Source organism: Pseudopodoces humilis, chromosome 4 (genome assembly GCF_049639895.1).
Source record: "Pseudopodoces humilis isolate 2021_Gansu_Grassland_sample_001 chromosome 4, ASM4963989v1, whole genome shotgun sequence".
NCBI classification, from domain to species: domain Eukaryota; kingdom Metazoa; phylum Chordata; class Aves; order Passeriformes; family Paridae; genus Pseudopodoces; species Pseudopodoces humilis.
In genome coordinates, this window is record NC_142203.1 from 54,938,601 (window position 1) to 55,082,779 (window position 144,179).

The following is a 144,179-nucleotide window of genomic DNA, read 5'->3' on the forward strand; positions in this document are numbered from 1 at the left end:
CATGTACTATCTTGCAGGGATACACCTCATCTCAACTTCTGCAAATACTTCCATTAACTCTCTGAGATTCCATCAACTTGTAAACATGAGGTTTAACTACTCAGTACACTGCCAGTGACATTGGGATTCCCCAGGTGGAACATACTCCTTGCTAGGATGTCTTTCAGTGTTCTCGTATTTTCTGCTTAAGTGAGGTTGTAGCTACTAGAAGCTACATACGTATAGAGGCATATTAAACTACAATGAGCATAAGAGGAAGATATTGATACTACACTAGATGCCAATCTCACATAAAAATTGAAGAAGCCCAGAATATTCCCAATGTGTGTTACAGAATTGTAAAGTATGATAAAATCAACCATGTTAAAGCTGTTGCTTTAACAAAGGGTTGTTTGTCCTCTCATAAAACCTCTATTATTTAGGACCAAGTGTATCCCAGAAGAGGCTGGAATAAAAGACAGCATTCACCTAAAAAATCTAATCTTTCTATAGAGTCAGGATGCACATTTACAAAACTTATTTTAATCTACAAATGCATGTTTTACAGACTCGTTTCAACATTTTGACCTCTAAAAGTAATCAGCTATGGGAAAAGCAAGGATGACAAATTAAATATCAAGACAAACCTCCTCCAATCACAATCATAGGAAACCCAGCATGAATCATTACTATGGGAGTAGCAGCAAGGCATACTGCCTCACGAGGCAGAAAAGAACAGCTTCCTCTGCTGCCCATTTCTGATTTCCCACACACCACCTCATAAGCTAAAGGCACTGAGCTAAGAAGACTTTAGTTTGAGTGACAACAGTCTGAGGTTTGTTGTTTGCAATGCTAAGAACCTGCACAGTTATGACAAGGCTGCATAATTTCACTGGACTGCAATTACTGTGGTTGAGCCTCACCTGCTGGCCCTGAAACATGAAATTCTATGTATTTTCCACTAAAAATAAAACTATGTGCGCAGGCTTCTATCATAAAACAGAGGTACTCTCTGGTGTTGGGATAGGGGGGAAGATGGAGATCCACAACTATTCTTTCTTCTATGTTAGAGTGAAAAAGATAAAAATTAATGCCAACTAGGCAAGCATAAACAAAAAGTAGCTTATATGTATGTATTCACTGATGTCAACTAGCTGGGAGTCTATATTCATTAGCTTCTAAAAGTCTGAAATGATACTCCATGTAGTAATGGCAGGTCAACAGCAAGGAAACTAAGGCTTTAATTTTATATATGAGTAACTGTTTCATCAGTTTATTCTTTCAGCTCAAGCTCACACACTAATGCAAATGCTTTAGTATTTCATTATGTTCACAGTATTTTGTTTAGATATCACAGATGATTCCATCTGTCTCTGCCTTTCAGCTTGTTCACATATTTGTCTTGCATGAAGTCTACTTTTCTGCAGCATGGGTACAAACCCAGAAATCCCCAAGAATGAAGACAAATACACACTGAACACTGGGGTAAAGAATAGTGTGTTCACTTGAGAATAAGTGGTGTGAACAGAATCATGGACAAAGAAACATGTGGAATATCAAGAATGTCTTTACTGACTTGTGAAATAAATGAACTGTATATTTCATGCACTTCTGTAAGTAATAAAATATGAGTACTGGGAAAGATAAGATCCTGGGTAGGGGAACAGAACTGTAGGGACTAAGAAAGTGTCACTTCAAGAAAATCTGATGATTTTTTTAAAGTTTTTTTCATTCTTAATTCTTCATTTTAACAGTTTTTATTTATTATTACATTTAAGTGCAGAAAGTCCACCTTATTAATTACTTCTCTTCCACATTTACTGCTATTTCGAGAACTGCCTCCAGTTCTGACAGGTTTCTCTAAGATTTAAGCTTTGTCTCAATGACACCCTTTTACAGTCTTGATTAGTTTCCAGGTTGATTGTGTTAACATTATTTGTCTTGTGGAAAAAGCCTCTGTTTATACTTGCCAAGCTTACTGAAATCCCTTTTCTGTCTTGCCGTTCCCCAGATTAATGTATGATAGAAAAACATGGTCATCTATGTCAGCTAAGGCAGAACTGTATATACAAAGTAAGCAAGCCAAGTGATTAATCATAGATATTAATAGGAGAAATACACAATCACCTCATCTTGAAGTCTGAAGTGATAAAACATGGAGAATTTTAGCAGTGATGACAAGACTTTTAGCTCTAAGTTAATTGCTTTGGGGTTTTTCCCCTGCTATTTTAGAACACTTCTTTGTCTAGAGCACTTTGATGAAGGCAGTCTTGAGCATTGCCTGGAAACCATCAGCAGCTCAGAGCCTGTTTTTTCAGAAAAATACCAAGTAATGCCACAGTCAAATAAGAGATGGATGGCTTCAGGCAAGGCAAAGCACAGGGTGGTGCAGGTGAAAGAGTGTAATTTTGCAGAGTTGAAGTAGCATCTTCCTGGCATGTATATTCGTAGCCAGCTACTGAACTGCCAAGCCCTGTTCTGATACCCTTGCCCAGGATGGCCAACCAGCTGGGGCAACACCTGCAAACCTGGCAGCAATTACTGGTATCTCTGAAAGGAATGCTACTTTGAGTCTCTCAGTGGGATACCTGTAGATGGAAAAAAACCCCAGATGGCTGTGCTATCTGAATTTCAAGCCTGCTGTGTATCAACATGGCCACTGTCCTGCTCAAAGTCCTGGAAGAGCAGAAGTACAGAGCTGGAACATCAAGAAGCACTACAAAGGTCTGCATTTTGCCGAACTTTGTATGGTTACTTTACCTTACGTGTGGTTATTTTTTCTCCATGCAAAACCAGATCTGCACCACTTGATTGCACACTGGCTAGGAGCTACCATTCCCATGGAAAAGACAGGAGAATCCCATTAAACTATACTAAGCAGTGGAAAGATTTGAACTGCAATTGTTTGTTCAGGTCCAGTTGACACACACAAAACAAATGAATTCTAGCTGCAGCAAAACCATAAAGAAACTGTTCAAAGGTTGTTTAGGGAACCTTGGAGCAATTATTGGCCAACCAAAATTGGCTTGTTTGGTTAATGAAAGTAAAATCCAATATGACATATTATTATGCTCTCCAAATATTTTGGGTGAGGTTAATACAAGCAAGGGAGCAAAAAGAGCTATTAAATGACAAAAGAATTAACAAGTGTAAACCTTCTATAAACAAACGTTTTTTCTGGTACTCCAAAGGTTATTTCTCTTCAAGAAGCTCATACCTTCAGGAGTAGCCTTCCTAAACAAGGAATCCTAAACAAGGACTGGGTGCAAAAGAAGCAACGACTGAAAAGTAATCACATATGGCAGCCATCTCTTACTCTGTCTGGGAGAAGGTAGAGGTAACTAAGGACATAGACATCTTTGCTACAGCAGCTCACATCTTGCAGATACTGCTTCCTTCACAGCTCTAGGCTGGGGTACTACTGCTCCTCCCTTACATCAGCTATTTTTTTCTGTTCGTTTGTACTGTTTGTTCAATACCAGGCGAGTTTAAATTCTACAATCCCTAAGGAAACCGATTATGTTTATTCCCACAGAAGGTGAGGGAACCAGCACCTCACACTTGCCTCACTGCTCATCCATTGCTGCTATTTAATGTCTCCTTCCATCTCCTACTCCTTTATATCTTCTTCTTGCCCTCTTTTCTCCTGTCTAATCACAAATTTCTCTCCCCACACGCATGATTCTTTCAGTGAGTGGGATCACTTCTCCATCATTTTCCCTTGCAGGATCTGCATTTAATATATATGTGGATAAAAGAGGGGAGGAGAGTAAATGTCATCCTTTTCCCTAAGCCCAAGGTTTTTGTCTGAATTTTCATCAGTCTAGAATAAACTTCACTGTTATATCAGGTGGGCCTGGAGGGATTCTGGACCAATTTTAAAACCACTGTTTTTTCTCCTGGAATAGATGAAGAAACATAAGGGTTGCCTTATATTCAAATAAATGTGGTACTCTCAAACTAAGACTAGATTTGATTTTGAAAGAAACTGTATGACATAATTCCCTGAAATGCCTTATGGTCCAATATTTCTAACTCTGTGCTGCTGCCAGTGAATGCTAATTTTCCAGCACCCACTTCCAACATTTCATTGTCTTGCCACCAGAAATGTATTGCACATCTCCTACACAGCTCTGTGGCAGTTCACCCCTACTGGAATTTTTTTAGATACTGATCCCTGACTAATGCTTTTATTTCTTACTTAGGTTTATCAGTTACTTCCTCCAGTGCTTTTTCTCACCATACAGAAAGCACAGTTTATGCCACTGGACTGATTAGGTCAACTTGTAATTTCTGTCTTACTTCACCAAGTTTACCTAGAGATACCACTCAGTTTTTGCAGTTTCAGCTGAAGATTATAAAAATATTGTAAAATAATCACTGTGTTTTTTACATACGGGTATTTACAGAGTAAGTATGTATGAGAAGGCAGAGGAATGAGGGGAAAGCATTTTTAAGACTTGAGGTTCCTAATGTTCAACATCTGTGCATTCCTTGCATATCATTTGAGAATAGCCAATTAAAAGAACCTCACATAAACCTGTCCCTTTAATCTTGCAGATGCAGGAATTCTAAATTGAGCAAGAGAATATTCATGCTTGTAGCCTAATGCAAGCTTTGCAGAGGTTTGATACTGCTCATCAAGTTGTTGGGAAGGAAACTGGAGAAGAAGGAGCAAGAGCTCCTGTGAAGTACAGTATGAACTGCTGGAGGGAAGAAGACACATTTGCAAATTACAAATTGGTTTATTTTCACACCTTGTCGAAGAAGTGTACCATTGTACTGGTTAAACTGAAGTATAATGAAGTTACTGTTTTTAGTTTACCTCTTGTGGATTACTTGTGTTTTCTAGGATTTTTCTTTTCATGTGATGATGCTTTGAAATGTGATGGCCATACTGTGCAATTGTAACTCAGAAGATGTGCATTTTAATTCCTGGGCCAAAAGTTGTCTATAATACTATTTTCTTGATACACATCATACAGTCGCTTTAATATGAGTGCCAGATAGTCAGCCACAACTAATATCTGATTTCTGATGTTTGCTGAGTAGCCAGTGCCATTAATATGTATTGTAAGTAGCACTCAATGTAATTAGTATTCACATAAAAAGGACACCTATATAGAGTTGGATAAAGGGGAAGTAATTAAAACCATATTATAATACCTATCTAAAGGTGTAGAGTTAAGGCTTCCATGGCAACCTTAACTCTGCATTTCCTGCCTTTAGTGATTTTAAAAGCTCAGCTTCACTCTTCCTTTAATATAGTATTTCACCAATAGAAAGGTTATTCTGAAACCTGACATTTCTAGGACTCCTAATACTAACCCAGTTTGCACAGCAACAATTATAAATTATTCAGAAGAAACTGTACAAATACATAGTGCACAGCAAAGACTGAACTTGCCTTAAGCTGGTGTAATGTATTATGGATATGTGGTAGCCTCTTCATAGATAAAGTGCTGGCAGCTTCCCTTTGCATCTCTTGTTTCATTGCCTCTGTGACACTGACTGAAGAACTATCTGGCCTGAAAAACACCATATTAAAACTGATGATGAAAAGGAACATGCCTGCAAATATAAAATTGGAAAAAATTATCTTCTTTGCATTACAACTCATGAAAAAACATTAGCAAGTACACCTGGAAAATTAGTGGTGATTGTGAATATAAGCAACACTTTGGATTACTGTTTAAAATTGTTCCAATTTTGAACTTCTAACTTTTGCTTAGACTTACGTAACTTGTTTCAGGAAGTGTGTATTGGCACATATACATGTGTCCATCTTTTGGGTACCTGCATTTTAACGTAAGTGTCAACTTTTATGGCTTACTAGTAACATAAATGCTATTGACTTGGAAGATAGGGACTAGGTTTTCAGAGACAAATTACATAGGACCAGCTCTTTTTAGGATGCTTTACTTGAATGGTTATTAAAAACTGTATCTTCAGTTATTCCTATTGTAAGCCTTCCTAGAAAAGTTTCAAAGAAAACATCTATATACATATTGCAAAGTTTAAGGTACTCCTTGTCCTTGTTAACCAAAATGTTCTGATTTCATAAGCAAAACTCCTGAACACTACATTTTACTATATTTTATTTCAAAGCCTTTGTGATATAGGAAAATGTTATTCATTCATCTGTGTCTGTAATTATCTGACTGAAGGATGTCAAGGCAATAGATTCAGGCTTTTCTCAGTGCTGCTGAGCAATAGAGCAAGAAGCAATGGGCAGACACTGATGCCCAGGAAGTTCCACCTGACCATGAAGAGGAACTTCTTTACCATGCAGGTGACTGTGCACTGGAACAGATTGCCCAGAGAGGCTGTGGAGTCTCCCTCACTGAAGATACGCAAGCACCATCTGGACACAATCCTGTGCTGTATGCTCTGGGACAGTCCTGCTGGAGCAGGAAGGTTGGACCACATGACCCACTGTGGTCCCTCCCAAACTGACTCATTCTCTGATTCTGCCAAATGTATTTGAAATCTGGCAAATTTTTGTGTAAGTAGACATGTAATACTCAGAATATTAATATCATTAACAATCTGCTCCGTGGGGGTAAGATTAAAATAAAGGAATTTCTTCGTTGATAGGTAAATATCTATGACAACAAAACCATTATTATAAGGATTTTTTTTCCCATAAAATACTGTCATCATGTACATCCAAATGATGAAATTTATTTCTTAAACATGAACAAACTCATGCATCAAATAAAACTGGGCAGTCAGATGCATTTTCCACAAACCAGTAAGCAACCAAAACCAGATATAAAAACCTGAAAGACATAGTAAAAGAAAATAATACAAGAGAATTTATGTTGGCCACCAACAGATAGCTTCTTCACTCTACTCAGCCTCTGGCAGTACACATAGAAGATGTTAGGAAAACAGAATACAGATAGGAAGTTACATTTTATTTACTAATCCACAGCAGGACCTTCCCAATTTGTTCAAGTCCCAGTATGCTCATTGAGAACTCATAAATTCTAAGTGATGCTTAAATGTATAATTTTAAATCAAGTAGAAAATAGAGATAATACTGACTTTATTAAGTGTTTAATTCAGGAGGGGGAAAAAAATTGTATCTCTCTGTCTGGCAGTTTGGGGATGTTACTATATGAGTGAAGATAAGTTGATGGATATTACCTCCAGATCCATTAACCTTAAATCCGTTTCTCTCAACTACTTATAAAAACTGGGCAACAGTGGATTATCTACTAGACCTTTGTAACAACAATAAAATTCCTATTAAAATCTTAACCCGTAGAAACTGACTTATCAGGCATGTCCTTCAAAAACTACTGAAGAGTTTAGGGCATGAAGAACATGAATATCCTCCTAAGGATAAAATGGGCTAATACAAAACTGGAAAAAAAACCAGTTTTGTAGAGTTGTGCAGAATAAATTTACTTTATCCCCTGTTTTCAATGCAAATTCATGACCCTGTGTATTAAGATGTGTCTTTCTTCACATAAGAGAGAAAAGATTAAAATTTAGGAAAACTGACCTTCCTTTAAAACACTTGTATTTAAAGGAGTGTAATTACGAAAGTTACAGAAACAGAAAACTGAAGTAATGAAGTTACTAGCAATAAATTCTGTACTGTATATTATGTGATAGCCATATACATATAAAATTAGTACATGGCATATAAGAAATACTTTAAAAGGGCTAAAGAAATCATATAAGGGCATACATGAACATCACTTAACCTGGCTGAAGGTTGAACATTAGAACAAGAATGCTTCACAGTAAGCAAAAATTACTACAGTTGTGTAATTAATTACTAATTTTTTATTCAGTGTGTACTTGCTAATCTTTTGAATCTTGTTTTGAATGCCTTTATGCCTTTTTAATACTGCTTTCTAATGAACATCTAATTTATGTTCTTTGTATTATTACTAAAATCTTGTCTTTCTGGGGAAAGCTGCTTTTTCCCAGGTACATAAAATTTGTTTTAGACCTAAGTCTCAGTTCGGCTTCAATCCCAGAATATCCTGATTTCTAAATGAAACTCAAAGCATCTCATATGGGTATCATGCCTAAAGAGCTTCAATCTTCACAGTGGATCCTGCACTGTATTAATCCCTGTTATAGTGCCATTTATTTCATTGTAGCTACATTTTTTATTTTAATATATGTGCTATGTTTGGTCTCAGTACTAAATATGATGAAGTGATACTGTTGGGGGTTAGGTGTTCTTTTTTTTTTTTTTTTGTTCTGGCCTGCCCGTGGAATTTTTACCCATTAGTTTCGGGGACAACCTAACTGTGGGTACTTGGTACTTGGTGGGTGCTCGACAAAAGACAAAGAGTGGCCGGGCCCAGGCGGGGGAAGGGGGCAGGAAAGGAGGGTGGGGACAGTTTGGCGGGCTTTTCTTCGGCTTCGGAGAAAGACGTTTTTGGGTGCGGAGCTGCTGCGGTAGGCAGAAGGGAATTTCGCCATCACCCAGACGGAGCTGCTGCTTCTTCTCCTTCCCTCTTCGTTGGTTGGCCTCGCACCCCCTGTCCTGCCGGGACGTGTGCCAGTGCCAGGCACCGCCGCAGAGCTGCTGATACACCTCAGGCACCGGCCCAGGATCTCAGCTCATCCCTGCTGTTCCAGCCGATTGTTCCTCAGAGCCCTGCAGGAGCACCGGGACTGACTGCCCGAAGGGGTTTGTGAAACAAAGCCTCTTCTCCATCCCGTCTCAGCCGAGAAAGCTGTCATGGGGTCCCTGGTTCTGTTTTCTTGCTAATGCTGTAGTTATTGTTTGTTTGCCTGGTTATACTAGTAAAGAACTGTTATTCCTATCCCCAGACCTCTGCCTAAAAGCTCCTTGATTTCAAAATTGTAATAATTCGGAGGGAGAGGGTCTACATTCTTTCATTCCAAGGGAGGCTCCTGCCCTCCCTAGCAGACACCTGTCTTCTAGAACCGAGACAGATACTTAGAATGAAGCTCTGTATTGACAAAAGTTTCATTGTTTCAGACCTGGTCCCGGAGACTAACATCGTATTACATATATTACAGCTGGTTTTGAAATTGAAAAAAATGTCTCAAGTAAGTTAAATAATTTCCCAGAAGGGACGGGGTATACAAACACATGTTTTTCATCACTCTTAATGAGTGCAGTAGTATAGGTGCCCTATAGTAAGGCTGTTTGCTATGGTAGGCACATTCTAACCATATACCTGTCCAAACTCCCATAGATCTTCTAAGGTCCCAAGAGGCAAAGAAAAGTCTGTAGATTTTTCAAAGATTAAACAAAGGTTTCCACAGAGGAATTGGCTTTTATTTTTCATTTTTCCCTTTTTGAACTACTGACAATTGAAGTGCTTTCATCAAACTTTGAATGACTATTTACCTTCAGAGACTAACTAGCTGGGGTACTTCAGCTCCAAAAGCTTCAGAAAATTGCAAAAAGCACCAAATAGAGACTTAAATGTTGCATAATGGTTTTCATTCTATGAGAGAGATTGCAGATGGCTCATCAGAGATCTCTTTGTCAATTACTTCTGGAAACCACTTTCTTTCCTATATCCTTTCAGAACTAAGTATATTTTGTGTATATTTATTATAGAGGCCGACTTTAGACTCTGTTTCTATTACAGATCATAAATTCCCTTCATTGATCATTCAGTTTCATGCCTGTTGTTCAAAAAATTAGTTTTTTAAACAGTTCTTTTACAATAAATATACCATTTTTATTATAATGCAAGCACCTTTTGAGGCAGAAACACAAGACCAGTCCTAACACCATTCTGTTTAGGGGAATCTGTTGGAGTCACAGTTCAAGTTCTCTAATTCTTTGTTGTATAGTTGTTCAGTTGAGTATCTCTTGACCAGCAGTCCAATTCCTGACTAAAACTAGAAGTCGGGCTTTGTATGTCTCTTCTAACAGAAGAGTATCTGTAAACTGTCTGAGATCACAGTCAGGGTCAGAAAGAAAGACAGCACACATTGAAAAAATAGAACAGCTCTTAGCTCTCAGCACATCAAAGCACAGAGATTTGTCTCAGAAGGCTGTTGGCAATTTGTAAAATGTCAGGTTATTTCAGGTGCCTCACTGAAATGTGCAGCTAGGTTGACAAGTGAATGCAGGTAAGACATGAGGAAAAAAATCTTTAAGAGTGAACAGACTGTGCCAAAAAGAAAAAGAAAAAAGGGTTATTTAGTATCTAGATTGATGCAAACACAAAATCAGGGTGCCTTGTGTCAAGGAGCTAGAGGAAAGGAAACCAGGAAAATACATAGCAACACAAGTTGCTTCAATCAGTAAAGGCTTTCGTAAATATTTCTTTTTCTCTTCTTTCTTTTCTACTTTTCATTTTTGCTGTATAAAAAGATGTTGATTTTTAATACCCTGCTCTAAACACTGCCTGCTGCCAATTATATTGATTATGTTAGGTTAGATTTATCGTAGGCCCCGTGGCAAATGTGAGAAACCTGGAAGCATTACATGTTTTGGTTAATGGATAGATTATGGTGAAAAAAGTAGTCAAATTATCTGGAAAACACTGTTTGAATGCGGCAGGTGGGGAACTGCATCTATAAGGAGTTGTATCACAGAGTTACAACAGTTAAGACATAAAGTTTCTGTCTTGAGCAGGAAGCAGAAAGTTAAGTCTTGATTCCAAACAAACAGCACAGAAAGACTGTCATTGTTTAATCCTATCTCACAACCAAGCACCGCACAACCACTTCCTCACTTCTCCACTAGCAGGATCCGTGACAGAATCAGAAGGGTAAAAGTTAGAAAACATGGGCTGAGATTCAGACAGTTTAATAGAAAAAGCAAAGGCTGCAAGCATGCTTTTGCATGCAAGCAAAGTAAAATAAGGAATTTATTCGCTGCTTCCCATGGACAAGCAGGTGTTCAGCTGTCCCCAGGAGAGCTGGACTGCATCAAAAGTCATGGTTACTCAGGAAGACAAACAGTGTAATTCCAAATGCTCCCTCTTCTTCCTTCTTCTTCTCAGTTTATATATTGGGCATGATGTCACATGGTTGGGAATACCTCTTTGGTCAGTTTGGGTCACTGTCTGGCTGTGTCTTGTCCCAGCCTCCCAAGCACCCCCGGTCCCCTCACCAGAATAAAAAGTTCTTAAGAGAAATTTGTGGCTGAACTTTGTTTTACATCTTCATTCCAAGTATGCCACTAGGATTTGTCTCTCATAAATGTAATGCTAACCATAGCCACAAACTGACCCTGATATTCTTAAATGAAGATCCCAAGTCATAGCCAAGACAATAAAATCCTTTCACAGCCCAAACTTTCCCTTGACAGTCCATATGCAGTCCCTCTTCACTAGGCCCCTGTGTTTTGTTGCCTTCTTGTAGGCCTATCTGTGAGTAACCAGACCCTTAAACCATAACAGCTCTACCCTCAGCCAAGCAAGCCCTCATATAAGAATTTTGAAGCTGAGCAAACTTTCAACTTACCCCTTTCCTCTCAAACATGGGAGCTTCAACAGTGTGTCTGTGTATGCACAAACTCACTGTTTCAGTACCTGCTCATGCCAAGAGCTGATAAGTGTAAGTGCATGGTAAGTGTACTCCCCAAGTAGGAATCACATTAAAGAGGACATTGAGGTGCTGGAGTGTGTCCAGTGAAGGGCAACAAGGTTGGTGAAAGGACTAAAAAATGTGTCATATGAGGAACAACCGAGGGAGCTGGGTTTGTTTAGTCTCAAGAAGAGGAGTCTCAGAGGTCACCTTGTTGCTCTTAATAATGAGGAAAGGAAGGTGCCAGATGGGAGCTGGTCTCTCATATGGTGCCTGCAGGACTACACTGAAGCAGGGAACATTCAGATTACATATTAATTTTTCTTTTCTCCATTATTAGGGTGGTCAAGCATTGTAGTAAATTGCCTAAGGAGGTAACTGAGTCACCTTGAGATGTCCTTGAGGTGATTGGATCTGGTTTATGCTGGTAAGTTTAGTAGTTTAGGGGTTACAGTGGGAGTGCTGGATAGACAGCTGGCAGACTGCATGATCTTAAAGATCTCTTCCAACATTGATTCCACGATTTTGCTTCTGTCGACCTTCAGGGAGCAACATTTCAGTACGTTCGTGAGCCAAGATTAATCCTAGCATGCCTATAATCCATGTTGGCCAAATCCTAGTATCTAGCCAAATACAATAGTTTGGACACACTTCTGAATAGTAGCTCAATTACAGTCAGCCAGTAACTACAGAAAGCAAACCAGCTACACTATCATCTATCTTCCGGCCTCTTCTATGATTGGGCGCGGGGAAAGCACTGCAACTCTTACAGCCACCTCCCAACCATCCCTCACGGAGGCCGGGCGAGGGCCGCCCCGCTCCCGGAGCCGCCCCGCGCATGCGTCCCACTGCCGTGCGTATGCGTCCCGCCGCCCCGCTAGGGGGCGTGCGCCCGGAGAGGCGGCCGCGAAGTAGCGCAGGAGCTGGGGGAAGCGATTCCGGCCGCACCCCCACCGCTTCCGGCCTCATCCCGGCCGCTTCCTGCGGCGTCTCTGCACCGGGGCACGGGATAGTGCTCCGCTGCAGGAGCTGGTATCTGCTGCCTGGCCGGCACGGTGCTACCCGCAGGCCCGCCCCGCCTGCCTCCGCTCAGGCCCTACGTGAGTGTCCTGTGGGGGGGTCCCTCATGGACGTGACAGGCAGAGGCGTCGAGGGGACCGGGCTCTGGCCCCAGGGGTGGCGATGGGCCCGGACGCTTCTCTCGGCACGGGGGCTGGGGACTGGCGGGCTTCCGTGCACCCGGGCTTACCTGCACTCGTTTGGCTTTCTGGGAAATATATGCTTGTTTGGAGACAGTGTCCACGGGGCAAAGGTACCTGAACTGTAAGTTATGAAACTTGTTTAGGAGAGCCTGGCAATCCCTGGCGAAGTAACCAGTGCTGAAAATCACGGTAAAGGTCGTTGTCGCTGTTGTGAGGCAGCAATGATGCTGCGTTGTTTTGGGTTAGGGAAGGTAACTTCTCCATTGCTTGTATTCTTGGTGTTTACAGCTTTAAAGGCTAAACCGAACGTGTGTTTCTTCTGCGCCTAACGCTTGAATTGTCATTCATCATTCTGTTACTAGCTAATTGTATCCATAAACTGCTTACGTATACGGTGTGGTGTGGAGAGTGCCTGGTCTGCTCAGAGGAGAATGAGGCATGTTAACAGTTGTTCTGTCTACTAGAAATGGAAAAGTTTGGACAGCACATAAATACTTATTCAGACTAAGTGTCAAGGGACTTACCTGTTACGCAACATGGTGTAATTTCTTCGGCAAAACTGAAGGTGAACATCCAGATAGTAACTTCCATTAATGTGTAATGCTTTCCCTCACCCATCCCATCAAATGGGAGAAAAAAAAGGAAGAACTCTAATACCTTTATCTTAGAGCTGATGCAGCAATGTCCATGTATTTACTATTCATTAGTGTGGGTTGTTATCACAGGAAATAAGGAGTAAAGCCAAACCCAACCATATTAACTCCTCATTATTCATTTTCCTATACCCTGTGCTAAGGCTGCCTGAAGTGACAGTCAGAGCTATCTGGCTAGTTGTACCAGAATAAATTTTAAGTTTAAAAGATAGTAGACCTATATTTTTCTATGGCAGTCTGTTCAGTAAAATAATACTATAGATGTATAATAGTCTCAAAGCATGATTATATTAATTGTAAAGTCATCATCTGGCTGCTTTTTTTACATGTCATGTTGCGAAAAAATACTAACTTCATGACATAACATGTAGTTCATAATTCAGAGCATCTTCATGCTCTTAGGATGTACTCAAGGGTTTCTTTCCATGTATTGTGAACCTCATTGTGGAATGTTTCAAATATGAAACAGACTCCACTCTTACGTGGTACTTTTCCCTGAGATGAAAACAGTTATATCTTGTGACATATAATTTTTTTAAAAATTAAACTTAAAATTGAGGGAAATCATAAAAATTGACTTTTAGGCATAAATAAAGTAAACAGTAATTTTGAAACTTCAGACTATGTAGTATTTCTATTTAGTGTCTTGTATTGAAAATAAATCCTGTGATTGCCATTCTCTTAAGGAATTCCTGAAAGTATATTCTAGCTTGAATTTTTAAACCAAGAGCTTAAAAGGTAACCAGTATTTCTTTTTGCCTGTTTTCAATTTATTTATTTTTCTTTTTTCTTTTTTCTTTTTTTTTTTTTTTAGCTAAAAGGATACATGTTCACTTCAAGTAGAAAGGAGCATGTTGCCAAATTCTTACAACTTGGGTCGTCCACCCTTCTCTCCAAAACATCAACAGCAGAGTACTTTCTTCACTAAAATTCCTCTAAATATACCTCCTACTCTTCTTTCACACCAGCAAATTATTGTTCCTCCATTTCATTTTCGCAGTGCAGTGTAAGTACAGTAAGATTTGGTAGTAGGGGTTGGGTCTGAAAGAAATATTTCTGATGGTTTTCACTGTTTTTACATTGAACTGCATTGAACTTCACAAAACATGAAAATGTCATGCATATAAAAAAGAGCTGCATAATTTCTGTTATGGACTCACACATATTAATGCTCGCCTGCAATGTGCATCATGCATGAGATGAAATTGCACTGCTTAGAGTTGTTAATCCACAGTTTGGTTTTAAAGATCTTCAATCATATTTGTTTATTGTCGAGAATAAGGGGGAGATGAGAAGGGGAAGAAACGGTTATTCTTGGGTCTATATTTGAAGAAACTGTAGTGTTCTTTAGGCATTGGAATTTGACAGTTCCTTAAGTTAATTCATTTGCTAACCCCTTCTTACACATATGCTGCCAAGAATGAGAATTTTCTGTTTTTAATGAAATACATGTTATAAACAGAAATATATCTTCATGTTGAATAGAAAAGGTGTATTCCTTCTAAGAAAAAGAAAAAAAGACAGGACTTGTAGAGTTTAATATTCAGTTAACAATAATGACCAACCCATAAAAAGAATCTTGGTTATCTTAAGAGTAATAGTTGTGGACTGTAGTCTTTCTAGAACTCTTTTGAGTGGGAACATTGAAGCCGCTCCAGCTATTACTCCAGTTGTTACACTGCAACCAATGACTTATGGAAGTGTTAGTCCAGTATCTACGTCAGATGCCCTGACATCATTTCAAGGAAGAAAGTAAGTTCTTTGTATGTGTGTGACTAATATGAATGCATTGTGAAGCTTGTCTAATATCAGTTTCTTATGCAATTTGAGTTATGTTAGAAATTCAATACTGAATACTTTTTTCTTTTTGGTGGAAACAGGCCATGTATTGGCTCTTTAAAACATTGTACCTGTTTGCGGATCTTAGTACTCAGAAGTGACTTCCTGTACCTAGGTTTTCTCTTCCAGCAGCTGTAGCCTTGCAGAAATGATTTTAAGTGATTTATTGTAATACTGCAATGGATTGTAGTCTGTGTGGGCTGGACTTTAAGCTGGTTTGTGTCAACAAATCTTCTTTTCCTGTTAATTTGTCAAGTTCAGAACAAGAGTGCACCCTTAAGGTTTTATGGAAATTGTCATGTTTTCCTGATGACACATCAGGTGTTTTTCCTAGTTTTTTTAACTATGTGATGTATTATTTTTCAAATACAAGGTATTAAATTCAAGCATGTCCAAATTCTTTTTTTTTAAAGAGGGTTTTATGGAAACCTAGTTTTTGTAGTTGGGTTTGTGTTTATATTGACTTGAATTTATATTACTACCTTTGTTATTTTAGTTGACACAGAAAGGAAAATTTTGCATAAATGTAGGATTTAATGTTCAGTTAATACTTTAAATAAAAAAAATTCTCTTTATTAGTTCAGATATACTAGTTGATACATGTTTCTAATAACTGTGGGAATCAACTGATTGGAAGGAGGTTCTATGTAGTCTGTCTTCAGTTGTATCTCCTGTGCTATTTCTCTACCAAATCTAACATGAAAAAATAGGCACAATTTAATATATGTTGTTAAGTTATAGGTGAGTGTGTAATTAATCGAAGAAGAAGTTCCTGGTTTCATGCTGTGTGTATCTTTTCCTCTTGAGCAGCCTGTTCTATGAAAAAAACTATGCTATGTTGGAGGATTTGCACTCAGCTTAAACAAACATGTCATTTGGGTTTCAGTTGTTTAAGTGCAGATACTTGCCTTAAAGAATTGCATCAATCCAATTCTAGGATAGCTTCATTTCTACAATTTTATGTTCTCTTTTCCCATTACAGGTTTTTTTCACATAGTACCTAGGTTGGGCATGGCTGTTCTGTAGCATACTTGGGCTTAGCAAAGCAGTTACGTCATTAAGTGTTTGTATTTGAGCTTTATAGAAATTGTCTTTTAGTCATAAGTTGGAGCTTGTAAATTAGAGGAATTACACAGTGTCTCTCTCTAGGAGACAAAGTCAACAGAGTCTTCCAGATGATGCCAAACGGCAGCGGATTCATTCACGTGATTCTGACACAGCTGTAGTTACCCAAGCAGTGCCTTTACCAGAAGAACACAGACGCTCCTTCCCAGCATCAGTTTCAGTTCTGTCTCCAGTGTTGCATGCCGGTGGCTCACCTGCCTTAATTGGATGTGTCCCTCCTTTGCAAGATACTTTGTTTCTGGACCCTACAGAAACCACACTCCCTGTTGCCAATGACAAGGTAATGGCTTTCTGTGTCTGTGCTTTACTTCTGTCTTCTGAGTAGGCAGAATCCAGAGGTGCTGTGGGAGACCACAAACATCTCTACCAGGATTTTTGACAGTATCATGAGATATCTATTGGTAAGCTGGCATTAGAAGTGTCCATAAGTGTAGCTGCCAGTCTAGTTCTATATCACCTCCTTGTCTGTGCTTGAGTTTAAAACATTTTTATGGGGGCAGGGGAAGTCACAAGGTATTGTTTCCTTGTGTTGTCTGTTTACATCCTAATGTCAGGAAACCTACATGTCTTCTCTAGGAAGTAAAATTTGGAGAAACAGTCCATTTCTCATATGATATGAAGTGGGGAAAATCCTGACTAAAAAAACTGTACTGTAGTAATATGAAAGAAGCCCATTCTGAATAAATGCTGTATTTGGCCTGTAAATATGTTCGCTACCTCTTTTCAAGAAAGCATAAAAGTTACTGTCATAGCTGTTCTGGAATATAGAAGAGAATGGAATATAGTTTAGAACTGTTTCTGGTTCTGCACCCACATGACAGAAGGGTTTTGGATTGTTTTAGTGTAAATATGACTGTTGATTATAGAATGTAAAACGTTGTGAAAGGGAAACAGTCAATACCACAAAGATCTGACTTCTTCATTAATAGTTTTATGTAGGATAAAAAAGAAAGCTAATTTAAATCAGGTTTTTTAATTATTTTTTTTTCTCTCTATTACTGGTAGGCAGACTGTTGACATTAAAGTCAGCAGAAGATGTCTGTGGTCATTCACTACTTATTCCCTGAAACGCTGCATATACTGATGATGCAAAAATTATTTTCTCAGGTCTGACATTTTATAACAAATTGAGCAAATTTAAATTTAAAAACTTAGCAGAAATTTCTTTACGGAACTATTCACTCTGAATTTAAGTGCAGTAAAACTGTAGACAGTAGAGTAGGTCATGTGAAATGGTGCTGGGTTTTGCATTAAAAAAACCCGGCCTTCTGTGTTTGATGTAGTTGCATCTCTGACAGGAAAGAATGTTCACTTTGCTGTGTCTTTACTTTTATATGTATGTTTCCAGTTAAGTCTACAGGTTTTGGAGTTGTTTCAGGCATGTCGGCAACAGGCCTCTGATTTGGACAGAAAAGAGCTCTGCAGAACAGAACTCCAGAGAGAAATTCAGCTAATTTTTCCACGTATGTTTTGAATTTGATTACTTAATATCAGTTTGCATGTTCTTCAAGTCTGTGATTCTTCCTTCCTCTCAAACTGTAATGTGTCACATCATGTTTATTTTTTGTTACTCTTCTGTTACAGAGAGCAGACTTTTTTTGGTTGGGTCATCACTGAATGGATTTGGCACTCGTACCAGTGATGGTGATTTGTGCCTGGTTGTTAAAGAAGAACCAGTAAGTAATTTTAAACATGCATAACTCCAGCAAAGTCTGGTTTTATGTGTGTGCTATTAAAAGGCTGGATCCCGAAATGATAAAAAAATGCTCAAATCTTTTTTTATGATTTAATACCATAGTTTTACACTCATAATAGCTACAAACTCTGAGCCCAGTAATGTGCAGATAAGAATTCAATCCTGTCAACCTAAGAAAACTTATTTTTAAAGCTCCACCTTCAATTCATAAGTGAAAAAATACAGCAAAAAGGAAGCAGATGCCTAGAATGAGGAAGGAAGCTGTTCAGAGAACTCTTTTGGATCTAGAAACAACTTCTAATAAGTAAAATTTCTTATTATTTAGATTCATAGTTATCAATTTTAGTGATCAGGCATAAAAATGTATTTAGTATCTTAAATATTTTTAGTGAGAAAAGATGTTATGAGTAGAAATTAGGTTAACAGAAAGGATATCTAAAAGAAATTTAAATTGACCATAATCTTGAAAGAATTGAAGCATCATTTAAAGGGAAAAAGAAGACATTTTTGTATAAATGGGGCTACATTTTCATCTCTGTCTGTGAGTTTTGAATGTCTGATAATCACATTGCATATTGAGTATGGATTGTTCTGTCAGACATTTCACATTTACTGTGAAAAATGTGTATGTAGGCTGTAGAATGTGTTGGTGTACATGTTCATGTATTATTCTGAGAGCTAATTCAATTTTAAAAGCAAAGCATGCTTGCTTTGAACATTCAAATGAGAGATACCAACTTTTTTCATTAATTTTAATACCACATTTCAGGTGAATCAGAAGACTGAAGCAAGACGTATACTCAGCATAGTCCAAAAACTCTTCAGTACTAAACTTTGTAAGTTACCGTCTAAAGTGAGGTGGTAAGATTTTTGGCAGTTCTGAAAGAAGTGTTGATGCTCAGTTGCAACTAATGTATGTATCTGTGTCCTGTCTAGGTTCTAATTACAGTACTCTTTGAAGAAAAGCTATGAATATTTATTAATGTTACTTGATGCTGATGAATGGTAATTAGAAAAACAACAGTTTTTCTTAAAAACTAGTGGACTTCAGTAATGAGTAATATCTCATATGACTTTTGAGTTGTGGAACACAAAGAGAAGGGAGTAAATTTCTGTTTGGGAAACCTCTGTTAGTGAACTCTTGCTAATATCTTAGATTGCAGTGTCTTCCTGGCAAAAATACTCTTAAGAATTTGGAACAGAAGATGTCACTCATAGTAGACTGTGTAGAATTATTTTTTTTCTTTTGAGAAGTAATTAACTTAGATGCCTAATGAAGAAAGTAATAAATGTTGATAATACTAGCACATACAGATAAAACATGTAAATTCATAGTTTCTGTAGCTTATTGTTTGACTCCCTTCAGATTAAGAACTCATGTGGGCATTTCCTGACTTAAATGTGAAAGCCTTCTACTTCAAAGAGGCTTATGTATCATCCTTTGAATTATAAAATACCCTGACATTTACTAATATCAATGACTCTATCACTCTGCATCCCAGACTTGGAATAGTTTTTTTGATGCTACTCCTTAGAGTGATGTTCTGAACAGTCCTGAAGTGCTAAAAGGAGCAAACCATTGTTGCCTTTTTCCCAACCTGGAAATGAAATTCAAGATAATTTTAGTAAGGAGGTAATATAAAAAGGGATCTTTATTTGGATGCCTCCAGGAGCAGATGATGTTCACAGAAGCCCATACCCCCTGCAGGGGTGAGTACATTTTTATAGGGTTTAAGAAATTAGCATAATTAATAAAAAGCACCAATTTAGGAGGATGAGTGGTGATGCAATTCCCCCCCCTAGTTTAAGCCCCTTCTCTGGAGCTCCCCCTTCACCAGCTGTACTTTGTCCATGAGAATATATCTCAAAGAGTTGTTCTCAGCCTTGGTTCCCAGGAAGAGCCAAGATAATACAGAGCCTTGTACCTCCTGGGGCTTGGAGCTGTGGAATTTGTTTTGTCTTTCTGCTTAGGGAAAGGCCATGGAAAAGTACTGGGAAAACTAGTCTCTAGTAACAATAGGCTACAGAGTTACAAATATGTGTGTGAAGAATACAGAGAACATAGAAAAAAGGTAAAACCTAAACAGCATAATTTCCCCCCTTTTTTGAGAGACTAACAATACTCTGTCTTGTTTAGTCTCTATTCCATATTTAACCACACCAACCGTTTTATACAACCAGATACCTTACTACTTGTTATATAGATGCCAACTATAACTACAGCTACTATGAATACCTTTTTATGCAGGCTCAGTATGGTAACCATTATGTGAATATATTGAAGATACTCAAGTTTCACTGAGGTCCTTTGAGAGCTATCTGGTGCAGAATGAGTTTGCTTTCAAATTTCAACTAAATCCTTAGCAATTTTTTCACTCTAATCTGCATAAGAACAACCAATGTTAATGATGTTGTGGTTAGTAGGAAATTAAGAGCCATTCTGTTTTGTCAATAGCCTTAATATGATTAAATATTGTATTTGGAATCACAGCCCCATGGACACAGGCCCAGTCTTTATTTAGGGGCACAATTTACCAGGCCAGCTTCTCATATCCAATACCACCCTGACAAGTTGTTCTTAAAAAGATACATTTCTTATTTGGATACATTTTGGGCTAGAGCTACATGCAATTTTTTAGGGCTAAATTTGAATCATGGTTACCAACTGTGCAGATAAAAGGTACAAAAGAACAATTTAAATCATATTGTTCTGATTTGTATCAGTCTCTGTTTTACAGTTTTCTCAGGAACAGAGGTCTTCTTAACTCTGGAGCAGTGAATTCAGGGTTCTCTGCCAGCACTTCTGGTTTCGGTGAGAATAGTCAGTACTTTGAATAGTCATTTTCACTTAGCTTGTATGGTTACTGTCTCTGCATTTAACACAGACTCAGTCTCCAGGCTGGAACAGATGGGCAGGTGTGTCCAGTCTTACCTGTCTGGATAATGTGATGAATTTCTGTAGTTTCTGCAGAGTGGAACTTAAAAGTTGTTAAATACCTTTGCAAGTCAGTTTTTCCCTCATATGGATTTTTCCCGTAACATATTCAATTTCATATGGCCTGCCATGCAGTATTTCATAAGGACTCATGTCGTCTTTCTGCCTTGATTGCATGCATAGTCTCAGCAAGGCTATAGGCAAGGCTTGAACCTATCTCATAGATGTTTCTGACAGATTTTACTAATCTATATTTTGAGAATTTTACTCACACAGTCAGCTTTGTGGTGGGTAGGGAATTTACAGATCCCAAACAATTCCCAACACTTGACTAACTTCCCTGATCACTTTGGGACCAACTCAAAGGAGCCCCAAATCTTTGGAATTATATGATTTTGAAAAACGTTCACCACTTCTCTCTCTGTGTTAGTGTGACAGGGGTAAGCTTTAGACCGTCCATTAAAAGTGTCAACTAACACCGATACATACCTGTTTCTTTTTGCTTGGTAACTCAGCAGAATCTATTTGCCAATAATCTACACAAAAATCTCCTGCCTCTGTTATTTCTAGTACAATTCTTTTGTCCATGTTTGTATTGTTTCTGGTGTAATAGTCCATTTACTTTCCGTGATTTCAGCCTTCTGTGCTGACACATTGGATGGCAAGGCTTTTTGCCTTGTTACCTCATTCATGGCTGTCACTGCATAACTTTTTCACCTGTTTGCCATCTCGCATGAAATTGCTTTCAGTCTGGCACATCCTTCAGGTCTGGCCTGCTGGAATAGGCTTCCTCTATGGTCTACGAACAGTCATACTCAGATATGTTATCAATTAGTATTGGTAACAGAGACATACCAGGATTAACAGCAAACGTTTTCAGAGTAACATTACCCTGTTTCAGTAACATGGCATGGGTACATGTCACTGATGTTCACAGAGCAAGCTTACAGTGGGTTGCATGCAACTGTTGGATGTAGCAATTCTCAGTTGCTGACTTCTCCAGATCCTTTGCCAGCTGATTTTTGAATGTAGTTGGGCTGTTCCTTAAGCCCTCAGGCAGGACTGTCTTGGTGAGCTGGCTCTTCTCTCCTGTTTCAGGATTCTTCCATGTAATAGCAAAGAGTCCTTGGTGTTTCTTGTTCACAGGTATGCAGGAGAAGGTACTTTTAAAATTTAATTCAGTAAAACATCCTAAACTATCTGTTATTTTCTTCCTTTTACAAAATTCCAGCGGATCCTTCTTTTGGCAAATAGAGAAACTGATAAATCATCCAGTGTTTTTCCAATTCATATTTTAAAAGTTGGAAGAAAGGTCTCTTTTTCTTTCCACTCTGGCACAAACAGCCCTTACAGTATCTTTTCTCAGTTTCCATCCTGAAGTATTTGTTAACACAGGACTCTGCTTACTTAAAGCCTGTTTTAAGGAAGCTTGGAAAATGGCTCTCTGTTCCTTGGATCTGGTGTTTCCCGTTTGGTTGTCCATGGAAAAGTACTGGGAAAACTAGTCTCTAGTAACAATGGACTACAGAGTTACAAATATGTGTGTGAAGAATACAGAGAATGTAGAAAAAAGGCAAAACCTAAATGGTATCATCATAAATTTAAATGCAGACTGCAAAATTTCTACATTGGCAAGCACACATGCACAGATTTTAACAGCTGTTGTGGAAGAAAGATTTGATACATCTATTGCTGAATAGGCATCTGATATTTAATGCTTTTTACTACTGTTTATTGACATTTGCATAAGTTTGAAAATTAATCTGGGTTTGTCTATGGTGCAGCTCCAGTGGTTTCTGATAGCACAGTGTTAAAATAGATGTGTTTTCAGGGATCAAGAAGCTTCTAAATGAGCAATCTTTTTCAAGAGCTCATGTTCTGTGTCAATGTGTGACAAAATCAAGTTTGTTTATCAGAAAGGTATGACGATTATGTGCAAGTGATCTCCAAAAGTGTCTTTTCCCATTTTTGATGCTTTCATAATTCTCTGATACCTTGCAAGTTATCATTTGGATCACCATGCGTTTGGTCAGCTTGATTTAATTAAAGTATTTTATGGAAGGTAAGGCAGGACAAAGCATTGCTGAGATACCACTCCTGTCAGCTGTTCTTACTTGTGATATGTAGACCTCTTATGTCATCTCTTCTGAATCTTAACATTGCTGTGGCATTAATTCCTATACCTAGCAATCTCTCTTGTGTCTGTGTATGGATGTTTCGTGAATAGAACTAACAGACAAAAATTGGTTGAAAATGTTCAAAACCAAAAGGCTTTGGCACATTGTTCTTCATGCTTAAATTTAGCTAGTTTACAAGCTGTGGCTCAACTGTGCCAAGGCTTAGTACTTCTGAAACAAGAGGTGTCCTGGTTTCAGGTGAGATAGTTAATATTCTTCTTAGTACCAGGTGCAGTGCTGTGGTTTGGATTTAATATGAGAAAAATGTTGGTAACACACTGAAGTTTTAGTTGTTGCTCAGTAGTGCTTACCATAAATTGAGGACAGCATGTCTACCTAAAATGTATGAAGCTGCTTCCGATAATTATTTTTGAGTTTTGTGCTGCCCTGTTAGCATGGATGTTACTATCCTATGATTATAAGGTAATACCTCTTTGATAATATTAGTTAAGTATTTCTTTCTTTCTTTCTTTCTTCTGTAGAAGAGAGACTGCAGCATGTTCTCAACAAGTGTGTGAGCAGTCATATAACTTACTGTTGCTTCACATGAGAGAATGGAAATAAACATAGTTTGGGCCAAACATGAAAGCTAGCAGTGTGTGCCAAAATGTAAGAGAAACAATAAGAGCTAGAAAATATAAGATGCTATTTAAAATAAGTTCTTGCTCTGGTTTTGTGAAAGAGTTAAAGGACAAAAATAAATAAGGAGGATATTTGTGATGTAGGTAGAGTTTTAGAACTTTTTTAACCTTTTTCCAGATCGCTTTGGTTCAGAAACTTGTGAGAAGTTTTTCCAATCTGTGCCTCTCACAACATCTCCCTCTTTTTTCTTGCACTCTGCAACGTTCCTGTGCATTCCTATATAACAACAGTAAGAGTGTGATTCTGTGCTTAATTTCCCTTAATTCTATGATGGATAAATGAAGAAGCATTCCAAGTGCAAATCAGATCAGTCCCTTTCACAATTTGTTTCGCCTTCAGAACTTTAAGTGCCATCTCTTTTATCCTTCATATAGAGTTGAATGTGATTGTTAGATTAGGAGATTTGAGGGGTGGATTCAAAATTTGTGTAACCTCTAGCTTATTTCAGTTTCAGGTTTGTAAAAGCTAACAAGTGTCAGCAAGGAATTTTAATCCATCAGATTCTAAGCCTTATAGCAGAGGCTTTTTTCTGTTGTCATCTGCATCTAGAGTACAGGCTGAAATAAAAATGCTGTTTTTGAATAGTCTAATCACAGAGAAAAGTGTGAAAAAGCTTCTGATATTTTATTTACTGGTTTTGTGGGGCATGTTAGTCTTAAAGGTATGTATTTTATTTCTCCTAGAAAAGAGAGATGTGGGATAGTGAACATATAATCTGTGTCAGAGACTAGCTGATCCTGTGTGACTTCTTGGCTTATTTGTTCAGATACTTGGAAATGTATTTTTTACAAGATTAGCTGACATTCCCAGAACTGTGTGCTAAAGTCAATGTGAAGCATTAAATTGGGGTGATAACTGAAGAGGTTATATCTAAACTACTGAGAGTAAATGTCAGGCTGATTGCTCACTTCAAATTCATCTGTGTGGGATTCATTTGAAAAACACCTTGATAGTATTATGTTGAATGGTGTTTGCTGTCTGCATAAATAACAAAGAGGGCATTTTCCCTTAGATTTACAGAGAGGTACAGTAGCATTGAGACTAGGGTATCAGGGTGGAATCTGCCTAATGCTGGTCTAATGGGAAATGTGAAACAGCTTGGACAAGCAAAGGAATTTGAACTCAGTTGAATGACTTTGAAGGACTGTGCATATCATTGAGAGAATTCCAAAAAATCAGCAGTTATTTCATCCTGTGGTGGGTTGCACCTTCCTAGATTCTTCATGAATGTGGATTCAGACTTCTGTGTTGTCCAGTTTCTCCTTATGTAATATAACCAAATCAGTGAGAGCAGGCTACATGCCCAGGATGGCAAAGATCTTTTTGGCATATACCATGTCTGGGATTAATATTCTGTACAATTTCATTCTGTAAAAGAAGAGAGGGAATTAAGTTCTTCAGTCTGAAATTCTGCATGAATAAGTTATGTATGAAACCAGTGCTTAGTCTTCTTTGAAGCCGTAATATTAATTTCTGCTAAGCTGAAGTGGTGTTCATGACCTTATCATAGACATGCCCAAAACTGTGGAGTAGCTGTATAGATTTTTTTTCACATGTTTTGGTATAGCCTCTCTGGTCGTAGCTTTCAATGATCACAAAGTCAGTTTACTAAGGCATTTATTCAGCCTGTACATATTTCAGAATTCCACATCCTGTATTTGTGACTGTTTCTTCCCCTGTATATATATATAAGGTATAATGTACATTCTGCTAGCAGCATCATTGGTCTCAGTCAAGAAAGAGGATACCAGCAGGAAGTTATGGCCTTCTAACTTCCTCTTATCTCTTCTGTCTTCCTGGTTGCTTTTTACCGCCCTGTGAAACAGATTGGGATTATGTTTGGGCTATATCTTTTTTTCTTAGCCAACTAATTTGATACAAGCATCCATTAAATGTAGGGAGGCATTTGTAGACAAGGATGTTTGGAAGTAGATTGTCACTAGAATGAGTTCAGTTAACATCTGAAGACATTGGGAAGGGTCATAGTGAGGAAAGTTGAATTACTGTGGCATACAAATAGACATCCACCATTGCCTACCATGTGTTAGTGCACTGGGAATCTTTGTCTTATATTTGGTAGTGAAAGGAGAGGAGGCAGAGAGCTATGCGTGCTTTAGACTCATTTCAAAAATGTTCTGGGATGCTGGAGGAGAAATGCCTGGATGTGTCTGAAGGTCCAGCTAGAAAGAGAGGATGCTTGTATTAATAAGCAGACATTGAACATGATTTGAAATTGTTCATTTAAGGTTCTCCCATTAACATCAGTAAATTAGTAAGATTATCTTCTTTTCTGAGTGCCAGTCTGTGTGTTGCTTAGGCTGGTGCAATGCAATAAAATCCAGATAAAAGATTGCCTCTGGTCAAATCTGTCTGAACATGCATAGCCACAAAACATTTTTAGAGTCTCAAAAAAAACAAAAAGAAAAAGGATTTTTTTTTTTAATTATTTCACAGCAGTGTTCCACCAGATCTGAATTTGTCATCCAAAAGCAATGGAGATGATGCTGTTTAATCTAAGTGGCTATTCAGCTGATAGAAGTACCTAGTTGTTTTTTCTTGAGGGAAAGAAAAAAAACAAATTTTATTCAAGGTTATTTTTAGTTTATATTACTCGTACTGTGCATGCTTATTTTTGCTAATCTGAGGTTGATTTATAGAAGCAGTGGGAAAATATTTTGGATATTTAAACATTTTGGAAAATATTGTTGGGTATCGACAAATTCAAGTGGTCCTGGATTTGGCAACAGAAGTAATTACTAAAATCATGCCATTTGCCAAAATTCATGTCATGTAACCTACAGGCTCTACTTTTCTTTCTTTTCCAGTACTTTATTTGGCATGGTATTCATTCAGGATTATGGAAAACTACTGAATGTAGGCTGAGGTATTATGAAGTCTAGGGAAATCACAATAACATGGCTGATGCAACAGTTTTGGGGAGCTGAGTGTGAAGGGTGCATTTGGTGGCTCCATGTGAGTGGCTGAGCTTAGTATTTGTGAGTTTGGATGGTATGGCATTTAGCAGTGTAGGTAATAATTTGATAATCATAATCAATGTGGATTTATTGCATGTTTTATCACTGTTAAAACAAAAGACAGATAAAGCTTATCCTGTCTTTGATAGAAAGCATTGTCCTCTTTTCAGTGGCGTTTCCTGGCATGTACTTTATCATTCAAAGTAACAGTTTTCAAAACAAGTTGTAAGCTTATCATTAGCCCATCCTGGTTAGATATGTTCATGGTCCTTTATTTTTGTACCTTATAACTATTCAGGATTTGTATTACAAGTAGTAAAGCATTGTAGTACTGCATTCCTTATTTTCAAATTTCTGGAATATTTCCTCAGAAAAGTATTCTACTCTATGTTCTGCTTACCTCTTCTCTAATGTTTAGTGGGGGGGGGCTTTCCACCTGCTTTCACTGGTTGTTTTTTTGCTACAGTTGCTAAAGGTTACTTAGTTTAAGCACAATCCTGATAAATTTAATAAACTGCTGTTTGCTATAAATCAGTCTATAAGATTCTATTACAGGATCTTCTATTAAGGTCTGCATCTTGCATGAAACTTAATTGCATATTTTTATCCCTTTCAGCAAGCTACATTGAGCGACCTCAGCTGATCAGAGCAAAAGTGCCAATAGTGAAATTCAGGGATAAAGTCAGGCAAGTATCCTATTCAGCCTAATCTTTTAGACTTCGACATGAAAAAGTATTCTAATGTGTACTGCCCTTAGGAGTAGTCCCACTGTTATGTGTGTTTATTTGTGCAGTGCTGTAGTTGTATCACAAATTTGTACAGCTAACATGCCATGGCACTCAGCTTATTGCCTTGATGGTCTGAAGCACCTCTTGTGGTTGATGCTATTTGGTTCCTGTGATGTGAATTAGAAGCAATACATATTTCTGTGGGTTGTTTGTACATTGTGGACTCCCAAGTTAACAAATGGTTTGACAGGAAAACAGTAGTAGGAAGAAAACAGTTGTGCAGTATAATTCTGCTTGCTGTGCAGACATAACTATTCTGTACAAACAACACTAAAACAGTTTGTGGTGGTATTTTCTTGTATTCATTGTGTATTCATTATAAAGACCTGCTAATAACTTAGAGGGACATACTAGGACAGATAATGTATTTCTTATTGTATGTGATAAAAGTAGTTGACAGAGGAAGAAGTCATGTAAACACTGAAATATGATGACAGTCTGAGTAATATTCCTGTCTTCCTGTGTTCATTGGCTTAGTTTTGTAACACTGATATGTATCATTTTCCTATAGTAACATAGTTTCACTTTAATGTAGCTGTATTAACCTGTCTATATGGTTCCAAAATTTTTGTCTTTTAAAAGCAAATAAGCAAACTTTTCTGGCCTCTCCCTATGACAGCATGTCACAGCATGTTTCTATCACCATATATCTTTATCATGGCTAGGTTCCTGTCCTGATAAAACTAAATCTATCATTTTTACAATTTGAATTAATCTATATAATCAGTTTAACCTTTTTTTAAATCTGAGATTATACACACTTGTTGGAGTTTTTGCTTTATACTTTTCTCTTAATTTACACCCAATCCCATGTTTACTTGTATATAATTGCCTACCTTTTAAAAACTTGAATGTCTTTTACTTTCTCTTCTAACAGTGCAGAAGGTTGTTTCTTCCATGTTTCCTGAAAGTATGGTACTTGTCAAGCTAAAGTCTGGGTTATTTGGATTAGCTACATATAGCAATACTAGTCTTTTCTTATATAAATGAAATTATAAATTCCTGGTGCAAATATTGAATGTGTTACGGGATTATAGCGATTTTTTTTTCCCCAATTTAAAATGAGAAAATAAACTTTAAAAAGAAGCCTTTAATATAGAACTGGATGGAAGTGATTGTGTGAGAAGATTGAAGTCTTTTTGTAAGCACTTATAGTCCATAGTACAGTCACTTTCAAAAAATAAGCCATGATAGTTATATACCTTAGAGATAGGATTTAAAGAACTCTTTATTTCCCACTAAATCAAAGTATGATCTTGTAAGACTAGAAACAGCACATTATATTTTTGCAGAGTGAAAGGCAGTATTGCTCACTGTCTCATTTTCTGTATTGCTTTTGTGAAAGAGAACAGTGATAGGGAATGTCACCATTTTGGGCCGGGATTTTTTTATTGTAGTTCATTTTTGTTTTGTTTTCTGTCTTTACAGTTCTCTTTCTCCTGCATAACCTGTCCCTCCATCCATGTTTTGTCTTTTTATTTAAGCATTTGTCTCTTTCCAGTCTCTTTCTGGCCTCTGGTCTTTCGTAGGCTCAGATGTACAAAAAGCATACTCACGCATTTTTTCACAGAAGTCTTGAAAAATCAGTTGGATATCCTGTACCTAGTGCATTTAGCCTGTCTTTGCCAAAACTGGAAACTAAACATTACAAGCTTCCTGTGAAAGCTAGTTTTTCCTGCCCAACTGCTGGGAGAAGGTGGTTGAATTCAGTGGGTGTTCTCTTTACCTGGAGATGAAGATTCTAAAGTGTTACCAATAACTGAAATATATATATATTGTATATAACTGAAAATGGGTGTTTCCCCTTACTTTGATTCAGTGAATGAGAAAACATTCAGTTTGTATTTGTTCTCTTATGTTTGTAGTACTGTAAAAGTAAGAGAAGAACCACTGCACTTAAAGACTTAAGGTCCTTTTTTTTGGGTAGTCTTTCCCAGGAAATTATTCTAATGCTGGTTCTGCTTTCCAACAAGCCTTTGATCAACTATCAAGATCTTTATACTACAGAAGATACAAAAACTTCCTCTTCTGCTACAGTAGTTGTGCAGTTGACACTTTTTCTCTTCTTTAGTGCTTTTTAGTAGAACTTTGAGTCCAAGCAGTACAAAACATTTTTTACATTTCCACCACTGCAATAGCTATTAAACATGCAATAGAACTTGCTTCAGTCAGCATCTGGTAAAGTCTTCTTCTCAATTTGGAGTAGTTGGAATTACACATTCAATCTAACATTTTTTGTTATATTTGCAGTTAATATTCTTATGGGTGTTCATGCTTATATTTACAACTGTGAAGTGGTAGCTGAAGCTTGTTTATTTTCTGTACTGTTACGTACTATATTCTTAAAACATATAAATGTTTAAAATTATGCAGTAGTTTTGATGCAAAGAATTTTTTGATATAAAAAGATGTAAAAAATGTAAAATGTTCAAAATACCTAAAAAATTCCTAAAAAATTGTAGGTCTCAAATTATTGTCTTTTATCAGCTTAAATGTATTTCAGGTCCATATTCCCCTTATATAGTCAAGAAAATCCAAAGAAGTATTTGGGTGAACAAGTGCTGTGTGAATGGAACTTGTGCATGTAAAATGGAAATAGCTGTATATCATAGCTAGCTACTTCTTTGTCTAATAATAGGTTCTTCTTGTTGTAAGTTAGTGTTGATATGGCTTATTGATCATAAATGCAATATCATTTCTTGAGTTCTGTGAGTAGTTAGGCTCTATATGCAGTAGGAAATTCAAACGTGCAGGCAGGTTGTGTTGTAAATAAATTAGTTAGTGCTTGTTTGCCTTATTTAATCTTAACAGAATAAAAAGCATCAAAACTGTTTTATTGCAAAACATGCAGTGTTTACTCAGAATTGTTTTTTTTCCAAAGTTTCTCTCTTACTGTCATTGCAGAAATGGCTCTTATCTTCTGAACTTTTCCAGCTCTCTTTCTCAGTTCATTGGCATAATTTCCTAAAGTAATACTTCAGAGAATCCTTCCAGCTATGAAAAGTTATATGTAGTAAATCATGTAGTGCAAGTGTAGTTGAGTGAAGGATTTTTTAAAAATTAAGAAACAGTATCTTAAGTTATCCTGAAGTCTAAATTTGTAGCTATATGTATTCTTCATGTAAAACAACAAGTACATTTTTATAACAAAGGAGTTCAAGTCTCTAAGTGGTGCAGGTGCTCTAAACAAAACTATAGGAGTCACAGCATCTACTCTGAAGAAAGTTTCTAGGGCTTTATATTAAAATTAAACTTCTCCATATCTGTCATAAAGTAGGTAGTAAACATTCTTGCAACATGATGCTTGATTTTATTTTTTTTTCCCTCCCTAATAGCAATGTGGATTTCGACTTGAATGTAAACAATGTGATAGGTATAAGAAATACATTCCTTCTGAGAACCTATGCATTCAGTAAGTTTTTATTGTATTTTCTTATTTCTTTAAACTTTGCTTTTAGAGTTTGTATTTTGGTATTGATATGCTATGAAAATTTAATAGATTGCCCTATATATATAAACTACCTGTTTTGCTACATTAAGTAGCCTTAAGGTAAGTTCTTGTTGCTCATTCTAAATACATGGAGAAAACAGCTAGGTATGTTTTTAACTGAATATTATAATATTCAGAAGACAACAAAGATTCTTCAAATAAAGGTCCACATATCTACTACAAGGGCTACTTCAGGTATTCCGCAGATAATAAGATCATGATAGTACTGGTTATCTAGGGGTATAATCTCCAGCTTCTTATATTTCCTTACAGCCAATTACAGTATGGATGGCTGATAGCCAGCTATGTCTATATGCTGTTGCAGAATCTGTCCTAGAAAAATCCAGAATACTGCTTCAGTATTTGTACTAATCCCAAATCCAAATTGGTTTGTGTCTGCTCAGAAGTTTGCATTTTAGGGAGAGATTGTGAAACTGCCTTGTGGAAGGAAAGTAATAACAACTGCACTCTTAGTGGTAGATTGAGGGTTTCTTTTTTATCATTACAATGTCATTTGGCAGATAAGTACATAAAGGAGTATGCCTCAGTCTTTTTCTTCTGGGGCATTTGCATTTGTTCCTTTACCGCCTTCTTCATAAGGCTTCATCTTTTTGCATAAAGGAATTTCTTTATGTTTAGGGTAGGCAGTTACCTGTAGAAGCTATCTTCACTAGTTAATTTTTACTAATATATCAGTCAGAGTAATTTGTGTTCCATATTCATGTCACTAGGAGAGTCTACAACTTGTCCTGGATCAGTTGGTAAACTTTGATTTCTGCATACATTCAGGGCGGTGTTATGACTGGAAAAGGATTTGCTTCCAAGTTTGAAAGTATTATGAAATAATCGTTGCCATTTATGACTGCAAATGAGCAGTCACTTCACCAAGTCTATTGTTTACATTTTTGTTTGTAGCTTCTATCACTGGTTTTCTTTACTCTTGTTAGAAAACCATTGTAGGGCAGACAACTCCAGATGTGAAAAGAGAAGTGAAATCAGTCCTAGTATCTTTTTTTTGTCTGCTATATTGCTCACTTTTATATGGCCAGTAAAATTAACTTCATGTTTCCTGGTGATGGCTAATATTTTCTTGAGGTTAAGGAGTGAGTTAGTAGCGAAGGGAGACTTGTGATTGAAAATATTATCTTCTCAATGTTCTGGACCTTCCTAAATAGACTGTATTATACAGCATACAGCTTGTCTAGTCTTGTCTTCCTTGGACCAGAAAACTCAGATGTCATAAGGCACACAAAACTAAATGGAAGCTTTTATCAGACTGTCTTGCTCCATACTTTCATAAGTCGTATGAGCAAGGGAGGATAGCCTTATATGTTAATACATGTCCTGCTCACTTAAATGTGTAGTTGAAGGGCTTCAGCCTGCATGGGGGAAAAAATTATCTAATTACCTCTAATGTGGAAGATATATTGGTCTGTTTTCCATTGGAACAATTAGATGTTCAGGCAAACAAGGCAGTCTGACTAACTATCATAGTGAACATGCTAAAAAATAAAAAAGCTGAAACTCCAGAAATTTCTGTGGATGCTCTTCTGTCTGTTTTGAAGTTAATTCTTCTGTGTTGGTGCATGAGTGCTCTAGAAAATATCAAGGATGATGAGGCAAGATGACACAAAATGATCACAGAAAATGTAGGTAGATTACACAGAGCTAGAAGGTGAAGTCTGTGCTGTTATGTTACCAGCGGGAAGGGGGCATGTCTTCATGGTCAGCAATTTTTGCTAGATATTTTTCAGTTAGTGGAAACTGGACTTTTTTGCTTTGTACAAATAACATTACTGAGCACTTCCTTGAGGGGGGTAGGTAGCTTGTGTCAAAGTATCAGACAAAGTTCACTGGCCATACTGAACACTAATTTTGTTATATACTAATTACAGGCACCAGCAGACAGAATTTATTATCTCAAAATGAGGTCGACTAAAACCAGAACTTTTCTACTGTGACACAAAATAGCTATGTTTGAAAATGGAACCTATTTGCATTTTTCTCTCATGAAAAAATTCTATTCCAATTAATGCATCTTCATGTGGTGTCTGTACAGTACTTTTTTGGCATTTCACAATTAGTGTACTAAGTTGTATTTTTTGGTTCAGCCACTGGTGAACAATGTCAAGAATAAGATGATTGGTGATAAGGAGTTTGGTTGTTTCCAAAACATCTTCCAGATCTAGTAGGACCTTCATTCTTAGAAGAGTAACATGGGCATGTGTGCTGAACTACTCTGAACATGTTGTGAGAAAATCGTACTTGATAGTTTTGCAGAATAACAGAGAGTACCCCAGGTGGTGCAGTTGTAGGATGTTTTGTGTCCTGATAAGCAGAATACAAAACTTTGTGTAATGATGTCAGGTTAGAAAAGATACTCCAGAATGTGTAAGCTTTTAAAGCCATTATAAGGTACTTGACTGAATTGATGATATGCTTCTGCATAGCTGCAAATAATAAAGTATGCTGCTGAGTTCCAGGAACTTGTGGTGAGTGATGTATACCTACAATAGATTAATACCGTAATTAGAAGGTTATCTATATTCACCAGAAATTCAGATCATACCTGGAATATGGCTGTATTTCCTTATTAAATGCATATATATTAATTTAAAGAGGTATTGTATCTAACATGTCATCTACATAAAAAACTGTTGAGGACAAGGCAAATTTAAAATTTATGTTTGTATGCAGGAGTTACTGCTGTCATGTATCTTGATGTAAACTTGAGAATCAGCTGTGTCCTCCAACCACCAGAATTCTTTTCCCTGCCTTCAAAGTTTGTATAGCCTAAATAAAAAAATTGCTTAAGTTCTGTCTTGGCAGCAAGTTATTTCAGGTAAAATTAGTAAAACGAACTGGAGAGACCTTAAAAGTAGAAAGTGACACTTTGCAAATTTCCTGGTACACCTCTTGTAATGTGTCTGTGGATCTTACTGTTCAAAAAGTTGTTTTCAAATGCAAATATTTTGTTTGATTTTTATAGGATGGATAGTAATTGTAGAGTAGCTAAGTAAATTCTATAAAATGCATGCAGAAGGTAACCTTAGAATACAAAACTACCTTGTTGTTCAAATAAGAGCAAATGTTGATTAATTACTGTCTAGTTAAATGTACTTTTTAAAGATGTACTTTTTAAAGATGTGTTTCTTTCTTCTTGCAGTTGAGAATCGAGTTCGTCCATTAGTACTTGTTGTTAAGAAGTGGGCAAATTTTCGTGAGATAAATGATGCCAGTCGTGGTACTTTAAACAGCTATAGTCTTGTGTTGATGGTTTTGCACTATTTACAGAGTAAGTAATTTTTACATGTTGAAACTGTCCCTTTTAAGTTCATTTTTAGTTTTCCTCTTTAATAAAGTAGAACAAGCAGTGGCTATCTTCTGCACAGAAATATCTAAAAGTAAAGTGAGTTTGCATAATTTCCATAGTGTTGCATTTGTCTTAAATGACTGGATCTGTTCTTTAGAGGCAGAGTTACCAGCTTTAAAAAGGTTTGAAACAAAAAAAAGGACCTGCAGGACACTGTGTAGCTATAAAATAAACTCAAGTACTGGTTGACGAAAGTACATAAAGAAATTTGCTGTAGTCACCTCTGGCAGCTGCCACAGCAGTCTAGGAAAGGGGAAAAAAGGGTTCAAGTAATCCTTGTAGTGCAAAACTGTGATCAGTCAGCTGTTTCAGGAAGATCACCAGTTCACAAACCAAAGAGGAGCCTTCTACCTGTGCTTCCTCAGTCTTTTCAATGGCGAGAAAAAAGGTACTTGAAGTGTGGCCCTGTACACTGTAAATGCATCTAAGCATCAGATTCTTAAGTTCTGATGTTTTTTTTCATGCACATTTTAAGCTTTTTTCCCCTGCTATATGCCTGTGATGTTCCTGAAAATAGCCTGTATCCGAGAACTTCTGATAGTGTTGTTGTTGATGACACTGTGGAGGGAAAAAAACCCCACCTTTCTTTTGCACTGGTGTCACTGCCTTCACTAGGAAAATTTCTTTTCTATACTACTTAAATAATTTACATATTTTTATACTAATGTGGATGTCTTTGGACCCAAGTTTAGTGTGGCTTGAGTTTATTTTGTAGATACATCAGTATTTTGTACATGAGCTTTCTTCCAGATAATATGTCTAAACTAACTTGAACAGTAAGAAAAGGAAAGTCATAGGGCAAATGCTATTGGTAAGTGGTAATTTTTCCTATCCCATCCATTCTCTTAGTAAAGCTTACTAAAGCATACACACCTAGATTCAATACCTTGATTGTTTGTATTACTCAGATTTTGTTGTCTTTTAATTTAGTGTGGTAGACAACTGGAAAGTATCCAAGATGTTGCGAAACATGAACACCCAAAACCAAAATAAAAATGTTATTGAAGCAGCTATGATAATTTCCTTAGCAGTCCTGAATAGTATATTCAGTATAAACAGTATATTATTTGAAGCACATTCTGAGAATTCTGCTGTTCTGATTCTTAGTCCGTATGGAAAAAGGAGTCTGTAACATCTCTTCACCTGTAAGACCTTACTGAAAGGTGAACTAAGTCCCAAGTCCAACACCTCGGTGCTGAATTTATTTATTATTTTCCCTAGTGAATGATGTAGACCAGTTTCTTAAACCATGCTGAAGACATGATGTTAAAGCTTTAGTATGAGGACTGCTCTGACAATTCTGTAGCTGCTTGGGTAGGATGTGAATACTTCTGGATTTTGATCCATCTATAGGATCACCTAATATGGGTGATTTTTTATATTTTTTTGTCTCTAATTTATATAGTTCAATAGATGCACTTCCAACCCATGTTTTCCATAAAAGTGACCAATATTTAGATAACTTTGTGTTTGTTAGTATTGTTAATGACTGCATGATCTTCATAACGTATTTGCCATTTAGCAGATCAGCTAACACTATTAGACTGTTTTAATGTATTTTGTGGAGATTTTGCTAGCAATGCCTGCTACGTGTGTTGAGCATTTTTTTTATAGGTTGCATTTGGAGTATGTAAAACTTGGCAGCTGAAAAACGTGTTCTCTTGCAATAACTGTAGGCTCGTTCATAGAATTGTATTAGATGTAAGGAAAAAGAGATGAGTGAAGCTTTATTTTTTCATTTAGGGAGTTTAGATGATTCTCCTATAGCCATGAATTAATATGAATTTCAGAAATAAAGCTGTACCCAGCTGCTGTAGAATTTTTCATGCCTTTTAATGTAGTAGTATCTTGGTAAGAACTTTCATTAGCTGAATAAAGTTCCTATACTAGTCTATAGTATGAAATAACAGAAGTGTTTGCCAAATAACTTATTTGACAAAGTATATGAAAGTGAAGTTCTTGATAAATGTTTTAAGATAGAATTTCAGTGCAACTCTTTGATGTAGTTGATATGATATTGTTTCCTGTGAATTGCGTTAATCACAGCAACTTTAAACTTTTTTTTATAGCCTTACCTGAACCCATCCTTCCATCCCTCCAAAAAAACTACCCAGTAAGTGTTTCTTATGGATTTACTGCATCATATATGTGTGTGACCCTGCTTATCTAAATATATGATTTCTTAATGATCTCTAATGGATTAAGTTGAACTAACAGTCTGTAGGTCAGATCATTGATATGCTAGACCTAACTGTCTTAACAGTAAGATGAAGAGATTACTTGCTGCTTTTGATAATTTCTTCAATGAAAATTCTGTTATGTATGGGAAGATTTGAGACACAGAAGAGACTGCTAATGAAAACTGCTGATCTAATTCTCTTTATGCTGGCCTGGAAATATCCCTGTGTCAGCTGTAACTTTCTGGTTCCTATTTCTTGATGTGTTAAGTAGTGCTTTTTCATTCAGCTCTGGTGCTTCAGACTTCCCTACCCTCCCACAGCTGTTGAGTTGCCTGGTATTTTCATGTGCAGAAAGTGAGTGACACATGTTTACTTAGAAACTTGAGACATCACAAAATTTTACTTCAGTCCAACAAGAAAACACCTTTTTGGAACTTTGCTATTGTAGTCAGATCATACTCAGATAATTTCTGGAGAACTCAGTGAATCAGTATACTTTGGTGCCTTCAGGATTAGGAGTGTCATTAGTGAGATTTAATCTGAGAAAAATTATCTAGAAGTAAGAACTGCCCTTCTAAATATTTGTTTGTGCACAAAAGTGCTATTGCTTAGTAGTTCCATGTTGTAATTTATTTTCAAAAATTCCTTGGTTCCTTCCTCCTTACCCATCTTCATATGTGTCACTTAAACTTTTTCTTTATTCATACTTGACATAGTTTGGTGTTCCTGTCTACACATGGGGATTTTTTAATTGGTTGCTGACAATTGTGCTGAGCTAGTATCAGAAAGCCAGTCTGTCTTTTGCCTGTATTTCCCATAGAGCTGAAATGGGAATATTTAATGGTCCTGAACATCAGGGAGAAAATACTGTGGTGTCAGCCATTTTGGGTAATTAAGATAATTGAGATGCAGGAGAAAGCACTGAGCAATAATTCACTGCAGTTTTGTTTCCGTGTTGTAAATCTGCTCAGGGATACCTGTGCTATGTATTTATGGTCTTTACCTTTTCCTGTGATTTTTTATGATACTCTGTACCTTCTAATTGTTTCATTGGGAATGCTGAAAAGCCTTTGAAACTATCTTTAATTTATTGTGCACTTAGCTTTATAGGCTTTTGAATTGCTAGATTTGTTAATTACATTTCCTTAAACCTTGTGTGCTGCAGTGTTCTAAGTTTTGTGTCACATGTTATTTAGAGAAAAGTGCTAAGAACTGGCAACTTTTGACTCTTCTGTATTTATAATGCAGGCATTTATATTTGTCATGTTTGAACTGTGTACAGGCCTTCAGAACAATATACAGATATTAATGCCTTCAATCATTAAAGCAAACTTATACAGTGCCTTAAGGTGAAAAATCTAATGAATCTAAATGCCAAGTTTTATTTTGTGTTGTGTGAAAATAGTAAATCACTTGCAGGTGAGCAGTGCTGCAAGAACTGCATTTTTTCTGTGTTCTGATATAGATTATATTTGGTTTTGATGTCCTTTGTTAGTTAGTTCTCTTATATTTGGAAAATTAAGTATTCTAGACCTGCTAACAAAATTAAGAAAATATTTTATACATGCTTGCTACAAAACCAAATTGCAAGTATGTTTTTGATTTACTGTCTTCATTATGAATATAATTAAATGTTTAAAAATTACAAAACTTAAAATTTCTGAATACTGATATTTGAAAGGAATTTAAAATGAAAAATACAGCAAAACAGTTTCAGTCTTGTGGCTTGCAGTAATAATAAAAAAAAACAGGCAAATATCAGTATCAAAAGAAACCATATCTTTTTCTTGTGATTGTATCTGATCAGAGTTTTGTCTCCATACAAAAACTACACAAACATACTGCATCTTTCCTATATACACCTACCCACAGTTTTTCAAAATCAGATCTGCAGGATGAAAATACTTCTGTGATCTGGAGAGAACTGCTTGTCTTAAGTTGTTGGTACCATATAGGAGAGATATGCTTACGCTGAGGAGGAAACAAAAACAGATTCTGTGTCTCAGTGTATCCCTATTGCCAGTGTGAAGGGTGAGAAGTCCTGGAAAGCCACTTTTGCATTGTATTGCTGTGGTGGAGTTTCCAGCTGGCACCAAACTGATGTGTTTTGCAACCATTAGCTTAGAGGGAGTATCAGATGACATCAAATGTGAGGGTGTATTCTGGGGCTTCCCTTGCCCCTTAGCCAGGTAAAGTAGATGACAACAGCCCAAGTGTTCATTAGTTTTGGAAGTCTATATAACACGTGCTTTCATGTCAGGACTTCACGGACAAGCTCTAGATAACTTGTGGTGGCATAAACTGTTACAGCTGGTGAACATTGCTGTCACTGGCACTCAGAAGGAAACTTGTGCCTGACTCTCCACTGTTGAAGAAGTCTGGTGTATTAGCTGAAGTCAAGAAGAAACTGGGTTTCCATCAGTGCTCTGAATGGTGAACTTCAAAGACTCTAGCAAGAACACATCTTTGTTTCTGCTGCCTCAGCTTCATTTCAAGTATTGCAAGGGGTGGAGCAGAAGGTGGAATGGTCCTTAACATGGGAGTCAGCCCTTGGAAAGACAGTTTGCTTCACACTGAGTTGCACTTTTAAAAAATATAAACATGAGTTAAATATCCATTTATAGGACTGGGGAAAAGGATATTTTATATGTGAGAATATACAAGAATGTCAAGATGTTACTACTAATTTTTTGAATGAAGATCTTGTACATTCAGAACTAAACTCACTCTACATCAAGATACACAAATATAAATCTTATTTTCATGTATACTTGCAGTCCTTTCTAGTGTGTAAGGTGGAATGACTATAAATTAAAAGCATTATGTAGCTTCAATATAAAGCATGTTGCTGAATACTGGTGTTGTTTGAGAAATCAGCCAATCAAGGTAAAGATTTGAGGTCCAGCAAAAAAAAGAAAAATATTTTTGTGTCACTTTTCTGGGATGTCTTGAAATAATGGAGAGCTCATTTATATTTGTTGCTCAATTAGATCCTGAATCTAATTTCTGTTTCTTAAGACAGCATGAAGCAAGACAGAGTAAGCAAAATAGGGACTAGTTTTAATAGAAGCTGAATCTTTGCCTTCTAGAGCAAGTTAAGAAAAGAAAATATACTTTGAAGGGTGCTTTGTAATTAATTTCTTTAAAAAACCTCACCTGTGTGCAGAATCTGTAAGCTGCACCTGTACTGTTTTGTCTATCTAGTTGTTCCCTGTGTCCCTCTAGCAGGAAGGAAAATACTGTTACCCTTGTTTTCAGCAGGTGAATGAGATGAAGCTAGGGGATTATCATGGTTTGTCTGTGGCAAAGCAGAAAAGGGTATCTAGGTATCCTGTAGCAGGTCTGACCTCTTGTTCACTGGACACTGAGTGATTGCTTTGTTTAGAAATGACCTTAAATTACATTGCTGGTAATTGAATTACTGAATATTGATACATCTTGACAGAAGTCTTCACTAAATCTTGCCAATTTTCAGTAGCAATTAATTTGGTTTTTACATGTTAAACTTTCTAAAATGGTAATAGCAACTTTTTACATAATAAATTTCCTGTATTTCAGAATGATGAAACACTGGGTTTTGCCTTCTCTGTGGGGTGATCAGCAACCGACAGTGCTTAAGAAATAAATCTACTAACAGTATCACAAACATGTGATTAATACATTGCTGTAATTACCATTAATAAGTCTTATTTTCTTCCAGAAAAGTAGTATCAGTTATGCCTTCTATTTTGCAATACTCAGTTGTCTTTTTAAGAGCAATTTTTGTGGTGACATAACCACTAAACTAAGTGGAAATAAGAATTACTTACATGTGTCTCTTAAACTGGGTGGTTGGGTGTTTTAATGGTTAGTTGCTATAGACTGTAACCTGTGTTTTCACTAGAGCACATGTCTAGAATAATATGTGTGTATTTTCTTGAAAGCAGAAGCCTTTCTGAGAAAGAAAAACTTTGATTTGTTTGATATCTTATTGCCTGCCAGTAAAAAAATAGCTTGTTTTTTTAAAAAATAATGAAATAAAGTCTAACTTTATAGCTTTTGAGGATATCAGCCTCACTGTGATGGCAGAATTTTTTGCAGTTGAGAAGTTCTCAGACATTTAAATATTCAAAGTGTAAAAAAACTAATCTTGTTCTCCTTTTCTACTGCCTCCAAACACTTACTAGTCTTTGTAGACATCTGTTGTAATTTTATTGCATTTCTGTTTTGTATTTTTGTATGTATGTTTCAGTTTTGTATTTTGTAGGTAATTTTCTTCTTCTTTCCCCTCCTCCCTTGTATGTTTCTTCATCAGCTGGTATACTACAAATTCCAAATTCAGTTGTTCTGTCTCTAGCTCTTCCTTACCTTTCTGTGGGGATGGGCAAGGAATGATTTTCACTGTAGTGTCTTTCTGATTTACTTCAGGGTTAAAGCAGTATTTACTGTATGGCATTGGAACAACTGTTCCCTTTCTAGAACTTTGTATACTGCAAATCTGCTTTTTATGTCTGTGTTTCCAGTGTTTTGGTGTCTTCTGATGAAAGAATTTAAGATACTAAATTCTGATCCTTGCTAACTAAAATCATGTTTTATATATAGCATTATATCATATGAGATCAACTATTGAAATTTTTTATCTCTAGAAGAAAGGCTTTTTTTTTTCCCCAAAAAGATGTTGCACAAGGTTCCAGGAAGTTTTACTAAAGCTGGCAGAAAGAGGGTGGGAATCTCAAACTTTCCAGTCCTACTGGTTTTAACACTTAACAGTACTTTTCTCAAAGGAAGCAGTGCCAGCTGTGGATAGGGAAATAATACTACAGTATCTAGAGCTTCTAGTGCTATTCTAGTACTAGAAGTTTGAGTCACACCTGATACTACTCTTAAAAATAAAAAAGGAATGGGTGAGGAGGGAAAAGGAGATACAGTAATGAGTGAACAGATTCCTAAATTTACATAAATGTGTTTCTTTATTTGAACATAATGTTTGCTTCTGTGTATCTTGAGTTTATTTTCAGTAAAATACATAACATTACTGTAAAGTGTGTTAAAACCAGGTATTAGCAAATTTTAAAAAATCTTGCTTTAGCAAGAGGAGATATGTTTAATTCTATGTTCCCCAGTCTATTGGAAGAACCTAAAAGATGCAATTGACAATGAAACAGCAGGGCAGTTCTAAAACCATTGTATTTAGTCTTGTATATATTCCTTTTTAAGTTGGAAATGGTGCCTTTTTTACATAGCAAACCTGATTTTTTCATACCCCATCATACCCACCATCTTCCCCTACAGAAAAACATACTTTAGCTGAAGTTCAAAAGTCTGTGCATTCAGGTGTTTTGTATAATTTCACTACTGGTTGTTTGTTTGGCTTTTTCATTCTTGGCTAGAGGAATTATACCTGCATTCTTTATGCTTGTTTTGTGGGTGAATGGAGGTTAATTTTATAGCCAGTGGGTTTCATATGCAGTTCTCTATGCTTGAGAGCAATGTTAGGCCTACCCTCTGGATTATTTCTTTACTTCAGTTCAGCTATGAGAAATTGATAATGGGTGCATTAGTTTCACCTACATATTTCTCAGCTGAACTGCAGTCAGCTCAGTGCAGATGACTGCTGCCTTACTCACCTTTTGCTCTTGTGGTTTTAGATGCAAGTCTAGTTCGAAGATTCTCACATGTTAAAGTTATTTAGTAAACAGAAGTCAAAAGATGGTCTTGTATGCTCCTGTGCAAGATGATTCTACCAGAGCTCAGGGGGAATAACTTGTATCAGTGGGGCAGAAGAGAAATAGTACTTGGCTTGTAAGTTGCCCTTGAACTTACAATAAGCAAACAATAGGCAGCTTTCTTATTGTGGAAGATATATGCATCTGGGTTAAGGCTCTTTCTGTGTGTATATATATATACACTCTGATTTTATTTTGACAGGAATGTTTTGATCCTACTATGCAGTTGTATCTTGTTCATCAAGCTCCACGTACCATTCCTCCTTACATCTCAAAAAATGGATCAAGCCTTGGAGATTTGCTAATAGGCTTCTTCAAATATTATGCCACAGAATTTGAGTAAGTAATAAGCTCATTTTAGTAGTTTAGAAGATGTGAAACTTTGATTCCTTCTATTCAATATAGCAACACTTTATAACCCTTGAAAGAAAGAAAAGCAGCAATGCCTTAGTGGTAACTCTGAGAGAGGAAATGAGTAAAAAGGCTGAATTACAACAGGAATGCCAGTAAATTGTCTGATATCTTCTGCCTAGCTAGGCATTCTGTCCTGTAAAATGTCTGCCAAAAGTTAGAGAGCTTTGTCCTTTAAAAATTGCTGGGATTTGTCATACAGTTACACTATTCTATAACTGCCTTATTCATGTGTGAAAAAGGTCTCTTCTTAGCTGTTATTTAAGGTATCAACTGGGATATGAATTATTTGGACTGTAAGATTGTTGTGCTTGACTTTTGTCACATTGTCTTGAGTCAGTGGAGGTAACTGGCCAGGTGGTTCCTTACTTTGACCAGAATATACATCTGTATAGGCCTCACCTAGTGAAAAATTCTCCCATGTATAGTTTTTTTCAGTCACATTTTTTCATAGTTATTGTTTTGCTAGAATCTGAGTTTAATTTTGGCATCTGGACTTCATTATATAGGAAGAGAAGCTAAAGTTGTGAGGGCATCTGAGAAAGCCTTAAGTTACAACTGGTTTGTCAAATTATTACTCATGTATTTCTGAATTTCTTAGAAAAAATGTTTGTTCATATAAAATACCAAGTGGCTGTATCTCAATCAGTTTAAAGATGTTCAAAATAACTTCTAATGCAGTTGTTTCAGGAATGTTGCTGTCTTGTGTATGTGCACCATTTCCATTTCTTGGAAGGAGAACAAAACATGCAATTGGATACTCATAATTTTGGAAGTGTTCATAATTTACTTTAAAATAAGAAGTGAAAGACCATAAAGTCATTAAAGCATTTCTGAGGTGTACATCTGAAATATGTAAGCTAAATCCTTATGGCCTTTAGTAATGCATAAACCAACTGCATTTTGTGCCTGCTTAAGCCTTCCTGAGAGATTTTCATGTAAGAGATTTTCTTTCAATGATCTCTGCAGATAGGAGAATAGTCTTTTGTCTTAAATGTTTCTTCCGAGTACCGGTCTTTTCAGTTGACAAGGTGATGTTTGCTAGAGAGGCAAATGAGAAGACACTTAGGTTCTTAATTTATGTGGGATACGATGTGAATCTTTTTGTAAACTTGACTGTACAAGCTGTTAATCTTTTATATGAAAGTAAGTATCTTTTCCACTAAGGAATTTTATGGTTTGCCTGTGTGAAGTAGCAGAGATTATCTTGTCCTCAGGAAAAAGACCTAGTTTGACTTTCCTGGGTTTGGGTGCTTGTGAATATAGTCAAGACCAGATTTCTGCCTAAGTTGGTGGCTGGCTCAGAACAACCTCTTTTTCTCTGCTATTAGACAGGATATGCTAAGACATAAGACCAGAAATTCCGCAATATTAGTGTTGGAGCTGATGGCAATCCCTAAATACTGTTTTTGTGATGATTATAAATCCTACCTCAATTTATTCATAGACACACAGAGGAGCTTCTGGGTAAAACAAAGCTTGAAAAAGTAGATATTAAAGACAGGATGGTTGCTGATGTCAAGGGAAGAAAATGTTTCAAAAAACAACTGAATAAAAAGACTTTCTGGTGTTCTTCTAGTGTTCAGTATTTGTTAAGTATTTAAACATTTCACTTGTGATAGTCTTTAAAAAAAAAAAAAAAGAAAAAAATACCAGTAAAAATAACCATTAGAATTCCTGTGTTGAAAATGCTACTACATAGCTGAGAAGTCATTTGAGGAAATGATGCACTTAATGCAGCAGCCTATATTATTTTTAACTCTTTCTGCTACAGAAATAAGATTTAATCAAGTGTACTCTGTATCTGTGTATCACTGACAACTATAAATCCTGTAATAGAATTGATAGTAAAATTCCATATAGTTTCATTGACTGGAGAAGACAAATTTGTGCACCATAGGGAGGAATATGAATAAGGTGTTTAAAAGGTTTTGTGTGTGTGATAGCCAGCTAGTGAAAGTAAAAGTAGTCTCACGCTAGCCATAGGATCTGTTATATTTGCTTTGAAGTTGCTGATGGAAACAACAGTACAAATGAGAATGAGGGTAAGAATTAAATACATAGAATCACAGGGTCATAGAATGTGCTCAGTTGGAAGGGAACCATCAGGATAATTGAATCCAGCTCTTGCCCCTGCACAGGATCATCCCTAGGATTCACACCACATGCCTGAGAGCATTGTCCATACACTTTTTGAACTCTATCAGGCTGGTGCTACGACCACTTTGCTGGGTAGCCTGTTCCACTGCCCAACCACCCTCTGGGTGAAAAATATTTTCCTAATATCCAAACTAAGCCTCGCCTGACTCATCTTCATGCTGTTACCTTAAGTACTGTCATGAGAATGAGCAGATCAGTGTCTGCCCCTCCTCTTCCCATCATGAGGAGGTTGCAGACTGCAATGGGGTCTCCCCTATCTCCTTTTCTACAGGCTGATCAGACCAAATGACCACAGCCGCTCCTCATATGGCTTCCCCACAAGGCCCTTCATGATCATTGTGGCCATGCTTTGGACACTCTCCAATAGCTTCATGTCTCTCTTACACTCTGGCACCCAGAGCTGTCCCCAGCACTCAAAGTTGCCCCAGAGCAGAGCAGAGCAGGACAATCCCCTCCCTTGCCCAGCTGATGCTGTCCCTGATGCCCCACAGGACACAGATGGGCCCCCCTGGCTGCCAGGGCACTGCTGGCTCATGTTCAACTTGCAAACACACACAACACAGGGCACTCTTAGTTGTGCCTTTCATGTAAGAAGTAGTGTTAGAGTGTGTTGAATATTTTCTTTGCTGTAGTAAGTAGTTTCTTCAGTGTTTGTTTTCCCTGTGAAACATTTCCTAGTGTCTTCATGCACCAAAATTTTGAGATTGTATTTCAGACACCGTGACTGTTAAATGAGGCTGTAATTATATGATCTGTACTGGACCACTGAACTTTCCCTGTTGGACTGTCACATGTTTGATGAAAAGATTGCTACAGAGAGCGAATTCAATTTTTGCAGAAGTAATTTTTGTAGCCTTTTATCTGTGGATTAGGATGCACTACCAGATTTGATGTACAGGAACTGTTTTGTTAAAGGAACAGCATGCAATCAAGAATGATCAGATCATGTACAAAGATCATAATTTTGAACAGAATAAGTCATTGAAGCCACCTGCCTAGAATATTTAACTACTGATCTCTTTTACATGTAATGGTGAGGAAGATAAGAGAAGATGGAGATATATTGTTCTAAACTTCTCCCTCACTCTGGCAAAGGCCACTACATCTTCAAGCAACGGTCATTAGGCCATTTAGTTAAAATCTGTGATTTATTTTACTTGATGCAGGACAGGATGGGCTTAAAGAGTGTAGCAAAGGAAGATGCAGGAGCTTTGCATCCTGTGCAGTCATATATAAGTCCTTGTGCTGTGTTTATTTTCCCTTATACTTTTAAACTGTTTTGTTTATTTACGCCGTAAGATGTTTCAGAAAGTTGTTTATTGACATGTATTTATAAAGAACCTTTTCCACAGTCCTATTCTAGGGTTTCCAGTGTGTCCATAAGAAGTAATTTTTATACCCCTTCATCCCTGCCTCCAAAGAAATGTGATTTGGAAATTGCAGCATGCATTAGAATAACACACCATATATGGCAAAGCTTGTTTTGCCTTTTTTAATTATCTCACCATAATGAGTTCAAGTCTGTGTAATGCTTCTTACAATACAGCTGGCTATGGTTATCACTTCATTTTAACTTTAACTGTTTAAAATTGTCTGCTGATTAAGTAATGAATGTCATCAAGAAAAAAATTGTAGATGCTCTCCAAAGCAAGTATTTGGAATGTTTACCAGCCCTTCTGAAGGAGGTGTCTGATTTCAATTCTGCAACTGTGAGTGAAGGCAGCAGGTTTTCACTTGGCTGTCTCCTTACAAAGTGAGACCTTAAAGCAAGGTGCTGCTCCCCTTGCAGGGGTTTGCAAAGTATTGTGATTACTTCCCTTAAATTTTCCATTGCAGGCTAAGTAGAAGTTGTTTAAGATCATTCACTGATTTGTATATGGTGGACAATTAATTTACATTCTAATGACAAAATATAAAATTTCAGTGAGAAGATGCTTGCAATACTTTTCACTATAGAATTGGTCAGGTAATAAAGGGATCATTTTAATACTATGTTGAATTAAATATGTTTGCAGCTTGTACCCATCTTATTGTGTTTATACAGGTGGCTTTAATGTGTAAGAATGCTCTGGAAAGGTTAAGCCTTTTATTCTGTTAGTACTGTAGTCATACACACACCTGAAAATGCCTAGTCTTCTTTCAAATATTTGCCTTTGCCATGAAGATCACATACCTAATGTAGTCAGTCACAACAGAAATAACTGATAATTGAAATAGCTATTTAAATGGCATTAGTAACTTTATGGATTGAAAATGTGTGCAGGGAGAATATCTGCTTTATGTTGGCAACAATGAAGTTATTAGATGTGAGCCGAAGTGGCTAAAATTGACACACAAATAATTTGCTATTCATAATTAATTTCTAATTCAGTATGATCTTGGTACCAAGACAACTTTGCAAAGACTGTCAGATAAAAGAGTTGTTTTCAAATTCAAATTTCAATTTTAAATAAAAAGCTTTTAAGTTTCAAATTTAAATAAAAGTCTTTTTAAACAGCAAGAAATGCCACTTTTTTCTTGCTTTTTGTTTAACGAGTGTATTATAAAAGTGTTGTGTTTTTTTTGCTGAGGGATCAAGTATAGCCTAGGAAAAAAAGAATTACTGCTTCAAGTGAAACAGTACTGCCTGTATAGTATATATATACTGCCTATATATATCTGGATATATACCTGGATCTCTGATTTTTAAATAAGCTCTTAGAAAAAGCAAACTGTAAGCTTCTGCTCACAATCAGTGTTCTTGAGCTACAGTTTAAGCTTGTTTGAAGCTCTAAGCACAGGGGTTTTATCTTTTGTCTTTGTGTGTGTGTGTGTGTGTGCACGTACTTGGGTTTTTTTGAGCAATTCATCTGAATTAAGCCTGTGTTGATGGTTGATTATTAAAAGACATGATAGAAAAGTATTTGATGCTTCACATTATCTCTGTTTATCTCAGCAGTAGTCTACTGTGGGAGTTAAGAAGAGGAAGGATGAAGGGTTAGAATGGAGGCTTTAGTTTACATTGAATGCTAGAAAAGATCATCATCATTACTAATTTTCTAAAGAATATATCAAAAGAAAGCTAAATATACAAACTGAGGTATCCTATATCTTTTCATGTGCTGTGTCCTGCATTTTTTAAAAACAAGCCCTATTTATATAGTTAAATGATGTGTCCTGAGGAAGTAAAGTTCTTCAAACAACTGAGTTCCATAGGAGGCTTTACTAATGAGTTGTATTCAAGATAATCTGAAAAATTACAGTCACGGATTTTTAGCTGTCTTGTCATCATTGACTTAATGGAGTTATGACATCAGATCTGTGGTCTAGGGAGAACAGAATTCTTTCATATTTAACTGATGACTTATAGACAGTATTTTAATTTACTATTGATATCTGCAGATTTACTGCAGGTGGTTGATGTACCCAGCCCAGCTCATCTGTCATGTGTACAGACCAGTATAAGACTGGTACAGCTGGCAACACATTGCCCAGCTATTTCTACCCATTTAGTTAGGACATATGGTGATGTATTGGTGGTCCAGCTGTTTCACTGGTGTGGTAGCTCCTTGGTTTACCCAATCATCAAGATTAGAAGAGACCTTTAAGATCATCTAATCCATCTGCCAATGCAGCACACTGTAACCACCCCTGTAATATATTCCCAAGTGCCACATCCAGACATCTCTTGGACTTTTCCGGAGATAATGATTCCATCACTTCCCTGTGCAACTTACTCCAATGCCTGTTTACTCTTTCACTGAAAAATAATTTTCTAATATCTGATCTGAACCTCTCCTAGTGCAGTTTTCCTTGACACATGGCAAAAGAGATTGACTCCCACCTGGCTACAACCTTATTGTAGTTGTAGAGAGGGATGAAGTCCTCCTTGAGCTTTCATTTCTCAAGAATAAAAAAACCCATTTCCATCAGTGTGTTTCTTGTAATAATGGGGCAAAACCTGAGCACAGCACTTGAGGTGTGGCCTCACCAGTGCCCAGGACAGGGGGACAATCCCTGCCCTGCTCCTGCTGGCCACACTATTACTGAGCCAGGCCAGGATGCCATTGGCCTTCTTGGCCACCTGGGCACACCCTGGCTCATGTTCAGCTGCTGTCACCAGCACCCCCAGGCCCTTTCCAGCCACTCTGCCCCAGCCTGTGGCGCTGCCTGGGGTTGTTGTGACCCAAGGGCAGGAACCAGCACAGGGCCTTGTTGAACCTCACACTACTGGCCTCAGTCCATGATCCAGCCTGTCCAGATCCCTCTGCAGAGCCTTCCTGCCCACCAGCAGATCAATAACCCACACAGCTTGTTGTCAACTGCAAACTGACTGAGGGTGCACCTGATCCCCTCATTCGGATCACTGATAAAGATACTAAACAGAGCTGGCCCCAGTACTGAGCTGTTGGGAACAGCACTCGTGACTGAACACTATCTGGATGTAACTTCACTCAGCCCAGACATCCAGGCAGTTTTTTACCCAGAGAACAGTCTATCTGCCCAAGCCATCAGCTGCCAGTTTCTCCAGGATAATGCTGTAGGAAATGGTGTCACTGGCTTTACTAAAGTCCATGTAGACTACATCCACAGCCCTTCCCATATCCATGTTGTCACAGAAGGAGATCAGGTTGGTCAGTCAGGATCTGCCTTTCATAAACCCCTGCTGGGGCCCAGTCCCCTGTCTTGGATTTGGCACATGATGGCATGCAGGATGAGCTGCTCTCTTTAGTTAAGAGTAGCTGAGAAGTGGCTGGGTAGATAAGAATATAAATCTGGAAGTGGTTTTTTTTTTGGCTTCCATTACGTTTGTCATATTGTTGTGCCAAGCATCATGAAGATGGTAGCGCGTCATAAAGACTGCCCTATAATCTGTGTGCTGTTCCTGTTTAAGTGTGGTAATTTCCTTGTTTTGCTGTTGTAATGCTGCCTGCAGAAAGTGGTAGAGAGTTGTTGTACTTGCAGATCTAAAAATTCAGCATATATAAAGTGTTGAAACTTTCTAGTAATAGGTTCCTTCCACAAGGAAGGCCTATGAGCAAATTTTTTCTACATATCTTTATGCTATTGAGTATTGTTTATGGAATGCAGTATGTAACATGTCTGCATTTATTCCCTGCATTTATTTTCTTCCTACAGAAAATTCTGAATGATTTGATTCTGTAATTTATTTTGAACATAGAAGTAAATGTAGGTGACAGTGCAAATTTAGTTTGACATTATTAGTTGAAAGAATTCCATTGTGAATATATGTTACTCATGGATACCTGTGATGCTCTGTTTTGGAGATGCTTTTTGTACTTGAACTTGATTAGTAGAAAAATTTCCTTGTTTCCTACCCATGATGTTAAACTAAATTACTCATTATTAGAAAATACTGTGTTATCCAGGTTTATGACATTGCAATCTGACAACTTTTTAATGTAAACTAGTACTTTGAATTTAGAACTAAGAGTTAAAATTTTCTGCAATTTGTTTTCCTTTTCTTTAGCTGGAGCCATCAAATGATTTCAGTTCGTGAGGCCAAGGCTATTGCAAGACCTGATGGTATTGAATGGAGAAACAAATTTATTTGTGTAGAAGGTAAAATATGTAGCTGCATTTTAATTTTTTACTTTAAGACATTAAATACATAAATCTATCAATTAGATTTTACCTTGGTTGTGTTTTGAGAAATACATTGCATTAGTAGAGAAAGAAGTTTAACCAGTGTAAATAGCTTGTAAACAGTCCTGTCAAAAACATTTGAGAAGGAAGCTTTAAGTTCTAAAGTGTTTAAAAATAGTACTCCTGACCTTTTCTTCAAGAGCACTCATCGCCCTGTTACTTTTGGAACAGGGCTTAAGACTTTGATAAGCCTTTATACCAGTAGTGTGTGTTTTTCTGTTCAACAAAACTAGTTGCCAGTTTTGCTAAGTTTGAACTTCTGAAAAAACACATTAGGCACATACTCGGATTATTCCTGAAGAATTGTCTTTGTTCTAGAAATGCTCTGGCATTGCAGTGATCAGGTTATGTGTATGTTGATGCCCTTGTAGGTAGTATTTTTGGCTAGTGAACGTAGACTTTGTACAGAGACTACATGATGCCATCCAGAACTGGAGGGTAAACCCAGGCTACCTGTTGGAGTTGCAGGTTTCAGCTGTCTCAGTACAGAACTGAGCAGGACCACTATACAGGCAACCTGATTCAGATGCTAGTGACACCTTTCAGCTGCCATGGGGAATGTATATGGAGAAGATGAGCAGGTAGGCATACGTAGGAGATGAAGCCTGCACTAAGGAAGAATAAGCTGATAGACCAAGAGAAGGATTGAGATATAAGGAGAATGAAAAGTAAGGAAGGAACTGAGAGTTGCTGTGTAACTGGAAACAGTTGTCACAAAGGAGAGGTGGCATGGGCCCTGGATACAAATCAGTGGAGATTATTAGGATAAATATATCAAGGGTTGAAGTCTCAGAGTGAAATAGGAATATAACTTAAACAGGAGACAAATGGTATGGGGAAAGTTGTTAGATACTGAGAAGATTTTGCTGGGGGAGGAGGAATATAAGGCGGAAGTCCTGTGGCTGGACAGACATTCTTCAAGATTGATGAGAATTAGGGTTGGCATATGTATGTACTTCTCTGCATTTGTGCTGCTTTATGCAGAGACTCACCTTCAGTCAATTTCACCTGCTGGTGAGCTTGGTTATTCTGTTGTCCAGAGCCCACCATCTTGGCCATAGTTATATGAATGTCAATGTAAAGCCATGTGATGGGATTCCTATTCTTTATTTGACCTTTTGGGGAAAAATCGAAAGTTATGGAAGAAGAACACACTGAAATATGGTTGCACTGGACTCTGTAGTCTTAGAGTTGAGAAATGTGAGAATTAGAGTATCTGCGCAGCTGAAATGATTCAGAATAGCGTAGTGAGGCATTGCCAAGGCTCTGGTCTGAATGTGGGAGGTGGGAATGCTGGGCAGCTATGTTTGCTGCTGTCACATGATGCTGATCCACTGTGCTGCAGGAGGCTGTGTGTTTCAAGTTCTCAAGTATTTTATAACATTACAAAGTGCTTGAATAATTAGGTTATCTTTCTGCCAGACTGGAAAATAGAATAAACATCAACATATAAAAGAGACACACTAGATTTTGCATTTAATGGTCTTGATTACACACAACTTTTCCTTAAAACAATTTTGTTTGAACTATTAAAAAAGGCAAAATCACCTATAGGTAGCATATCTGATTCCTTCCTTGGTTCAAGACTTACTGGGTTTAGCCTTACATACCAAGTTTTTACTTCTAATTTGTGAGGGAAAAATAGAATCTCCTACTTTCACTCAAAGTAGACTTCATGTTTATAACAGCTGTTAAGCTGAACAAGGTTAATAAAATACATAAATTTCTGTGTACTTGAGAAAACTTCAAAAGTTAGCTAAACATGCCAATATATTCTGTTTTCCAAGTCTTTGCCAAATTTTGCTGTTTGCAGAATAAAATTTCAGTAATTGGCACTATTGCATATATTTTTAAATATCTAAAATGTATTTGTTGATAGATTACACAAGTCTGTGCCTGCAAGTTTCCACAATCCTGCATGTAGTACTGTATTTAGATTAGCTAAAGAAAAACTGTGTTCTGTTTTAAATGTTATGGGCCTTAAGGCTGATTCTCGCATGTATTTTTGCTGTTAGAGAAACAAATACAGTAGAGATGCTCTTTCCAGACACTTTAAAATATGATAGGCTTTTACCATGATGGGGATACAAAGATACAGAGAACCCTGCTTTTAGGTAGTATTTTGAACAATCCTTGTCAGAAGCTCTAAATGACTAGTGGCTAGTCTAGTTCCAGTTGTCATCCAGTTGTCCAGTTGCACATATTGTCTGTATCAAGTAATATCCAATACTGTCTTATTGAAAAAGGAAAAGCTAGAAATGTGGCAATTTTATGAGGTAATTACATTGATAATCATTTAGGGAAATCAAACCAGAAGGCATCTACGTGCACCTGATCCATATTTGTAGTTTCAAGTCTTCCAGAACCACATGCTAAAAATAATTCAAAAAATAATTCCTCAGGGCTTGGTCAGCAACAGTTCTGAAGTTACGTGATGTCTTGTAGTTTTGTTTGGAAAAATTATTCCCTTTAGCCTTTCCCTCAAGCATCAGTGTTAAATCTGTGTTACTTTTTTCTGTTAATAGTCTCATCTCTCTGTGTGAACAAAATAACTTATAATAAACTCTTACTGTCTTGATGGTTAGAAAGTGTAGTGGTGTAAAGAGTAGCTGATTGTAAAATTATTCTTGCTGTGCTTCAAAGAACCAGTTTCTCTTTTGACAGTAAATATGCGGGAAGATTAAAGGGAAGATATGAGTTATCTTTCATGACTGGAATGCCTTTTTTCTGATGGTTTCAGAAGATTGTACAGTTCAGCCCTTGTTGCTGTAAAATACAGATATAACCTGGTTCAACATCAAGGTCCTAGCATTAAAAAAACAGTTACCATCACACTTATGGTACACAAATGAAATACTGTATTTGTTCACACAGTAAGAGACATGGAATTCTTGATTATACTAGATCATGCTCTCAAATAATGGGACTGACATTACAGGACTGTGTATGTTTTATTTGGTTGCCAGTTTTTGTTCTAAACTAGAAGCATGATGCATTCTAAAATAAAATAAATCTGCCTGTAACTGTCCACTGAAAACTAAGTAGTTTGAAAAGAATCCTTTCAGAAAACCACTAAATACAACATTTATTGCATGAAAAAATTTCTTGGTGAATTTAAAAAGCTAGCAGAAATAAAAACCTAAATCCATGGAGTATGTACCAAATTTGAAATTCTAGTCTCCATAAAGGCACAAGATTTTCTGGTGTCTCTGTAATGCTTTATTTTACTATGCATCACTGTCTGAATAAAAGTAATTTATAACCAAAATTACAAAAAATGTACGTGATCTAACAAATACTTCTGTTATTCTGTGGTTCTTGAGGACTTGCATACATTCTACTAGTGTGAAACATACAATGTTACTTAAGCAGTTCTCTTCTAAGGAAGAAAAGATGATAAGATTTGTTTTGTAGCACACTGTAATGCATAGTCCCTGTAATGCATAGTCCCTGCATCATAAGATTTTAGTATCAATTGCTTTAATGTTGGCAACCTTATCAGTACCAAGAAGTACTTTTTTAGTCTTGCAATTAAAAAAGTTCCAAACTATTAATTAAGTTAGGATAAAAAAAAAGAGGGGAGGAAACATCACATTAATTTGTAGTCAGTTAGGAAGTAGAACCCCCAAATAGGTAACTTCTGAACAAATATTGCAGAATAGGTATGAAGTGATAAAATATATTTTACAATAGTTGGTATGTCTTATATAAAAAGTTATAGTAAATATTTTGCTATATTCTCAGTACTTCACCAAGAAACTGTTGAATTAGATGAACCTAAAGTGAATAGTTCCAAGAGTCTCATGTGTAATAAATTTCAAAATATTTTAATATGGAAAATCATAGTCTGATATGTTATCACAGACTGTTGAGCTGTAGAAGGTAATTACTACTGCATAAATTCAGCACAATCATAGTTATGCTTCAATAGATAATAATAACCTGAGTTTATTTTGAATTACATATCATTAGAGCATTCATTGAATCACAGAATAGTTTATGTTGGAAGGGACTTTAAGTATCTCTTTCCAACTCCCCTGCCACTGACAGGAACATCTTTCACTAGACCAGTTTTCTCAGAGTCACATCCACCCAGGCCTTGAGCACTTCCAGGGACGGGGCATCTACAGCTTCTCTAAGCAACATCTTCCAATGCCTCATCACCTGCACAGTAAAAATTTCTTCCTAATATCTAATCTTAAGCTTGCCCTTTTTGGTTTAAAGCCATTCCACCTGGTCCAATCACTACACACTCTTGTGAAAAGTACCTCTTCAGCTCTCTTGTAGGCCCCTTTTATATACTGGAAGGTGCTATGAGATCTCTACCAGAGCCTACTCTCCAGATTGAACAACCCCAGCTCTCTCAGTCTGTCCTCTTAGGAGAGGTGCACCATCCCTCTGACCATCTTTGTGGCCTCCTCTGGGCTCACTCCAGCAGGTCCATGTCCTTCCTGTGCAGGGACCCCAGAGCTGAGGCAGCCCTGCAGGTGAGGTCTCAGCAGAGCAGAGCAGAGGGGCAGAATCCCCTCTCTGGCCCTGCTGCCCACGCTGCTCTGGATGCAGCCCAGGACACGTTTGACTCTCTGGGCTGGGAGTGCCCATGGCTGGGTCATGTCCAGCCTCTCACCCACCAGCACCCCCAAACCCCTCTGGGCAGGGCTGCTCTACATGACTTCTTGCAGACTATACTCATGTCTGGGGTTGCCCTGACCTAGGTGTAGCATCTTGCACTTGTTGAATTTTCATGAGATCCTCATGGACCCACTGCACAAGTTTGTCTATGTGCCTCTGGATGGCATCCTGTCCTATAGTGTCAACTGAACTGCTGAGCTTCGTGTTATCTGCAGACTCCCTGATGATGTTGTCCATTCAGGGCATTTAGAGAATTCAGCATTTGCGGCTTTTTTCTGTTTTTTTGGGTTTTTTTGGTGTTTTTTGTTTGTTTGTTTTGTTTTGTTTTGTTTTGTTGGTTGGTTTAGTTTAGTTTTGGTTTGGGGTTTTTTTTTTGATAAATGTTATGTAGAAGGGAAGCTTGAGAACCAAAGAGGAATTGACTATTTAAAACACTTTTGGGAAGCAATTATATGTTTGGTTAGTAGAGACAACCAAACTCTAGATTTTTTTAACAGTTTTCATGGTTTTTTTTGATCTTTCAGAGCCCTTTGATGGGACAAACACTGCTAGAGCTGTACATGAGAAACAGAAGTTTGATATGATCAGAGATGAATTTGCACAGGTAAAAAGTTCATCTCGTGTAATTTTTCTGGTCACTTTGTTTTTCATTATAGTTATACTATCTTAAATGCTAGTCATTAAACCTGCCCATTTCTGATGTTTTATACTTTGTACTATAAGTAATAAAAATGTGGTTTTTTTAAAAAATGTGGAAAGATAATTTCTTAAGTGTATTCATTAATGTCTGCCATTAAATTTCAGGTTTACACTGAAATGGATACTCAAATAGTAAAAATCTTTTCTCTTAGATTTTCTTGTGTGTGTAAAACTTTAACAATGGTTAATAGCTTTAAAATTACAATTTTGTTTTCATTCATTATTTATTACTACATGAGTTTGACTGGTAATAGATAATATTTTATACTTCTTACTATTCCTTTTTTTTTATAAATATCACCACTAAAATAATGGGGGTTTTCTGATCTTTTGTAGCTTACTTAGATGGGTACTTTTCTTTAGGAAGACCACATTCATAATTTTAGAACATGAGTAGTTCAAACAGGAACTTTCACTGTCCCAGTCAGGGGAGAGAAGGACACTGAAATAAGGAAAAATTTAGACCTTGGTTAAACATCTTTTTTCTGAGAAGTTTTGCTCTCTTATGCTTGTCTCCTATCATAGGTATTGCATTGGAATTGCAACTCAAATTCTAGTTTTCTGAGATCTCTGACTATTTTTTATGTAGTTATGACTAGGGATTAGTGCATAGAACTGGCTTCCAGCTTTAACCAGTTAAGACTCCCCTATTAAGCTGTTCTTGGAGGTTCATGTTTAGTCCAGTTATGCAGGTCTTCAAGTAACTTGAAGGCTTCTCCAGCAAAAAGTAATTCAATGCCAGATACTTGTAATAGAGCAAATGCTATAAGAGACACCTTAGTCAGAAAAGGATAACATTTTCTTTGTAATTCTGTTCAGAAATGTTCATTAGTTTTTCTTTTTTTTAACCATGTTAGCATACAAAATACTGAATTGTTCACATACTTGTACATAAAATAGTTAATTTTATGAATCTGCTAGAGCTATGTTTATGAAGTGGTTTGGGTTCTCACAGTACTGTGAAATCAGAGTGAACTTCTCTTTTCAGAGTTTTCAGTTAACAAAGTTTGTTTCAAACCTCTGGTTTTCTGAAAAATGTAAAAGCAGATGTTTGATCCTAGCTGTCTGAAAGCAATGTACTAGAGTGATTCCGCCCTGAAAAAGTGTCCTTTTTACCAGATACCTTAAAAATGACAGTAGCTCTAAAAGTGCAAGAATTTTTTAATATCCTGCACTATTTTTAATATAAGCTTAAGCAATCTGTTATGTCTTTTAGAGAATTGTTCTTCATGTGGTTTTCATTATACATTGGAGAGTAAATTACTTCTGTATAAACACAGGAGGGACACTGAAGTTTTTTACAGGCTCATGGCGTAACAGATGTCCTGAATCTCACACTACAACATAGGAGAAAGTTGAAATAAGCTATTGTAGAGACACGGTTAAGTTCCGGAAATGACAGTGCATAACATCATTTACTGGGGACTTGGATATCTGTGAATAGAGACAATTATTTTGCAGTTAGAGTACCAGTGTAATGCTTAAATATTGTTAACATCTCTGTCTCAAAAAATTCAATCTGTTCTTGAAAGGCTTTACTTTCTTCATCAGTTCATTGCATTTTGTGTACTTTTTGGATTTTGCTTCCCTTAAAAAATCCCAAAAACAAATGAACCAAAAAAACCCCTCAACCCAGAAACATATTTTTCAAGAAGGGGAAAAAAATCAACCTTAATTTTGTGGAACTGTGATGTTTATTGCTTATAATGGTATTTAAGTTTTAATGGCAAAGATTATATTGTCTTTTTTTAAAAAATCTTGTGGTTTTTTCCCTCAGGCCTGGCGGTTATTACAAGACAAGAAAGACCTGAACTGTATATTACCTTTAAAAGCAGCCAAACAGAAAAGATAACTAGCTTCTTTCATTTTCCATTTTTTTTGGATCCTGCTGAAATAAAGAACAATGTCAAAATCAGGAGGCACCTACCCCATGGTTTTTACGACCTGTTTTTCTCTGTAAACTTTTGTTAAGGAAATGTTTATAAGGATGTGGCATATTTTATTATCAGTGTTTGTTAATACAGCTGTTCATTCAAATATATACTTTCTGAAAATGCTTGTATTGTTGACTTCTAGAAGAAACTCACAGCAAATAAGAGGAATACATCTATTTTAAGGAAAGTACGGGGATATACTGACTTGTTTCTTGTCTGATCTGTGTAACCATTAATTCAGACAAATTTAACCATGGAAGATAGATATTCAAGGTTGAACCATGTGCAAATCTGACTACATCCTTAAGGCACGGTGCACTACCAACTTCTTGATGAAGAGGGAGTCTGTGTTTTACTTCTGCTCAACTTAGCACTTTCCAGTTTTATTTCACTTTTACTTGGAATAAAAAGCAACTGTTTATGAGAATTAAGCTAGATTATGGTTGGTTGTATTGTGAATATCAAGAACTATAATCTAAACTGGAATTTTCAAGCAACAGTTGTACTGTGAAGAAGTTGAAGTGAAAAAGCTCAATTCAATGCACATAAACTCTTCACATTCAAACAGAGTAGGAAGGAAAATTTTTAGTGCTTCCTTTTACATATTTGAAGTAGTAGTGATGTGTCTTTTGGATAAGAAGACCAATCAAAATCAAATCAGTGCTAAAATAAGCTGGGCTTCTCGTTTGGTTCTGTGTAAATGTTAGTGAATTGGTCAGCCACTGTAAATTGAATCTAAATACATAATATTGAAAATTACAGCTCTTCCCAAAAAACTGCAAACCTTCTCTTAGACCTCCTATAGCACAATTTGTGTGTCTCATATATTTGTTATTGAAGACCAATTAATTTTAAAGACTGTATTTACCACTGATATCAAATTCGTACTTCCATTTTTTAAGTTTAATACTTTATATGGTGTCCAGTGTAATAAAGTTTATATATGGAAGATATGGGTTATTTTTCCAATTTATGTTGTTTTGTACTGAGTATTTAAAATATTTGCTATAATTAAGTAGAATAGAAAATGCTCCATGAGGTAAGACCTGTGTTGCAATTCATCAAGATCTGTCATGGCTATTCTGCAGTACATCTGTGAATAGGCAAAAGTTTGGTTCATTACATTCTCTAACAAGAGTGGGAAAAGCCTTATAATTGTAAAATAACAAGCATTATATCTTCTTGTGCAAACTTTTAAGTTCTAGTTTATTTAGAAGTTCTAAGTACTGTAAACTATATGCCTGATGTGAGATTACTTCGTACACACTTCATCACAGTCTAGTCTATGTAAAATTTTGCCTTGTTTCTGCAATTGACTTTTCTTCTGCAATTTAAACTGTCTTTCAGTTTTAATATGACTCTAGCAGTCCACTGAAATATTCTTCCTTCTTGCATATGTTCACCCTCATTGCTCTTTCTGTATAGGAGGATGGTAGACTTGGGTGTCAGTGAAACATTCACTTTGATTCACTTTATGTAAAATTGAAGCACAAGATTTTAGGACAGGGTAATGCCTGGATTCAAAGATGCGCTACAAGCTCTATGTAGATTCTGGGGAAAGGGAGTGTTGGCTGTATCTTCTTAAAATATATATTGGCTATATCTTTGTCTAGAAAATTGAAAACTTTCCTGACTTAGGATAAATAAGAAGGGACATAAATGTTTAAAATTGGTAAAAATATATTTTAAGAGAGCTGAATGTGAGAAACAAAACTTTATAAAATGCATAAAACTTTCTTATGAGTTTGTATTGCATCACCTATTGTGTCAACATTTCTTACACCTTAAATTAATGCTTCATGTTTGAAACAACTTCTTCCTAACTCTTTTTAAAAGGTTAGTTTAAAAAATTGTGGTATCTCTGAGCTACTCTATTAAAATTGCCCTACCAATTCAGTGGTATTTTTAATACTAGTTAAGGTCTGTAACCACAATAGTCTGTATCTTTCAAAAGAATCCTTTTGTATTTTTTTCTTAAGTTTATGTCCTTCTGATATGCCATGAAATAACCAGAAGTTCTAGATGAAAGTTTTTCCCAAATTTTTTGGAACAAGCCTGTTGATAGAATATTTGTTAAATAGCGGGCTGCAACTTTGTCAGAAAACTTCAGATATAATAACACAAAAATAAACGTCTTGGGGAGAGTGGGTAGGAGCCGGATTTTAACTTTGGATTCAGTTCTGTATAGTCTGAAGTTGTTAGAGGTTTAATGACCTGGGTTTTCATCTTCTCTGGGCAGGTATCCAGAGTGAAAAATGGCTAATGGCTATCATAAATTTAGTAGTAAAGTTAAGTTTTCACTTTTCCTCAGCTTCAAAATAAAAACTTTTACCTACTTATCCCTTGGAATACGTCCCAGCAGGAATATTTTTTTTCTGAGAGCTCTTTGGTAAAAAGTAATTTTCACAACTGACTAAGGTTTCAGTGCATGTGCAAGATGTTGTCTTCTCTGGGATTTGTTATTGCCTTGAAATACAACTGCTTTAATTCAGCCCTTTTTTTTTTTTTTTTTTTAAATTATTATTCTTGACTGCTCTTTTTGGCATTGGGTTTTCTTGTCTTTTCTTACCTCATGTGTCAGACACCACTAGTGTGTTCTCTAGGATTTTAAGAATTCTCTTCAGTCCTTCAGGACTAAATTAACAGGTTCAGAGGTGCACAGTAGGACCAAACGTTGACAAGAGCTTCACATTTGGTGACAGTAATGCAGAACTAGCATAGGCTATACACTGTGAAACTTAAAGTTTCTCTTCTAGCTCTTGCTCTCACTTGTCCTGAAATGTGAATATGTAAGTGAACTCTCAGTACTTTTAGGTGTGTGGACAGTATAAGGTGTTATTTTTTAAAAATCCCTCACAAAGAAAATATAAATCAATTTTAAGACTCACATTGCAGGGTGATGATAAAAGGATGATTCATATAAAAATATAAGATGATTTGTATGAAACCTGAAGTTAGCATTTGTGAATAAAATATATTTGTGAGTCCGATACATTTATTTGGAACTGGTGTTTTACTTGAACTTGGGTTACTGGACTCAATTCACAGTATACTTGATGTTAAATTTAAGTCCATCAGCAAATGTCACTCTTGATTTATTGTACTGTACGTGCTATGGGTTGTCCTGTATTTTGTGGTTTACTTTTTTTTTTGCCTTGTTCTCTGTAATCCTGGTGTATTCAGATAGAAATATTTCCCTTGATTTTACTGACTATGATGCTTGTCTGAAGAGCATGAAAGAATGTGCGATTTTCGTCCATTTACAGGTCAAATTCACTTGTGAGAAGTACAGATGGAAATAAGTTGAAGGGTTTCTGGTACTTGCCTTTCTCTTGCTGTGCTGAAGACTGAATCAAAACTTGTGTGTATCAATGAATCAAAACAATGTATGTATGTTTCATCTATAAGCATTTCTAGAAAACTTGTAATGCTCTTCCACATGAAAATTGAGAAAGAATATTCTTTACATTTTGTTGTGTACACTATGTTCATGATGAAATGTAGAGTTTAATTTCGTTTAATATCTGTTTCAAATACACTTTTCAAAAAAAATTACATTGTCACCTTGTAAATTGTGTATGTCACTGTGTGGGTCAAGAGAACAGAAAGGTTTTACCTGTACATAGTATTTTGAAAAGTCTGGAGAATTTTAATTTAGCGTGCAGAGGTAGCTTGTAGTCAGAAGTACATGCCTGCGTGTTTCTATACTTACAACTCCCTTAAGGAAGAGTTTGCTAATTGATTTATAACCATCTATTTATTTGAAGAACAATGAAAAAAAAAGCTGGGGGCATTACAGCTATACTGTGCATACAGTTGTTTATACTTGAGATATCTTGGAAGTTCTTTACTTAGAATCTGGGGTTTAGTGCTTTTCCTCCTCTTCTAAAAATATTTTTTTAAATAAAGTCATTATTTTGACTAGTACAGGTTGGAAATATTTCTATTTTGTTTGTGAAAAGCACTGCATTTTGTGTAAAATGCAGAATAATAAAGGGTAAATGTGGCTTAACCTAAACTCTGCATCATAGTATAGCTGGTATTTGCTTTAAACTGTAATTGGTTCAAGTCCACTCAAATAGAAGTTTTAAATGTTCTGTGATTTAACACATTGATAAATCAAGGGTTTAACTGCATTCCTTTTGCATAGTTAAATACCACAGTGCATCTGATATCTCTTACAGTCCAGTATTAATAATTAAATGTGTTTGTCGGAGGCTCATCCAGTAGTTATTGTATTTGACCTTTCCAGCTCAAGCTTAGGGGCACTCTGGGTGTGTTTAAGGGCAGAACTTGTGAAATGCACCTTCTCTTGGGGCCACAGATAAATTCTCATTCTGCTTCATCTGAACCATCCACCCCAAATTTGCAAGAGGTAACTGGGGGAAGGTCTGCTTGGCCCCCTTCCTCCCTACTGTTGCCTGACTGCCCTGTCTGCTGTACAAGTGGCTCTGTGGCAGCAGCAGCAGGCAAAGGGAGAGAGCAGCTGTAGAGATGGCCACTTGGCCACGTGTCCTGGCATCGGGTTGGTGCTAGGAGCCAGGGTAGGAACAGCAGTGACTCTGTGCTGTAACTTTGCTGCCTTCTATTTAAAGACTGCCCTGAGTCAGGAAAAGTGAGTGCTACTGGGGATGACAGTTGCTTCAGGCAGCCCTGGGGAGGACAGGGTTGGGGGTAAACATCACCGGCAAGGGCCTGAGCAGGGAAGGGAATGGAGGGCTCCCATGGTGCCGAGTGCGACAGGGCATCCGAGACCTCATCCTTCATAGGAGATGAAGAAGAGGAAGAAGAGGAGGAGGAGGAGGAAGAGGAGGAAGAGGAGGCCATGGACCCAGAGGAAGCAGAGGAGCTGACTAAGAGGTATGTCTCCCCAGGGACTCAGAGCCCCAGAGGGAGCTGGCAACTCCACCCCAAGGCATCCCCCAGGAGATGCCAGGATTGGAGTCCAATGCTGTTATAGTGGCTTTCCCCCCTTCCCTTACCCAGTTGCTGCAGAAAAAAAAAAGGAAGGGGGAGTAGAGGGCTGTAATATTTTTTTCAAATGAGTGTGGCTGTAATTAAGTTTTGTGTGGTAAGCGCCTACCCTGAGTTCCCTGAAAGCTTTTCTATTTAAAGATCCTCTGATATGCCAGCTCAAGTGGCATCTTCTTCCACTCCTCCCTCTCTGGCTGACTCTTTGTCACATATGGATCTTAAATGCTCTGCAGATTTGCTTGTCAGGGAGAAAATGCTCAAATATTATAATGGTGCATTAAAATTGGTTCCTTTTTACAGCCCTTTATTCCTTCCCACTTGCCCCTCCCTCTTCAGTTTCTTCTTTCCTTAAAAAGGAAAAACTCGTTGTACATGCCTGCTGTTGCTGGTCATGATTATGGCTGATTTTCGTGGTGGAATGAGAAATAGTCTATCCCTTTGATCTTTTTTTTTTTTCTCTTTTTTGAGTTTTTTTTTCTCTTTTTTTTAGTATTTTTTTTCTTAATAACTCTTCCACATAAACAGTTTATTGTCCTACTGTTGCTGTCCTACCACTAGGAATGTAACAAGCAAAGCTGTGGCCCAGTGCCCTGCCCAATGGTCCTGCACAGGATGTGGAGTTGTCTGCAACCTGGTCCGTGCAGACAGACTCTGGCTGTGCCAGCACCATTGGTTTCATAAAGAGACCACAAGGCCTGACAGTCCCCTGGCACATACCAAGTCTCAAGATTTCTTCCTTGTCTTGAGTAGACCCCATCAATTTTAAGTGGATATTGTAAATAGAACCTAAGATGTTAATGTTGTTAGCTTAAGATTTTTCCAGAAACCCATTTTTTAAGAAATGAGCCATACAGTTCTTAATACCTCCATTCTATGAAGGCATCTATGTTTACCATCACTCTGTGTGTATCACAGTTCAAAGTGCTTTCTGACATTGCTGATGGTCACTGGAGAAAAAAGATGGCAGTGGGAGGCTATCTGCAGCCTAACCTACCCAAAGTGCTGCAAGAACAAAAGCCAAATGGGGAAATGTATCCTAGGATACCTTCCTACATTACTGTAGGAAAACCATCCTCCATAGGAAATAAAGAGCTAGTTTTCCACAGTGGGGGGACACCGTGGTGTGTAATGCGGCTTTATTCCCAAGAGAGGTGCTGGCTTTTCTGTCCTATATGGGCAGAGAGAGGGATTGCATGCCAATAAAACACTGCTTGCATATGGCTGTATCCCTGCAAGAAAACCAGCTGAAGTCCATGGAGTGGAGCTGCTCACTGCAGACAGCTAAAACACAATTTAGAGAGATAATTTTTAATAGAATCTGTAATTAAATGGCTAATAGTAAAACTGAAATTATAAAACACAAGTAGGAATTGCTAAAATGGGAGTGAAATCTGTAGCTTCACAGTTACTTACTACTTGTACTACTTGTACTGAGAGGACTTCTCCATAGGTGCCTCTTAGCAGCTCCTAACAGCTGGGTCTTGCTTCTGGCTAGCAACCTCTGCAATGCAAACTTGGGCATTGCATCTCAGCATATTTAAATCACAGCAAACATTCCCTTTAGCACTCAGGTATATTAAACACAGCACAGTTTTTCTCTGTCCTTAACTGTGTTACTAATAATCAGGTCAGAGTCTACCAGAGAAGTTTTTAACTTGCTATGCTATGCTAAGTGGTAACTGGTAACTGAACATATTTAAACTGGTTAGTTTAATTAGGTTAAAGGAGATGTAAAAGTTTGGGTTCCACGCAAATGATGGTGACTGCACTAAGCACTCAGCAATAGCTTAGAAAAGTCAAATGTCAGCAGGGTTGCTAAGCTTCAGGCTTCCTCCTGTGGTCAGTGCCTGGGCAGAGCTCCTGGCAAGAACAGACAGGTTTGGGTCCCTGGGACATACTTACTCAAGCTGCGAGCTAATTATTTGTTGACAAACAGGTTTTCAAGCCCTCACTGCAGAACAGATTTTTTTGAGCGCATGTGCTTTGAAAACATAGCTTAGAGGAGATGGAACTAATATGCAAACTTGGCTAAAGGCAGCTTGTCCTGGAACCTGCTGCCATCAATTTATTTTTAACCCCAAGTTCTCTGTTGCTTCTGCTTTCCTCCTTTGAATGCAGTTGAACAGCACCTGGTTGTGCAAGTCAGCAGGAAAATCACCACTGACTCCTATTTCTGCCTTTCAAGCTTGTTAAATAGCCTCATATCTATTTGATATGAGAGTCATGCAGCAAGATGACTGCCCCAAGGTCAGGAAGCACCTCTGAAACAAGCAGAAGAGCCCTGGTGTTCCTCTGAGACACCCTGAGCTCTGGCCAAACCACTCTGCTTCCACACTGCGCAGCAGCTGCAGCAAATAAAATCCCAAAAGCTGCAGCAGAAATTATGACTTGTCCAAAAATTGCAAGGCATGCAGTGAAAGGCGGAAGACTTTGGGTTTTTTTATTACGATTATTGTCTAAATGTTTAATGTTTAAATAATTTGGTTTCCTAGCACAGTCTTTTATGTGAGTAATGAGACTAACATGCAGCACCAGAGCCTATTGACAAGGTGAGATAAGGGTTTCATAACCATGTCAGCAGGAAAACCCCACTGATCTGTATAGCACCCATACAATTTTTTCTTGCCTTTGGGCATTTTACTGTCTAGGATAGATGATCATGGTAGATGACTTCTGTTTCAAGCTCCATGTATCCAATTACTCACCTAAACAGGGAAAATACTTTGAATACTGTGTTCTTTCAGGCAAACATGAATATGAAGTTAACAGGTTTTAATTTTTGTATTGGTAATGGTGATACTTAAGTCTAACTAAAGTAAAATTGTTTACTTTAAAATTGTTTACCACTTTAACTGGTTTATGTACCCACTGGAGTATCTCTGTCTCTGATAAATGTCTGATGGGTGAGCTGTCCTGACAGTTCTATCTTTCAGACCGTTCTCAGCTGATTTCCTTCTACAGTGGGAAGGTCTCTGGATGTGTTGGTGTGCAGGGTTTACATAAAAATGGCTCTGCAGCCAATTTAAGTGTTTCTAGACAGCTTGTTTTACTGGAATAGGTAAGGGTTTATTTTATCTGCTCATTTAGTGTTTACCTATAACCAGTAGATGTCCTTGAGTTCTGGAAGTGGTTGAGTATTTTTTGTTTGTTTTTATAATGAAGCAGTCCTTCCACAAGATCAGAGGTGTGTAAGCTTTAGAGACAAGTCTCGTTTATAATGATTGATGAAAACGGGTATAAAGGGAAGCACAGTGGAGAAGACATCTTCCTGCCATGTGGGGGATGCTTTAGGGTCTAGGAGAGCAAAAGGCTGGAATGATAGGAACTGGATGGTGAGAAGGAAATGGATGATGGTGTACACTGTGGATTTGTCTTCTGCAAAGAGAAGTTACCATACCCTACTCAAAGCAGAGAAAGACATAGGGAAAGTGTGTGTGATTTTAGACGCCTCTGGGTGAGGCAATGCCCGACTTGGGGCAGGGTGAAAGAGTCTGGCAGGGCTGTTTTTCTGCCCACCTGCAGCAAGAGCATGAGCAGGGAAGGTGAGAGAGGTAGGAAGCAGAGCTGTTCGGGCCATCTCAAGCATGTCAGGGCAGAGGCTTGAGCAAAAGGTAACAGAGCAGCTGAATGAAGCAGAATGCTGAGGTGGGGGCATTGCAGAGGGCAAGGTGCAACCAGCCCCCACTTGATTCTGCAGCTAGGCACTCCATGTTTCGTTTCTCTTCATCTTTTCAGGTAAAACTAGCTGATAAAGTCCTATGTTGCAGTAGGGCTCTCAGACTTCAAGAAGTTCTCCATTGGGTCACAACAGGCTGATTATGTAACTGCGTAAAGAAGTGTCCCACCCAGACTGAAGTGTTTGGTACCGTGCTCTCTCTACAACATGGTGGAGAATCCAGCAACACGGTGGAGAATCCAGAATGCAGGAGCATGGCAGACCTCTGGGCATGGAGGTGCTGTGGTTTCTCAAGCAGCATTTGATTGTGCAAATGGCAGTGCTACCAGGGCATGCCATGACCTGGTGCTTGGAAAACAGACTAGCACTCTGGCAGGTTGCATCCCTTCATAAGAGATGCAACAAAATGTGTGATACAAGCCCAGGTCCTGGCTTCCAGCTACTCATCATAAAACCCAGCTTTGTAACAGCACAAACAGCTGTCTCACTGTTTTTAGATAATAGTTCCTTTGAATTTCGACAGATGCATGAGCCACTCCGTTGGCAGAAGAGACATCATTAACTGAAAATCAACAGTATCAGGTGGAAGACTGGGCTTGAAATGGTGTCTTTAGCTCTCAGTTCTCATAGCCTGAAGAAGATGGATGGGCTGTAGCCTTGGGAAATGCAGAACAATAGGCAGAGACCTTGCTGTGCATACTGATTACTGTAGGGGGAAAAGGGCACCATGGTTAAGGCAGAAACTACAAATATGAATAGAATAAAAACACAAACACAGAACAGTGTTTCCTTCAATTGGGAAGACAAGCTGGCCAGTACCAATTTCCACCACTCCTGCATTGTGCCTGAAGTAGGAGCTTTCAGAAAATGAGATCTTGTCAGTGCAAAACACCAGACATAGGCTGACATCTTAGTCATTTTATCTGTGTTGTTTTCAGCTTGTGAGGAATTATGCAGCAAACAGCTAACATTTTATGATACCAGCAGTGGCAAGATCTAATATGAAGAGGATAAGGAGAGGCTGAGGAGAATTTTAGAAAGCTGATAGACTGGCTACATGTATCTCTCATAGTAGTGATGTGCACAGGTGGATAGACCCCACTCTATCCACCTGTGTGAATGCACCTGTGTGACCTGTGTTCACTGTGTGAATGCAACTGCTCCAGCAGCTGGGGAGGTGAAAACTCTTTTGTCATATGATACATAAAGGAACATCTGCCAGGCTGGACTAGAAACCTGAAATCCCTGTAGACACAGCACAAAAGTCATAGCAGAGGGCCATGAGAAGCAGCAGGAGGCAGGAAGAAAAATCTGGGTTTGAGCTATTATGGCAGGAGGCACAAAACTGATTGTCAAGACTACGAAAAGGTTTAAGTCAATGTCCTAGCAGTGAAATAACATGCTGATACCGTGTTATTCCAAGTACCAACAGGAATGAGTGTGAAATGTATAACATGGAAAAAAGACAGCCCTGGCTTTTACCCTGGATGTCAATGACTTCATATCTACATTTATGAGCTGAAACATTGCAAACATCTTTTTGCAGTGGCAGACAATTCCTCTGACTAAAGGGGGGTTTTCAGCTACTACTGTGCAGCTTGTAAACAGCTCACATAAAGGGCAGCATTTGGAAGTGCATCGGAAGTAAATGTTTGAATTCCATGTCTCTCATTCTGGTCTTAAAAGTATAAAGCACTATCTCCTCACACAGAAGAGGAATATGAACTGTGGCCAGTTTGTGACCATGAAAATGAGATAATGATGCATATAATTCAAGCTTTTTGCATAGGCAGGGCCAGGGCAACCTGTTCTTATTCATTAATATCAGCTCAAGTGGGAGTGCTGTTCTGTTCTCTATGAAGATTTATTTAATAGCACCGAGTATTGCAGAAAAATAGGTTAAAAAATATAAGAATTATTTAGAAGCTGAAAAATGAAAAAAAAATATTCATCTGTTATTGTGGACTCAAATAACGGAAAACTTCCTTAGTACTATTGCTATTTATTTTTCTTTTTTTAAAATTTTATTTTATTTTGCTCTGTCCAAGTCAATGCCAAGCCACAAAACTGGCAAAGGAAAAACTAAGAGGAAAATTGATATAGATATGTTCTGCTGTACCTCTTTCTCCAACCTGTAAGTTTTCAACTATGGAGCTAGCCTTTCTAGAGAGTACTATACCAAGGCAGATAATCAGCTGTACATGCTGGAGCTTAAATCTGTTTGAGGGCTGGGTTTGGAGGGCAGGAGGGGATTGACTAACATGCAATTATTTAGTATTGCACTCTCAGACATGCTTTGAATTGTGGGCCTTCAAGTTGTCCTGCCAGTCACCATCTCCAGGCCAGCCCCGTCACCACAACTGGGTTTAAGCCCCATCGTTGGAGTTTGATACTGTGTTGTCCCACCATGGGCTGGTCAGGCTGCTGTCCCGCAGGGTGACTTTGGCCTTCAGCTAGCACCGAGGACAACACCAAGATGATCTGTGCCTCGGTCTGCACAGACCTGAGCATGGAGCAGCCCAGTGCAGCCCATCTTGTTCTGGGCTCTGGAAGGTAAATTCTTGGAAAAGTAAGGGTAGCACCACCAGTAGCAGAATTACATTTCTATTTCCATTACGTACTGAGCATTTTCATTGGATGTCCTTTACAAAAAACTTACAGTCCAGAGAGTTTGTTTAATGAAGCAGTTATGACTTTCCACAGGATTTCTTCTGCTTCAAAGACCTCTGCCTTCTGACTGGTGCTCAGCACCCTCTGGCATGGTGCCACCTGCTTCTCAGGGGTGTCCCCGTGCCTCTGCAGCCTGCAGGTATCTCTGGCACCTGTGTGGTGCAGAGCCACAGCCTCTGTCAGTTGGTCAGATGGGTTCTGCTGTTCTGATCTCTGATCAGTAGGTAGGTTTCTTCACTTTAGCTGAAGCGCTTTATCCTAATCAGTGAAAAAGACCCTTCTCTCTGTTCAGTGGAAGCAGGATGTTGTGTGGCCATAGATGTACATTCTTCCATGGGAGTAACAGACTTCACTGCTTCTGCTCTACTGAAGGCTACATATTGCCCAGCAGATACTCTGCCTTTCTTTCCATCAGCTACAAATGTGATTTCCATAAATGAACTACTGTCTACTCATGAAATATTGGAGTTGAGCTTACCTTTTCTGTACTTTTTTTTTTTAGTAAATAATGCAACCCTAAAAATACTAAACCCTCCACACACTGTGTCTTTTAATTGTTTTTGCTAACCTTTACATGCTTCATTTGAAGAATTTGAAGTTTTATAAAGCTTCTCAGAAAAGCCTTTCTCCAGCCTTTTTACTATTTTAGCTGAGAGACTTGGTTGCATCATATGATAGTGTATTGATTACACATCATAAGGTTTAAAACTAGCTTTATGAAACATTGCCATTTCATTTGGTGAGGTGCCAGTATATTTTCATTGTTGAATGTATTCTAAACTACTTTGTTAAATATCTAGAGTGCTTAGAGGATAAAATATATGAGAAGACAGTAACAAACCAGTGGATAGACTCTCTACTGCTTTGAGCATTGTATAATCATTCACACTTGTGCAAAGCAAGTGTGGGTGCTATTAAAACTCTGACAGTATCTTTGAAGTGTTTAATGAAAGGTTTAATTTATACTGTGAGATAAACACATGCTGGAGAATAGCCCCAGAATCAGCTCAATCTCACACTGGCAAAACAAGGTCAGATCAAAGACTGTTCTTCCTGCATTATCAAGATAATTTAAACACCTCCCCTTCATTGAACTAACCTTGCAACATGCAGTTTTACACAAATTCATCTAAAATATATAGTTGTGAGATGAAATATGACTTTTCTCATGCTTGTACTTCAAAATTTATGCTCATGCAGTATTTTTGACTTTGAAAGCCATTTTTGTTTTAATGAAGAATTCAACTTTTTCCTGCAATAATGTAATTTGCTGTGTGTTTTTACAGCTTTTTGTTATTTGTTTTTTTGTTTGTAGTTTAAAAGATCTTACCCAAAGTGAAGATGTGAAACCCAAGCTGCAGTACATCATGACTAACCCTTCCTTTTCTATGGTAACATGTCAAAGTGAAGACAGTGGAATAACCTGGGAAACCAGCTCAAGCAGATGTTCTACTCCGTGGACCTCAGAAACTAGTACAGCTTCTGATCTTTACAGTATGGAAAGTTCACCAGTAGGTTCTCCTCCAGGAAAAGTTATCTTTATTATGGATGAAGGCAAGATTGTTCGGAAAAGGACACGCAAATCTTCAAATAGGGTGCCAATGGCCACAAGACCGAAGGGAGGCCAGTGCAATAAAAAACGTGACTCTTCTGGGACGCAGAGGCAAGAACCAAGAACTGTTCTAGGAGATGTGCAATCCTCCATGTTGAATGTAGAGCAGGTGGAGGAACAAGACAGAGATGAGGAAATGATGGACAACAAAGAAGATCTAGAGAATATCACAGAAGAGCCTGTAAAACGTGCTCCAATAAGATCAATATTTAGGGAGAGCAGACTGAGAAAAGTCGGTCCAATTCTTGGAGGACCAGTACAAGCTAGAATCCAGCTGTTCAACTCAATTTTTGGAGGGACTGGGCCAGACCCTGAAACATTAGAGAAAAACAGAAACCGGAGAAGTAGCTCAGCTTCAGGAGATTCTGAAAAGTTCCTTGAAACATCAGTAAAAGAAAGACTGCAGAAGTTCGGTTCACTCTCAGAATCAACACCTCTGAAACATTTTCAGGGAGCAAGAAGTAAAATTCTTGAAACACCTTCAGAGAGAAGAAGGAAGCAAAGAGAACAACTCACAGAACAAGCAAATCAAAGCTTTTCTTCACCAACACCACCTCTTGAAAAACAGCTTCCTAAGAAAAATGGTGTTTCATCTGAAAATATTGAACCTTATAAAATGAAAGAATCAACTCTTCAACATGAAGAAAGAAAAGAGAGGAAACCTCTTTTGGAGACCCCAAATCAGGTTTCAGAACATCTGCTGAAGAATGAAGAGGAAGCCAGGAAGGAGCAAAGTCATTCAGTCGCAGCCAGAACATCAATAACAGAGTCAACAACCTCCACATTACTCAAGTCTGATGAAAAACAAGTGCCACTTTCCTCAGCTGAAAAAGCAAACAAGCCAGACCAATCCCTGCTGACAGCATCAGATCATCTGGATGAAGTGAAGAAGCAGGAAGTTCAGCCCAATTCTGCACCACAGTCTGTTTCAGCAGATTTTGTTAGTGAACTAGATACACCAAGTTCCCAGCATATTTTGCCTACAGAATCTATGTCAGAACATCCTGAAAGGGAAACAGAGAAGTCTTACTTACCTGATGTTCCATCAGCTGAATCCAAATATTCCACTTCAGCTGAAATAAGACAGGAAGATATTATTCATCAGTCATCAGAAACTGCACAGTCTGAGTCTGAACATGTGTTTTTACCATATTCTGAAAATGAAACAGAGAAGCAAGAAACCAAGTGTCCATCATCAACAACTGCACTGTCAGAGCCAGCAGCTCCAGGAGAAGAGGGTCAAAAGAGCCCATCTTCAGAAACTCAAAATGTTCATTTGGAGAACCAAACAAGATCTGAACAAGACTTTTCACTTCAGGAAACAGAGAAGCAAGAAATTAAATTAAAACCACCAATTCCTGAAAATAAAGATTCCAAATATTTCGGCATTTCATATCCTGTTCATACGGAAACAGAAGAAACACAGAAAACTTCAGCAATAAATAAAGCAGTAGATTTTGATCACTCTGATTTTTCCGTTGAAGAAAACAAACAAGCAGAAGGTGGGCAAATGGAGATGGAACATCCAGACCTGTCATATTCCACTGAAGAAACTGGAGAATCAGAGACAACACAGATGGAGACACAGCATCTGGACTTCTCTTCTCCCCAGGAAGAAACAGAGAAATTGAAGGGTGAACAGATGGAGATGGAGCATCCAGACTTCTCTTTTTCCAGGGAAGAAATAGAGGAACCAGGAAGTGCACAGCTAGAGACAGAACTTCCAGATTTCTCATATTCCAGGGAAGAAACAGAGGAATCAGAGAGTGCAGTACCGGATACAGACTATCCAGAAATGCTTTTTTCCACAAAAGAAACAGAGAAATCAGGGAGATCTCAACTGGAGACTGAACATCCAGAATTTTCTTCCAAGGAAGAAACAAAAGAACCAGAGAGTGCACAGCTGAAGATGGAGCATCCAGACTTTTCTTTTTCCAGAGAAGAAACAGAAGAATCAGACAGTGCACAGCTGAAGATGGAGCATCCAGATCTATCATATTCCAGAGAAGAAATGGTGGAATCAGAGAGTGCACAGCTGGACATAGGTTATCCAGACTCTTCTTTAACCAAGGAAGTAGTCAAGGAAATGCAAAGTGCACAGCTGGAAAAGGAACATCAGGTTTTGCTTTCCAAGGAAGAAACAGAAAACAAAGCATTCAGTCATTTTGAACTCGAACAGTCTTATTCCCCTGAAAAAGAAAAACAAGAAGAAAAAGAAGAGCTTACACAGGTACATTCAGATTTATCGTGTTTGGTGGAGGAAGCAGAGAAAGAAAATACAGAACACCAGTTGGTACATCCAGATATATTTGATTCCACTGGAAGGGCTGAGATACAGCAAACTGGGTATCTGGAAACAGCATTTTCAGATTTACCGTACCCCATGAATAAAACAAAGGAGCAAGAACTATCACAAACAGACAAAGGAGAACAGCCACAGCCTGTACAGCAGGATTCACAGTCTGGAGGTAAGCTGGATTCCTCTGCTACAGATATGCAAGGAGAAACGGCTCAGCTCCAGTCAGAACACCCAGTTTGGCCACATTCTACCAGAAAACAGGAACATAAAACTTCACAGCTGAAGGTGAAAGAGCTAGAGACAACATCTTCCACTGGCAAAACAGAACATCAAAAATTGCAACTAAAGCTGGGACAAACTGATTCCCAGGGAGAAATGGTACAAGAAGCTGTACAGAGAAACTTAGAAGGTCCAGAGCCGTCATGTTTCATTAGTGAAGCAGAGCAACATGAAAATGTACAAGTGGTTTCAGAAAAGAGGGATATCTCATTTATCACTGGAGAAGTGATGCAAAAAGGAGTGGAGTCAGGAGCTTTGCAGTCACAATTGACTGACAAAGCAAAGCCCTGGGAAATAACACAAATGGAGCAGGAGCAGTCTTTTCCTCCCTGTTCCACTGCTGGTACTCAGCAACAGGAAACACCACCACTGAACGTGCCCCAGCCAGATGTTTCATGGTCCTTTGGCAGAATGGAACAAGATGCAGTCCAAAGAGAGGAAACAGCCCAACAAGAAGGTGTGCAAATGGAAACAGAGTATTCAGGTATTTCAGAAACCCTGGGTAAAGAGGAACCACAGGTCATAGACCAAATTAATTTGGCACAGGAAGAAATAGCTCGACCAGGGTTAGTGCATCCATCTTTGCCATACTCGTTCAGTCAAATGCAAGAAGAAATGCAAACAGAGCCAGCATATCCAGAAAAAACATTTTATGTAAGTACAGAAGCAGAGAAGGAAGCTACACAACACAAATCACAGCAACAAAAAATAGTACATCCAGAGATGGAGCAAATATTATCGCCTTCTTCCAGTGAAAAAGAAGCTCCAATCGAAATGGAAGTAACTTCAGAATACCCAGATTTGCCATATTCCTCTCATGAGCAAGAAAAATTATTGAAAAACCCAGCTTTACCATTCCATTTGAAGCAACAAGAAACTGAACCAGTAATGGTGGAACATCCAGATATTTCATGTGAGAGTAGTGAATCAAAACAAGGTGACATTGTGGAGCAGGTGTCAGGATATCCAGAGCTCTCATACTCCATGGGAGAAACTCAGCAAAAATCAGAACATTTGGGTTCACAAGAAAGCCTGAGTGAAGCAGCACAAGATGAAAGTATGGAAGTAGAATCTCAGTACCCAAATCAGTCATCACAATTAGATTCAAAATATTCAGATGCATCATTTTCCTTTGGTAAAGGCAAAGAACAATCAACTCAAAAGTTTGAGTCTAAACATCAAGAATTGCCTAAAGTAGCTAGAAAAAGAGCTTCTCCAGCAACTGCACAAATAGAGTCAGAACATCCAGAAACTGCATCAAGGGAGCTGAAGCATCCTGATTTGTCACATTCCACTGGTGAGACAAGCCAGGAAGAAGTAGCACCGTTGGATCAAAAACACAGAAAACTTTCTCTTGGCAGAGAAAAGCAGCAGAAAGCCACAAAGCAGGAGTTTGAACAAGAAAAGTTAACACATTCTCCTGATAAAAGGGACACTTTTAAACATGCCCAGAAGAGCTTGGAACAACCAAATTTATCATTTTCCATTGATAAGCCAGATGATGAAATGACACCACTGGAGGCAGAGCATACTGATATGGTATCTCCTCTGGACAACACAGAGGTACAACAAAGAGTACAAGAAACAGAGCAAACTTATTCCTTTGGACAAATGGAACAGAAAACTGTTCAGCCAGAAGTGGAAATTGCACATTTGTCACGTTCTGTGGGTACAGCAGAGGAAACAGAAATGGTAGAACCGGGGCAGGGACATTCTGATTTGCCTTACTCTGTTTTCAGAGTAGGAGGGCTGCAAACATTACAGCTGAAACCTGAACACTCTGGTCTACCACATTCCCTCAACAAAGTGCAGGAAACAATCCAGCTGGGATTGGAAGAGCCAGGTGCATTTTACGGTCATGACAAAATGAAACAACTGCTGCCTGCGCAGCTGGAGACAAGCCAGGCAAGCTTGGCACCCCTGGAGAGGGAAGTGGGGCAACGAGGGATGGAGCAGACAGCTGTGGAATGCTCTCAAGAGGAACAGTCTGTCAGCAGAGCAGAGCATCCACAAGCTGCAAAAGAGAAACAGAGAGCTCCAGATGCACCATCCCAGAGTGGAAAAATGGAACAAAGAGAAATGTTAAAAACAGAGACAAAGCATCCTGATTCACTGCATTCCATTGATAAAGCAAAGCCACAAGGAACTACACAACCAGTGTTAGAAAAACCAGATCTGTCATCTTGGCCTGGCACAATAGAGCAAGGACTAACCACTGGAGAGGAGAAACCAGGCTTCTTGCATTCTTTCAAAAAAGAGGCACAAGGCAAGAAAGCACAGACAGAGTTGGGGCATTCAGAATTATGTCATTCTCTCAGTGAGGCAGAACAAGAAACCTTAAATGCAAAATCACACCATTCAGATTTATCTGCTGGCAGTTTAGAACACCATGAAATCATACAGCCAGAGGCAGAAATAATGGATTTATCATGTTCAATTAGTGAAACACAGCAAACTCAAATTGCTGATGAGGATTTGGAGTGCCTAGATTTATTTCATTACACTGGCACAGTACAGCAAGAAAAGATTCAGCCAGAGCAAGAAAAGATAGATGAGTTTCCATCATCTCTCAGCAAAGCAGAGGAATGTAAAGAGGCAGGAATGCAGGCAGAACACCCTGAGCTGCAGTGCTCAATGGAGAAAACAGAAAGACTGCACAATTCCCAAGCAAACTCAGAATATGCAGATTTGTCATTTTCTGTTGGCACAGCAGAACATCATAAAACAACACAGCCAGAGATGAAAGAACAGAGTTTGTTGCATTCATTTGTCAAAACAGAGCTGTCATGGGCTGCCCTACCAGAGTCTGAACATGCAAGTGTCATGGATGACATGGGCAAAGTACTGCACACAGATTTGTCCTCTTCTGTTAGTGAAGAAAAACAAAGTGCACAGCTGGAGGTCAAACAGGAGAGAGGAAGCTATATGTTACACCCAGAGGAAATAGTACAACTAAAATTGGAACAACCAGTGTTTTCAAGTCCTCATGGCATGGAAGAGCAAACAAATGCATCCCCAGTGGAAGGGAAGTTCCCAGACTTTTTTTATTCTTCTGGCAAAACAGAAAAACACGAGGCTGCACAAGCAGGGTTCTTGCCTTCTGATGTTTCATATTCCACAGGAAAATCAGAGCAGTTGCAACCAGAACAACTGAATTCAAAACATCCAGATTTGTCATACTCTCTTGGCAAAGCAGAGACTCATGTAATAAAGCCACTAGATTTATCATATTCCTGTGGCAAGGCAGAGCAACCACAGACTGCCCAGCTGGAGCATCCAGAGATGCCATATTTCACTGGTGAAACGAAGTGGAGGGATGGGATCCAACCAGAACAGCCATGTGTTAGTTTGCAGTCCTCTGGTGTTGAAACAGAGCAGCCAGAAACACCTCCTGTAGCACATAGCTTTGTCAGGACTGAGGAGCAGGGAACTGCACAGCCAGACTTCAAACAATCAGATTTATTAAGTCCTTCTGACAAAGCAGAAAAGTGTGAAATGGCCCCACCGAGAGCAGGACATTCACAGAAGCATGACACTGGTGCTCCTTCATCTCTAAGTGCTCAGCTGGAAACTGAACAACAAAATTTATCATTTTTCACCGAGGAAGCGGACGGCCACAAAATTCAACTATATTCATGTCTTACTGAACAAACAGTGTCTGTACCTTTGGGTGCTCCACACACTGTCTCTGAAACAAGCCCTGGAGGAAGTCCAAAGTCTTCAATAACTGGAGGCTCACCCCCCAAACGTTTAGATATATCTTCCTCCCGCTCTAAAACAGAACACTTAGAAACTTCCCTGCCTGAGCCAGGGTCCTTTTTTGCAAGAAAAGAAGCAGAGAATACAGAAAGTTTTCTATGTTTGCCTGTAGCTACAAGGTCAGAGGCTGAATGTGAAATTTTACCTGAAGCTGAGGGAGAACAGACTCCACATTACTTTCACACAGCTACACAATTACAATCTGAACAACTAAATGTATCATATTCTACAGATAAAATAGAAACTCTAGAAAGTCAGGATTATTTGACTGTACCTTCAAAACTGCAGTCTGAATCTTCAGTTCCATTTTATTCAGCAGATGAAACATGTCAGCAAGAAGTTCCACCTTATTCAAAACCAGTCTCTGAATATTTGGTTCCCACAATATCCTTTGCTGAACAAGAAAGTCAAAGTAGACAGCCACTTATTATCCAGCCCATACAGTCAGAGTGTGAACATGTAATTCCACCACACAATGAAAAACAGTTGCAAAAAAGTCAACTGGGTTCATCTGAAACAGCAAGCTTAAAGACAGTGCACTTGGAGAGTGTGTCTCAAGGGCAAGACCAAGACAAGCCAGAATCTTGCTTGTTGGACACAATATATTTGTCTCCAGACCAGCTAAGGAGTTCCCCCAAATTCACTACTGAGCAATATGAGCAAGAAATGCAACCTGATGAACAGACAGTGCCAAGGTCAGTGACCACAGAGTCAAAGGTGACTGGTGTAGCAGACCAGCAAGCAGTGTCATCAGAGTCATTTATACCTTTTCATAAATTACCTGGAAAGTCAGAACTTGAAAAATCAGTATCAGTGGCTCTCACTGATGATGAAAATAAACAAAATGTTCCATCATCTTTGTCTGATGTAGCAGACATACTTGGAAAGCAATCTAACAAAGTTTCAGGCATTTATGCTGAAGGAGAGCATAGACGTGAAATGCAACAATGTTTTGAAGACCAAAAGCATACAGCCTTGGAGCATCTGGGAGTTGTCTCATCAGATCTTGTTCATGAAACTGTGACACACAAAACTCAGCATTATTGTGGTGAATGGGGCAGCCTTTCTTCAGCAGAGATGAAGCCTCTTAGCTCAAGTTCTGAAGAAAAGCAGAGCCCAGATATTCCTTCTTTTGGGCTGGCTAGCTGGCTGGTAGAAGAGGTGAAAGCTTGCTCAGTGATTCCAATAGAGGCCACAGACATAGACATGCAAGGAATTCAGCTTACTCCAGATGAAACTTCTGATGTTGGATCAAAACAATTTCCAGCTAGAAGTTGCACAGAATTTACAGTTCATGGGACTACAGAGACTAAGGGACATACATTTAGAGTTTCTGAATCTGTGTCAAATAAATTTCCTCACACAAAGTCTTCAGACGCTAGTCCCAGAACACAAAGGTATGATTTACCATCTCTTGTAGGAGATAATCAAGGTACAGAAGTTTTTCTGGAGCATGAATTTAGTACTTTAAACACTACAAAAATTGAACCAATGCAACATTTGGAGGCAGGCAAAATGTCTGAAGTGCCTGAACATTACCTGAAAGGAAAAGAGGAAGAAATAGAACATGCAAGTGCTGTAGAAGACAGTCAGCATACTCTGGAGACTACTGAACAAAAAGATCTATTTAATATAATTTCAGAAGGTTATGAAATACTCAATATTCATGCACCTTCACATATTTCTTCTGTCGATCAAGAAGAAAGTAAACATATGCCTGATAAATTAGAATACTTGGAAACAAATCCTTCATTTAGAAGAAAATTAATTGAGGATGGCCAGAGAGCCCTAACTTCTGGAAGAAGCACAGAAATTTCAGAAAGCTCAGTTTTGGGAAAGACTGGAAGCCATGAACTGGTAGAATTGGTCAAAAAGGATGATGTTGAGGAAACTGAAGAAACCCAACAAGAAAACCTCCTGTTGCCAGAAAACAATAATTATGCAAAGTTGGATACTAATAATGGTACTGCTGATATGGATTATTTTGAAAAATACACATTGATTGATGACAAATCCCCAATTAAGCCACAATTTGAAAGACGAATTTCATTGTCTCCTGTGACAGAAGACCCCAATGAATCTATGGAGGAAGCCAAAATTTTTAAAGATACTGAGGTAGATACTTTGGAAGAGTTTTCATTACTTGAGGACCTTGATGAAGTCTTTTATGGTACCATAAAAGGAGAAAGCAAAATGCAGTCTTACGCAGATGCTTCAAAATCTTTACCACTGCAAAAATCAGTTGATTCTAGCAGTAAAAGCATTACAAATGTAGAAGATGAATGGAAGTCACCAGGGACCCCACTCTTCGATTCAGAAGAAGGCGTTCTAGAACGCTCTCTCTTGTTCCCTACCACTGTTGCTGCAGTTAACCCAGAGCTTTTAGAGGAGCCACCTGCCCTATCATTTTTATACAAAGACCTTTATGCAGAAGCAGTAGGAGAAAAGACAAAAGATGAGCCTCCCTCCGATGAAGACAGTGGCAATTCTAATGCTTCTTTCCCTAGTAGAAATTCAGACACAGATGATGGAACTGGAATGTATTTTGAAAAATACATTCTTAAAGATGAAATTCCAGGTAAGGCCATAGGGCCTCAAAAAGATCAGATACCAGAAGATGAGTCCTTTGGTGGAGGAATTTTGGTTAGGAGTTCAGAGAATAAGCACAAGCAGGGATCTGGTGATGTTCAATATGTCAAAACTGAGGTTCAGTCAGAAAGGGGTGTTATGGAGAGAGACAAATTCCAGGTTGACAGCAACATTCAAGCAACAATTTGCAAGCCAATGCATGCCATTCCTTTTGGAAGCAGAACAGTTCTTTCAGGTACAGGAACTGGTATCACTGAACAAAGAGAAGAGGAAAACATACCAGTAGAAAGGGCTGAAGAGCTGCCAGAGCAGTCAAGTCAACAAGGATACAGTCATCACATGGATTATCAGGGAGCTGCATATCAAGAAGCTAGTACTAGTCAGGAAGAACAGCAAGATATAACAATAGTTCCTCAAATGGAAAAGTATGTTCCATACGTCAGGGCTCCCACTGAAGACAGTGTAGATGATCAGTTTACTCAGGAACCTCTGTCCTGTGTTTCTACCATTCAGCAAATAGAGAATCCAGACTTGCAAAGAGAGGAGCAGCACCATGATGTTTATGAAGATTTTGCTGAGTCAATGGACTATGATGTGATTACTCAAGAAGAGCTTTTGCAAGATGAAATATCATCTCAATTTACACACGAGGAGCTATTGTTTGAAGACAGGGACTCCTTTGATCATGCTGCAGATAGTTATGAATTTGTTAATGAGCCAGAACAAAGAACTCCTGTTGAGCTTGAAGATTCAGGCTTTGTGGTGATGTATCCTGAAAAATCAGTAACAAATGTTCCTCATGTTGAGAGCCCACAAAGAGAACTGAAGAAAGCACAAGTAGACACTTACTGTTACCACTGCAAATGCCCAATATCTGCTATTGACAAGCTTTTTGGAGAGCATAAAGACCATGAAGTCACAACACTAGATGATGCTGCAACCAAGATGAAGGTAAGAATTAATCTGGGTTAAAAAAGTACCTACTAAGGCTAATTTCTCCTGTCCTCCTGCATTGTCAAGAGGAGAGGCTTCAAAGAGCACTCCAGAAGCTAAGTTGTTGTATCTATTAAATAAAAACTGTTCCTACACACCTGTTGAAGATCTTGAAGGAAGGCTATCTTATTAAGGTATTCTCTGGAGTCCTATACTGGTATTTTACTTTATTCAGAAGTTTGAATGACCTTGTTTATACGTAGTTGTTACCAGACTTACCATCTTTCAGTCTTACTGTATAAGTTTGTTCTAGTTTTGATATGTAGGGGGAGAAATGGGAAGAATGTTGTTTTTATGAAAATATAACTTGAGTAACAGCAGCTTACTTCACTTGACAAGGTATAGGTACAAGGTCACTCTGTATGTGGAGACCAGTATTATCATAATGTGTTCCCTGTCCCACTTACACGCATTGGTTGCTTGGAGATGTTAGACAAATTACCCTACACAGTTTTGTTGAAGTGCTTATTTTCTGTTCCATTCAATTTCATCTGCAAAATGGCTTTAAACCGGAGAGGGATGTTTTACAAGGGCATCTAGTGACAGGACAAGGGCAATGTCTTTAAACTGAAAGGGGACAGGTTTATATTAGACATTAGGAAAAAATTTCTTCACAGTGAGAGTGATGTGGCAGTGGAACAGGCTGTCCAGAGAAGGTGAGGATGCCCCACCCCGGAAGTGTTCAAGGCCAGGCTGAATGGGGTTCTGGGAAACTTGGTCTAATGGAAGGTGTCCTTGCCCATGGCAAGGAAATAGGGACTAAATGGTCTTTAAAGTCTGTTCCAACCCAAAGCATTCTGTGACCTGAGTTAATAGCATTGTGGCATCAGCACAGGTAAGAGTTTTTAAAGTCCTACTTCTTGCCACAATATCCAAGCTATTCCCCCCTAAAAGACAGCTAAAATGCCCTCCATATCATTAAGCTAGTCCATTGCTATAAATACTAGTGAAAATGCTTTTTTCTGTGGAAGCTATTGCTCATTAAAATGCAGTTCTGCTTGTGAAAACAACATGTATGTGACACCTCACTTCTCCCATATCAGATCTGTTCATGTACAAGTGAACATATCATGCATATGTTCCTTTCTTGGTTACCAGCAATTTACTCTCACCCCAGCAAATGAAAGGTGAGGTCTCATTTTTGGCACATGTTCATTTGACAGGAATAGAGATTTCATGTCATTTTACTGAAATTCCAGAAGAGGTTGTATTGACGATATTTACGTTATCTTTATATTAACTCATATGTAGAAGAGAGAAATCAAAAATAGGAGGAGTCAGTGTTACAGTTTCAAATATCAGTACTTGCAAACTATCTCCATGGCACTCAGATGTAGAGCTGTTTTTTATACATGTCATTATATATTATATAATATATATATAACATATATAATATATATATTATAATATATATATTATATATGTCATTATTCTTTTATATAGATGTTTTTTATATATGGCCGTTCATGCTTGACTTAGCAGTGATAACAAGGCACGAATAAGTCAGCAATAAAGTCACAGATCCCACCCTCCCCTCAAATGGACCCACATTGCAGCAAGTCAAGTTAAGCTGCAAATAAACATCCCATGACATCACTCTCTGGCTGTGGAGCACAGATATGAAGCCAGTATTAAATTTGGCTGCAACACAGGCCTGGCTTCACATGATTTCTAACTCTCAGGGCTCAGATTACTTTGAGACTGCATTTGTATGTCTCTTGTTACTTCTGTATCATTACTGAGTAAGATAGCAAAATTCTTGTTGCATGATTTTAAATTTTTTAAAATTATTTTTTTATTATTGTTGCATGAAAACTATGAGAACATAGCTTCGCAGTAAATTAAATGAGCTATGGATGGCATCTGTCAGATTCTACAGTTCATCCTGACAAACAGAAATTTGTTTCCAAATCTTGATGATTTGCCCTATTTTTAAAGGGCACTTTCATTTGTATTGTTCTATATGGCATTTATAATTAATGTAAAGTCATGTGCTTTTTTTCTACTGATCTAGCTGCAAAATTTTGCCATAATAAGAAGCCATTACAAAGGAAGATAACCTTCATTTTAGATTTATGCCATTGAATTAAAACAAAGCATTTTTATAAATTATGAATTGCACCAGAGCAGTTGAACAAATTATTTCCATAAGAGGTCAAGAAGCACTAAGAAAAAGTTCTGAGTTGTCTCTGATGTCTATTGTGTCTTGGACTGCTTTTGTTTCCACATAACCCAACCAGTGATTTTGATGATTTGTTGTTTACATAAAAGTATATCTAGTTATCTCTATATTGATCTCTATAAAGAGAAATATTTTAAAATTTCTTAAAAAAGCCATGACATGGTATAATCTATTACCCTCACAACTACCTTTGTTATCTTCCTTTTTATGGGCTTGTTCCTGTGATGTCTCAAGGACACTCACGAGGCTCTAAGTACCCTCACTCTCTGGCAAAGCTGCATTGGAATTCATAGCGTTCAACTGCTTGTATGGACACAGCACCTTATCGAACTGAGCTCACTTGTTTTGGTTTGGAAACAGTTCTGTGACTGTTCCTGTTGCTATTTCTGTGCTTGTCTTTGCAGCCAGGGTGATACTTGAACTTAGCAATTGTTCCAATGGTGGCTCATGGCAAAAGGAAAATATTCACCTAAAAGAAATTTTGTGTAAAAAAGTTTAGAAAATTACCTGCCTAAGTTATTGAAACATTTTAAATTTCAGGATCAGTTAAGTAAATTGCTCACAGCATTGGAAGAAAAGTCAATGAAGATTGAAGAGTTTGTGAGTGATATTGAATTGCGGTTTAACTCAGTTGAGGTAAGTCCAGAGTTTTATCACACTAGTTTTCTCTCCCTCTACAAGATTCTAAGATATGCTTGCCTTGTTGTGCAGCATCATTGCTTCCACTAAAATGGGCTGCTTCTCCAGTCCTCAAGTCCTTGACCTCTCTGGAAGTTCACTGGAAGGTGTTAACTTTGGAGGAAGAAAAAGATTGCTTTTTTGCACATTACTGCAAAGTGGAATATGTAACTGTCAAACACTGAAAGAAAAAGTTTCTTTAATTTTTTTTACGCCTATAAAAAGCTCACACTGTGCCTTCATTTAGAATCCCATGAGAAGCATCTAAATTAATTGGCCAGTATCTTAAGTTCTGATTGCCCAAGTTCTTAAGCCTTGAGAACTGTATTAACTCCAGTTGTAAGTATGCATTTTTAGCTATTTTTTGGTCAGACTTCCTATCTCAGTGATCAAATATTAAAGTTTAATTTTAAACCCTAACAGTAAACCAAACAAACAAACAAAAGCTGTTGTTGTTTTTTATGTATTTCTCTAGAGATATTTCTCCCAGAGGCGTTTGCCTGCAGAAATAAAATTGTCTTATTGTCAATGTGCCAGAATTAATCTGGTGGATGGCTTGTGCATGGGTAATTGAGAATTTCTGTGTATTTATTAAATGTTGTCGTTTTATTCTTCAGGAAAATTGTAAGAAAAATGCAGACTTACTAGAAAAGCAGAATGAAGAGATGCTTAAGAAAGTGGTAGCACAATACGATGAAAAATCAGAGAACTTTGAGGAAGTGAAGAAGATGAAGATGGAGTACCTGTATGAGCAAATGGTAAATTTCCAGCAAACTGTTGATTCAGCAAAGGAAACTTTGGAGACAACAGTAAAAGAAACAGATGAAGTGGATGGATTTGTTTTCTTAAATGTAAGTAAAACAGGCTTTCATGCTGCAGCTTTTATTATATTAGTTAAGAAAGGACTTCTGTATCTAGGGTCTCAATGAATTTTCTTTTTTTTTTAAGATAGCTAAATCCTGCTAGCTCAGCTATTCCACTCTGAAACTGCTGGATCATTTGGTTTTGATGTGGGAATTCTCAGAGAGCACTGTAGAGAGGAGGCACAGGACAAAAATGTGACTTATGCTACTAAAATGGTGTGTTCATTTTTTAAGAAGGTGAAAAGACAGTTTGATAATATATCTAGAATTAATAACTGAGAAGTAAGAGATGTTAGAGTATTTAGGTATTTTACTATATGAAAAATGAAATATGTATTATGTATAATAATAAGTAACAAGAAAGTGATCTTTGAAACAAGAAAATGTAATTGAAAAGTAAAATTGTTTCTAGGCTGTAAGGTCTTTTATTGTGTATTGTTGTTGTTTTGGGGTTTTTGTTGTTGTTATTTTGGGATTTTTTTAATGAGATAATTTATTCACTCAAATTACTGAAGGTGTTATAAATAATAACTGTTGAAGAACAGTGAGGGGCTGTGTTGGTTGCTGACTGGGGTGAAACCTCGACAGTGAGATAGGCTAAGAGCTGTGCATGTGATGTGCATGTCTCTAATGGTCCTTCCTGTATGTTAAAAACATCTCCAGTGAATCTGCTGGACTGGATTGGACCTACTAACTCATACAGCCATTGGTCTTAAACTTTGTCCAGAAGGTGCTGCTCATCCTGGGTCCTCCAATACTGTTCTTGTGCTTCAAGATTTGTCCTTAAGTGAGCCAAAGTACTTTCTTCTCTCCACAAGTGTTATTACCAGTTTCAAAAAGGACAGTTTCTGGGATAATAATCTTCCTCCTTTATGGAATTAGCATGTGGCCTGGAAGTTGCAGATAAACTATCTTGGAATGCCAGAAATAGAAAGGTCAAATTACTGTCTAAAGACTGATCACTCATGCAAAATAAATCAGCTTTTGAAATAAAAGTGTCCAGCCCATATATGCCCCAGCAGCTACAGAAATGATGGACCAATATCTGGCTTTCTTCCCTGCTCTGTCCCACACAAGTATATATATACTTACAGGATATTATAGTATCCTGTAACCAAGTGAATGTTGTGGTAGATTGGCTATTTTGGGATGGATGAAAAATCTATATTATTTGACTGATTTTGTGAGGATCGGTGCTTTGTCAAAAAGATACTTTTGTAATCTGTAATTATTTTATGGGGGTGTGAAAATTATTTGATAGCCCTGCTTCCTTCTGTTAGGGATAAAGGACAGGAACTTTTTTGTTCACAGGCCAGGAAATACTAGCTGAAGTTTCCTGGGGCATGGGACAAACTCTCATTCCATAAGTACAAATCTCACATGGCTTCTAGTAACAAGAAGTTATGAAGGACATTTTAGCCAGAACTCGTATTTAACTGCTCTTAATGTGCGAGTGATTTCCTTCTCTAAAAGTCCTGCTTTAAGAAAGTACTTGATTATGCTCTGTCTTTAAACCTAGGTATTGAATACTGACCCATCAGACGCTTAAAATAAGATTTATACTCTAATATCCTGCTGAGCCAGTGCCTTGAAATGAAATATTCCTAAGGAAACAAATTCTCTGCTGGTGCAAATGAGCAGCATTCCACACTACCTGAAGTCAGTAGTGTTTTATGTCTGTGGAGAGTAGAAAGACTGTTAGATGATCATGACTGGCTTTTCAACACTTTGGGGGTTTTGAAAACTGTTAACACATTTCTTTTCCCTTCTCTAGTCATCTAAAGAATTGAATAAAAGGTACATGAAGTGTGGGTTAAGTGCACTGTAGTGAGTACTAGGCCTAGCATGCTGGATGCTTCATTTAGAATTTGCAAGCTTTGAAAACACACCGCAAATAACAGAGCTACCTTTTGTAAACCTCACTAATAATGAAATTTAGAGAAGTGGCTTCATACTTGTCGTTGTAACTGACTGTTTTTTAAGTGTTCCACCATGTTCTGTAATACATTAATTAAACAAATAGCACATTAAAACATCAGCTCAATTTTAAATCTCTACACAGATTTATTTTTAAACAGAAGCTCCTTGTAGTTATTACTGTACATACATATATATACAACAACCAGTGTGACCGTGCTTCCACTTTTTAGACTGATGAGATATATCACTAATACATTTCTTTTTTCACTAGCCTGGTTCTGTATCACTTTGAATCTGAAAGGTTATAACACAAAGCAACACAGGTAGTTTGACTACGCTTTTCAACAAAACTCCATAAAAATGAGATTAAGTAGATTTTAAAACCTGACTATGAGCTGATGTTTTCCTATGGCTTTCTATTGGCACTGCCTGATTCAGGGTGTTTCAGTGGGCTGGTGCCCCATCATAACTGCATCATGTAAATGCATACAATTTGCATAGCTGCACATTAGCAAATACATACAATCACAGTTTTCTTCCATGTGGGATTTCCAAGGAAGTGATTTTGATGAGTCCCATCCTTTATGAGTGTTCAACCAGAAGCCCATATTCCACCCCCAAGAAATCTAGGTAAAGGGAAAACATTCATAGCAGTTGGCTGAGGCTTGTCCTGTGCAAGCTCCAAAACTGCACTGCCCAGCCCACCACCCCTGACTTACCCCAGAGGGCTCAGGCACTGTGCAGTGCATATCAAACATACCCTCATCAGTGCTGCTCCAGCCATCACAGGGATATGTGTGCTGACACGGACCGGGGCATAACAGTGACACCAGAGTTTCAGTTTACAGCCAAATTACAGCCCCAGGAAAGCAATCTGAAGAGAATGTGCCAAACACCCTTCATGGTTTCTATTAATCTCCAGAATTAGAGCTATAAGTCTGGACTCACCTGTTCCAAGTCAAACTGGCCATGTATCTGTATTTAGTTTATTGCATTAGATAAATGCAGGTAGAATGGGACAAAACCATTTTCTAAGGCTTTCTGTCCATTTGATCTTTACTTTTTTACTTACACAATAAAGTTTATTCTGTTTGGTGCATGGGCTTGGTTATTACTTTAGTTTGATAATACCTGTCTACCTAAAAAAGGTTAAGAACAAGTCTATTTAACAATGCATGTTTTTCGAAAGAAAGTGTATTTTACGTTTGTTGTGCTTTGTTAAGATTATGCATAATTAACTACTTCGGTGACTAAAAAAAATGAAGGGGAGAAATTTAAAATTCAGATTCCTTGAAAAAAAAAGTCTTCCATTTTCTAGAGGCTGCTTCTGTCTCAGGGTTAAAAATGTTTTGGGTTTTTTTCATGTAATGAACCCAGCAAATATGAGCTAATTAAGGGAAATCTATCTTCCCTCTCATGGTTTTTGGCTTGCCACAAGTAGCTGCTTTACATTACATCTCTGGAGTCAGCTACTGTAGTTAGCTCTAAGGTTTGTAACCTCTAAAGGCAATGCATTAGCAAGGTCAAACCCGTGTTCTTGAGAGTCTTGCTGACAACTTCCACATCTTCGCATTAGTGTGGGTTAAGTGTAAACAGACCACATGCACTCTCACTGTGCTCCTGATTTGAAACTGCAGTATGGTCTAAATGTTCAAAATCAGGGAGACAGCTTCTCTTTGCATGCTGTCCTCAAGTTCCCAGGAAATATTCAGAGAAGCATATGCCACGTGTTATTTATTTCTGGCCTTTGGAAAACTACGGAATACCACAAAGGATTTACATGGACAGATATGTGTTTTCTTCCAATTAGGTTACTTTCTGCAATGGATACCACTCTCTCTTTGGAGAAGGTGCCCAGTGCTTTTTCACTGTTTGAGCACTATGCAGACAGTCCAGGACAAAGCAATCAACACTCCTTACAACACGTGGCTGGTAAGAAACTCCAGATACTGTCTTCACAAAAGCTAACGTTTTGGCAATACTTTGGAAATTTCAGGAAGCTAAAAATAGAATCTATTTGACAAGTGTAGATTTTTGCAAACCATGTAATTAGCAATCAGAGTTGAATGTAAAATGAAGTTTAATTGTGCACAAGTGTTTGGCTTATAGTAGGTACAGTAAGATGAGCAAGAGTGAGAAGTGCTAAACTGGCGGATTCTTGCATCATGTCAGACATCTGTACCTCAGAAAAGCTGAAGGGCTTGATCTAAAACTCCCAGGGCTAAAGAAGTTGCTTTTTCTTGCATGCAGAGATAGAAGACGCATTCAAAGTGTCTCCTAAGCTCTCTTTCTCTGAGGATGGCAGCCCCAGAATGCTTGGTGTGGGAATGAGGACAGGGGGCTGGTTGATGGCTGAGGTCCCTGGACTTGTCACAAGTGAATGGATGCACCTGAAACTCTCAAGGGATGTGAAGGGAAAATGGTTAACTAAAGCTAGAAACAGCCTCTGCCTGGGAGGGTAGTAGTGAAAATTGCACATGAGAAAGGGGTTTACTTATCTCTGTCTGATATTTCATGTCCTTTAAAAAGCCTGTCTGGGCTTTCTGCTCTGCCTGTATATATATATATAGGTGTATTATCTAAATCTGGACAGCTGTCAACAAATATCTTGTCAGCACCATTTTGTGGATTCATTTTCTTCATAATGGGACCTCACTCCGGGGTTTCTTTTTCAAGAGAGCTGTGGTTTAGGGATCTTGCTTCTCACTGTCATGCTTTGTGGCCTCCCATTTGTTGTCACATCCACCACTGCCATCATAGTCACTCCCTGGGTTTTGAAGGGAAGCCCCTTTCTCATGTGTTTGGTCCCTGAGCACTGAACCTAGAGCATTAGATTCCCTAAGGTGCTTTGTTCACTGGCTGGATTTTCAAGACTAATGGGATATTGGAGAAGTGCCCGCCTTGTGCAGACCCTCTGGTGTCTAATAAGGGCTGAGTCCACTTAGCAGTGACAGTATGGGGAGATTGTCTCTCTCCTCCCTATTCTGCTTTTATTAGATTTACTGGAACTCAAATATATCTGAGATGTTAATGTCCTTGTCAGATGTGTATGAATTTGCCTATGGCATTTGAAGCTTCTCAGGTGAAGCTGGACAGGCATTTGTGCATGCAGCATTATTGCAGTGACAATTTTAGGAAGTCAGATAAAAAGACCATTTTCTAACTCACTCTGCCAGTTAATTTGCTGGTGTAAATGTGCTGTGTGTCTTGGCTTAGCTCCTAAACTTCTTCTTGCAGTCCCATTGGTGCAGCCTTTCATTACTCCTAGGCTGCTGCCTACTGGCAAGGTCTTACATGAGGACAGAGCTATGTGTTTCTTTTTCCCACAAGCCACTCCAACATTTATTTCCCTAAACTGCTGAAGTTGGCTTTCTGGGTTAGTTTGCATTAGCTACTGTGTTTGCTGGCTGTGTTTCCAGACCAGTTTTCTTCGACAAACTGCAAATGAATATGTCCGCTAGTAAGAGATCTTCAAAGCTCATTTATGCTTACTTAATCTTTAACATACCTAGTTTTCTGTCTTCACTTTTACTGCAGTGTATTTCAACTACTATCAGATTTTTGCTTTGGCAAGCAGTAGTCAAAAAATTTCGTGTGTTTTTTCTTATTTATTTGATAGTTTGTTTTTTCAAGGTTACAGCCCTCCCGAAGGAAAATACTTACATGTATACATGAAACTTGTATTGGAATTGAATGGTTTGAATACATAATTTATCACATACTGGGGACCATTTTCAGACACTTAGAATTTTAACAGACTGAAGTTGTATGATGAAATGCATATGAATGTGCCAGTATTCTCCTTCAGAAAGAATTGTGTTTTACAGAACAATTTCACAGAACATTATTTTCACCACTTCAGAAACATCTTTCCTACAAAAAGCCCTCCATTTACAAATTTTCCACGTCCACTAATGAAAAGCCCTTTTCCCTCAAATTTTTCCTCCTTTCATGTAATCCATTTCCATTCATAAATACATTAGCATAAAATACCCTTGCAGCGTGCTGTTGAACATAATGGAACCCAGGTTCTGCCTGGGATTAGAAGAGTGGGAATAATTTAAAAAATTAAAAGTAATTATTTCCAAATCCCACTGCAAGTCCTGACCTTTTATACTGGAAGGTGAGGACCTTTGCTGATGGTAAAGAAGTTTCCAATAGAGTCACAGAAGAATGTATCTGCTCTCCTTCTTTAAGTACACAATGTGAGGAAATACTGTTTCTCATTACATCAGGAAACACATGGATTACTGTGGAGATTACATAGCATGATGGAAAACTTCCTTACACCACAGGACTTCAATGAAAACTGATGAGAACATATGCCACTTTTCTGTTGAAAAATATAATTTAGTCAAACTCATATTGCAAATACCTCATTTTTTGATTAAAATTCACTTAAAAAGAGGACAATGCATAAATGTTCTGTTTCTGAAGATAATAGTTCAGCTACTTGTTTTGAAATTGCTTCCTTTCAAATTGTTTCATATTATGGAAAAGGAAATTAGAAATCAAATGTTTCTCAATGTTGCTGAACTGAATTTCGATCTATGATTTATTTTTTTGTCAGAAAGAAGTTTCATTCAGTAAAATAGCTTCTGTTCAGATTTGGCATAATAATAAATCTTGCAACTGTGGGGTTTCTGTGATCAAAAATAGTGGTTTCTAGGCAACTTCGTGGGAAAAAAAAATTGGTTTCCCCACCATGTCCACTGAAAGGAAGTATTTTCCTAAAGATCATAAATTTCTTAATTGCCAACTCTAGATGCAGTCAAAAGACAAAATGAGGATTGTTTTTAGCAATAAGAAGGATAATTTTTTTTTTTCTCAATGGGAAGCAGATGTAATGCTACTGTACTGGTAGCTCTCTGTATAAATCATAAGGAAACAGCCAGCATCTGCATTTGCCTTGTTCATGCCACAGGGGATCATCATCATTACTGTGGAGATAACTGAAAAGAACGCTCAAGCTTTCTGCTGAGATTCTAAGAGAATTCATGAAATATGGAAATTTACTGGGTGAAGAAATAGAACCATGTATTTTCGTTCCCTGCAATCACTTTAACAATTATCATCTTTTGGGGCTTTTTGCTTCTTTCTTTCCCCTCCCTCTCTTCTATGACATAATCACAGAGGCGAACAATATCTCATCTGGGGCTATATCTGTGTCAATCAGGAGACAAAAGTTTGTGTGAAAGCTGGGGAGCCTTGGAAATCTTTGAAGCACTCTGTGAGGAATGATCCTGCTAGCCCCATGGGGTTCAGGTGCTTTGGCAGAGTTCGGGTCCACCTGCAAACAAAGAATTCTCAGTCCTCTGGGTCTGTGGGGAAATGACCATGGCAGGAAGGAGTGCCAAACTGTGTGTGTGCATAGGAGTCCACCCCAGAGCAGGAATGGACCCGAAAGTACAGGGAGCCTCTTGCTCCCCAGTGCAGTTAGAGCCTTCTGTGCCTGAAGCACAACCCAGCTGCTGTCAGTGTCAGTGGCACTGGCACACTGCATGGATCTCCTCCTGGTGTGGCAGGTCCTGTCTGCTGCCCGCATTTCCAGGATCAATACACACGTCTCTCTGGAGGAGGGTGTAGGCACACGCTTTGTGCTGGGTTTGGGTGGTCCCAGTACTAGGACTGCATTTTGTCCAGACTTGTGAGGGAAATGGGGGGCTTCCAACGCTGAGCAGATACTTTTTTCTGGTCCTAGTTTATGAAGATCTATTGCTCTATAACTGCACCACTGTTCTGTATTTCCTGCTGTACTTGCTCTGTGGAAATAAGCACCGTGAGTGAAAATAAGAAATTGGCTTGACTCATGTATTTGTAGATAATTTAGCTGAAAACACATGAGCATGTGTAACAATGGGAGACTTTCATCTCAGTCCCACAGACACCGACTGTCATACCTCAGGAGCCAAACTCAGCCACCAGCACCTCCATTGCTGTCTACTGGGCTGTGAATGACGGGGATACCATCGACTGCTTCCAGGTCTACTGTATGGAGGAGCTGCAAGCCAGCAAAGATGCAGGGGGTGCGTAAGATCTTGCCCTTTCTGCCCTGGCCTGGGGTAAGCAGACAGGAGGATGAGCTGCAGGGAAGTGCCCGGGACGTGGGAAGAAGAATGGCTGTGGAGGCGTCTGTATAGAACTAAAGACAGACAATGGTGGGAGAGATCATGAGGAAGATGCTGTTTCTTCTCCTCCCCTTTGTCCCCGCAAATGCAAGGTAATATCGTGGTCAGTGAAGTCAAGGGCAGTGGTTTTCACCTGCTAAACTGCTTTTTCATTACGAGATCTGGCCCTCAGAGAGAATGTGTCCATGCTGCCCCTTTGTTACTCCTGGGCACTGCAGACAGAGCTCCTAAGGGAACAGGCTTCATTATGTTTTTAGGACCCTGCATGTGTTTCAGAAATATGTCCTCATTGAAAAAGCATTAGGAAAAGGCAGTCAGTATTTCCACATGTAGACAAAGATTTTTTTCAAAATATTTCAAATGTTAAAAATTGAAATTTAATAAAGGGGATTGAATTGCTCTTTCGTTAAAAAGCTCAAAGTAGAACATAAGGTCACTTTCAGTGACCAGGCTCTACACAAATCCATGTATCCATATACATGCAGGCTAAAGGATTTTAAGGGCTTTTTGTAGTATGTAATTTATAGCTAAGTGGTATATAACAGAATTCAGCAGAGTAAGTGCTATACACTTCATTGTGAGGAATTGTTGTTATAGTGGTCCAGGAGGACCGAGGGCAATAATCTCCACTTGCCATAAATGGTATTTGCATACTCTCAACTCAAGGGCACATCAGAAGTTTCCTGTCAGAGTGAAACATGGAGATCTTACCTAGTAATAATTTCTAGATTTTTTTAAAAATTGTTTTTAATGTGATGAGAGGTTTAGTTGTAAGCCCTGCCAGTGCAAACATGAGTGTGAAGTCCTGTGCATCTGTGTGTTCTCCTAGCCTTAGTGGAAGAGTACAGAGTGACAGTGAAAGAGAGCCACTGCATTCTGGAGGACCTGGAGCCAGATCACTGCTACAGTGTGTGGGTCATGGCTGTGAATGGCACAGGCTGCAGTTTACCCAGTGAAAAAGCCGTTTTTAAAACAGGTATGTACATTTTTGTCATTTGATTACTACAAGTTTCAGGTCCTTAGACTAATTTACTCCACAGTGTTACTGACACAGAAGAAACTGCTTCATTTAGCCTATTTGGCAGATAGCAGGCAGTTCACAGTCATTCCTCTGTTCACTGATAGTGGCATAGTTGCTTCTGAGAGGAAACTTGAAGGCATTCAAATTTGAAGATGTTTCCACTGTTGGGCCACATGGCTGTGGCATCAGGGCAACCCATTATATATTTATCTTTTGAGTGTGTTGCAGTGCTCCATGGAAGCTCTGGGAAAGCCACCTGGCTGCTCCCTGCTGCTCCTCCCTTTCCTGCCTACAGTGGAAGAGATGGCTGCATGTTTTGCCTCTCTTCCATCCACCTGAATACATCAATGTTGCATTGATTTAAGTTATTAATTTTTCAAGGGAAGGACTGCTGTTACATGCTGTGTCTTACTCAGTGGGACACAAATCTCAGGTGTGCCTGAGAGGCTCTGCTGCTGCTTATGTAGTATAAATTGAGATGAGTAACTCGATGAGTATTGCTTATGAGCTTCATTTGACTGATTAATTTTTCTGAGCTTTAATTTCTTTAATAATTTGTATTGACAAAACTATTGCTTCTTGAATTACAAGCAAGGAGAAGCATCCTTGTGTTTAAGGCCCTCCTGTCAGACAATTTTTTCAGTGCTACAGGATAAAAACAATTATTCCATTCCTGTGATCACAAATACAGGCAAGGATATCTAACAATTTCACAGTAAAAAATTCTGTACCACACTGAGTTTCTTGATGAAATCACTTGGCAACAGCCACAGCTTCAAGCCTTCTGCTTAATCTACTAGTCTTCAAATCTGTTCATAATTCTCCCCAATACTTAATTTGTCATTTATATTTTAACAAAGGTTATTTTCCAGAGAACTCAAAGGGAAAATTAAAAATTTAGCCTCAGCAATGCAATTGTAAGCATGGTGCAGACTTTCTGCCAAATGCACAAATAATTACAAGTTATTGGTAGCTAGTTATTGTTATTGCTAAGATTTAAAATCATAATTTTAAAAGGGTTTCACCTTTCTGAAACGATTATTTTTAAGAAATCTCTGTCTTTTGGTGTCAGGCTCACAATACCTTTTCCTAAAAATTTAATCCTACTAAGAAAAGTTAATTTATAGGAGTCTTTAACGGCTTCCTTCAGCCTATTTTTGTATGAAAACAAATAAACTGGGTAACAGTTTATTTAGTTTAAAAACATTAAACTAAATATTTTTACATTTAGTTTATTATAATTAAACGATTAAACACCTTCCCTCAAAGCTCATTTGAAATTCCTCTGGAGTGCATGAGCCCCAAATGGACTTCTGGGGACACTGCTGAGGACTGGCTGATGCAAAATTGCTGCATCTCTTCAACACCAAAGGCAGAAAGATGAGCACCAGTAATGGAAGCCAATTCTTCAACAGGAGTCCAGCTGCTTTGATATAAAGATAAAATATTTAAATTCTTTAAGTAGCCCAATGAACTCAGAAGCAAGAATACAGAGTTTATATTTAGTAATTCAGATTAAAAGTTCACACATACAAGAAAATAATTTGCTGGTATGTGCTGTTATAGGAATATACACCTTAATAGCTGAACAAAGCTGAGACTCTTCCAGTTGTTGGGAATGCCCATAAAATTTCTCTGGTGGCACTGCACCTGTAGATGTGTCAGTGTAGTGTGGAGAGCTGTGGGGAATGAAGGTAGATGCTGCTGTAGTATCCCCCCAGAGCCCCCTGACTCATGCTTCTCCACCTCCCAGGCTCACAGCTTGTCCTTCCCTCTGCTGAGGAGCATTCTGTTTCCAAACAGTGTTTTCTGTGAGGGGATGATGGTGAAGACAGGAAGTATCCCTCTATCCCTCTGCCCCACAACTGACCTCCTGGTGATCTCTCCTTGCAGTCCTAAAGACACAGAAGTGAACACAGCTTCTGCTGTTGCTCAAAACCTGTGTGATTCTCACCCTGTTGGCTCCTTGCCTCTTATACAATCACTTACATGAGTTCCAGAATATTACAATGAAATTAGATTATGTATTCTAGCTGCAATTAATTTTTTAAAAGAGTATCAGAAGCACAGTAACAGCTTTTTTTTGGTATGCTCACTTCAGCTGCTCTTCAGACAGATATTTTCAAATTACCCTAGAAAAGGCTTATTATCTTGTGACATACTGTTTACATATACACAGATGTAGGTATGTGTGTAAGATGCTGAATGGAGGTATAAGGGGATTCAGCTACTAATTTTTTATTCTTTAGCAAGAATACACTTAGAAACAGGCAATAATCAAACTTACCAAAGAGAGTTAAGGAACTATTGCTGAGGAAGCTATAAAGAGGTATAACCAGATGATGCTGTATCCCACAAATTCATTGCTTTGCTGAATACATACATTAGCTGTTCCTGTAGTAAAACATAAAGTAAATCTTAACCTGAACTGCTAACTTCCTGATTTACATTAAACCAGGAAACTGTTAAATATTTGTGGGTGTTTTTCTTTCCTCCTTTTCTAGTAAAAACAAATATTTTTTCTTAAAAAACAGAATGCACCTGGAATGTTTCCTGTAGTTCTATTAGATTATCTTGTTGTATAAACATCTAATCCCTACTTTTGTCTTAGGCTTCCTGTTTGGAACCATAAAATTAATTTTTATTGCTTTTTTTTAATTTTTTTTTTTTTTTTAATCAGTACACTTTCTTTTAGGATTGGCATTAGGACTGTTTGTGTGAGTTTCACAGCAGGTTGTAAGGTGTTTTCTGTTGTTATTTCCCAGAATGGGAAAAAGAAAGAGAATACAACTAATCAATTTTCAGCCTACAGTGTTGAATGTGCAGTTTCACACAATAGCTTTTGATTACTTGCAGCTAGTGCATTATTTTATATTCAGTTTTCTGTACTGCAGTTCGGCCTGTAGCTCTTAAACAGAATCTCTAAAAAGGAGAAATTACAGGACCGAATTTTAGCATTGCAAAAATAACTAGGACATAATTAAACAGAAAGTCAGCATCTCCCTGTCATTTTTGCAGCAGCACATTTGTTTCTGATGCAGTTCATGCAGGGACTGCTGAGGACAGAATTGAGGTGATGCAGGGAGAGCTGTAGACAGAGCTGCCTCGGTGCTCTGCTCCTTGCAGATTTGCAGAAATGAGGAAACATTGCTTGAGGAAAGACATAAAAGGCATAAAAATTCACCATTACCAGGGTGTGACAAATGCACAACTATTCACAATGACTTTCGCAGCATGTTTTCATTGTTTGTTTTCCCTGTAATATACCCCTCTGCCATTCAAATACAAACAAGCAAAAGAACACTGCTGGATGCGCAAAAATCCATCGCGTGGGTTTTCAAGGAGGCGACTGTTCCTTCCCCTCCAAAGATGCCCCTCGGGCACCCTCCTGGCAGTACAGCTAACGTGTCCTTGTGTCCCCAGCACCCGCTGTGCCCACCATCAAGGCCGAGGACTGCACCGTGTGCTGGGACACAGCCACTGTCCGCTGGCGCTCCGCATCCGTGTCCGCCGAGTCCTTCATCCTGGAGTACTGCCGGCAGCACTCGCCGGAGGGAGAAGGTCTCAGGTCAGTGCCACCAAAGCCCCCTGGTCAGATCAGGCAGCCGCTAATGACCGTCCCGCAGACCGCGGCTCATTATGCAAGAGATTATTCTGCCGGCAGCCACGTAAGGAAGAAATCTGCTTCTGTGTGCTGAGGAATTTAAGGGGCAGGCACTAATCTGTGAGATTAGGTTGAGACATAAAAGCGCTTCCTTTTTATTCTGCTTAACCGGACAATCCCTTTCATCTGGGGCTAAAACCACGGAGATGTTGTGCTGTCTGCAGTCAGCCAGAAGCTTCGGGGCTGCGCTGGGCGGGGGAGCAATCGCTGCCCCGAAGCTGCCGTGGCCCCGGGGAAGACGAGTGATGGAGGAGCATGGCCCTGTTTGCTCTTCGCTTTGTGGAGAACAAGACAGAAGTAATCTCTGAGCATAGCAAGGGTGATATGGGTATCTCAGTAATGTTGCTGACCCATCTGTGCTGTCTGGATGTGCATGCAGAGGCCTCTCAATGCACAGCTGAGCCCTGTGCTGCCTGGCTGTGCAGACAAGCCACAGGGCTCCAAGAGTAGCTTTGAAATTTGCAGTAGTGGCTATTTCTGCCAGGCCCTCTTTGTCTTCCCCTATGCTAAGACTGTGCTGCATAGAGGAGAGGCGGCATGTTGGCACCCCTGAGCTGTGTTACTGTGCACTGTGCTGAAATGCAGAGAAAATTGTTGCAGATTCATAGAATCATAGAATAACCTGAGTTGGAAGAGACCTTAAAGATCATCTAGTTCCAACCTTTTAGCTGTATGCAGGGAATTAGATGGTGATCTGTATGTCCTTAGGGCTTAGGGGTCTTTGTTTGCCTTTTAAAAACAATTTTCCAGCAAAATACAGTCGGAAAGTTCTGAGAAGTTTTGTGGAGAGGGGTGACTTGCCATACAGGATCCTGTGGAAGAGCCTCAGCCCAGCTGGGCTTGTCATCTTCACCTCATGAGAAGCCTGATTAAGATCTTCACCTGTGGGCTAGTTCACGTGGGCATCATGGAGATGGGGTAGAGAGGGGAGAGTTCCATGCAGAGGAGGGAAGGGCTTCATGCCCTGAAGTCAAAATTAGTTTAGTGGACTGAAGTGTTCATAGCTTTGTAGGAGAGAAGTACAACTGTGAAATTGTGAATGCCTTGCTCCTTACAAAAGTAGGCTGAAAACTGAAATTAAAAATTTCTGTGTGGGTGGGAGACTTTTTATCATGCAGTACCAGTGTGCTGCATTACTGCAATCAAGGAGAGGTCTCGCCCAGTTCTCCTGCCTCTCGGAGGGGCTTGCTCTGTTTCAAACGTATTTCTTGAGGCCATCAGGTCCCTGTCAACCTGCCAAAGTCACTGTTGGTCAAAGATAATGGATCTGCTCTCAAAACATATGCTGGTTGTTTGCTCTCAAGTTTGTGTGCTGTTATCTGAAATTGACTTTTTTTCTCAAAACTAAACCAGAAACTGTGCTGATCTCTGTAATCTATGAGCAAGGCGTTGGTAACACCAAGTGTTTGCTTGTGTGGTGATAAATGTTGCAAAAAGGCTTCCAGAACAGACCCCTTTGCTTTCTCAAGTGACCTTATGTAAAATCTAACGTGTTTATAATTATACTGAGTCACATTTGACTTTCTGGCCTCCCTGTCAGCAGAAGCTGGTCTTTAGCTGTGACAAGTGTGAAAACTTTACACAGGACAAAATAATGAATTTTCTTAGAATTGCTATAGTTTAAAATTCTCTATTTGAAGAAGGGCTTTGACCTCTTTTTGTGTGTCAAAGACAATGTTTTGCCACTTACTTTCCCTGAAAACAATTTCCCTCTTTCCTAAATCATCCCCTGAGAATAACCTGGAAATCTTCTGTAGTGTCACAAGTTGTTACAGTGATGAAGAAATGTTTTTTTAAAGATTTCTTTCTAAGATTTTACATAAAGTTGAGAGGAAAAAAGCCCACTGGTAGATGGAGAACACTGCCTGTATCGCTCGTATCCAAGGCCCCCAAAGGTGCAACTTAGAACTGGACATCAACTTGAATAGAAGTCAATCAACTTGACTAGAAATGAAGCACCTATATATAAGGTAGAATAAAACTCTGACTCTATGCACACCCAGAATTTTGGTCTCAAATCTTGTAGATTCTGATTTTCTTTTTTCCTTGAAAGCTTAGAGTTTGTCCTTTGCAGGTTTCCTGAGCAACATGCATCTTAGGGATCAGCCAAATGTGGAGCTGTCTCATAGAGAGCCTTTTGTGCTTTCAGCAGCCCTGGAGCTAAGCAATTTCCCAGTCCCCTGGGTGGGAGTTCAAGCACATTTCTCAGCAACCCTAGAAAGTTCATTTGGTTGCTGCTGCAGGCACAGAAGGCAGAGGTCCGGGAAGAACATTCAAGGAAAGTTCTGGTGAAGGCAGCATGGTCCCATCCTGTAAGGCTGCTTTCACAGATGTCATTCTGGAAGCTCACCCAAGGTAAAAGACACTGCCAAAGGAGCAAACAGCAAGAAAGACCCTCATTGAACAGCTAGAGAGAGAAACATGTGGTCTAAGTCAGCCCCATGTAAACCTCGGCATGCCATGGAATCACAGCATGGCTGAGGTTGGAAGGGACTTCTGGAGATCACATAGAGTTGCACCCCTGATCAAGAAGGGTCCCCTAGAGCCAGTTGCCCAGGAAGCTTTTGAGTAACTCCAGGAGCATCCTTGGAGCGGCTCCTGGTTCCCCAGGGAGAGAATATGAAGCACATCTAGAAACAAAACCTCACTTAAGTTTCCTTTCAAATACTGTCAAAAAACAAACCAAACCAAACAAAAAAACACAAAACCCCAACCAACCAAAACATAAAAAATACACCAGAAAAATAACCAGAAAATCACCACCCAAATCTACATTTTTCATTCTCCTTTCTCTGTTCTTGGCAGCTTGTCACCTGAGGGACATAATTTCATTGAAATAATCTTTAATTTTTAGCAAAAATGAGTCCCTGGCTTGCTGAAGTGGTTTTAAAGCTCCTTCCCAGGTTGAATCTTTTTCCAGAATCTTTATGAGTGACGCTTTGAAATGTTTCTTTCAGTTTCAAGAGCTCTGCTATTTTCTCACTGTTCAGCCTCTTTGTGTTGAGAAGTCAATGGAGTTGTGGGTGGAAGATGGAAAGCTGTGAGAAATGTAGTCCAGGGATTAGGTATGTAGGCTGTTGAGATGGAAAGCCTGTGTCACATCATGAGAAATCCATAAGACTCAGGGAGGCAGAAATAAGTGAAGTATGTGGTGAGCTTGTGAAAATGGAAGTTACTGAGTGTCATCCTCTCTGACAGTGCAAGACCAGCACTTCTAGGGAATGAAATTTTAAGGTCCCTTATGGAGCAAGTCTAATGCTGGAACAAGAGGAGCAAGTCTTTCATTGCCCACATGATAGTCCTGGAAACAGGGGAGAGAGGAGACTCGAGGAGAGGAAACTCGAGGAGACTCGAGGAGACTCGAGGAGAGGAGACTCGAGGAGACTCGAGGAGACTCGAGGAGAGGAGACTCGAGGAGAGGAGACTCGAGGAGACTCGAGGAGACTCGAGGAGACTCGAGGAGAGGAGACTCGAGGAGACTCGAGGAGACTCGAGGAGAGGAGACTCGAGGAGAGGAGACTCGAGGAGAGGAGAGGAGACTCGAGGAGAGGAGAGGAGAGGAGAGGAGAGGAGAGGAGAGGAGAGGAGAGGAGAGGAGAGGAGAGGAGAGGAGAGGAGAGGAGAGGAGAGGAGAGGAGAGGAGAGGAGAGGAGAGGAGAGGAGAGGAGAGGAGAGGAGAGGAGAGGAGAGGAGAGGAGAGGAGAGGAGAGGAGAGGAGAGGAGAGGAGAGGAGAGGAGAGGAGAGGAGAGGAGAGGAGAGGAGAGGAGAGGAGAGGAGAGGAGAGGAGAGGAGAGGAGAGGAGAGGAGAGGAGAGGAGAGGAGAGGAGAGGAGGCATGCAGCACAGCTGGGAGCAAAGTCAGAGTTATTTGCTCTTTATTTTTAGCTTCAAGAGCTTTTTCCAATCATGGTGCAACCTTTCTGTATGCTTCCACATGTATCTTGAGAAGCTTGCATACTTTCGCCCTAACTCCATATCAGTGATAGCAGCACAGCTCTGGAGGTACTGTTTCAGTGGGATCTTGGGGGTGGAAATGACAATTATAGCACAGAGGGTGTTGTGAATCACTGCAAGGCATATCGTTTGCTGGGTTCAGGCGATATTAAAAAATAGCCCCTAGATGTTGTTTCCTTTAAATAAATGAGGATGCTGATGAGAGAAATGAGCATGAAAACATAGCATCAGATTTCCCTAAAACCAGAAAAATTACAGATTTATCAGGAAACCACTACTATAATATTCCTTGGCAACTTAAAGGTGAAGGAACATGCATGTCCTTTTTGTTCTGCTTTAAATAGCATGTACCTGATATCTGGGGAGTGGATTTTCAGTCTTATAGATTCCTCTTACAATGAAGGGGTTTGAGAGGAGATATTTAAAATATTTAACTTCAAATGCTTCTTGACTTTCTATCCACTAATTTTTTATCAACCATACCAAGAAATTAAGAGGACAGTGCAAATAAGATAGCATTTAATCTAAAGACCAGAATGCCTCACACTTTGATATCAACATTATTACATTTCAAATCATCTCTAAGGTGGGCAGGTGTATAGAAAGTAGAAACTATCTGACATTAGAAATGTTGTAGGTGGATTTCCTTTTATTTCAAAATTACAGTTCACTACTTAAGGTGAGCTTGAGGAAGATCCATCTGCAATGCTTGTTACAAGAAATCAGAAATGAAACAGCCTTCCACCAACACAGTCAGGATGCATTTTCCCTCGCCTTCTCCTACACATAACCTGTATGCTGTAAGCTAAGCACTAATCGTATCTTCTCCTCATCCTTTCTTTTGCAGAGCCAATCTAAAGCATAATAAACTACTGTGACTGCTGGGGAGCCCTCAGTATGCACTCTCCCCCTTCACCTTACCCTCAAGCTAGCAAGACCTACTTCTTTGCACGCAGCTTCTTTTGCGCTTGGATCTGGCTCAGAATGTAGCAAATGAAATTCCTTCTTGTCAGCATATTCTGTTTCATTAGCTGGCAGCAGCAGGACTGTTTTTAAGCCTTAATCGTAGCTAAAATTGATGGGCTCTTATTCTTAGGCAGCTTAAAGCTGGCTGAAATAGATTACCAAGCAGAGAATGCTATTCGAAAATCTGCTCACCGTTTTACAGTGCAGATCTGCTTGAAGTCAAGACTTCACTGTCTCACTATTATGACTGGAAAGCAGCATGCTATTGCCCTCTGATTTAAACATGCATCCAAATTCTGATCTGGAGAATTTCATATTTGTAAGAGGCCTAAGTGTGAACTTTGATTGCTGATCCTATTCTGCAAATAACTGGACCCAACATGTTCTTAAATACCTATGATATATCTCTGGGATCCACACTATGTCTACTCATTATACCACAAGCAACTGTCTAATTAAATTTAGAAACTGTTTTGTGTTTTATTATTTAATCATCTGATAAATAGTACACAGTGAAAAAGAAGATCTCCTAATTTCTTTGGAAGGATACTGACTTACATGACCATTTTCCAGAAGACAGAAGAAGGTGTCACGTACAGGGCATCACTGTGCTTAAGGCATACTGATCTACATATTACCGCAGACAGATTTCAAGGAATAGCTTAGCATGTCCTCTTTTAATCTCACTTGTAACTCTTTGCTCAAAACTCCTCTCTGATGGTCTGTGCTTCAGATTCACATCAAAGATGTCTGTGTGCTGCTTTTAAGGAACAGATCGCATAAGTCTTCCCTAGGAAGCATGGGAAAATTTCTTCAAAGCTTAGGTGGCTACTTCTTTATCCCTACCTCTGTTTCTATTCTGTTTTTCCTTTCTCTCATTTCTTTTATATTTGCCTCCTTTGTCAGTTCTTACCTTGTAATTTTCTTAAATCCATTAATTTTTAGTTTTGTCCCCTATACTCAAGTCTAAAGAGCTTGTGCTCTCATCGGTCAATTCATCAGCCTGCTTCATTCAACCTTTCAGCCTGCTGTGCTGTCAGTGCCTTGCTGAAGTGGTCCTGTGGTCAGGGCCTTGGTCACTCATGAGGGTGAGGCAAACCATGCAATTTCTGCCATTTCTCTTCACTGCATCAGTTCCAGCATTCATGTAACACATCCCCTGAAAGGTAGCATAGTCTTCTGCTGATCATGCTGGAGTCCCAGACTCTCTGAAATTCTTTTAAATTGAAGGAACAGATCACAAAAGCACCCAGAGCATTTTCTCGATGCTCTCAATTGCTCTTAATGACAACTGTCAGTGCAAAATACCTGTCACAGACTAATAAGGATGACACACCAGTCTTTTCTGAAGATGCCATCCTCCTAGAAATAGATCTGTATGGTGTAAGCAGGAATCTGGTGTATTAAGAGCTGTATGAGATTTTACCTCGATGTGATAAATGCAGCAGAAGCAGGCATGTGAAAAATCCCGGGGGAGGAGCACTGATTATTCTTCAGTTTGTACTGCTCTCTGGTGGGATATATGTGTAAAAACAGTCACCCCTAATGAATAGCAACAAACTGATCTGACTGCTGACTTGCTCGCTTTACCGCCTCTGGGGTCCCAGCAATTTGTGCTGGAAAAAGTTATTTAGTCCAGCTTCTCACAGAGGCATTGCTTGCCATCAGAGACCATTGTGGGCTCCACTCAAACCTGAGGTAGAAGGGAAAGTGTTTTGCTTGCTCTCCAAAGGCAGGTCTCCCATTCTGGAATTTAAATACTTGCGTTGTAGATTCCTAAAAGCATTTCTGGGAGGGAATTGCCTACTTTATGCAGATAAACAGTCTTCACCTGCAGGCGTACAATGCAGAGCATGTATATTGTCTGGCTTTTCTGTAACCATAGGAGGCAAGAAATGAGGAAAGTCAAGATCCAATGCAAGAGAATTTGTTAAGCCAATCTTTCATACTGCTGTCATTGTAGAAAATAAAACAGCATCTTTCTAGGAAATGCTTTCACTGGTACTTAAAGCACCTGTGAAGCAGATTGAGTGGGTGTCTTGACTCCTGTTTTCTAGCAGCGCGTCGAGACACCAGGGGTAGAGGATGTGAGGGCTGGAGTTTTTGAGGCACTGCACTGGGGAGCATAGTCAAAGCAGGGAACTGTGTGTAGGCAGCTCCTCTGCTCTGCCTCCTGCAGAACTGCCCTGTTAGAGTGCATGGTACCACAACAAAGACAGAGCCCAGGCTTAGCTGCTGAAGGATTTGTGAGTGAGGAGTTCCTAATAAGAAGTTAATCACTGTTCTATGATGATTCTATGATGAGGAGCATGATTTCTGTGCTGCTTCAGATAATGGCATCAATTCTTCTGGGCTTGTAGCATGTACCCATAGTAAAACACAAGTGTATTCAGTATCATGTAACTAATTAATCAAAAGGTGTGTTTTCTTCTTCAGAAGATTGCTCATTTTGTAAAAAAAACAGACTTTTTACAGGAGGCAGATGAGGATTTGATTCAAATTTTATGTGATGAATTATGCCACAAAATGAACATAAAGTGATCATTACATCAAATTACTGCACTGGGTGATAAGGTGGTGCAGGAACAAAGGCCTCAATCTTCATCAGACAAGGTGAGGACAATCTCTTAAGTGAAATGCTGAGGCTCCTACACAACCCAGTTGTTTGTGAAAACAATGTACGCCTTTCTCATTTGGAGTTTCTGTATGGTGTTTGTTATTTCAGTAGTAAACAAAACGATTAGGGAACTCAGCTGTTGGCATAAAATAGCCTTCCCTAGTTTGGATACCTGCATCCATTTTCATGTATCTTCAACATTTGCAGATCTTTCGCCGGTATAAAGAAACCTGAATTGAAAGTATCCCTGGAGCCCAATGTGAACTATTTCTTCTACTTGAGGGCTGTCAACCCATTTGGGACAAGTGAACAAAGTGAAGCAGCTCTCATCTCAACTAAAGGTAGATCATCATTTCCTGATGTCAAAACAGTGGGATCAAATGGCAAAGTAGCCAAACATTTTTCTTGGAAAATTATTCCTGTAGTTCCCAATATGGTTGTGACCAAGTTATTGAAGTTTTTATTTCATTAACTTAAATTTATATCAGGTTTTTCTTCTGTTTAAAATTAGCATAATCAGGACTACTTCACTTGAAGTTTGTATATTTATGTCCTGTGTAAAACTGGTGTGACCTCAGAAGCAAAAATGTTGAATTCTGTCAGAGGGATGAAGTGATTAAGTATTCTTCAGGGGATCTCATTTTGCTTGAAACTGACAGAGCACAATCAGATAAAAGTTGTCATGACCTCAAAGAAAACATCTCACAATTAAAACCTAATGGAACTGGAGTGATGAGGAAGAGTGCAAAGCAGTTTTAAAACGTAATGGATGATTCAAACTTTAAGATTTCCAGATAAATATTGTTATGTATGGTTCTTCCAAATCAGCCTCAAAATTCAGATTTGCTATTTAAAAAAAACAAACAATCGATTGAAAATCATTCAAACTTCTTACATACTCTTAAAGACCTCTTTATCACCTATCTGCATTTCTGAATATTAGACTGTTGTCTCAGCTTGGGATACTCCTTGCATTTGCATCCGATTTTCTGTCACTCCTGCCAGCAGACAGGTAGGAGTGACAGACAAGATGTCACTCCTACCTGTGATGTCCAGCTAAAATGGTTGTAATTGTAGCTTAACATTTTGTGATTCATCTCATGTTAATGTAGCCAGCCTCTCTCAGATCTGGTCTTTCTTTGTCATGAATTGTACCAGGAACTCGATTTCACCTGCTGACTGAGACAGCACATCCTGCATTGCAAATCTCTTCTGATGCAACAGTAATCCACCTTCCTGAAAAAACCAAACTCACTGGGTGAGTAGCAGTGTGATGAGCAAAACCATCCTGTGGGGTTCAGGATGGATCCCTCACTTTAATTTTTTGCCAGTGGGCATCTTTCACATGACACTAATTTTATAGGACTGAATCATTTTGGTCATGCAGCCTCTGGACATCATGCGATTGAACCCCCCCTTTCAAATACTGCAACATCTCAGTAAAGTCAGTAGTGGGATTGATGTAGGTACTGGGAAGAGTTCAGTGTCACACTAAGAAATGGCCAGGAAGTCAAAGGCAGTGGTAATTACTTGAACTGCTCTATTTATTTTAGCCCATGGTTACCGCTTAATCCATCAGTGTCTCAAAACAATTTTTTGCTGCCCTAAGAAGGTCAGCTTTGTGAGCTTAGTTTTTAATATATTGTAGAGAGAAGTAACCCATCTTCCATAGTTTGCTTCTCTTCTGAGGGCATTATTGGTAATGTTTTCCAAAGTATTTATGGCTTTGGAGAACTAGGAAGTGCTCCTAGGGTATGTTAACATGATTGTACCAGGCTAGCTCTATCCATTGAGAGCATTGCAGGGGGGTTGACATATTGATGTCAGTACTAGGACAAGCACAGGTCCACTTGTATAACTTGTGCCATACTGATATGGCTTTTTAAAAGGTGATGAGGATGTAGTGGTTTAAGCACTTTTTGTTAGTGTTACCACTGAATGTACACAAGATATTTGTGACTATGTCTACAAAAAACCGCCAGACTTTCTAGTTTGAACAAGCCTTCCAAAATTTGAGATCTTTTAGATACGTCCTTCTCAGTGCAAAGATGAAGATACTCAGATCTTTGATAAAACCCTGCAGTTAGAACAGCAGAGTGACATTCATTAGTAATTTAGTGTGATGCTTCATGATTTGACTGGAAGAAATATGACAGTATGGTTTGTCTATCACCATACTTTCTTTACTGTATTGCCTCTTCTGCAAACAGGTGTCCTTCAGTCCTGGGTGAACTGCTGCCTGCTCAAGGATGTCATTACTGGGAAATTGTTGTCTCTGCATGCAGAAGCTACAGGATTGGGATTTGCTATGAGGCAATAACACAGAGCAGTGTCCTGGGGTTGAGTGATACCTCCTGGTGCATGAGGTGCTGTCCAACACAAACCAGGTAAAGAGGATTCAGTCTGGTGGCTTGGGAAGTTAGTTGTCCTTCATGAAAATGAAACTGGCCAGCCACAAGAATCATGAAAGCAGAAAGGATTCTTCTGCTTCCTTTATGTAAATTTGAATAATAAGAAGAGGCCATCTACATAAGATCTTTAGACCTCCTCTTAGTTTCAAAGATCATAAAAAGCACCTTAAAAAAAAAATTAAACTCAAACAGACTATTTTAGCACCCTTCATCCAGACAGTGAATAAAACTTAATGAATTAGTTTGTTCCTGCTCATATCCTGATTTGCTTCACCAAACTCCCGCAAGTATATTTATTTCCATAAATGCAGCCTTTTTAGAATCTACTTCCATCTGCAGGAGATGTCAAGACTTGATAGGCAATGTTTTCTGCTGCCTTTTCCTTCACAGCCATAGACATTCACCTGCTACTGTGGCAGGACTGCAGGGTGCTGGGATGCTAGGGTAGTCTGTGGAAGCAGGCCAGTGCCAGGCTGCTTGGAGCCTTGTAAGGCACCACCCTGCTATTTTGTAAAGGTGCTCTTGATCTAAACAAGTGTGCTTCTTTCATACATAGTATAGATATGTAAACATTACTAGCTAAATTAAACATCCAAGAGGCTTTTTTTTTCTACAAGTCCAAAGATGCCAAGTGAAAAGACTTGTCAGGATGCCAGGCAGGGCTTGAAGTGATGCTGCATTTGCTTTGCTTATATACTTTGCAGCAAAATGCTGCAACCACATGATAGGCTGCTGTGTGCAGCCACCTGTTAATAGCTTGGAATTAAGCTGCAGGTTATTTCTGGTAAATAGCTATGGGGAAGCTTATTGTATTCTGGTTTCCATTTTCCCGCAGCTTTCTTTACAGATTTCTTCACACTGGTGTGATGAGTGATGTCCATGTGACGGAACACCTGGCCAGGATTGGCATCCTGTTGGATTACAGTAGTGGCAGGCTATTGTTCTTCAATGCAGAGAGAGGACTGGTGCTGTTTGCCATCAAGCACAAATTCACTGATGCTGTGCACCCAGCCTTTGCCCTGGAGAAGGCAGGAGTGCTTACCCTGTGCACAGGAATGGAGCTGCCAGAGTTTGTGAAGCAAGGCTAATCTCCTGCTTCACAGTTTCCAGAAAACTGGCAAATACAGCATCAGGGGATAGAGAGAGGAAGAGGTATTCCAGGAAGGGATGGATAGTCTTCACTGATGAATGCTATGTGCACAGCTCTCCTTCACATCATCTGTAATCGTAGATACTGCTCAGATACATAATCACCCTAAGCCTGGAAGAAAATTGACTCCTTCAGATGGAGCATGCACCTAGTAATACACAGAGCAGTATTTCTAAGGGGATAAAGAAGTTTTGTTAGATATGATAGTGCTAACTGTCTTTTTAAAATTAATTATAAACCTGTGTATGGAATAAATGCATTTCTCACCGCAATACATTGTTGAAAGTCATTATTTCATCCTTTGCCAGGACTGTCAGAGCCCGAACCCAAGATGATGTGCTTGGAAAATGTATAAAAATTTCAACAACTGAAACATGCTGCAGATTGATATACCCTGTGCCATTGCTTGCCAACTCTTTAATGCATGATTTAAGAAAAGTTGGTCACATAGAGATCCTCATGTTTGCAAAATGAGGGAGTCCCAAGGTAGTTCTTCATATCAGCTGTGTGGAGTCTAAGTACCTACCTACCCTGCGCACAGCAAATCAGCAGCTACCTGACTGTGTCAGTAAATACCTGTGCTTGTGAGTAGCTACTCATGAAACACAAATTTCCTCATGAAAGGAAATTTGATAGTAGTGGTGAAACTCTTCCCTTGTGTTTTTTCATCCTCAATGTGTTGGGTCAGCGGTTTTGATAGTGAAAGGAAGATTGCTATGCAGGACCTTGTGGACCACCGCTTTTCTGACACTGCTTTTTACCTTTGCACTTACAAATTCCATGCTCCTAATTTCAGGTTTATGTACATTTTCCTGCATCTGCTCTGCTCTTTCTTGTTATCCACACTAGTACCAGCAACATGACAGTGAGGTGCAGTGTTTCAGGGCCACCAAAACAGGTGGGCTAAAACTGGTTTATGTCAGCACAGGAGTAGGACACTGATGTTTTTTTTTCCTTGGCTTTTTCAAACTATTTTCCAAGCACTTCACACATTGGTGATATGGCTGTCTTCCTGCCTGTCTCAGGCTGAAGGCACAAATGCCAATGGTGCTGAACTCCAGTGAGTGCTGGGGGAAATTAATCTTAAAGCAGGCAGGCAATGTTTTCATGCTGTGCCTGCTCTGGAGATTTCTGCCTCAGGGGACTCTGTTGCCAGACTAATTTTTGAGATCAGCTGAAGAGCTGTACTCTGAATTAGAGAAGGTTTCAGGAATGTAATAGAGTTTTCAGCTGAATAGAGGAGTTAAATGAGTTACAATGAAGCTTCTGCTTTTTATGCTCAGAGAAGGTGCCTGCTGCTGTTGGTTTATTTATGCTTTAACACCACCAAGGCATGTGTTTTCTGTTCCAGCCTGCTATATGCTTGTTGTCCCAGGAGAGCCACAATCCAGACTGTCATAGAAGCTTAGGCAAGCCTGAGCTTGGTTAAGGCAACACAAAGAGGATCCTGTGACCACTCATTTAAAGCTGGAGCTCTTTCTGGAATGTCAATAAAATGGTGCCAGTTCTGAGTCCCTATCAAGGAGACAGTGGAATAAAATGGCAGGTTTGTGCCCTGTTGGCTCAAGTGAGAGATTTGTAGAGGTGTGGAGGATGGTGAGAAAAGGTCCAGGATTAATTGGGAAAGAAAGACAGAAAGGGTATTGGGGGTAGCATTACTCTGAAGGCTGAAGAGGAGGAGGCGACAGAAGGTAGGCTGGAAACTCACACAAAGCAGATGGTGATAAACTAAGACACAGGTCAGCGGTGTCAGCAGGGTGCGTTCCTCAGGCTCCTGCAGCCACTGAGCTCACCAAAGGTTTGACTATTTCCAGAGCTTAATGTGGTTCTTAGAAGTAAGCCTGAAATATGCCAGTACTGGGCTGATCTGACCTATGCCCTCCTCATCCTGATCACTGTCATTCCAAAAGTGGGATTGCTTCATGGACACCAGTCCATGATATGTCAACATGATATGTTGACAAGGGGAGAGACAGTGATAAAAGGAGAACAAAATGACACGAAATTTTCTGGATGATTTTTTTCAATGAAAACAAGAAGCAATTGCCTTGTCAAAGGCAACTATATATTAGTAATTAGTGATTTTAAAATGAAAAGTAAAAGCTTTGTCTATTGCCAGACATTATTACTCAGGTACTACCACAACACCTGAGCTTGGCAAAATGTTTTTATTGGAGGCACCTCATTCTAAGAAATGTTTGCTTAATTTCAAAAAATGATCTGTTTTCTTAATGAATTTTATATAAGGCCCACCTTTTAGATTGAGCAATATTAAAAAAAAATGTATTTACTGTTTATGTGAAAGCTGGGTAAGTTATTTTAAAAAGAAAGTGTCACTCAAAGAGCTTAAACAGTATTCATTTGAATGTCTAAATCTGGTCTGCTTTAAGCTATGACAGATGAAGAAGTCCTGTTCAGAAAAATGGAACAAAGTGTGCATTAAGCAGGAAACTATATGCAAGTTAAGATTCAGTAAAAGAAAAAAACTCATATTAGTGAAGAAAACAGACCCTGAAATCCACAGCTATGCTGCAAGGACTTACAGTATATGGTGCAAATTCTCCTGCCCTTGGAAAGTTTGGAAATATATCTGTTGTAATATTTTACTTGCCTGATGGGCATTAAGTTCAGAAACTTACTTTCCAGAAGGTGACTGTCCTTTAACACTTCAGTGTACAGTGCAGTCATATAACTTGGCATTCAGATAACTGAGACTTTGATGTCTGTTTTACTCACTTTTTCCTGACTATTGTAGCTTGTGTACAAGAAGAAAAAGACAAAAAACTCACAGTCATTATATTTTTGTTGCGCTTGATGAATTTAGCATTTAGAAATACCTCAAACCCAGAAACATTACTTAACTTGGCTGATAATCACTAAGACTTCATGAAAATATTGAGAGGCTTGTGTCTTGTCTGTAGAGTCGGGACATCATTCCATGCTTAGAACAACATTTTAAAAGTTACACAAACATCTGTAAAAGAGTTCACCAGTAATTTGGGGTTTATTTTCATTCTGAAGTAGAAAAGCTGATGCCTAGCAGTGTAAGCATTGTTAATAAATAATTGGACTGACCTGAAACACATTGCATTAAAAGGAACAATTTCCTCTCGCTTCAGCGGATTCTAGATTAGACTTGTAAACACCTGTGCACTGAGATGAGCATATAGGCTGTAAAGAGAGGTGCATTTATTTCTACTGTCAAAACAGGGCTGAACTGAAATATTGCTAGTATCAGTTGTATTGATCTGCAAACCTCATTTAGGTCAATCTGCCCCAGAGAGAATTTCATGCTTCTGTGCAACGTCAGGCTGACGTTGGCAATGCGTCTGCTAACCACAGCATGTGCTCTTGAACTAGCTGTTCAGTATGATTGGTTCTGAAAATGGTCAAGTAATGACTCATTTTACAAACAGGTACATTATCCCCCCCCCAGACCACCGCTGTTGGAAACTGTGTTCGTATTATCACTAAATCTGTTGTAAGACAAATACTCAATAAGTTGTTATTAAATCCACAGTCCTGTGATATTGCCTGTGTTATACCTGTGAAGCATTACTTCTATTAGCATTGCAGGGGTTTTTAATAGGTACGTAAAGATGTATTTAATAGTAATGTAAAATTAGAATCTTTTACACCATTCTCACTTCAGATTAACAAGTAGGAACTGTAGCATGTTGAAGTTTAAGTTTGACTTGAAAAATCACATTCTGTGGAGTAATCACAACTGCACTGCTATCCTTTTGCTGATGGATTTACTACTACAGAGAATCCCAGTATGCTCAGACAGTCAAAGAGCCACCAAGGAAGTGATTCTTCCACTTCCAACCTTGTGCTGTGGAAGAAATACTGAGCTAGTAAAGTAACTACATTTTTCATGGTACATTTGTCCAGTTTTATGGCACAATGAAAAGTGGTATTTGTTGACCAGAGATTACTCTGCAGGACAGTTCCTGCAGGACACAGGTTGGGAGGAAATGGAACAGATTTCTCCTCTGGACATTGAAGAACATCTAGTTCCAACTCCCCTGCCATGGGCAGCAACACCTTTCACTAGACCACACTCCTCAGAGTTCCATCCAACCTGGTCTGGAACACCTGCAGGGACAAGGAATCCACTACTACTCTGTGCAACCCATTCCAATGCTTTACGCTCACATAAAGAATTTCTTCCTAATATCTTATCTAAACCTGCCTTTCTTCAGTTTAAAGCCACTTCCCCTTGTCCTGTCACTGCATGCCTGTTCAGAAGTCGCTCTACCAGCTCTCTTGTAGGCTTCCTTCAGGTACTGGATGGTGCTATAAAGTCTCCCCAGAGCCTTCTCTTCTCTGGGCTGAACAGTCACAAGTCTCTTATCCTGTCCTCACAGCAGAGATGCCCCATTCCTCTGACCATTTCTGTGGCCCTCCTCTGAACTTGCTAAAGCTCTTCATTAGAACGGACCCCAGAGAAGGGCACAGCACTCCAGGTAGAGTGCTCATAGCCTCATGAGAGTGGCAGAGCAGAATCACTTCCCTGGTGGACTGCTGGCCACACAGCTTTTGATGCAGCTCAGGATGCAGCTGGTTTTTTGGGCTGCAAGTGCATATTGTTGTGCCATGCTGAGCTTCTTGTCCATAAATGTCCCCAAGTCCTTGTCAGGATTATTCTCTATCCATCGTCCACCCAGCCTCTACTTGCCCTGGGGGTTGCCCTGACCCAGTTACAGGGGGCTTGTGTTTGGCCTTGTTGAACTTCATGAGTTTCACACAGGTCTAGCTGTCAAGCCTGTCCAGGTTCCTCTGGATGGCATCCCCTCCCTCCCATGAGTGGAGCAGACTTCATAGCTTGATGTTGCCAGCAAACATCTCATCAGTAAATTTTCAAGTGAATTTCCACTCTGAATCATCTGTGCAGAAGTAATACCATCCTTTTCAGGACTTGCTTTAGCACCCTCTATTTCTAATACCCAGTCTTCTGAACCTGAGAAAGCAGTGCTGCAAGCAGAGGAGTCACAGCACTGTCAGTGCAGTGGTTGGCTGAACTTCCTCCTGCCAGGCTCTTACCACATGGCTGAGGAGTGAGGGATGAAGAGCTGGGCCTGGCCAAACAGGCTCAGGAGAGAACTGGATTCTGCTGGCAAGAAGCCAGAGCAGCTTTGAATACTGGGACTGGCAAAAGGAGACCTTTGTTTGAGCATGACCTCAAACAGCCCAGCCTTCTGAGATTGTAAAAGTCTGCCTCATGTCCTTTCATGAACCCTGCTCAGAAGGCACAGATTATTGTAGACCCATAATTCTTATTTTCATTTCATTATATTTTGAAGCAAAATAAACAGAGATTATTTTACCTAATTCTATACCATATTTTAGATATGTGTATGTCTGGTTCCCGCTATCTTTATAAAAATAAAAAAGTGAAAATGAAAAAATATACTTTGAGCATCCTTTGGGAAAAAGAAAATAAACAACCAAAGGAAAAAAAAAAAAAAAAAAAAAAGAAAGAAAGCTAGAAGAAATTATCTCTGAATACTTTATGACAAGAAGAAGAAGGGAGCTTTGCGTCTATTTCAGCAGCATCCAATGGTGCTGGTGTCCCACACATGCTACCAGTATCATTCACCTGTCCCGTGAAGGGTTTTATTCTGAAACAAATATTAACAAAAATGTTTTGAACAAGATGTGCAACTAGCAGTGTAAATAACTAATAAATGATTGCTAGTGCTTAGGAAATAATCTGTGTCACAATTTCCTGTATCAAGCGAGGGCTTCCTTTCAAAGCAAAGAATGTGTGTACAATAAAGAGCTTTCTGTGCTTTGACCACAGCAGAGCTACACAGAAACACATACTTATAGCCCGCCCAGGTACAGAAAGAGCATTATAAAAGATTATAAAAGGAGATTTTGGAAATTAAACTGGGGCAGTTCTTGGGTGTTAAAAAAAATATAAATAAATAACTAAATAGTGTCACAAATTTACATTTTTAACTCAGGGCCATATGCATCTATAATAAGCCTCTCTAGCATAAATTGCTGCTTTATTCTGTGATTTCAATGCAGAAGACTCAGCCTTGCTGCCTGGCACTGCAATTATTTTTGCTCACGTTTAGTAACTTCAGTAGAACCTGAATAGGCTGGGCATGCTGATCACGTGTGGTTTGTTTGGGCAAATAAAGAACAATAAAACAAACAATTCCTCAAAGTGTGAGATTTCTAGGACACCTGCATGGTGTAAAAATGCCACCAGCTTTACTTCCCATTGTTTATTCTGCAGTTGCTGGACCCTGGAAAACCCTGTAGAAGGAGCATAGCAGTTAGTATCCATCTGAACAATATTCCTGCTGCAGAAGACATTCTACAGGAAGTTGTTCAGGCTGGAACAGTTTACTTTGAACTTTAAATCATGCCCAAAGTTAACAGTTCAGTTAAAAGGACAAAGGTGGATATGTCACACTGAATTTACCAGAGAACAAACCCAAACCACTGAAAGGTCCTCTTTCCCAGCTACTCTACCAAGTAGTTCAGGGTTGTGGCCCACTGTAAGGAAGCATTTGATGTTCTGCTACCAAACGCTGTCTTTCTAACCACTTTGTAGTGTATTTCTCATCTTTAAAAAAGCAGGATCTCTGCTAATGACAAAATGCGTTACAAGAAATCCCAAGAATTTGTACGGAGCTGTGTTTTTGTCATAATTTTTACACTGTTGCTTTTCAAACAAGACTAGAAATAATTTAAGATCTTCACATAAGTGAAACTCTTCCCTTAACTAGTATAATTTTGATCTTGAATTAAGTAGGCTAGCTTTAGCTTTCAAAACTTAAAATAGTTATCTGCCTTTTACAGTTCAGTTTCTGTGTTTTAAGGTGGTACACATCCTCTGTTCATATAGTTAGCTGCAAGGCAGCTCTATTATCTGTAGTGCAGTGGTTATGGAGGACATTAAAGACTATGAAGTAATGGGTTAAAGATTGCAACAGTCAAGAGGATGTAAAAAAATAGAAATCCGTGATTGGCACCATCCATATGTAAACATTTAAATATTCCATAGAAGCGCAAAAGCTTGGAGATAATACTGAATATTACTGACGTTACCCAAAGAAGATGTGAATACCAACTTTTACTGCAAAAAGAAAGAACCGAATAGGAGAGATATGCTTGATGTTTGGACCGTGTCTTATTTTTGTCAGTTTGTAACAAACATGTACCAGCACAATGACTGGATGTGGCACTCAGTGCCATGGTCGAGTTGACAAGGTGGTGGTCAAAGTTTGGGCTTCATAATATCAGAAGTCTTTTCCAACCTAAACAGTTCTGTGATTCTGTGAACTCTTCTTTTTAATGTACAGTTAATTAGATCTGTTAATTGGATACCAATGGATCATATATGTGTGCATTGGAAAAGCAAACATTTTGTCACACTCGTGGCACTGATATTAATCCAGAGAAACAGTTCCCACACTATGGCTTTACATAGTCTGGTTCCTTGGTTACCCCACTCCAGCTAAGAGCTGTAGAACAGGAATCCCTGATTCACTGCCTACTTCAGCTGAGATTTCCAGTCTGGCTTGTGGACAAACTGCAGAAATGAAGCTAACACCAAGGAGAAAGACAGATGCTGCCAGCAGGACTGGCTTCCTTGGGGCTGCCACCAAAGGAACCACTGAAAAGGACAGTAATGCTGGAGTGCAGTTCCACCTCCTTATCCCTGCAGAGGTGCAGCAGGGTAAGCTGTTAAACCACCCCTCTCAGCCCTTGTATCCTATACTTAGGGAAAAAAAAAAACGAGGATAATAGAATGGCAAGTTCCAAATCAGGTAGCAGAAAGACTACAGAATGTGCTGGCACAAGGAACAGCTAGTCCCCGCCAAGCAACAGCTCCTAAACGCAGCTGAAAATGGTAACTACGTGTGATGTGTACTTGACTTACAGCAATTTCACAGCAACATGCCTCTTGCTGTAATTCTGTTAGAGTGCAATTATTGTTCTTCATGTTTTACTGAAATTTGCACAGTCCAGCTGTGACAAGTAGGCATTTTTTTTAAATTAAAAAAAGGCTTTTTAAGGAAATTTTCATTTACAGTGTGCAACTAGCCTTCTGTAAACCCTTCTGTGAGCTTTCCTGTTCTCCCCCAGGCAGGGAAGATGCTTGTACCATGAATCCAGGCCAGCTCTGGTATGGTACCGGGGTATATGGTATATACATCATCCCCTTTGTGCCTGCTTGTGACTATCGAAGACTGGGTGGTTGGCTTGCTGGTAATAACAAGTATGGTAATAACTTGTTCAATTCCACCTACCTTTCATGGATTAACCCGTACATGCCTGCATTTTTTGCTTTTAAATGTTTATGATCTGCTTGTAATGCCCTTTCTCCCAGTATTAATATCTTGGAAGACTCCAAGATAAACTGCATGGACAGATATGTTCTGGAGATGAGGGTGGGGCTGAAGGAGCAAGAGGAGCTTTTTTAAGCTGGCAAGACCCCAAAACCAGAGCAGAGAGAGGTATGCCAGGCCCCTCTGCGCTGAGCAGAGGAGGAAGCAGTGGAGCCCTGACCCACAGGCAGCTCTGACTCAGAGTGGGTGGCAGAAAGAGTGACAGTGGGCCCCACAGGTACAAAAGCCACTCCTGGGGGGTGCAAGCAGCCAAGAGCAACAGCTCACAAGGAAGGCTGTACAGGGTGGGTGCTGAGGACTGCCAGCTCAAACACTTAGCCCAGCTGGTGGTCATCACTCTCACTGAAGAAGCTTGGTTTCAGCTTGGTCAAAAGACACATCCTCTTTGCACCAAAAAGGATGGAGTGGCCCAGATGGAGCTCCCACAGAAACATGGAGCTGTCCAGGTCTCAGGCTGGACAAAGTGCCAGAGCCTGACACTGCTCTTAGAGGGCAGCAGAAAAGAGTTTTGTGAGATGTGATCATATGGACAATCAGTTCAGCCTGGTGGCAGATCTGGAACAAGGAGAAAGGCTGAGAATTGTTGGGGACTCTGAGAAGGAGATCCACTGGTACTACTGTATTCTACCACCCCTTGGACAAACACATCTGCCATCCATATCACAAGAAGAAATGGATCCTCTACCCTCTTGCCACCAGGCAGAAGGAATGGATGTCAGAGATGGAGGGTATTTGAAATGAGGTTCTGCTTGGGATGGCAGGCAAATCCTCTCCTGACCTACCTCGCCTCCCCAGATGCCCTCATACAATAGGTATGAGGCTCTGGAATTCAAAGTCCAGGGAAAAGAGAATGTGTATGAATGTCCATCCAGGTTGGAGTGGTTTCCTAGGGCAGGGCAACCAGCTCCCTCCATCATAATCACCTTAATTATGAAAAAGAAAAAAGGGCAGTCATTGGTGTCTCCCTTCTAAGAGGAGCAAACTGTTGTGCTGACTGGATCCAACCTGTGGGAAAGTGTGCTGCCTCCCTGGGGCCACATCACCAAAAAACTTCCCAGCCTGGTACAGCCCACTGATTATTATCTGCTACTGGTTTTCCAGGTGGGCAGCTACAAAGTCACAACAAGAAGCTGGCAGACAATCAGTCATAGAACCATAGAAAGGTTCGGTTTGACAGGGACCTTAAAGATCATCTCTTTCCAACAACCTGGCATGGAATGTCATTCATTAGATCAGTCCCCCATCAAACCTGGCTTTGAACACTTCCAGGGGTGGAGCATCCAAAGGTTTTATGGGCAACTGAGAAATGTGTCAGCAACAAAAGGAGAGCCAAGGAGAATCTCCATCCTCAGTTGTTTGTGGGGGAAACAGTGAGAAAAGATAAGGAGAAGGATGAGGTACTTAATGCCTTCTTTGCCTCAGTCTTTAATAGCAAGACCAGTTATCCTCAAGGTACCCAGATCCCTGAATCTGTGAAACAGAGACGGGGGACAGAATGAATCCCCATAATCCAGGAGGGAACTGTCAGTGACCTGTTATGCCACTAAGACCTGCATAAGTCCAAGGGGCCAGATGGGATCCACCTGAAGAACAGGTGGAAGAGCTTAACCAAGCTACTTTCTATCATCTACCAGGAATTTTAGTTAGCCAGGGAGGTCCCAGGTGACCAGAAGTTGGCAAATGTGACACCCGTCTACAAGGTGGTTTGGAAGGAGCATCAGACCAGAGCAGGACCTCATTATCAGGGAAGGTCACAGAGCAGCTCATCCTGAGTGCCATGATACAGTGTGTGCAGGACAGCCAGGGCTCAGCCAGCAGGGGTTGTGAAAGGCAGGTCCTGACTGACCAACCTGATCTCCTTCTGTGACAGGGTGACCTGCTCCGTAGGTTAGGGAAGGCTTGTGGATGTAGTCTGTGTGGACTTCACTAAAGCTTTTTACACTGTCTCCCAGTATTAGCCTGGAGAAAATGGCAGCTGATGGCTTGGGTGGGTGCACTGTTTATGATTTAAAAACTGCCTGGGTGGCTGGGCCCAAAACTGGTGGCAAGTGAAGTTACATCCAGATAGTGTTCAGTCACCAGTGCTGTTCCCCACAACTCAGTACTGGGGCCAGTTCTGTTTAATATCTTTATCAGTGATCTGAATGAGGGGATCAGGTGCACCCTCAGTCAGTTCAGAGATGACACCAAGCTGGGTGGGAGTGCAGATCTGCTGGAGGGTAGGAAGGCTCTGCAGAGGGATCTGGACAGGCTGGATTATGGGCTGAGGCCAATGGTGGGAGTCTGATGAGGTGCAGTTGAGGGAGCTGGGGTGTTTAGCCTGGAAAAAAAGGAGGCTCAGGGGAAAACTCATTGCTCCCTATGACTCTGTGAAAAGAGGCTATAGACAGGCAGGGGTTGGTCTCTTCTCCCAGGTAACCAGTGATAGGACGAAGAGAAGAGAAAATGGCCTTATGTTGTGCCAGGAAAGGTTTAGATAAGGTATTAGGAAAAAAAAATAATCATGGAACTCACTGTAAAACATTGGACCAGGCTGCCAAGGAAAATGGAGTCACCATCCCTGGAAGTGCTTAAAAAATGTGTGAATGTGGCACTCAGGGAAATGGTTTAGTGGGAACACTATGGTGGTTCTGGGTTGATGTTTGGACTTGATGATCTTAGAGATACTTCCCAACCTTGATTCTAATTGTTCTATAACTGTCTACAGCCAGTAGATACAACATCTACAAGTATACAAGGGAATGAGTAGCCATAGCAAGTCTTAGATTTTCTCTCATATTTCTCCTTCAGCCTGTAGTGACAGCACTGATTTCTGTTTCTGCAAGTGTCTAATTCAGTGACTGCAGCAATGTGAGAAGCACTCTCACTTTCTCCTTTTTTAATCTACAGTCAAAGCATGCATGTGTGGGAGTATATCATGCAAGTATGGCTTCACAAGGACTGACAAATTCTTAAAACACTTTCCTCTGATTGCATTCCTGGAATGACCCTGGTGCAAATGATGAATATTTGGACAATTTTATGCCAGCTCAGTTCTTATAACTGAGATTGAGGGAAGGGGAAGAGCATTTAATTAAACAACAACAAAAAAAAACCCAAAAAACCACAAAAAAACCACACCAAAAACCAACAAAAACAACCCCACTATGTGGAACTTTCAGTGAGACCAAGGGAAGACATGATAATGTTACTAAACCATATAATTCTGAGTTACTTAGTAACTTGAAAAAGATGGGTCTATATATTTCATTATATGTTCTGCTTTGGAATAGAGGGCCGTATGTTATTGAATCCCAAAGATCTACCAGTATAAAAGGTAAACAGTATAAACCTGTATCACAGAATCACAGAATGGTTATTGAGGTTGTAAGGACTCTGTAGGTCATCTTGTCCAACCTCCTAGACAATAAGGGCCCCTGTTGCTGGCTGCCCAGGATGATGTCCAGCTGGCTTTTGAAGAGTGGTGACTCCATCAGCTCTCTGAGCAACATGTACCATTATTCTGTCACCCTTAAAGCAATAAAAATTTTCCTGATATTTCCTGCCTCCTAGCCCTGTGGAGCCCTCATGCAGTGTTTGGAGCTGCAATAGTCAGGCTGCTGTTTTAGAAAAGTGTCTGGGAAGGTCTTGGAGGGCTGTGACTGTAGGATGACACGAGCTGTTTGGTTGCAAAGGCACCAGCAAAAGGGTCCATCAAGTACAGGGCTGTCAGCATGAACTCTGCTTCACAGGTCCTGAGAACATGTGGCCAGCAGATTCTTGAGATACTTAGACAGCTCTGCCCTGGTTGCTGGGAGAGAGAAGGAGGAGACTAGAAAACATTCACTGCAGTAGCTTGTGCTTTGGTTTTGAAACAAATGCTATCCAAAAGCTTCTGCCTCTTTTTTCAAATTCGTCTCACCACTGCACATCATAGCAGCTCTCAGGTTCACCTGCTGGGGTGGCTGCACTCTGCCCTGTGTTCCGCTGGACAGAGACACCAGGATACCATGAAGCTGCTTGGCACCTCCCTGAGTGCCCCTTCTCCCAGTGGTGGGCTCATGCAGGGGCCAGGGCCTGTGGCACAGGGTGTAGTGCTGCTGCAGGGTTCTGCTGCCCCCCTGCTCCCTGGCCACAGCCCTTTTCTGGCAGGAGGCCAGATTGGCCACGGCCTCCACGGAGCTGCTGACTGCCCTTAGATTGTCCCGGACGCGGTTCAAAGGCTGCCTGTGGAGCTCTCACAGCTATCACGGCAGGATGCTGTGGAAGCAGAAGGTGCAGAAGCATCCGTCAACAAGGGCTGCGTTTCTGATGTCGCTCAGGCAGCCGGAGCTCAGCTCCAATGAGCCCTGCTCACTGCAGCTGCCTGGTGGTGGCAGCAGAGGTGCTCAGCTCCTGGTTGTCCTCAGCACGCAAAACCACCTCCTGCCAAGAGGGATGCTTAGAGATTCCTTGGCACTACAAATGGAAAGGCAAAGAAAGACCCAGAAAAAGATGGTAAAGGAGAGTCAAAAGCCCCACAAATAGTTTCCTTGAAGGATGAAAAGTGGCAGCAGAAGCAGCCCCATGGGATGGCCATCCCCAAGGACTGCCTTCTCCCCTCCCTATCTTCCTCAGCTCCTTCACAGTTCAAGACCCCCACCCACTCTGTTCCTTAAGTTCCACCTCAACTTAAGCAAGGAAAGGGTACTGAAGGAGGGAGCCAGGGAAGGCAGAGGAAGGCTGGAAGTCTTCAGTGGCACCCACAGTCATGGCATAGCTGCCACGTGGGACTGCAGCATGCCGCAAAGCCAAGGCACAGAGGTGGTGTTCCAGGTGGAGGTCCACCGTCCTGACAGACGACGGACCCACAGGTCCCTAACTGTGTAGCTGCTTTCCAGTCAGTCAGTTTCCTACATACTCTGCTGCTTGTTTCCCCAAGGGCAGGACTTTGCAATTTCCCTCACTGAACTTGATGTTTCTTTCACCCCAGTTCTCCAGATTGTCAAGGTCCCTCTGGCCAGCAGCCTTACTTCCAGAATATCAACTACTCCTCCCAGTTGTTTGTCATTGGCAAACTTGATGAAAGTACACTCTACCTCATCATTCTGTTCATTAATAAAAACGTTGAACAATGTTGGACCCCGTACTGAGCTCCTGGGCTACACCAAGTGTAGTGGAAGTGGTGGGCTCCAGCTAGACCTTATACCACTGATCACCATGCTAAATCCACCTGCCCAAGCTTGTAACAAAAGTATCCTTTGTAACCCCTTCAAAAAATTATTTTAAGCTACTGCAGTAAAATTAGCACTCTATGATAGAAATTTTGCATGTAATCACATCTCAGTGGGATGTTTGAGCTTCACCATGACATTCTGGTGAGGCAGATCCCCAAGATTTTGTGGAGGTCTGATGCCCACATAGATACTGCTTAGCAACCAAGAGCTTCTTTAGGGGAAAGCAAATCCTTTGCAGCCTGGGAGTTGGTTGCTCTGACTTCCATCCAGGAAGGAGGAGGAGAGCTGAAACTGTAGAGTGGCTCAGGGCTCATTCATCTCCACGAAGATACCAATGGCTTTGTACCTCACCCCATTATCTGTGTTGCTATCTGAACCAAGCACAGCTCAGAGCCAACACTGCCTTGCAGACTTCCCAGGTGCTCTGAGGACATAAGGAATGCTCACTTCTATGCTTCAGAAAATTTTTGCTTAAAGGTCTACAACTGGAGTCCTGCTGTCAGAACCTAGACTGTTCTGAAAGTCTGTCCAAAATTTATTAATTTCCTCAGCTCAGGCAGCATTAGCCTAGCCTTGAGGAACACTGCCCATTAACCTAGTGGGGAGCTGGGGCCAGCTGAGGCTCAGTATTTTGCTTGTGATCATGAGAAACTGTCCCTTTACCTCTAAAATTACCACAGGAGACCTGCTCTATAAGGTGCAGTGTCTGCTGGAGCTCTGGAAGTGGTTTTGCAAAGGGGCAGATTAAGGAAAGGAGAAATTGTGAGCCAGTCCAGGAGTAACAGTTATTTTCTAGTGAGTGATGGGCACATCCAGAGATGTCTGTCACAGTCCTGTCTGACACTGTCCATTCAGATTATGCTGCAGCTGCAGACCACTGGCAAAGAGATGTTTGTCCTGGGTTATTAACACTGCCTAAAGTTGGACTCCCTTTCTTACCCCGAACCTTCTCTGGAGGAAAAAGAGTATGTCCTCTTTCCCTCTCCCTGTTATTGTAGCTTTCCCAGCTATAGGAAACAACACACTGTATATGAAGAGGAGACAAAAGGAAAAAATTATGCTGTATTTCAAATGTTCTCTGTGTTAAAAAGCTGACTAAATCTTTGATACACCTTCACTAACTTATCTTACACTTCTCATTTTTTCTGTCATTTTCATTTCATTGTCCATTCTGATGTGGATTTACACTGCTCTGCATCTTCTTAGGGTCATTTCTGTAAATATTAAGAGGTTGCCTTCAAATTCCTTCTATAAATATTAAGGCAATCTTAACCAGCATCTTATATGATCTGTGACAACATTCTGGAGCTATTTTTAGGGCCACAGTCTTTAAGGATGGTGTGCAGACTTCACAATCATTTTGCTCAGGGAAGTTCTCTTGTCCAATAAAATTTTAAACTCTATAAGCTCTCTGAAAAGCAATCTGGTACTTGATGTTCCTTGTGGCTCCAGATTTTTTCCTTGTGCCAAATGTAAATGTTCCTTGCTATGGTATAAGCAAGTGACATGCAGAAAGATCTATTTCTTTCAGTTTTGAAGATACTTATTTACATTGTTGTGTCTCTGTATGCTATCATCTTTGCATAAATCCGATTTGTAATCTATTTTCTCACAAGTTATTTTTCCACACCTCTGAACAGCAACTTTTCATTTTCTGCGTGCTTCCCAGCTGCTATGCTCTTTTTGTAGTTAGGTTTTTTCCTGACATCTACTGACTAATACAAGAAATAGAGACCAACTAGTACTGAGTCAAGAAGAGTATTTTCCCAGAATTCTTACTTGTGTTTATGTACTCCCAAAAAATATATGCCTTTTGTATAATAGTACAACTTATGATACAGTGAAACCTACAGACCCATTCCTGAACTACTGCTGCTATTCATTACTGTTCCCATCCTATTCATGTGTAGCTATATATTCTTACCTAAGGGGGTTTTCTGTTTTTCTTCAGGTAGGGTAGGGTTATCCTGGGCTCTGCTTCTGTCTTCCAAAATTCTTACACCACTGTGACTGTCCCAGGGCTCTCTTGTAGGTTGCTGGAACAGCACACGAATCACTGAAGTTATTCTGAAATAGCAGTGGAGTCACAATTCCTTCTTCCATCTGGGTATTTTGCAGATGAAAAACATGTATTTTGCAGTTAAAAATTTTATAAATAACAGATTTTTTTCAAGAATAAATTTTGTTTCTGGTCACCTATTTTCTATAACAAGGAAAAATGTGGCAAGAAGAATTGAACTGCTCAGAAAGTTTTTGTCAGGACCCAAGACTAAGTGCATTTTTGCCACCCAATTGTCTCTGCTTTTCTTCATCAGGGAGGGAATTTGAAAGATCTCAACCTATGGTGTCATTCATGTCTCACAGATCTTGCAAAGCTCATTTTATTTTATACACTTATGGCCTTCATTTGGGACAGTTACGCTGTACTTGTCTCTAGAGAGAGAAAAAGTTATTTGTAAGATAAAATTAATAATAATAACCATTGTTTTCCTTTTTGATATGTTGTATGAAGTATAGCATAGTAGTACCAAAGCATTGTTCAGCTGAAGCTATACAATTTTGAAAAAGTAGTTTTGTCAGAAATGAATGAGATTGCAAGAGGAATATCCTGTCAGTGGTATTGAAAGGGAAATCTATGTCAGTTCACTGGCAGTTCCTCCACCTTTATGCCTTCGTAGCAGTGCTCCACATACAAGGGGGAGAGGGAGAGAAAATTTTCCATCTCATTTTTTTGACTTTGCTACTCCTAAACCAGCCTGATCCTCCACATAAAATAAAAAAAAAAGTCTTAGGGGCAGAAGCCACTGATGCCCAACATCTGGGATTAGCCAAAAAATGATGTTTCCTTCATCCACAGTCTTGGACTGGCAATGCCAATGAAGTCACTCTTCTGTATGTGGCACCCAGGGTATCTACCTGTGCTAGTCATAGCATGAATATTTTTGGTGGAGCAGAAGTGGTAGTGAGGTCCTCTGTGTGTCACAGAGATGGGCACTGGCACTAGTGGTTGACATCATTCTTTGACAGATGACAACAGTGATCATTACCTGTCCTGAAAAACACGTAGGATGGGATATGCAAGAAGAGACATTTTGTGATAGTTCCAGAAGGAAAAATTTGCGCAGTAGTCTCATCCTCTTTTCTGTTAGTCATAGACTGGAAGATCTGAGGGTTAAATCTGTAACTAGATCCACCGAGCTGAGGACAGTAATTATGAACTGGGGGCCAGGACTAGCATCTGTTAAGTGAGACTCTAATAGGTTTTGGTTGGTTCCAGCTGCTGTTATCTGAAAGACATTCTGAGTAAATTGTACTATTTAAGTATTTTGGTGTATGGCAATGTTTTTGAATGTGTTCCAGGAACAGTGGCAAAAAATATCTTCACTCTGCTAATGAGTAAAGTTGTTAGCTTCTACGGAGGCCAGCTTCCCAATATCATTGAAATGCCAGGCAGTCTGAGTCAGTCTTGGTCATCAATTTGGGAAAAAAAATTCACTCCTTTTCTGAAAAATAGCATTAGAGAGGCATGACCTCACAATTACGCTGCCATTCCTCAGAACTGGGGACCTTATTGTGAAGCACAGCACAACTTCCTGAGGCTTGGGATGGGCCACATGACAGACAACTCTTTTATTCCTCAGTGCTTCAGAAAAAGATATTTTAGCCTCCATGGTGCTAAATGTCCTTACCCCTCTGCACAGCTAAAGACTGTTTCTGTTTTCTGTCCCTCTTCCTTCCCAGGCATGGTAATCACCACCAGCAGAGCTCTGATTTACTTCTCCATTTGACTTTTCTCTTATGCCACTTTTCATTAAATGCTTCAGAAAATTCAGGCCAGGCTCTGTGCTGGCAGAAGTTGAGCCCTTATGATGAGATGGTGGGTTCGTATTTGTACAGCCTGGTCTGGAACTTCAGCCCCAATAACATGTTATATGCAAAGTAGTTGCTTTTCCTTATTTGGCTTGTCCTGTGGCTACACAGACATCCCTGCCCAGGGTCTGGGACAGTGGGCCTCTGGACACCTCCGTGTGACATTTTGCACAGCTTCCCATCGCACTGCCCCTTCTGTGGCTGCAGAGAACCAAAGCCAAAGAACACCAGAGCATGCAGGTCCAAAGGTGTATGTTAAGTGTATCCAGTCTCCTTAACTGGTCACATAACTCCTTGCTTTAACATATTCTCTGTCTTAATACGTCTCTAAAATTAGAACTAACAAGAATACTGAGAAAACAGAAGAGGGAGATAAAGTGATTTAAAATTCTAAAACTGAAAACATTTTTCTCTTAGGAATTTGATATGAAGAACAGATGGTCCTCTTAAAAAAATACAACAAAAACAACAACAACAAAAACCAACAAAAAACCCCAAAACAAAACAAAAAACAAAACCAAAAAGAACAACAAGAAAAACCAACAAAACCCAAAAAAAACACTTCAAGCAGAAGAAAGAAACCTAGAATGATTCTCCCACTGCGCCAGAACCATGACCAACTGAAAGGCCAATTCTATTGATTGTTCTGTAGAATGGAAATGCCCATCCTGTCTGCAGAGAAAACAGCTTCAGGGCTTTTTAATTTATAGTTGCTTCTTTTAATTTTGTTTCTCAGTAACGAGTGTACAACAGAATCACATTATGTGATGCTGAAAAATGCTGTCAGTTGGAAGCCTTAGCTCGTCTTCTTAGGATTCATTTTCATTACTAATCTATATGTGCAAGAGCTAGACAATCTTGCTATAATATTTGAAATGGGATTGTCATTGTGAAGATGAAGAAGCAAATAGTAAGACCTTTTATTTTCTTGATCCTAAAATACACTCTATTTCCAGCCATCAAGACATTTGCTTAGTAGATCAGCGTGTGTCTAAGAAGCTGAATTTTTCTTCTCCAGCGATTTCTCTGAAAAGCTCAGTTTGTATTAACTAAAACCACTGCCGCCAAAATGTAAACCCTCCTGAAACATGTTTGGCCTGTAAAAAATTATTTTTCTGCTTCAAGAAATTTAGTATTTCTCTTTCCTGACATCTAATGATGAACAACTGGTAGCTGAAAGAGCAGCTAGACTTTTCGTAAGTCAGTGCATTACTTGCTTTAGTGGCCACCACAAAATCTGTCACAAATCCAGACCATCTTGTCTTCTTTCAAGCTTTTTTTTTTTTTTACAGGTTACTTCTGTATTCACAGATCTCTCAAGCTGCTTTCTATTCACATGGAAATTATTTTGAAAGTGGAAGCCAAGCAAGTGGTTCTCCTGTGGTACATTTTTATTTAAAACAATTGGGTTATTAGCCATTTATGCTGGCTTGGTCTCCCATTCTTCTGTGACAGCCCTGTGATGCTGTGTTTACAAAGAGGTTTGCTTCTAAAGCTAACATAAAACGTCCATTTCAAATTGAACAAGTTAAAAACTTATTGTTTGCCAGGTGCCAAAAGCAAAAAAAATTGCAAAATAGTCTAAAGTATTTTGAGGTAAACAAGCATTTGGATCCTTCACATTTCAAATCAAAGGATGCTTCCTCAAATCAAATGCTTTCTATTCCAGCTTTGTTATAATGTTTTGTTCCCTTCCTTCAATTTGTTTAATTTGGCAGGACTGTAATTACAGGCCAGACATGGACAAGTGTTCATCTGAGCAAAGAACAGTGAGTGAAGCAGAAGAGTCTTGTTGAATTTTCAAGAAGCATTTTTCAAGGATGAACATCCTGTTCTTTAAGCCTAAATACTGAAGGAAATGACAAGGCTCTGCTTTATCTAATTGCTTCTGTTCTCCTTTAAAATTACTGCATTCAGTAATTTTAAAGGGGAACAAAACAGAACAAGTTCATTCCAATAATATCACAAAAAAAGGGTACAACCTCACTAGAGGGACATCAGGCAAATTCAGACTGCAGCTGTTACAGAAATAAACATTGAGAATCTTCTCCTCTTTTCTCCTCTGCAGAATCAATGCTCTTGTATCACCTTTATGCCATTATAAGACTTTGACTTTAGTAAAAGTCTAACTTTTGGTTTTTTCCCCTTGTTAACAGTTGAGAATACATATTCCCTTATGGTCATGCATCCAGTGTTGTGGGAACAGCAGGATGTATAATAAAGTTAATCAATGGAAAAAAATTAAGAAGCATTCGACTAACAAGAGTGTTTGCCCAAAGGCAGAGGAAACTGACTTTGCTGAAAAACAGCTTCTGCATATTCTGCAGTTTTCACCCTTTGGCTGCTCCAAGATATGTCTGAAAAGGGTCTTCGTGCTTGAAATTAGGTACTCAAACAAAGTACTATCACGAAAAGTTTCTGTATGCTGTGAAGGTTCCCACCCTGTATATGTACTTGTTGCTTTTACTGCTTTCTGGTACTTCTGCATGAGGAAAGACCATTTTTGTAATTGGAGCTGAATAAAAATAACACTTGAATGTGAAAGATATTTGCTGGGTTTTAGAACATTTTGATTTCTGGAAACAGACCACCTGCTGCGTAGGACCCATAAGTCTCCTAGCTAATAATCTTCTCTCCACTTGGGCTAATTTTAGCTATTACCACTTGAAACTTTTAATGGTTTCAGCCACCTACTGCCTTAACGTAACTTTTACAGCCCCTCTCTAGAGCTCTGCCTGTTCATATATCTGAAGAGTATAAATAGTTTTATTTGGAAAATGGTCATTGGAGATGGAGGTGGAGAGACAGGAATCATCTGAGAGTAAATAGATTGTTAATTCCCTTCTGAGCACTGAGCTGCTGATTCATTCCCAATCAATTCCCACACAGCCTGGGCTGAGTCAGCCCAGAGGGTGTTGAATAGTCAAGAGCAAAGACAATTCAGAAGATAATGGTTCTGAAAAGTCCAAAACAGAAAAGTGATTCAGAAAGGGTAACTAAAAGAAGAAAAATACATAGTGGAGATGGGAAAAAAAAAAAAAAAAGGGAAGGAAAAGAAAAGAAAAAAAGACAACCCCTATGTTGCCATCCCTGCTTGGGAAACGAAGGTGATCAGGGAGCTTAGAGAAGAAACAGATATTCATGGAAGGAATTGATGGAAGAGGTGAAAAGTTATTAAAAACCAAAAATAGTATTGGAATGAAATCATCAGAAAGAGCCAAAAAAGAAGATGGGTGTAGGAAGAAAATGGACTTGAAGTAGGAACACACTTCCAGGTGTGTCTAAGCCTAGGCACCGATTTCCCATCCATGTAAGTAGGCACACAAAACCTTGCATCTATACGTGTCGTACTGTACACATCCGTGGGGAGGAAATAGAAGAAGAATGGCCCTACAGTCAAGGACTTTCTATTCTTTATAGATCAAAAAGCATGAGATGGAAAAATAAGATTCATATAAAAAAGGACACTTCAGAGATACATGAACATATTGGGAAGCACATCCATCCAGATTAAAGTCAGGCTTCTCTCTCAAAGTCTGTTGTCAATTAAGTGAAGATGGTGAAGCTGAACTTGATGCTCTGAATCAACCTGTGAGACATCTCCACAGCCTTTGATTGCTCCAACACTTCAAAAAGTTCTCTAAGCCTTCTCAGTCCTCATAGTGCCGCTCTCTTAAATCTGAATTTCGGTGCTGCAGCCTACTTGGGCTCAGGACAGAGACCTGGCACACTGGAGAGTGTCTTGTGCCATGCCTTGTGCAGGAGCCTTCTCTCCTTGCACTTTGTTCACATGAAAGGCAAGCTGCTGCCATGGTGCTCTGCCTCCCACAGCAATAAGCTCTCTGCACTGCTGAATACATGTTATGCCACAGTAATATAGGCTCCAATCTCCTTCTTCTTAAAGTTTCTTATTTTAAAATAGTGTGTATATATTTAACCTGAGCTAGTTTAAGGAGGTCATAGGGAAGGCTTATCAACAACAAGACAGGAGATTGTTAGCAAGAGACTATATTGCCTTGCATCTGGCAGATTAAAACACAGCAATGGTTAAAATTCAAGCACAAATTACTGGTATTAATCCCAAAGCTTGAGGACAAACACTTAAAGGCATGTCCCTGGGTACATCAGCACTGCTCTGTACAGAACCATAGGGATGATGCAAGGCACACTTGAGTGAGATGCCTAATTTAGGTGTGTGTTTGCCCAGTGAAAGGTGTGGTGTGAGTGGAGAGAGATGGCACCTGAGATAATGATTCAGTCAGCTCAGCCTCTACAGGTTCAAAGAGCACTTGTATGGCCAGCATTATCAGCTTAGACAGATAAGATAGAAAGGGACAAGCTCAAGTCTATATCTCCAATTCAGATACTAAGTTAGGCGTTCAGGTGAAGCTGTGCAAGTTCCTCCAAGAGCATATTAATTATTTATATGCAGAAAGAAGCCCCAAGTAACTGTGATGGGAATGTTTGCATGACAGTTAATCCCATCTCATTCCTCTAGGGAGCTGAGATAGACTCAGCATTGCATCTAAGTCTGCTGTGTACTGCTCTGACACCCAGACACTTACCAGAACAGATGAAAAATAAAATTAACAGTTCTGGTGTGTTGTTCATAATGCCACACTCTTCTGCCAAAGAGGGAGACTTGTGTGATCGTGGTTTATGGTCTTGTAAGCTCTTAAAGAGATGAAGTTGTTCTGCTATAGTTTTATTGTGAACTCACATAGAAAAGGAAAACTCTAGAAAGCACTCTTCAGACTGAGCAAATACCACTGAGTTTTGAGATGCTCCCTGGCTCCTGTCATGGCTGAAGAGCAACTTCCACTGTCTCAGACCAGCTACAGAGAAAGTCATATCTCTGTGAAATGGAGGTATTTATCATATCTCTGAGACTGATAGGCCTCCAAAGAGAGTATTCTGACTGCTTACTGGGAAAAATGACCAGGTGATGGCTACATCAGTCTCTTCTAGTGTGGCAGAACAGAAAGCTTGTGAACAGTCATGCTGCCTGTGTCAGGACTACCCAGGCTGCAGACCCTGCTAGCAGTGGCAGTGAGCTCCTCTGGGCCAGGTGGAGAGCACCTGGCTTAGCCTGGCATTGACCTGGGCCATGACCTCTCTGTAGGAAATACTCAGCCATGCTTGTCTTCCTTGTGGTCTGGCAGCTGGAGACCTCAGTGAAAAATATCTGCTTATCTCCAGTTCAGACAGAGCTCTTTGCTGAGTGCTGTTTTCATGCATTACTGTGTTTCAGGCTCAAGGCATTCCTTGCTCGGCTCACTCTGACACATGGATGGCTCAGAGCCACACAGTGGTGCAAGGAGCTCCAAGCAGATGTGAGTCCTGGGCATATCTCCTCTCCCACCACTGCATGGTGTACTTTGCTTCCTAAAACCCTGCTCTAGGGCCTGCCGCAGTTTTCTTTGCTGCTCTTCCCCCAGGGTTGTTCTGGCTTGATCTACTATTACCTAACAACACAGCTGGGGGAGACAGGAAAGGAAATGGAAGTATCTTCACCTTCTGAAAAGCTCCAACAGTAGGAGACATGTCGGCTTGAATTGTTCCTTGCTTCAGAGAGTCTTTGGTATTATAGCTGTTACACTGAAAACATGGCATGCATTTTATAATTTACATGCTTGAACACATGACTAACTTCAGAGGACTGTTCCCATAATTAAAGTTCAGTCTGTATTTAAGTGTGTTGCTTAATCAGTGACCAAAAGCTAATGCAAAAACATTGATTCATTATATAATAATAAGAATAAGAATATAATAAGAAATAATAACACCTTAACACACTAATAAAATCCTAATTGGTTTCTGCCTATTTGCACTGATAGGATTTAAGAAAAAAAACCACATACTTGCAAAGCAATTTGGGATCCTTATTAAAAGGAAATGAATGGATTTACCTTACCTCATTACGTTTGACTGGAAAAATTATGTTTGTTTTTACTGATGGTGTAATCAATTGTGTCCAGGTTGGGTGAAAAGCTTTTTATATCAGCTAATACCTTAATGTACTAAGAAAATTTTAATAGCAAGTTTTTTCAACAACTCACTGTTCAGTGGCATGATTCTGTGTGTATATGCTTGACAGATGTGGATCTGGGCTCTTATGGGGGTTTTCTTTTGGGGGGGAAAAAATATATTTTTTTATATTCTGCCCAGAAAGCAAAAAATATTTGCTTCCTGAAAATATTAAATTTTTTTTCAAATTGGAATATCTCCATTTGGATGTTGGAGATTGGAGAGCTGGGACAGTGCAGCTAACCAAGAAAGAAGCACATCAAGATAAAAGCAGGTGGAGACCTCAGAAAGACTGAGTAGAAAGAAAAAACACTTTTCAAGAAAAAAGGAAAAAAATGTAAAAAATACATAGGGAACTAAGGCACAACCAAGTTAACAAAGCAGCCTCCATCTGGAAGAGACCAAGTCCAAACCTTTTGTCCACAGATGTCTGGTTTGTGATGTGTTTTAACTGTGTTCTGTGGGATGAAGTACCTTATACAGGGAGTGTGTCTTATGACCTAAGGTAATGTTTCATATCCTCTGGGAAACAGAGGATTGATTCTAGGAATTTGAATCCACTATGTGCAGGATGTTTGATCATTTGGAAACTCAGCTGGAGAAAAGAGAGATCATAGGATCATAGCATATACTGAGTTGGAAAGGACTCAACAGGATCATCAAGTCCAACTCCTGCCCCTATGCAGGACACTCCAAGAATTACACCCTGTGCCTGAGAATGTTGTCAAATGCGTCTCAAACTCAGATACTCCTACTATAGACTACATCAGTATGCTGGATAGCTTAGGCTGGGTACTAAGTGCTCTAGCTATCCAATACCACACTGGAGTTTAGAAATCAGCTAGAGTTTCATGAGAATACTTGAAGAAAAAATATTTTCCTTCACTTTATTCACTCAGTTAGAGTCTTAGGATATCAGACAGTTCCGAAGAGCTGAGTAAACAAAAAACAGAGAACTGAACTAAGCCTTCAAGTGATAACAGTGGGTGCTCTGGGAATCAGATCCAGGCTTGAGCATCATGGCATTTGAAAATTCTCAGTGCAGCTTCCCTGCCTTGGATACCTCCTGACAACAACCTCAGACAGGGATTGCATCTGGAGCTGAAGTGCATTATCTTTTGAATAACCTTACTTTTCCAAGTGCTGAGTTTTCTCCAAACTGTTGTACTTAATGAATCACCTCATATCAATTACTGAGAATTCCAACAGGACACTGACTGAAATGGTAGCACAGTGAAGGAGCAAACTGTTCCTCCCTTTGAACTGGTGCAATATACATCTGGCCCTTTATCAGTAAGTCTCTTTCACAACACTCCTGTAAGGGAGAAACAGTTTGTGGGCTTCTTTTGTTGGTTGGTTGGGGTTTTGTTTGGGGTTGTTTGTATGGGTTTTGTTGTTGTTGTTGTTTTGGTGGGGGGGAGGCTGTTTTGTTTCTTGAAAAAAAACCAAAACTTAACTTTCTGGTGTACTATTTCTTTACTTGTTTTTCTCCATCTAAGTCACACCAATATCACTTCTTCTTCACTTCAGTGTTGCACAGACCGGGCACTATTTAACAGCCTGTTTTCCTCACTAAATTGGGAAAATTGAAATTTCTAGCTGAAATACTTCCCAAAAGCAAATGCTTGAAATTGGTGCTATTTCTAGCAAAGGATATTGCTTAATGGGACAGTGTTTAATGGTGTTAAGACAGCAGCTTCTGGTGTTCTGGTTACTTCTCATTCCTGATGGTGCTGAAGGTTCCTGGAGCCTCTGCTTCCTTAGATGCCAGCTTTCCAGATTTTCTCTAGCCAGAGACAGGCAGAAAAGCTCCTGTCTTGTCCATTAAGCACTGGCTATGAGTGCAGAAGCACTAAACCCTGGATATTTTATACCTGTTACGTATGATTAATGGGGAAAGTCTTCATCCTGTATCAGCCAGGGCACACTCACAGTTTCATTTTTATGCCAATCAATGGAAGCAGAAGCTACTTCTCCAAGAAGATCCTGCCCTAGTCACATTGGTTATGAGCACCACCATCTTTCTGCACTGTTTTCCTGTCCAGTGGGAAGGGGCATGTTTGAAGCAGAAAGTGCTGTGAGGAATCTGCATGGGTTTAAAAAGTTTCTTCTTGCAGGGGTTTAACACCAAGTTCCAGCTCTCCTGCCAAGATAAGCCAGCTACCCCATAGCAGCCTGGATCAGAATCTAATCCTGCCACATCATCAGTTTAAACAGGGAGCAAACTGACTTTATTGAATTGGCTAAGCTTTCAATTAAAATAATTGGAATGCTAGAACATAACAAATGTTTAAGCAGTGAAGTGAGGACTAGATAAAAATGGTTTTAGAAACCACCACTGAGAGAAAAAAGAGCTCTTAAAGGAACCCAAGAGCATAATGCGTCATATCTACCAGGGAGGAAAATAAGCACTAGGAAAGAAAAACATATTATTATGATGATAAAAGGAACAGTGTTGGAGTGATTGTCTGCAGACTCCAACATCAAAATTAGAAGAATTTCTTTTCTCGGAACTACAAAAGAGCTGATTCTCCACATGAATAATGTGTTTACCGTGTATTTTCTTGTGCTCTTCATTACTGAGACATTGCAGAAAAGAACTCTTAATTTTTTTCTTGGAAGCCAGTAATTGCAACAGGAACAGCTCAGGCTCCTATGACCCATCAGTCTAGAGGTCCATATATTAGTGGGGAAATCTGATGTTCATAATCCAGGGCTTGCAGAAAACTACAAAGTGTTTTCTCTTATTGCAAAATTACCTTCATAATACATAGTAAAGGTCGCTGAGAGCTAGGAACTCACACTGAGAAGTGAAGGTGGATCCTTTGTAGCAGCATGGGGATGTATCAGCCTCAAACATCTGCCTCATAGTTGCTAGGTTTGTAGCATTTGTATGAAAAGCATTCATATGAAAACATTTGAATAACTAGTTTGAGAGAATGTGGAATATCCCCTTCCCAGCAGAGCAGTCTTCAAAGTCAAATGATGGTGGTTAAACTATACTGGATGATCTAACTAAACTACGTGACTGGATAATTGTCTGCATGTGCATGGCAGCACAGTGTGTGGCTTGCTGTTGCTTTTGGAAACCAATGTGCATGTATCAGTGTTTCTGTATCATGTACCAAGCAGTGAATAGCTCAACAAGGATGGAGGAAAAAAGGTTCTTCTAAGTGTGGTCATCAGAGAAGACTCTGCAGGGAACAAAGATGGAGTAACTGCCTGGCTAAGGATTAGTGAGGAAGTGGGAGTGTCACAGAAAACATGCTTAACCTAAAATGGTTAGTCTGATCTGCTTGTGAGTACTCTGCTTTATCTAACTCCTCGTGTTGCTGTTATCCACAACCCCTGCTAAAACCTGTAACTCCTCATCTTCTTGCCCCTATCATATGACACAGCATGAGCCACAGGTCCCCTATGACTATGAGCTTCTCCTTGCACACAGGGAATGGAGGGTGCTTCCTCACTTATCTTTTCCTACTAACACAAAAATACATCCTCTCTGTGATCTTTTCTTTCTTTCTTGCCCAAGAAAGATGACCTCCTGTTGAAAACCCCTTTCTACCTTGGATTCTGCTGTTGTATGCCCTTACTCTGTCACATCCACCTAAACCAGGAAAAAGCAGGAAGAGAGAAATGGGATAACGCAGACTCTCTCTGCTGAGTCAGTTTCTAGCTATTATCCATTTATTTTATGATTTTAAACTCTGTTTCAGCATCCACAATAAGAAGATACTCTGGCCATAATTTGCAATGAATAGGAAAGGAGAATTTTGGTTTCCCTGTCCAAAACCAGAAGTAAACTACAATCTAGCATTGCCTTTGCTACAGACACCAGACTAGTGGAGACAAATATGTAAAATTATGACCACTTCCTCACCTGATTGCCTCTTATATCTCTGTGTCTTCTGGGAAGCTGTTTCCTGAGCATGGTCAGGGAAAAGTTGAGCCTAAAAACCAGAAGTTCGTTCTAACCTCTGTACCACAGAAACAGCACCAGGCAAGACTAACATTATCTAGTTATGATTAATACAGATCTAGTATTTGTATCAGAGTTGAGAATACTCTAGTAGTAGTATTCTAGAATTTTGTATTTGTTTTCCATTTAGGATGGACATAGATATATTTGGTGCCTAGATTTCAACCTTTTATATTCCACTTTTTGAGAGCATTTTTGACCAAGCCTTTCTCTTTCGGAATGCTACAACAAACTCAAGCCCTGTGCCATCTCTCAGTTTGGTCCTTGTGGGAGTGTTCCCTTCCCTGAATCACCAACCAATTTCTGATTGAATTCCCTGCCTTTGTCCCTTGCTTCTTACCATATTGGATCCCATCTGGTCATACACCTTAAAAATGTCATGCGCTGGTGTGCTAGCTATGTTTATGGGAGAAATCAATGATATTTATAAGCCATCAGAAAGAGAGGGAGAGAAAGTATTAGAAAACTATATGTCAGGGCAAATAGAGTAGGATAGAGTTACTTTAGGCCTAAAAGATAAATTTATTTTGTCTTCAATAGCAAATTTTGCTTTGAGATAGTTTGAACTTATTGTTAAGGATAAATGTAAGGACAGGGAAACAGGACATTTCTGACAATTGATATTTTCTAGACCTGCAGAGGTTTTTCCTGGATAGGTGAGGGGAGAAGAGAGGATAGTGCCTACTTCAACTTCAAAAGTGAGGCTTTTGATACTGTGTCTCACAAAGCCTCATAGGCAAACCAGGAAGAGTGGATAGAATGAGTAGAAAAATGAGCTGAATTGAGAAGTGGCTGAATGGCAGATCCCAGAGGGTCATAAATAGCGGCACAGTGTCTGTTTGGAGGCCTGTCACTGGCAGTGTCCCCCAAGGTTCAATACCGGGCCCAGAACCGTTTAACTTCTTCATCCTTGACTTGTAAAAGGTGGAATGTGCCTCCTCAGCAAATTCTCAGACTGAGAACACAGAGCTGGGAGGAATGGCCAACACCCCAGAGTGCTGTGCAGCCCTTCAGAAGGACCTCAGCAGTTTGGAAAGATGGGCAGAGAAGAACCATCTGATATTCAGCAAAGGCAAATGCAGGGTCATGCATGGAGGAACAACCCCAGGCACCAGCACAGGCTGGGACTGACCTTCTGGAGAGCAGCGTGGAGAAGGACGTGGGGGTCCTGGTGGATGGACATCAAGATGTCCATGAGCCAGGAGTGTGTCCTGGTGGCCAAGAAGGCCAGTGGAATCCTGGGGGACATTAGGAAGAGCATTGCCAGCAGGTCATGGATGGTGATCCTGCCCCTGTACTCATCCCTGGTGAGGCCTCACCTGGGGTGTTGTGTCCAGTTCTTTGCAACTCAGGACAAGAGAGACGTGGAGCTCCTGGAGTGGGTCCAGTGGAGGCCACAGAGATGATGAGGGGTCTGGAGAATCTCCCTTATGAGGAAAGGCTGAGGGAGCTGGGCCTGTTCAGCCTCAAGGAGATAGAACTGAGAGGGGACCTCATCAATGTGCACAAGTACCTGAAGGGAAAGTGCCAAGAAGGTAGACTGGGCTCTTCTCAGTGGTGCTGAGCAACAGGACAAGAGGTAATGGGCAGAAACTGATGCACAGGAAGTTCTATCTGGGCACGAGAAAGAACTTCTTTAATGTGCAGGTGACCATGCACAGGAACAGATTGCCCAGGGAGGGTGTGTGGAGAGTTCTCATTGTAGGGGAGAACTGTCTGAACACAATCCTATGAAATGTGCTCTGGGATGACCCTGCTGGAGCAGGGAGGTTGGACCACAGGACCCACTGTAGTCCCTTCCAACATTACCCATTCTGTGATATGATCAGAAAAATAAGTGAGAAGGAATTTTTTTGCATTTATTGCATTCTATAAACAGCTTTTGTACTAGACATAAAAAATAATCAGAATGGTCAGGAAATTCTATAATAAAAACATTCAGAAATTTGTCAGGAGATCGGGTTCTGCCATCATCACATTTATACAGCTGAAAGTTCATTTTGGCAACATTTCAGCACATAAAACATGTACCAAAAAAGACTCTGCCAGAAAGATCACCAGTGAGAATTCCAGCTACTACAAGATGCTAGAAAAACATGTATCACCTTTCAGGCTTAAAGCAATAGAAATTGCAATTTCATATCTGGATATCCTCAGATCCCTACGTCTTTTTGATTGGCAACTAGTGGAACAACTGAGAGGTTACCAAGACTGTGCTCTGGAATTTCCTGAGGAGTTTAGCCATAATATGTCCTACTTTTTGACAATGATTGCAGATGTCTGATATCCACAATGGGATTTTATTGCAAACCATGGGTGCAGTTAATTCTACTTTGATTTTTTCCAGTTCTCATGAGTCTTCATTTTGGGGATGTTAGAATATCTGTTACCTTTAAAAACCGCCACTGGAGATCTAGTTCCTGTCACAGCACACAAATATTTTTAACTTTAAACAATTTTAACCCAAATGCTGTACTACATCACAGAGATGCAAACTGACTCATAACAACCCAAACAAAGATAATGATGATTCTGGACACGTGGCATTGGTACCCTATCTCTTAAGCAAGATAGTTCCTGGAAAGGTTGTCTGAACACCATTCTGCGAGTTCCCTTGAGTCAGCACTCACCTCTCAACAGACATCTCATTCAGCCAAACGTGAACCTCGATAGAGGCTGTAGAAATGGGCACAGGCTGTGGCCTGGTAGATATGACAGGAAAAGCCCTAAGGGTTCTGCTGCAGAGAAAGGGTCTTGGTCAGAGGAGGTATTGGTGTCTGTGGGTTGAGGAACACTGTTTCAAGGGTGAGGGTACAGAGACTGGAGACTGGCATGTGTCCACTTGTACAACATGTGCCCCAAGCAGAGCCCTGCTCCAGGGCTAGGGAATGCCCTCTGCCATAGTAGTAAAGCCACTTTCTTTGCCTAGTCACCTGCTGAGACTTCTGAGGACAGTATGCAGCCTTTAACAGGATCTGCTAATTTAAAATGCTGTTATGGTACCTGCAAGTCACCAGCTTCACCCATCATTGAGATTTAATTATGTAGCACACAGAAGAATTTTCACCACTGTTTTTTCTTTCATCTATGAAATTCTGAAGGTGTCTCATTATAGTCCCTGAAAGTCTTCTCAGACTCTTCCCTGCACTAAGGTCATAATGCTGTTGATGAGTTATGTTCAGTTGTGTTTGGAATCAGGTGAAGATTCACTCTGTTCCTATTAGACTCTGTACTGCTTGAAAGACACCAGAGATTTTAATCCTACAGAATTTTCTACATATTTCAGTGACAATGCTCTTCCAAGCAGGGGCAAGACTAAGATGTTATGGCATGAAAAATATATAGTCTTATCAACCCACAAATTACTGAGTTCAGACATATCTCTAAAATTCCAGTCCCAGGGACTCTGATACTTAACTATTGACAGAAGTTCAAACACCATTAAGAAAAGATAATTGGTAGGTTCTGAGAAGAGAACTGTTAGTGTTCTTAGAGCTCTCAGGAGGGCAAGGTGAAGGACCAGATGAGCTCCAGGCCTTTCCTGTTAGTACTTACTACTCAATGGTGCTGCTGTTGCTAAAATCAGATTATCATCTCGAAATTATCATCTTGAAATTCCTATGTGAAAACTCAGACCATAAAGCTCTTGTCTACACTGAGTTTTTACTTAGGAATTTCAAGATGGTAATTGAAGGGGACAGGTTTTAGAGAAAGCATTTTTTCAGAAAATTCATCTTTCACATTGCATTCTTACTGTTTCATCTAGGCATGTTCCCTAAAAGCTGCTCTCAATCACTGCTGCCTGCACTTTATGATGTTCCAGTTTTTCATCAGAATTTGTTGAAGTCTGGGTAGATCATATTCTGCTGTCTGATAGTTAAAAGTTACCTTGACTAAATCTTTGTAGATTTGGTGTCTTTTAACCCCACATGCTTTAAAGAGAGCTACCAATGGCAGGATTATACTTACCCCTAAAACTGTGTAGTGCAACAGCCTGATAATTTCAACACATAGATACTGACCTGACCTTGTAATGCTGTCTGGCATAAAGGAATAATTTTGGTAAACAAGATGGGGTTTCTGAATTGTTGATTTTTTTTCTTTTAATATTGGCATGCATTGCTCTCTCTGACAGCTCATTTGCTTGTAGATTAGCAGAAAATACTATGAGAGAAGTATAGCTCCTGTCTGTTCAGGCTGCAAGGTGCTTGTGACCTGTTGAGTCAATGAAGATGTTGACTGTTTGTTAAATATTATTTGATTAAGCTTTGGTGTCTGATAGCCAGCTGAGAAATACACTGCAGGTTTCACATCTGCATAACTTGTATTGCATCCAACAACTCCAAAACTGCTGATGTCTGCAGCAATGTCAGTGGGCTTGGACATTACATCACATACAGCTTGCAGTACATGATCAGGTGTTTCTAGGTCTTCCTTCAAGGAGCTGTCTGAGGTCAAGTTAGACATGATATTCCTCTGTAAGTGTATTGCATGGGGGAATGCACCTGTCCTTATACACTTTCAGCTATGATGTTTCAGGTTTGACCCTTTTTGGATGTGCACTTTCCTTTATAATAATTCTAAAAATAGTAGCTGACTTTTCTGATGTGCATGTTTTCACATAATTCTAGTACAGCCTAGCTGTGTGTTAAGCTGTACTAGACTTATCATAGATGTGATTTTTCTCTTACCTAAGCATCATATGTACAGCAGTCCAATGCCTTCTTGGTGTTAGAGAATCACACTCCTTTGCAGAGTTTCTGAAGCTGCTGTGACACTTTGATATTGTACACAAGATTCATGTCAAAGGGGTGATACAATACTTTTATTCTGTTTCACTGGCCCTTGTTAAATTTGTACATACTTCATACAACCTAGTATGTGTCTTGGCTTTGCAGCTTGTCAATAGTTTTGAATCATCTTAGGTGAAATTTGTGCCACTTCAGACACTGAGGAAAGTGACTTCAAGCCATTCCAGTTATGGGCTGATATGCTTCCTTGGGAAAGCTTCCGGTATAAGCCAGTGGACAGAAGATTTATTTTTTACATAAAAGAGAATTGCAGATACCAAGCTACAGATGCCACCTCTCCTGAGGAGTTCTGCCGTTCAGTATTGATTCACACTGATCGCCTTTGCTTGGGACCAATTTCCTCTGCTGTGATCTATTCTTCCAGTCTTCCAGTGAGGTTACTCCTGATTTTTTTTGTGATCTGATAGACCTCATCCTTTGTGGACTCTTGTCACAGCTGCGTCTCTTCTGCTCCCACATTCAGAGCACTTGCTCTGCATTTACTTCAGGACTGGGAGAGTAAGATCCCAGGGGGAGCTCCCCACCACCCTTACTGCTATTTGTCTACTTTAGACTACCTGCCTCACATAAGAAAAGACATTTCTGTTTACTTTTCTGAAGTATGGATACTGTTCCCATTTCTTTATAAGTATTCCCTCTGTTTATGTAACTTCGAGCTCAGAGTAAGGCATACAAAGCAGAAATTTTGATTTCTGGCATTTAATTTATTCTCACTTCATTCAGAAGCAGTTTCCATTAATCAATGGAACAGAACTCTGTACTGCTGAATCTTTTCTTTGCTATTGCAGCATTCTATCCCATCCTGTTCTCCTTCCCATCCCTCCATGCTGGGGTGTTGACTTTTCCCCCCTGGCTATTTGTGTTGGAACCTTTGGCAATAGCATTTCAGCCCCAGCATTCTTTCTAGGTCAGGAACAGCAGGGAGTTTTCCTTCTGACTGCTTCTGATAATTTCCTACAAGGTGAAAAAAGAAGTGCATGCTCTGAACTGCCAAATGGGCTTTGGTTTACATGTTTGGAGTTACAGGTCTAGACAGCCATTTGACTAATGACATTTTGAAAGTGCAAATGTGGTTTTTTTCAAACCCACCTTCTGTTATCCTTCTCTAGAAACAGACAATCAAAATGTCTTGGAGGTGACTGTAGCTCCCATGGCCTCTGGGTATTATTGGCTGTCAGTTATTTCTTTTTGAGATCTAATGTTGACAAAGGCAAGTACCTCTCAATAAAGCTTCAGGAGTGGGCTCCTTTAGGTGAAGTTCCCAGTTGTATATTAAAGTGTTATTTACTGTCTGTGTAGGAAAGGAGTGTAGGAAGACTAAGCAAAAGACCGTGTGAGAGGAGTGGGATTTCATCCTGCAAATCTCTGTGTAAGTTGTTTCTACCCACTGACATTCTCACAAGCACATATTCCAAAGCAGGAAGACATACAGTCAGGTTTCCTGACTGTTTTCTTTCCCAGTTTTGGGCATTTGTGTCACTATGGCCTGTTGTGCTATTAGGAGAGCTGGAAGAAGCACAGCCTCATGCAGCAGGCTGTATTTCTGTTACCACCCTCCTTGCACAACAGCATGGCCCCATCAGAGCACAGGCTGTCTGACCTTTTTGTAAACATGATATTCCTCTGTGTTGATCAGTTTCATTGCTTCCACTCAAATCCTATGAGCATAGGCCATTCTTCTAAACCTTGCTCTTTTTTCCTTCTTCCCCTGCTTTCACATTCATGTTTCCACTTTACATTAGAATTGTCACATTCCTGTTATAAATATCTGCACCTGCCAGCAGGTATTAGGGTAACTTGTGGGTGGAGATTTTCAAAGGATACCATATGGCAGGTTTTCTCACTAAATGTAGTCCCATGTCACACACTAATGCCAATACAATGCCACTCTGCATCTCACCAGCACTTGTTTTCACAAAATACTAACATTTTAGATTATTTAGGAAGCCATACATTCCTGATACTTGTGGAGGTATTATCCTGGAGGAGGATGGTCTCTTCAAAGAAAAACAACCTAAAATTAATTTGGAGGAGTGTACTAGTAGGAAGCCACACTTAGGTCAATTCATTTGCTGTGTACACACAAAACTGGCTTCTCTGCTGAAGCTTCAGCCAGAGTACGAAGCCTTTGACTGCCTTTGAAGTGAGACCTGCCTGAGATGAGGACATCAAAACACATTCCACATACATGGCCCAGGAGCCCCTTGAGGGAAGGTGCACTGTGCCATCTGCTGTCTCCAGCGCAGCAGAGGCATGCTGGTCATTTTCAGCAAGCAGGAATGTTGGCATGGAACAGACAGTGGCAATACTTTAAGTCTGTTAGCAGAATTTTCTTCATTTTTTAAGAAAATCCATCCTTTTGGTTCCCTGCCTTAATCTTCTGGGAATCACAACTGGGCCTGTCTTTATTTAAAAACTCCTGATTCTGCTGAAGAAGAATATTTCTTAAACACTGGGCTCAAAGGATCTCATTGATAAGCTGCTGAGCTTCCAAAAAGTGCCATGATGGAATCCTTGTGACACATACATTCCAAAGACCTTACATGAAAGATACCCATTTTCTTTTACTTAAATAAATAAAGGTTACAGAAATATCAGGAATAAAGGTTACAGAAAATGGCTCGAACACTAAGTAGAGTGCAAACATATAAATTACGTGCAAAAAATTTCTAGCAATATAGCTATTCTGTAGTTTTTGTATAAAAACATATTATCTTTATTAGCTCTAGAAGCAAAATTAGAATCATCTGCAGGATTTTTTAGTAATTCATTTAATTTCCTGTTTTCTGAGTTATTTGACTTCTCGAGCATGACTGTTAAGACAGAAGCTAAAAGCATCAACTGCTTTTCTTTGAAGATGATACAAGAAACTCAGGAAACTTAAGTTTCAGAAGATTAGCCAGTTCATAAGAGGAATATATTTTACCAAGTCCATGTATATTCCAAATAGTGAACTGACTCTCAACTGAGCTGTGGTGACCAGCAGCCTTCATCTGTTTTTAAAAAAAGAAAAATGTTTTTCCCATATGCTGAGGACCTGGAAAAAAGGGTGCAAGTAATATGGTTGTGTAACAGCTACAGGGAATATGTACCTGCCACTCTAATGCATAAATGAAATTGAGGTTCTCTCTTCTCACTGTGTCCCAGTCTCACCTCTATCCCAATGTAAAGATCAGATTTTCACTGATAATCTCTTCCCCATTAAAGCACTGCAAATATTTTCCTTCCCACATCCCAAATCCAGATCCAGAAAATTCCCATTTAGGGAAACCTGAGTTTATTGTTGGGGAGTAGTGAAGCCACCATTCCAGGTTTGCCCAAAGAACCATGGGTTCGTTTCTTTGTCTCAGTATACAGACCTTTGGCAGCTCTGCCCTTTCCGTGTGGGGTCCCACAGACTGTGGTCTCACTCCCACTATTGAACCCCAGCTAATATGCTTTACTTTGGCCTCCAGAGATCCTCTGGAGGATGACACAAAAAACACACAATGAAAAAGCAGCAGCACGGACTAGTGACATGTAAAAATGAATGCTGATGCAAGATGTGGAAATATTCATATGGATTCCACTTAAAGGCTAGATGCAGAAGAGATGAATGGTGGTGCCCATAATGCATATGCCTTTATTCTTCTGCCACCTGCTCCCAGGGCCCCATGACACCACCCTGTGACCCCCAACAAGTGTCTGGGTTAGGATCAAGGGCATGAGTGCCATCTTTCAGAGGTGATTCAAGCTCCCCTCCAGACATAGAACAGGTTCAGCAGCCAATTCCTCTAAGCAAAA

The 144,179-nt window shown here is 39.4% G+C and overlaps 2 protein-coding genes across 2 annotated transcripts; both read left to right on the forward strand.

The window, feature by feature from the left end:
- The first annotated feature begins 12,441 nt into the window (after nt 1-12,441).
- Nucleotides 12,442-58,687, forward strand: TENT2 (terminal nucleotidyltransferase 2). Its single transcript, XM_014258872.2, has 15 exons — nt 12,442-12,572; nt 14,142-14,333; nt 14,942-15,079; nt 16,316-16,571; nt 17,640-17,754; nt 17,876-17,967; nt 18,757-18,823; nt 27,333-27,402; nt 30,840-30,916; nt 34,161-34,289; nt 36,437-36,480; nt 42,455-42,591; nt 50,294-50,385; nt 55,626-55,705; nt 57,578-58,687. Exons 2-15 carry the CDS (start codon nt 14,179-14,181, stop codon nt 57,650-57,652), a joined length of 1,527 nt encoding a protein of 508 aa, XP_014114347.1. The 5' UTR covers nt 12,442-12,572; nt 14,142-14,178; the 3' UTR covers nt 57,653-58,687.
- A 3,678-nt stretch (nt 58,688-62,365) lies between these two features.
- Nucleotides 62,366-108,411, forward strand: CMYA5 (cardiomyopathy associated 5). Its single transcript, XM_014258859.2, has 13 exons — nt 62,366-62,594; nt 70,370-80,543; nt 83,308-83,403; nt 84,063-84,296; nt 86,083-86,105; nt 88,039-88,160; nt 92,105-92,254; nt 93,186-93,332; nt 96,801-96,945; nt 104,786-104,919; nt 105,737-105,836; nt 106,789-106,965; nt 107,825-108,411. Exons 1-13 carry the CDS (start codon nt 62,446-62,448, stop codon nt 108,075-108,077), a joined length of 11,904 nt encoding a protein of 3,967 aa, XP_014114334.2. The 5' UTR covers nt 62,366-62,445; the 3' UTR covers nt 108,078-108,411.
- The last annotated feature ends 35,768 nt before the right edge of the window (nt 108,412-144,179 follow it).

Bases quoted from the DNA above. Each gene is read 5' to 3' on its own strand.
- CMYA5 (XM_014258859.2), top strand. From the start codon at position 62,446: ATGGAGGGCTCCCATGGTGCCGAGTGCGACAGGGCATCCGAGACCTCA. The intron at 83,404-84,062 runs GTAAGTCCAGAG...TTTATTCTTCAG, and splicing joins TGCGGTTTAACTCAGTTGAG to GAAAATTGTAAGAAAAATGC. The intron at 105,837-106,788 runs GTGAGTAGCAGT...TTCTGCAAACAG, and splicing joins GAAAAAACCAAACTCACTGG to GTGTCCTTCAGTCCTGGGTG.
- TENT2 (XM_014258872.2), top strand. From the start codon at position 14,179: ATGTTGCCAAATTCTTACAACTTGGGTCGTCCACCCTTCTCTCCAAAA. The intron at 15,080-16,315 runs GTAAGTTCTTTG...GTCTCTCTCTAG, and splicing joins ACATCATTTCAAGGAAGAAA to GAGACAAAGTCAACAGAGTC. The intron at 27,403-30,839 runs GCAAGTATCCTA...CCTCCCTAATAG, and splicing joins AAATTCAGGGATAAAGTCAG to CAATGTGGATTTCGACTTGA.